Source organism: Dermochelys coriacea, chromosome 3 (genome assembly GCF_009764565.3).
Source record: "Dermochelys coriacea isolate rDerCor1 chromosome 3, rDerCor1.pri.v4, whole genome shotgun sequence".
Classification (NCBI taxonomy): domain Eukaryota; kingdom Metazoa; phylum Chordata; order Testudines; family Dermochelyidae; genus Dermochelys; species Dermochelys coriacea.
The window spans coordinates 135,431,916-135,576,094 of record NC_050070.1 but is presented as its reverse complement, the minus strand read 5'-3'; the positions used below and the strand labels follow the sequence as shown (position 1 = coordinate 135,576,094).

Here is a 144,179-nt window from a genome sequence, read left to right as displayed (position 1 = left end):
GCACATGATGGCATATATCACATTGGTAGATGCGCAGGTGAAGGAGCCTCTGATAGTGTGGCTGATGTGATTAGGCCCTATGATGGTATCCCCTGAATAGATATGTGGACAGAGTTGGCAACGGGCTTTGTTGCAAGGATAGGTTCCTGGGTTAGTGGTTCTGTTGTGTGGTGTGTGGTTGCTGGTGAGTATTTGCTTCAGACTGGGGGGCTGTCTGTAAGCAAGGACTGGTCTGTCTCCCAAGATCTGAGAGAGCGATGGCTCGTCCTTCAGGATAGGTTGTAGATCCTTGATGATGCGTTGGAGGGGTTTTAGTTGGGGGCTGAAGGTGATGGCTAGTGGCGTTCTGTTGTTTTCTTTGTTGGGCCTGTCCTGTAGTAGGTGACTTCTGGGTACTCTTCTGGCTCTGTCAATCTGTTTCTTCACTTCAGCAGGTGGGTACTGTAGTTGTAGGAATGCATGATAGAGATCTTGTAGGTGTTTGTCTCTGTCTGAGGGGTTGGAGCAAATGCGGTTATATCGTAGCGCTTGGCTGTAGACAATGGATCGAGTGGTATGATCTGGATGAAAGCTAGAGGCATGTAGGTAGGAATAGCGGTCAGTAGGTTTCCGATATAGGGTGGTGTTTATGTGACCATCGCTTATTAGCACCGTAGTGTCCAGGAAGTGGATCTCTTGTGTGGAATTCCACCATGATTTCAACAATTTCCATCCCACCATCAACCTCAGCCTGGACCAGTCCACACAAGAGATCCACTTCCTGGACACTACGGTGCTAATAAGCGATGGTCACATAAACACCACCCTATATCGGAAACCTACTGACCGCTATTCCTACCTACATGCCTCTAGCTTTCATCCAGATCATACCACTCGATCCATTGTCTACAGCCAAGCGCTACGATATAACCGCATTTGCTCCAACCCCTCAGACAGAGACAAACACCTACAAGATCTCTATCATGCATTCCTACAACTACAGTACCCACCTGCTGAAGTGAAGAAACAGATTGACAGAGCCAGAAGAGTACCCAGAAGTCACCTACTACAGGACAGGCCCAACAAAGAAAACAACAGAACGCCACTAGCCATCACCTTCAGCCCCCAACTAAAACCCCTCCAACGCATCATCAAGGATCTACAACCTATCCTGAAGGACGAGCCATCGCTCTCTCAGATCTTGGGAGACAGACCAGTCCTTGCTTACAGACAGCCCCCCAGTCTGAAGCAAATACTCACCAGCAACCACACACCACACAACAGAACCACTAACCCAGGAACCTATCCTTGCAACAAAGCCCGTTGCCAACTCTGTCCACATATCTATTCAGGGGATACCATCATAGGGCCTAATCACATCAGCCACACTATCAGAGGCTCCTTCACCTGCGCATCTACCAATGTGATATATGCCATCATGTGCCAGCAATGCCCCTCTGCCATGTACATTGGCCAAACTGGACAGTCTCTACGTAAAAGAATGAATGGACACAAATCAGACGTCAAGAATTATAACATTCAAAAACCAGTTGGAGAACACTTCAATCTCTCTGGTCACTCGATCACAGACCTAAGAGTGGCTATACTTCAACAAAAAAGCTTCAAAAACAGACTCCAACGAGAGACTGCTGAATTGGAATTAATTTGCAAACTGGATACAATTAACTTAGGCTTGAATAGAGACTGGTAATGGATGAGTCATTACACAAAGTAAAACTATTTCCCCATGGTATTTCTCCCTCCCACCCCACCCCCCACTGTTCCTCTGATATTCTTGTTAACTGCTGGAATTAGCCTACCTGCTTGTCACCATGAAAGGTTTTCCTCCTTCCCCCCCCTGCTGTTGGTGATGGCTTATCTTAAGTGATCACTCTCCTTACAGTGTGTATGATAAACCCATTGTTTCATGTTCTCTGTGTGTGTGTATATAAATCTCTACTCTGTTTTTTCCACCAAATGCATCCGATGAAGTGAGCTGTAGCTCACGAAAGCTTATGCTCTAATAAATTTGTTAGTCTCTAAGGTGCCACAAGTACTCCTTTTCTTTTTGAGAATACAGACTAACACGGCTGCTACTCTGAAAACTGTGTGCACTGTCATCTTAATATAGCTATAAACAATTAAAAAAGAGACAAAAAGGCTCTTCAGTGCAGGATAGACTGTAAATCAATCCACAGTTAAATGAGGATAAGGGACCTGGCAAATAAAACATATTTTGGATCCAGATTCCCTTAAGTGGGACAGCAATTAAAATGTACACATATTAGCCATCTTCCTCTTCCTTCTGAGACTTCAGAAGAGCTGGGCTGGTTGGCTTTAAAGATTTTTTTTCCAGCAAGGCATTAGCTAACTTGTGTCCCTGAAGATAAAGGTTTTTCTTGACAAATGCAGAATTTTGCTAAGAGTAATAGGTTTCCACTCCTGCCTTTTCATATGCCTGTTTAAGAGGTACAAACTCTTTCTGAAGCGTGTGTGGCGATATGATGTGGAATCCCTATGGTTTAGCTGCTTTTAAGATTTACTTTTATATAGGATTTGTTTGAGGAAAGACATGGACAAATTGGAGGGAGTCCAGACGAAAGCAACAAAAATGATAAGGTTTAGAAAACCTGACCTATGATGAAAGGTTACAAAAACTGGGCTTGTTACATCTTGAGAAAAGGAGATGAGGGAGGGCTTGATAAACCTTCAAATATATTAAGGGCTGTCATAAAGAGGAAAGAGTAATGGGCTTAATCTGTAGCAAGGGAGATTTAGATTAGATATTAGGAAAAGCTTTCTAACTGTAAGGGTAGTTAAGCTCTGAAATAAACTTCCAAGAGAGGTTGTGGCATTCCTGTCACTGGAGGTTTTTAAGAACAGGTTGGACAAACGCTTGTCAGGGATTGTCTAGGTTTACTTGGTCCTGCCTCAGCATAGGGGGCTGGACTTGATGACCTCTCCAGATCGGGAGGGGCGCTAGAGAGCTAGGGGTGCTGGGATGCGGCAGCATCCCCTGGTTTGAAGTGGTTTCCAGCATATACAGAGTTTTCAATTTTGTTCAATGGCTCTCAGCACCCCAGCTATAAAAATTGTTCTAAGGCCCCTGCGCAGGTCGCTCCCAGCCCTACATTTCTATGATTCAATATCCAGCATGGGAAGTGGGGAGTGTCTGATAGCAGGATTCGCATTGCCTCAATTGCCTGTCTTCGTGTTTTTTTGCATGTAGGGATCCTATAACCCATCTCCATATTCTATTTGTGGCTTCCCGGTGGAGGAGAAAATCAGTGGTGCTGAGTCGAGGTTTATTCTAATTGTAACTTGCTTTACTTGCACATCTGTACCAGTCCTGAAATGAGATGCTCAAACAATGTGCAGGGCAACCCCTTCTTCCAGGAGTTTCAGGACAATACCAATGTCCAACTTTCCCCAAGCTACTTTGGTATCCACATCTTGCATCGGCCAAAATGAATACGACCACAGCATGTCTTCCCAACAGTCACAATGTGCTTGCAGGTTTCAGAGTAGCAGCCGTGTTAGTCTGTATTCACAAAAAGAAAAGGAGTACTTGTGGCACCTTAGAGACTAACAAATTTATTAGAGCATAAGCTTTCGTGAGCTACAGCTCACTTCATCGGATGCATTTGGTGGAAAAAGCAGAGGAGAGATTTATATACACACACACACACACACACACACAGAGAACATGAAACAATGGGTTTATCATACACACTGTAAGGAGAGTGATCACTTAAGATAAGCCATCACCAGCAGCGGGGGGGGGAAAGGAGGAAAACCTTTCATGGTGACAAGCAAGGTAGGCTAATTCCAGCAGTTAACAAGAATATCAGAGGAACAGTGGGGGATGGGGTGGGAGGGAGAAATACCATGGGGAAATAGTTTTACTTTGTGTAATGACTCATCCATTCCCAGTCTCTATTCAAGCCTAAGTTAATTGTATCCAGTTTGCAAATTAATTCCAATTCAGCAGTCTCTCATTGGAGTCTGTTTTTGAAGCTTTTTTGTTGAAGGATAGCCACTCTTAGGTCTGTGATCGAGTGACCAGAGAGATTGAAGTGTTCTCCAACTGGTTTTTGAATGTTATAATTCTTGACGTCTGATTTGTGTCCATTCATTCTTTTACGTAGAGACTGTCCAGTTTGGCCAATGTACATGGCAGAGGGGCATTGCTGGCACATGATGGCATATATCACATTGGTAGATGCGCAGGTGAACGAGCCTCTGATAGTGTGGCTGATGTGATTAGGCCCTATGATGGTATTCCCTGAATAGATATGTGGACAGATTTGGCAACGGGCTTTGTTGCAAGGATAGGTTCCTGGGTTAGTGGTTCTCTTGTGTGGTGTGTGGTTGCAAGGATAGGTTCCTGGGTTAGTGGTTCTGTTGTGTGGTGTGTGGACTGGGAATGGATGAGTCATTACACAAAGTAAAACTATTTCCCCATGGTATTTCTCCCTCCCACCCCACCCCCCACTGTTCCTCTGATATTCTTGTTAACTGCTGGAATTAGCCTACCTTGCTTGTCACCATGAAAGGTTTTCCTCCTTTCCCCCCCCTGCTGCTGGTGATGGCTTATCTTAAGTGATCACTCTCCTTACAGTGGGTATGATAAACCCATTGTTTCATGTTCTCTGTGTGTGTGTGTGTGTGTGTGTATATAAATCTCTCCTCTGCTTTTTCCACCAAATGCATCCGATGAAGTGAGCTGTAGCTCACGAAAGCTTATGCTCTAATAAATTTGTTAGTCTCTAAGGTGCCACAAGTACTCCTTTTCAATGTGCTTGCACACAAAGAAAAAGAAGTGGAAGGCAGTGTAACGGCAATCCCTGGTGATATAGAATATGTGTATATTTCATATAATGTGGGTGGGTAGGGGTGTATAAAATGTCTGGTGAAATTTTGGCCCCACTGAAGTCAGTGAAAGTTTAACTTTTTATATCAATAGGGACAGGATTTTGCCCACAGTGTCCAATTTCAGGAGTTCAGGGTTGAGTTTTTCTCTTGCTTCAGAATCCGTATTACTGACATATTAAGGATAGGGATATTTTGAACCCTGTCTTTGTTCCCAAGTGCATCCAATTTCTTCTCCTGCTAAGAACTGCTTTCACTAAGTGAATATGTGAGTTTGGACATCATTTGTTCTTTTAAGCTCGGGTTCCATGTGTCCTATTCTTTGCTTATTCCTGGAAACTCTTGAATCTAAGGCTGGCCACTTCTCAAGAACTGCCTGCCTCTACTCTCTCCTCTGCAAAGGAGACAGATTTTTGAGGCTTGGACAGCAGAGCCAAAGTGAGCTCTTTTTGAAGAGGTTTCAGAATCCCCTTTCTCTTCAGCCACCGTTTCAAAGAGGTAAAATGCCACAAGCACATTCTCTCAATCCCTGATGTTCTAAGCAGCAGCGGAGTCTGAGACATCCGGCTTCCTCTTTCGTTTCTCCGCTGTCTGCTTATCTCTGTACAGTGGAGTGGACAAGGTTCTCTTTCTGTCCATTTGGGAGAGCAAAGTGTTTGCTTTGTGTTACCTGGTGAGCTTTCCAATTGCTGGAGCTCTTCTTCTCCGCTTTCTCTCCTGTTGGCACCAGGTTCTTCTCCATTTAGAAACCTTTGAAATTCATGAGTTATAGAAAAATAAATACATCAATCTAAAGATGTGTTAAAAGAACAGAGCTAGGTATTTTTTAATTTTAGAGAATAGTTGAGTTTTTTGAGGCTTTATGAATGCTATATCTTTTTTAGAAAAGATCTAGACCGTTTCAGTAAACATTTTGAAGTGGGAAAGGCTATGGGTTTTCTTTTTCAGTTACTTTAGTGCTTGTGACAGGCACCAGTTTCATAGCCCTGGAGACAGAAGTGCTCTGTCCATGGAAGTTTCAGTGAGCACTAAGGTAGTTGAAGCCTCACCATGCATCCAGGTAACTTGCTTCAACCCTATTCTCGAGAGACCAACTCTAAGTTGAGGGTAGTTCAGTTTCCCTCTTCCTTCAATCCTTAGCTACTCCTCTAAGGGCTAACAAGGGTGTCACCTGGTAGATATCATGGTGTGGACACTTGTCTGCTGGGTTTGTTTGTCTTCCTGTAAAATGGTACTCTTGGCGGGAGGAGGATTTGAATGCAAGCCATTGCTCAGTAAAGGCCTGGCGGCTATGGGGGAGTCCTTCTGCATCTGTGTGCCAAAATACAGGAAATCGATGCACAAGCACACTTTAATTGAAGGATCTGGCCATGCCCATTGGGGGCATGTATTCTTTCCTCCGTGTTTTGCAAGCCAGGATCCAAATGATAGTTTGAACAGGATTTATATAGATTCACTGTGTACACTGTATTATTGTTGCTATTATCATACATTCTCTTCCAGTGAATTTTTGGTTTCTCATTACATTTTTTGCTAGTAAATGGAGTGGATGGGTGGGAACCCAAGTACAGCACACGCACAAGTGTTTAATTTGGGATGGCTTTTGAAGAGTTTAGATCAGCTTCCAGTTATCATAGAATCATAGGACTGGAAGGGACCTCGAGAGGTCTTTAGTCCAGTCCCCTGCACTCAAGGCAGGACTAAGTATTAATAAATGCATTTAATTGGTCATAAAAAATACCCCCTTTTTGAACTGCAGAATTCATTCCCTTTAATCTTGTTGCTGCACCCTTTTAAATATTCAGCCTTGGGATACAATGGTCAGGCACCTTCCAAACTGGCATGCATGCATGTAGAAGCAAACTCCAGGTCTCCTCCCACTCCGTGGAAAGCAGTGAGAATTTTGGCACTACCTTCAGCTGGATCAGAATCCAGTTCTCTATTCCTGAAGTGTCTGTTTTTAACTGTGCTTTCACCTCCATTCTTGGTTCTAATTGGAAATTATTCCAGATATAGAGAGAAACAATTTACATGGTCTGGCTAGAATTTGGTACCATACATGGGTTAAATCCTAGCATTAAGGATTCCATCTGCCTAATCTATCCAGTCATTATTTCCAACATGCCATCATCATGGTATCTAGGTGCTAGTATTATGGTAAAGATGCAGTTCTGCAGGAATTAGTGAGCTGTAGCTCACGAAAGCTTATGCTCTAATAAATTTGTTAGTCTCTAAGGTGCCACAAGTACTCCTTTTCTTTTTGCGAATACAGACTAACACGGCTGCTACTCTGAAACCTGCAGGAATTCCGTAATTCTTTATACTATTAAATGCACAAAGTACATTGGAATGCATCCAGGCCATTTAAAATATAGCATATTAGTATAGAATGGGCATGATCATGCAGCTCTTCCTCAGGCAAAACTCTCCTTGATTGCAAGGGAAGTTTTTTGCCTGAGGAAATGTAGGAAGATTGGGCCCAAATGTGCAACTATATGAAAACAGGTTAATTGTAGACGAGACGCAGGATTGAAACACTTACTGTGGGTTCTGGTCCTTGCCATCAAACAGTCCCAAAAGGACTGGAGAGTAGGTGGCCCTCTGCAGGTGTGCAAGGTGGGAACACAAAAAGCCTTCCCACCCATTGGCCCCTGTGCCACAATCTCTAAAGCATTGTCCTCTCCAAGTTCAAGAACTGCATGTGTCTTACAGCACCTGGTTCCTTGGGCAAAGGCATAAGGTTGCCCATTCTGCATCTGGTGAGTTCAAGAGTGGCACAATCCTCGTTCTGACCTGTGTTTCCTCGGGGCCCACTAAGGTCTTCTGGCTGACTCTGCCAGAAGGGTTGGGAGGGCTTGACTCCCACTGCTGGGCAGCCTCTTTGCAAAAGCACTATGAGTCCCAGTTCAGGCAGAGCCTTAGGAACTATAATGTAGCCCAAATAATATAATAACCTAACTTGTAAAGTACCCACTAATGGAGCTGCTCTGGTACCTGAACTAATTATAAATCTCCCCAAAGTGCCTGCCTGGCCTTGGATCAAATATTAACTATAACTACCCAGCACCATTGCCAATACGAAACAGGGGTAATAAAACACAGAATCAGACAGAAGAGGGAGAGGGGAGAACAGTGAGAAGAAAAAAAATACATGTTGCTTAACTGTGATTTGTACTTTCCTCCCTAATAGATCCACAAACAATGGGCATATGAAATGCAATACAGAGGGCTTAACAGTCATGGAACAAAGGCGTTTGATTTCTTATTTGCCCGCAAGCTGGCAGCAGTCGGATTTTGTGCTTGTGTGCTTGGCAGCACTGGCTGTGCAGATAAGGACAGTAATTGCCTTATTTTACTTCCTTTTCTCCTTATTTCTGCCTCCTTCTCCACGGTGTAATTCAGGGGCAGGTGGACCAGTGTGAGCAAGGGGGTCTTCCAATATTCATGCTGAACAAATTGAGGAGCTCCAGACTATCTGCACTAAGCATGGCCTGTCTCACAACTCCCTGTCCTGGCCCTGAAGATGCTGTCAGAATACATGCTGGATCATGTGAATCTCAGATGGCTGTTGCAAGACCTGGCTGCAGCTGGCTTTCCTAACCAAATCTAGAATCTTCCCTGTGGAAGCATCCATCCACTGATGGACACACAGACTGAATTGCCTTAGGACTGCCATACTCTGGGCTGATGTAAAAACATCCAGGCTAATAAACTAAACGTTCTTAACCACATTCACAGGTAGGACTTAATCCATAGTCTACTGAAATCTATAGGCCTGTCTTGGACTTCAGTAGTCTTTGGATCAAGCCTATAGTGAGCCCATGCAATTTCTGCTTCCTTTATCATGAATGATAGCTTTGCTATTGACTTCGGTTTTAGCAGGATCAGGCCATGCTTTGCTGTTGAGGCTATTGTGTTATTGTGGCTGTTTCTGTTTCCTTAGCATCTTTATATGGCTGTTTGAGGGACACTCACACGTTTTGTTTCACTGTATTGACCTGACTTGGAGAGATGGCTGAAGCTATAGAATCAATAGCATCTTTTATGAAATATATACCAATGCGCTTTGATTAATCAATCAATCCCTTTTTTAAATGGCCCAGGAGAGTAAGGAAGAAAAGGAGAACAAGGAATATAGTTATTTTCCTATAAGAACATCCTTCCAGTGATCTCTCATTTTGTGGCCACTCTTTTTTAATGCACATGTGATATTGGCACTATTATCTGAAATAATGAGTGCAGAGAGGACTGTGCAATGTATATTAGCTTATAGACAAGTGGTCAGTAGGCAAGCTGATGGTTTGGCGTGATTCATAAAACATTCAAATGTTCAGAAAGTCACCAATTCTGTACCTGAAGCTCTTCTAGTAATTTCAACTTCTACTTCTGGCCAGACACAGGAAGTGTAGAGTCCAATGGAACACAAGTGTGAACAGCTGGTCAAACATTCTTGAATTTTAAAAGGAACTTGGTTTGGACTCTGTTAGTTCTTATTGTTCCTGAATCAGTTCATTCATCATTCATGTTGGCTAAAGATGGGCCCAAATCGAAATCCCAAGTCAGAAATCCCAGATTTTTGTGTGGGGGAGTTCAGATCTGGACCAAGATTTTGCAACCTGTTCCTGTTTCTCTTATAGGCTAAATCAAACCCCTAGATCCAAACATCCCTGAGCTTTGGGAAACATAGATCCAAAGTTTGCCACTCAGGCCCACATCTAATATTAGCCTTTGCTGCCAAAGGCCTGTTTTTATATCCAACTTAGACTGCAAGTGAAAATGAGCTTGATGGCCTCAGATTGTTCCTTAGCAGATATCTCTGCCCACTGCAAAAGCACGCAACAGTCTGACAGGAATCACCAGGACTGCAGTTCTCTGGGGGAGCTGGGGTGTTACAGGTCAGGAGTGAGATGCGTTGGCAACCATTGTGTGGGTAAAGACTGCACTGTGGCTGCTCATACTGTCTGACTCTAGCCATGGCTAAAGCCTTGTTTTCATTACCCCTATCAAATCACCAAATTCCATCCATCACTCCTTCTTCTTCCCTCTGCAATTAAAAAGACAATTCAGGGTTTGGGGACTTTGGGGAGGCTCTGAATTTGCCAGGCACCTTTTGAAATAGGTGAACTGCAGTTTGATCTTTTTAACTGAAATGAATAATGCACAGTGCCAAACATGAAGAATGCAGCATTACAAGCAATAGATCCTCATCTGCTCCTTGCAACCACCCCCAACATCAGAACAAAAATATCCCAACCCAACAGCCATATGCTCTTTCTTCTTGAGCAGAATTAATCATACTTATGTGCCATATTCCATTTTAATTTTTATTGCACAGTCCAAGATTAATGGTTAATATAGTACATCTTCTCATCTCCACTCCCATTACAATGGAGTGCTTTGAATAACTATTAACTTAGTGGTTAACTGAAAGAAAATTGTTAATCATCTACAAGCTTATGTTGCATAAAAACCATTCTCTGTAACCTTCTCCCGGCTGTGGAAGAGCCCTTTTTTTCTTAGTACTGACCTTCAATAACACCTGGTACCTGAAGCTTGCAAAACACAGGGCTCAAAAATCATATTACAGTGGCTTATCAGCTATCCAAGGTCATAAACTGTGTGAACCAGTGAAGTGTATCTTATGTTTCATAGTGTTGATGTTGTTCCAACATCCAGTTCCCGTTCCAACAAAGATATGGTTCTCTGGGTCCTCAGAAAACATAACTAATGAGCGTGATTTTTTTTTTTAAACTTTGCAAGTCAGGGCTAATCTACAGTGTGTTGCTGGGAAACATTCTGTGGCAGTACAGTCTGTTCTTCTTTCAGAACTACAGTTCAAATGTGCTCCAGAACAAAACATATATACGTTTGCAGTTCAGCTGCAAGGTTATATTTCCTTTGTGTAATGCTAGAACTCTAAACAAGGAGAAGTTCTTTTCGAGGCATCAAATGCAGTCAGTAACACAGTGATATATGTGGGGAAAACAGACTCTTATTAAATGCTCCCCTCCATTTACAAACAATCCTGAATCAAGTGTACCTGTTTGCAGCACACGTTCTCCTGCCGCATCTCAATGTAAGTCAAAGGTAGGGTGACCAGATAGCAAGTGTGAAAAATTGGTACATAGGGGTGAGGGGTAGTAGGCACCTATATAGACACAGCTCCCAATACCAGGATTGTCCCCATAAAATTGGGACATCTGGTCACCCTAGTTAAGGGGCACATTTACTTCCTACTACCCTAGTACAGCCTCCTGGTCTTCAGTGGTGTAACCCGGATGTAGCAAACTGCAGAATTTAGCGCTGGAGGTTCAGATTTCTTGTTAAGCAATTATATACAAAACATTTCTATCTAGCCAATCACTTATGATTTGTGACGTAGGAGGGAAAAGGACTTGCACAACAGATTAAAATAAAATCCTCACAACTCTTCTGGCACTACAATGGGCTGAGGACGTATGTTTTTCAGCTATAGAAATGATTGTTTATATGTCAGACTTATTAGGAAAGGTATTGTTGGGACCTTGGCAAAGACATAAATATTACGGCAGACTTGCAGTCATTCCACTCTGAATCTGGTCACTGTCAAGAAGTGAGCTAATAGCTCCAGGATTCTGTGCTACAATAAACAGCCGCCGCAGTTGTTAAAAGCTAAATGTAACTTCATATAGCTCCAAATGCAAACATTTCCACATTAGGCATTTCATGCCCTCCCATAGCACAGAGCTCCTGTCGCTGACCTCAGGAAGTCTCCACTGAATCTGCTCACTGAGTCCCTGTGAGGCTGCAACGCAGGGCTGGTTTCTCCCTCAGGAAGGAAATCTCTCATTCTTACCCTTCTGGCTCATGAAAGAGAGGGAGAAATAGCAAAAGTTCAGGTCAAGTTTACTGTGGGCAATCACCACACAAGTTGCTATGAGGCATCCCATTCCCTAACTTCAACCCCCGTGCTATTCCAGACACAAGCATCTCTTGAAAGGGACTTGCCAGAAGGGGCTAAATGTGTAGTGGTTTAGAACTGTGCACTAATGGGAGCATCAATGAGACGGTGCATTTACACCAGGATCTGAAGCCAAGTTTCCAGACGGGAACGGCTCATTAAACTGCCCATTGGGTGCCAGTCAGGGAGAGTTGGGCAGTATCTCTAGAGTACTAGCTATTTATCTGGGATATGCTTATTTTGGAGAAAAAGTAACGTCTAATATATAAATTATCTTCTTGGTGTAGCAAGCCCTGTGGCATATCTACTGACTAAGAGAAGCTGGAGGAGAATGAATTTAATCTCTGGGCTTTTAGTCCCTTCGTGCCATATGATGCCCTCATTCAGCCTGTGTAGTTCTTGTCCTCAATGGGAGCCGCATGCATGGATCAGGAGATGGCTTGGCTCTCTCACTAATTCAGTTAGTGAAAACTGACCCATGGGTTGGGACCCTACATGGATACCTCAAGCATGCTCACTTTGCTGTCAGGCTTAGTTGGCTGACTGTTGTACATCTCAAATGAGGCAAGGCAGAGATATTATTCTAGAGCTGAGGAGATATTCAGCTATGCCAGAATTTATTTGGACCCCTAATGGCGGTAGCAAGGTCTAGTGGGTAGATCACTGGACAGGGAGTTGATAGACTTGAGTTCTATTCTGGCCTCTGTCACTGACCTGCTATGTGCTCTTGGGCAAGTCACTTCATCTCTCTGTGCTTTTGTTTCCCCTTCTCCTTTTACTGTCATGTCTACTTAAACTGAAAGCTTTATGGGAGCAGGGACAGTCTCTTACAATGTGTACGTAAAGCATGTAGCATGATGGGGCCCCGGTATCAGTTGGACGCTTTAGGCACAAATAATAAATAAGTCAACCTCTGTCCATTGTTTGAAGAGGCAAGTATCTTAGAAATATGTATGCATATATAAGCAATGTGCGGGCAGGGCTGGATTATGGCCCCAAAGTGTGTGAAGGAAATTCAGATTTGGAAGGTCACCTTTGCAATGTTTTAGATTTTGGAATAGGTGTTTGCATGTTTTCCCCTTCGGCAGATGCATTGTGGCGATCATGCACCCCGCGTTGAAATTCAGTGCACAGCGCTGGATCTGTGACAATCAAATGAATTCTGATGATTTAAGTTTTAGCCTATTTGCATCAGCTCTGCTGCACACCAAACTGCCACTTGCTGCTGCAGAAAAGAAAACAAGGCCTTTGCAGGTTGGATCAGCTGGCCAGGTGCAGAGCCAATTTTCATGGCCGCTCTGAAGCTGAGAAGTATTTTGAAAATAACTGAGCCTTTAGCCCTGTAAGTAAAAGCCATTTATCTTAAGGATGAAAAGGTACTGGCAGTGGAAAAATTCCAGTGCTATGAAATTCTCTGTTCTTGAATGGCTTGGATAGCTGCTGCATTAGGTTCATTGCTAAGAATGTTCACAGTTGTGAATCTCTCCTTTACAAACATGGGCTGGGGGGGGGGGGGCGGGCAGGGCAAACAAACAAAAAACCAGCAAGAACCAGGGAGGTGTGTGCTAGTTAGTAGGGCCAAAGTGGGAATCATACTGGAATAGCCATATCCATGATATTGCTTTTAGAGGCACGGTCAATATCATTTCATTTCAATTAGTGAAGATATTAGTAAATATGCTGTCCTAACCATAGCCCCAGGATATAATATCAGCAGAATGCCCTCTATAAACAAAAGGGAGCATTATTGGCTGTGCTGGGCATAGCTTTTGTTATGCTCTCAACTAGAACTGTTAAATAATACTTTGCACTCTATACAGAGAATGTCAAAGTGCTTTACAAACACTAATGAAATTAGCTTGACAACACCCCTGTGAGGTAGGTAAGTATTATTATCCCGCTTTCTGGGACTGAATGGGTATGCAGTGCAGAGACTCCAGTTTGTGCACAAAACAGCTGCCTGCCTGCTCAACCGGCTGAAGTGCTGTGAGCCTGTTGCCCATATGCTTCAGCTAGCTGCCAGTCTTCCACCGCGTCCACTTCAAAGCCTTGCTCCCGTTTTCCAAAGTTGTGAATGGGTCTGGACTTGGCTATACTGATCCCCACATTACCAGGACTGATCTGATCTGGGGCAATGCATTTTACAAAGCCCAAAACAAGATGGGTCAAAAATCAAGAGCCAGGTACTCACCGGATATAAATCTGGCTATCTTTGGTGACTTTCCTGGAGCTACATTGGGGTGGGCAAACTTTTTGAGCCGAGGGCCACATCTGGGTATGGAAATTGTATAGCAGGCCATGAATGCTCACAAAATTGGGGATTGGTGTGTGGGAGGAGGTGAGGGCTCCGGCTGGGGGTGTGGGCTCTGGGGTGGGGCCAAAAATGAGGAGTTCAGGGTGTGGGAGGGGGCTCTGGGCTGGGACCAATGGTTTGGAGGGCGGGATGGGGATCAGGGCTGGGGCAGTGGGTTGGGCGCAGGAGAGGGTCAGGCATCCAGGCTCCGGGCAGTGCTTACCTCAAGCAGCTCCCGGAAGCAGTGGCATGTCCCCACTCCAGCTCCTACGTGGAGGCATGGCCAGGCTGCTCTGCGCACCACCCTGTCCGCAGGCGCTGCCTTTGCTGCTCCCATTGGCCACAGTGCCCGGCCAATGGGAGCTGCAGAGGCGGCGCTTGGGGTGGGGGCAGCATGCAGAGCCCCCTGGCTGTCCCTACATATAGGAGCCGGAGGGAGGACAAGCTGCTGCTTCCAGGAGCTGTGTAGAGTTATGGCACGTGCCGCGTGGGACAAGCCCCCAACGCTGCTCCCCGGCTGGAGCGCAGGAGCGGGGCAAGCCCCGGACCCCACATCCCGGCGGGAGCTCGAGGGCTGGATTAAAACATCTGAAGGGCTGGATGCGATCCCCGGGCCATAATTTGTTCACCCCTGAGCTACGTCAATTTACACTAGCTGAAAATCTAGCCCCAAATCTTTTCCTATCTGACCAGTAACCCCAAACATTGGTGTTTTGGATAAAATGGATGCTGAATCCAAATAATCTAGTTTTAGTTATGCAATACCAAAATCTGACCTCCTCACCCCATCTCTCCTGTTCACCATTTATGGTCTTTATTTCCCAGTGAGCTTCATTTAGCTAAGAAAGTAAAACTAGTCTGGGTCTCTGTTCATAAGTCAGTTTCACTTTTCATTGGTGGGCAGTGTTACTTTCTTGGCTCTCATGTGCTAGCACACTGCAGTGGCTCGGGGGTTTCCAACACTTCAGGGGAATGTTTAAAAAAAGTTGAGAGTGGAAGTTTGTCTAGTATTTTAATTCATTTATGCTGAGTTTTGCTAGTTTTTTACACAAAGCCTAAATTTTGGGCCTGATCCATTTGACGCTGTCCCTTTAAAGTTTTTAGTTTATGCCAAGATTTCTACCTTTATTTTAATTTGTGAGTGAAAATAGGAAATGTAAAAACTGAATTTACAAGGAACCACATTAGGCAAGATTTTCACTGTAATTCTGCAATGATGCTACCCCTTTTTATGCACAGTAGCCCCAGGCTTGTCACAAGTACAGATGCTGGCCCCTGGTTTGTTATTGGAGCTACCACTGATGGTTTGCTTTAAATAGGTCTTAAGCAAACTTTTCTGTTTGTTTTTCTTGACATGGTACTGCGTGGTGCTTTCCAAGAAACAAGGAAAAAACTGAAATCACAGTGGCGACTTTGAATCCATCTGGCAAAGCAAACTGATCTACTAAATGAGAAAGGAGCAACTGTAAAGAGAAAAAGTAAATAGGTCATTCAAAGAAGCTGCCTTTTCTTTATGTCCCAATGTCTGCAAATAATAAAACCTCTCACATATCTACTGAGGAAATCTCTCTGTTTTAGCATTTTCTATTGCAGCCATCACTGCCGTATTTAAGTGCTTCCCAGCTGAATGAAATCTACATGCTGAGGTTCCAACTCCTCAAGGAGTTTTCTGAAATGGATCAGATTCTGGATTAATTCAGTCTCCTCTGGAAGTTTGTTCTACAGTTGGGACCCTCATAACCGAGAATGTGGTGTTTCTGATCCTCACTTGTTTCATCTACCCAGAGAGAGCATTTGTCCTGATGGGACATGAATAGAGATGTGGCTGCTGAAGTAGTTGGGTTCCTGGCCCATATATGGCTATATAATTTGAGCCAAAAATTTGAATTGGCAATGGAAACAGCTTGGGGAGCCAGTGGAGGGATTCGAGTTCAGGGTTGATGAGTTCATAGAAGCCCCTCCTGAAGTGGAATCTCTGCGTTACATCCAAAGCCTGGCCAGTTATATAAATCCATTCTGGAGATCAGCGTTCACTGTGGCCAAATCCTCCTCCCGGAGGAAAGGGTAAAGTTTCCTGGAAAGCTGCAGGAGGACAGAGGCTTTTCTTGCCACAGATGCTGCCCGATTGCCTAGACTTTTAGAGACGAGCTGAACAAGACCCTGTGGCTTTTCACCACTTTGACAATACCCCAGCTAGGTCTTCAAAGCATTTTCCCTTCTGACCAGCATCATCTCTTTCTTGCCTGGGTTTAGTCTGACCCAGTTATTTTAATCTATGAGCTGATTTCTTTTAAGCTTTATGACATCCTTGTGATGAAGCTGGTTTCATCTGAGAGTTCAGAAATATTTAACTCCAGGGTCTTTTCTTGCTTTCATCCAGACCACACCACATGATCCATTGTCTACAGCCAAGCTCTACGATACAACCGCATTTGCTCCAGCCCCTCAGATGGGCAAACACCTACAAGATTTCTATCAAGCATTCTTACAACTACAATACCCACCTGCTAAAGTGAAGAAACAGATTGACAGAGCCAGAAGTCACCTACTACAGGACAGGCCCAACAAAGAAAATAACAGAACGCCACTAGCCATCACCTTCAGCCCCCAACTAAAACCTCTCCAACGCATCATCAAGGATCTACAACCTATCCTGAAGGACAGCCCTCACTCTCACAGATCTTGGGGGACAGGCCAGTCCTTGCTTACAGACAGCCTCCCAACCTGAAGCAAATACTCACCAGCAACCACACACCACACAACAGAACCACTAACCCAGGAACCTATCCTTGCATCAAAGCCCATTGCCAACTCTGTCCACATATCTATTCAGGGGACACCATCATAGAGCCTAATCACATCAGCCGCACCATCAGAGGCTCATTCACCTGCACATCTACCAATGTGATATATGCCATCATGTGCCAGCAATGCCCCTCTGCCATGTACATTGGTCAGACTGGACAGTCTCTACATAAAAGAATAAATGGATACAAATTAGACGTAAAGAATTAGAACATTCAAAAACCAGTTGGAGAACACTTCACTTCACTTCAATCTCTCTGGTCACTCGATTACAGACCTAAAAGTGGCAATACTTCAACAAAAAAACTTCAAAAACAGACTCCAATGAGAGACTGCTGAATTGGAATTAATTTGCAAACTGGATACAATTAACTTAGGTTTGAATAGAGACTGGGAGTGGATGGGTCATTACACAAAGTAAAATAATTTTCCCATGTTTATCCCCCCCTCCACTGTTCCTCAGACGTTCTTGTCAACTGCTGGAAATGGCCCACCTTGATTATCACTACAAAAAGTCCCCCCCCCACTTTCCTGCTGGTAATAGCTCACCTTAAGTGATCACTCTGGTTACAGTGTGTATGGTAACATCCATTGTTTCATGTTCTCTATGTATATAAATCTCCCCACTGTATTTTCCACTGAATGCATCCGATGAAGTGAGCTGTAGCTCATGAAAGCTTATGCTCAAATAAATTTGTTATTCTCTAAGGTGCCACAAGTCGTCCTTTTCTTTTTGCGAATACAGACTAACATGGCTGCTACTCTGAAACCAGACTTTTCAGGGACTCTGAATACTCTGTTTATGCCTCTGCCCTTATCACTGTGCTATCTGAGCACAGAGTAGCGTACATCTGGGTCAACTGGCTGGGTTGAATCACTATCATTATTTCTAGGTGTAGGGCAGCCTCTTGATATTTGCAGCGATGGCAGAGCCCCTGGAAAGAATGCATAGGGGGCTGTTTCAGCATTCAGCAAGCTGTCATTCTCCTTTACTACAGTTGCTATGTTGCTCCCATCCTGCCAGCCAGCAGAAGGTGAAACACTGCCCTGTCTTCCTGGATAGTAACACATGGGATATTGAAAATGGGCCCTGTGATTCAGAGCTGAGGAAAAATACCACAGTCAGATGTGAGCCTTTATAATAAACTAAAGGACCCAAACAGTGTTAAAGCTATTACCGCAGTTTTTACTCATTCTGTTTTCCTAAGCATTTGCTTGGAATCTGGGAATCCTGTTCCTAGATACAGTGAAGTCAATGGGAACAATAGGTGGGCACCCAAAGACAAAATTTTACTTTAAGGGTAAAGTTTCTAAAACCAGAAAGCTCAGAGGTTCAGTTCAGATGAGATTCCAAACATTGGGCTAAAGGTGGGCTCAAGTCATTAAATTTAGATCCATGTTTTTGAAACCTCCCTTCCAAAGATTGGGGGTATTTGGATCTGTACCTATCTCTGTTGAGGATGGTTATCGAAAAAGAACTTCTTCAGTTTAGAAACTGGAAAATTCACCAGACCAGGTTTTGTCCTAACATCTTTGGTACTTTCTGGTCCCAGCAAGGTTAGGAAAGCTCGGAGAGTCTGTTCTTACGGTATTTTAGGTACTTCAGGTCCCAGCCAAACCAGAAAGTGCAAAGACCTGAAAAAATGGGGTGGAGACTCGAAATAGCCTAGCTTTATAAAACCTCAACCAAGTCTTCGTTTGAGCTGAGTCCAAAGAGACTGAATTTTAATTGATCTAAACTAGCTTCCCTGTCCCTGAGTGAAACTATGATTTCCCACAACCATTGTGTAGTACTAAGGAAAATGCTTGCACTTCAATGCAAACTCCTGTACTTTGGGTAGGGTGACAGTGGCCAGTGCCAGATGTTTCAGAGGAAAGGGCAAGAAACCTGCAATAGGCTGGGATGATCTGCCCTCCTTCCCCCCCCTCGCGCTTTGTCTGATTGTGACCTCTAATCATAGGTGCAAACTCAGTGGGTACTCTGGGGCTGGAGCACTCAGGGAAAATAATAGTGGTGCTCAGCACGCACCAGCTGCAGCTGTTTGGTGGGGCTGCCAATCAGCTGTTTGGTAGCTGTCGGGGGAGGCTTGATGGAGGGCAGCGAGCAGCTGGCAGGCGGGGGCCTCGGGGAGGGGCGGGAAGAGGCAGAGCAAGGAGAGGGGAGGAGTGGGAGCAGGAAGAGGCGGAGCAAGGGCAGGGCCTCAGGGAAAGGGGCAGAGTGGGGGTGAGGCCGTGGGGTGGAGCAGGAATGGAGTACCCCCAGGGAAAAATAAATCAGCACCTATGCCTCCAGTAGTTAGAGATTGGCTTAAGCCCTGAAACATGAGGTTTAAAGTCCCTTCCTAAACCTCTTTGCTATCATGAATGATGATAACTCTGAATATTCTTGATATCCATATAACTGTCCAACCCCTTTTGAAATTCTAGAATCTGATCCTTAAAGGTTTTTGCTACACTGATTATAATTCAAGCTTTTCTCATACAAATAATGTCTCTAGTGCTTTTTGCTGTCTTTGTAGTCTGTGCAGTGCCCAGAATATAGTATGTTAACCTTTTATTGATGGAAAATGCTGATTAGGGGATTTGTCATGTAAGATTCGCCTGAATTTTAAAGCTGTCGTCATTCAAACAGATTTTTACCAGAGTGTGGCCTGGGGGGGAATTTTGTTAGAATGTAGCCCTTCTGTAGCTGTAAAAGGTTTGTTTTTGACACCACATAGACGTTTCAGTAGCACAGCACTGCATATATGGGAAGAGGAGCCCTTTGCTGGAAAAATGTCCATAGCTGATGAGCAAGAGCAAGTGACAAGCTGCTGAAAGAGAACTGATGTCCTGAAAATCATGCGCCAGGTTTAAGAAGTGGCTGCTTGTTAAAAATGTACCTGGAAAGTTAAAATTGACAGAAGAAAGCTTCATGCAAATCCAGCTGCTGTCATTTCCAAAGCCATCACAGCTGAATCAGCAAATCTCTGTCAGTACAAACCAGTGTACCATTATAATGCCCACAACAATACTTATGTTACTAAGCTGTTTAAACTAGTCATTTATTATAGTCAGACTCTATCATTGTAGTGTGTCTTCTTGGGCTCTTACTCTTCCCACATCTTCTGTGTTTATAAATCTATCTCCATCTACACCCTGAAAAAGGACCATTGCAGTCCCTACTGATCCTATGATTCTACACAACCAGTTCTGGGGATGCCACTGCTTTGTTTCCACTTATGCTAAAATCTTCATGCATCCCTCCATCCCTTTTAGCTTGGGCTTTTGCCTTTCTATTGTCTCTGCAAATTCCACTTCCCTAGTTCTCAGTATGTACAAAATGCTGCTGCTCGTTTCTCATATTTTCCAAGAAGTATGACCACATCATGCCCATCTTCAAACTGTAAGGAACTCCACTGGCTTTCCATTCATTTCAGGATTTTATTAAAATCATAGAATCATAGAACCATAGAATATCAGGGTTGGAAGGGACCCCAGAAGGTCATCTAGTCCAACCCCCTGCTCAAAGCAGGACCAAGTCCCAGTTAAATCATCCCAGCCAGGGCTTTGTCAAGCCTGACCTTAAAAACCTCTAAGGAAGGAGATTCTACCACCTCCCTAGGTAACGCATTCCAGTGTTTCACCACCCTCTTAGTGAAAAAGTTTTTCCTAATATCCAATCTAAACCTCCCCCATTGCAACTTGAGACCATTACTCCTCGTTCTGTCATCTGCTACCATTGAGAACAGTCTAGAGCCATCCTCTTTGAAACCCCCTTTCAGGTAGTTGAAAGCAGCTATCAAATCCCCCCTCATTCTTCTCTTCTGCAGACTGAACAATCCCAGCTCCCTCAGCCTCTCCTCATAAGTCATGTGCTCTAGACCCCTAATCATTTTTGTTGCCCTTCGTTGTACTCTTTCCAATTTATCCACATCCTTCCTGTAGTGTGGGGCCCAAAACTGGACACAGTACTCCAGATGAGGCCTTACCAGTGTCGAATAGAGGGGAACGATCACGTCCCTCGATCTGCTCGCTATGCCCCTACTTATACAACCCAAAATGCCATTGGCCTTCTTGGCAACAAGGGCACACTGCTGACTCATATCCAGCTTCTCGTCCACTGTCACCCCTAGGTCCTTTTCCGCAGAACTGCTGCCGAGCCATTCGGTCCCTAGTCTGTAGTGGTGCATTGGATTCTTCCATCCTAAGTGCAGGACCCTGCATTTATCCTTATTGAACCTCATTAGATTTCTTTTGGCCCAATCCTCCAATTTGTCTAGGTCCTTCTGTATCCTATCCCTCCCCTCCAGCGTATCTACCACTCCTCCCAGTTTAGTATCATCCGCAAATTTGCTGAGAGTGCAATCCACACCATCCTCCAGATCATTTATGAAGATATTGAACAAAACGGGCCCCAGGACCGACCCCTGGGGCACTCCACTTGACACCGGCTGCCAACTAGACATGGAGCCATTGATCACTACCCGTTGAGCCCGACAATCTAGCCAGCTTTCTACCCACCTTATAGTGCATTCATCCAGCCCATACTTCCTTAACTTGCTGACAAGAATGCTGTGGGAGACCGTGTCAAAAGCTTTGCTAAAGTCAAGAAACAATACATCCACTGCTTTCCCTTCATCCACAGAACCAGTAATCTCATCATAAAAGGCGATTAGATTAGTCAGGCATGACCTTCCCTTGGTGAATCCATGCTGACTGTTCCTGATCACTTTCCTCTCCTCTAAGTGCTTCAGGATTGATTCTTTGAGGACCTGCTCCATGATTTTTCCAGGGACTGAGGTGAGGCTGACCGGCCTGTAGTTCCCAGGATCCTCCTTCTTCCCTTTTTTAAAGATGGGCACTACATTAGCCTTTTTCCAGTCATCCGGGACTTCCCCCGTTCGCCACGAGTTTTCAAAGATAATGGCCAAGGGCTCTGCAATCACAGCCGCCAATTCCTTCAGCACTCTCGGATGCAATTCGTCCGGCCCCATGGACTTGTGCACGTCCAGCTTTTCTAAATAGTCCCTAACCACCTCTATCTCTACAGAGGGCTGGCCATCTCTTCCCCATTTTGTGTTGCCCAGCACAGCAGTCTGGGAGCTGACCTTGTTAGTGAAAACAGAGGCAAAAAAAATCTGACCCCTGGTCCTGATTCTCCACTCTGTTACAGCAGCATGTCACTATTGACTTTAGTGGTGTAATACTGGAGTACGACTGGTATAATGGAGTGGAGAACTGGGTCCATAATTTTGAAAACCCTACATGGACTTGTCTGCTTACCTCATGAGCCTGATTCTACTCTCACTTACACCAGTGTAAAAAGGGAGTAACTGCACTGAAATCAGTGGAGTTACACTGGTGTAAGTGAGACCAGAACCAGGATTCTCCTCTGCAGAGAGGACGTGTGCTTGCCTATGGGGGGAGGAAGAGTGAGGGCAGCTGGCTTCAGCAATGTTACGGAGCACACTCAGTCTGTGTGAGCATGTTCAGTACAAGCCATGCAGCAAATCTGGGGTGTTACATGACCCTCCCACACACACACACACTTTGCCTCTGCTCCTTTCCTTACTGCTTTTCTAGCTCCTCCAGCACTTGTCCTCACCCTTTTTTCCTGCAATCTCATCCCTGCTATTTAAAGCAATTTTCATGTATCTCCATCTTTTCTCAAAAATCATTGTAACATGTACCTCCTTTTCTCTGTGCCCCTCCTTTACTATTTCTCTCACTCTCAGTTATTGGTATTATGAATCCATGCCTTAGTTTGTTTCTGACACTTGGACTTTACACTCATGGAAGGGTAGTTTTTTCGATGTAATGAATGACCACAGAATCGGAGTAGCAGCCGTGTTAGTCTGTATCCGCAAAAAGAAAAGGAGTACTTGTGGCACCTTAGAGACTAACAAATTTATTTGAGCATAAGCTTTCGTGAGCTACAGCTCACTTCATCGGATGCATTCAGTGGAAAATACGGTGAGGAGATTTATATACACACACAGAGAACATGAAACAATGGGTTTTATCATAAAAACTGTAAGGAGAGTGATCACTTAAGATGAACTATTACTAGCAGGGAGGGAAGGAGGAGGAAAACCTTTTGTGGGGATAATCAAGGTGGGCCATTTCCAGCAGTTAACAAGAACATCTGAGGAACAGTGGGGGTGGGGTGGGGGTGGGGGAAATAACATGGGGAAATAGTTTTACTTTGTGTAATGACCCATCCACTCCCAGTCTCTATTCAAGCCTAAGTTAATTGTATCCAGTTTGCAAATTAATTCCAATTCAGCAGTCTCTCGTTGGAGTCTGTTTTTGAAGTTTTTTTGTTGAAGGATAGCCACTCTCAGGTCTGTAATCGAGTGACCAGAGAGATTGAAGTGTTCTCCGACTGGTTTTTGAATGTTATAATTCTTGACGTCTGATTTGTGTCCATTTATTCTTTTATGTAGAGACTGTCCAGTTTGACCAATGTACATGGCAGAGGGACATTGATGGCACATGATGGCATACATGACATTGGTAGATGCGCAGGTGAATGAGCCTCTGATAGTGTGGCTGATGTGATTAGGCCCTATGATGGTGTCTCCTGAATAGATATGGGGACACAGTTGGCAATGGGCTTTGATGCAAGGATAGGTTCCTGGGTTAGTGGTTCTGTTGTGTGGTGTGTGGTTGCTGGTGAGTATTTGCTTCAGATTGGGGGGCTGTCTGTAAGCAAGGACTGGCCTGTCTCCCAAGATCTGTGAGAGTGATGGGTCGTCCTTCAGGATAGGTTGTAGATCCTTGATGATGTGTTGGAGAGGTTTTAGTTGGGGGCTGAAGGTGATGGCTAGTGGTGTTCTGTTATTATCTTCGTTGGGCCTGTCCTGTAGTAGGTGACTTCTGGTTACTCTTCTGGCTCTTTTAATCTGTTTCTTCACTTCAACAGGTGGGTATTGTAGTTGTAAGAATGCATGATAGAGATCTTGTAAGTGTTTGTCTCTGTCTGAGGGGTTGGAGCAAATGCGGTTATATCATAGAGCTTGGCTATAGACAATGGATCATGTGGTGTGGTCTGGATGAAAGCTGGATGAAAGTAGGTAGGCATGGCAGTCAGCAGGTTTCCAGTATAGGGTGGTGTTTATGTGACCATCGCTTATTAGCACCGTAGTGTCCAGGAAGTGGATCTCTTGTGTGGACTGGTCCAGACTGAGGTTGATGGTGGGATGGAAATTGTTCTTGTCAACTGCTGGAAATGGCCCACCTTGATTATCACTACAAAAGGTTCCCCTCCTCCTCCTTCCCCCCCCCCCCCCCCCAGCTCTCCTGCTGGTAATAGCTCACCTTACCTGATCACTCTGGTTGCAGTGTGTATGGTAACACCCATTGTTTCATGTTCTCTGTGTATATAAATCTCCCCACTGTATTTTCCACTGCATGCATCCGATGAAGTGAGCTGTAGCTCACGAAAGCTTATGCTCAAATAAATTTGTTAGTCTCTAAGGTGCCACAAGTACTCCTTTTCTTTTCACCGAATCAGGCACAATCTCTTTACACCACTTATTTTCTGTAATTTATGCCATAGATGATCTACTGCCTTGTTTTTCAACTCTAAGTATTCTTAGATGCGGTTTGTATTAGAGGTGGGACTTTATGAAAAGCCCAGACCCAGACAACCCCAAAGTTTGATTTCAGATAATCAGTTTTATATAGAGATGGTTGGAAAATGAACATTTTTGGGGTCAAGTTTTCCTCTCGAAATGTACTCCTTTTCCCATTCATATACATTTTTGCAGAAATGTTTTTCAATTAAAAAACTTCATTATAGAAAATGTTATTTAAACTTTTTATTACCAAAACCATAATTATTTCAACAACGTTTTAAAAAGATGTAAAAAGGCCTGACATTTTTCATGGAAAAAGGAAAAAATGTGCTTGTCATCAACTTCGTGAAAAAAATTGTTTTCTAAAAAAGCCACTAACAGAACAATCAAACACTCTCCTCCCACACTCCCAATTTTGGTTGAAAAATGTTGACCAGCTCTGATTTCTTATGAAAGATGCTACACTTAACAAAACTGTGTCAGGCAGAGACAGTTTGCTTCTTCATGACGTCTACAAATATGTGCAGTTCAGGGTTCTCTTTTACCTCATGTGTGGTTCTTTAGGACTCTACAGTTACCGTCCTGCCAATGCATGAGTTGTATCCAATTATGTGAGAAGTTTTGTTGACTTCAGTTGGACTTCTTAGGTAAGGAGTAATATAATGTGTAATGATGGCAGTACAGTAGCCCACATCAGCTAATGGAGGCTTACATCTCATTGTGCTTTTGGATGAATTGGATCTGTGACACAAAACAGTGGAAACTCAGTTATGCCTACAGTAAATATGTTTGTACTGCTAATAACACACAGTAGAACAAGCAGCAGTGCTGACTAATCTATGCTTTCTTTAAAGCTCTGAAATATACTCCTCCTCCCCGCAACATACAGGACAACTAAAAGCCGGCTCTGTTGCATGTGAACTGCAACTGAATCCTCAGGAGGCTGGGGACAGAGAACTAAAGGCTTCTCTTTTACACAATCCCAACACAGTCCCATTTTAAAGAGACTACTTAAAGGCTGAACCAGAAGTTGGGAGGTGCAGCCTGCGATAACAATTTGAACAGTCTCAGATTCTATTTACTGCTCGCATCCTGTGGAGAACACCTTGCACATAATGTGATACTAGCAGGTTTTGGGGCAGACATTTGTGAGGACAGTGTCCCAAACAAATACCCTTCCTATTTGCTGTGCTATTTTGCAAGTTTTCATCAGATAAACAAAGGCCCAATCTTGGTCCCATTGAGGTTAGGGGCAAAATGTCTATTATATACATTTCTAAAGTAGCTAGGTAAGCTCTCACCTAGACTGTGGGTCAGGAGCTGTCTTCATTGTTACTTGTTAGTACTGTCTGGCACAATGGGGCCTTGATCCTTGACTGGGGTTCCTAGGTGCTACTATAATAGAAATAAATCATCATCATCATCACTGGAGTAGCTCATTTCTGTGGAAGCAGAAGCAGGCCTCTACTTTGCACTTAGCAAAAAATGAATGCGGATACATCATGGCAAGGAGGGGGAATGGGAGGTCAAAGGGTAAACTCCAGGGTGCTGCACTGGCATATTTTCATAACCTAGACTCCCTTGCCACCATATGACAGCAGTATGCAACTGTCTGAAGCCAAGAGAAGAGAATATTAAGAAGCATTTTTCAATATCAAGGGCGCATATTTAGTTGTATTATTAATTATGCGGGGGCCTGTAGGGCTTCTTGTAAGTGTTTTTTATTATTTAAATCTAAAATAAATTAAAAATGAGGCAACTTGGGGGGTGGGTGGAAGGGAGTGGGGGGGTTTATTGGTGGAGGGGGAGTTGGCCCATAATAGTTTTGCAGCAATAAATGCTGAAATTGGCTAAATGTCCTCCAGCTTTTCAGTTAGTTTGCAGTAGTCCCTGTTCTGTTTTAGAAAAAACACATTCTAAAAAGGCTTTTCTTGGTGGTGTAGAGGGAGAAGGGAAGTGCCTGGGGTAGATAAGAGAGAGAGAGCCATAATGAAGATGGTGGTGGTGGTTGTTGAGTAGTAGTCAAGAGATCTGAATTCTGCTTATGGTTCTTATGGCCTTGGGGCAAATCTCTTGTCCTCTCTGTGCTTTAGTTTCCCATTTATAAAACAGGGATAAGGTACCTAGCAAGCATTGGGGTTGTGTGGGTTGGTTATTGTGTGTAAAGCACTATGAAATCCTTGGATGGAAGATGCTATTCCTTTGCCATGATGCCTTCAAACTAATTAATAATGGCTGGGCCACTGGCGTGCTGAGACTACTGCCTACTATGCTGATCATTGTCTCATTGTTCCCTTGTACTCCACTGTCTGTCTGTCTATCCGTTTGTTGTCTCTTGTCTCATACGTGGAGTATAAGCTCCTTGGGCCAGGGACTATCTGTTTTGTGTTTGTACAGCACCTAGCACAATAGGGTCCTGGTCTAGGGCTCCTAAACACTATAGTAATACAAATAACAAGTAATAATAATTGTTAGAACTCAGTCCACACTGGGACTCCTTGGGGTGGAAGGGTCTACATGAGGTACTACAACACTGTACACTGTATAATACTTAATTAAAATAATTAAATAGGGGAAAATGTTATTTTAACAATTTTTCTTCCTCCCTCTCTCTCTCTTTACCTTAAAGTGAAAACCCCTTGCTAGGAAGCCTTTGAAATGACATCTAGGGGAGGGATTACAAAAGAGTATAAGGCAGTTAGGTGCCAACTCCTCCTGAAAGCCAGTGGGAACTGGGTACCTGTTGCTCTTAAGTACTGTTGAAAATCTCATCCTAAATGTCCGCGGGGAGGAGCAAAATGGGAGGCCATTTCATGTGGTAGTTCTCGCATTCCATTACAGATTGATTCTGTTTTTTTCTTAAGACAAAACAGGATAGACGTACACAAAGATGGAGAAAGAAAAGAATAGCAAAAGCTAGAAAAGTGCAACTTGATGTGGACGCAGCGGCAAATGACGACACACACATGCTTGGAAGTAAGCAGCAGGCTGCAACTTTTATTAAACTTCAATACAGGGGAGGGGCACTACCCATCCATTAGCCCCCCTCTCCTATACCAGACATTTAATTGGTTCCATTGTGGGGGTTACAGGGCATATAACTTGTAACTAACGCCAGAGTTGCAGGGCTCCCTACCGTATAACCCATAATACGGGGTGGCTCGCCTCAGCCTACCCTCCAGGACTCAGCTCTCTCTGTCTTAGCACGCTCCCTCTCAGGAGAGGGACAGTGATGCAGCAGGATGGTCCTCAGTCTGCAAAGACCACAGGGTCTCACGCTATCACATGAGCCCAAGGTCAATCATCAATCATAGATCTTTTACCTATCGGAACCATTCATTTTATTCTCTTAACTGCACTGGAAACTGGCTACAAGTTGCGACAAATAAACAACTACCCCAGTATCTCAGTTAGGTACTAAGCGTATTCCTACTTAACCCACTGTGGCTTGGAGGTGCTGCAAGGAAGGCAATAAACTCCTGGGCCTCCGGCAATTGCCTCATGGAGAAAAAATTCCTTCCTGACCCCCTGAATAGGTGATCAGCTAGAACTGCATCATCTGTCAGGCCAGGTTCCCATTCCTAATATGGGTGGATAGGGTGGGGTTGCTGGAACAGAGCCAAAAGAGACTCCACATGGCCCCCATGCTGGGTTAAATTTTGGAAGCTGGGGAATGTGGCCAATCAGCTCTCCACTCCCCAACTGGCCAATGGATGCTAGACACTCCCAGGGGAGGAGCTACCTGTTGGCCCTTGGTGACTATCTCCCTCCCTTGCTACTAGGACTGTTGCTGCTGGCCCCATCAAATTGCCCCATGATTGATGCAGGTGGGTGGCATTTCTGACTCTTATAGTTGCTGTTTAATTGCTGGAAGGCTTTAGGCAGGGCACATGACCCACTTATCCGCTCCCGGACCCAAGTTTTATACCTGTCTGTGGAAAATGTTTGGCTCAGTTGCTCAATTTTCCACTGGCCAGTCTACGGGAGACAATGTTTTTCAGCAAGATTAGGCTGTTGAGAGTGATTTCTAACTTGCTGTGCTCATAGGAAAATACTGCAGGTATAGATTTGTCCTGCCTGGTTAAATTGGACTCTACAGACAGGAGGATAAGGAGAAGGAAAAGAAGGCGGCGGCAAGAGAGAGAAGATGGGGGGGAGGAACTGATTTACTAGAAGTGTCTTAGGTTAACATCCCATGAGTTGACACAGCCATGACATGGTGATGTCATCTGGCTCCCTCTCTTCCTTGGGTCTAGTCAGAACATCTTTTAAGTTCAGGAAAAAGAAAACCCAATGATCTGACAGTAAATTGCTGGGTCCCAAAATGTGCAGGTAGCAATGATGGAGATGATGGCCAAATCTCCCTGTCAGATCAGAAAGTTGCCAAGTGCTTCTCTGATGAGAATTATCCAAAATGGGCAGCAACCTTGTCAGATCAAAAGCGTTCAATCAAAACAAGTTTCTGATGATCCAAATATCAACACTTTTGCTCTCATTTGAAATGATTCTGATCTGTCACTATATCAATAATATAACTTCACCAGAAATCTCAAATTTCCCTAATTAATGATTCCTTTAGTTAAAACAAAGACCTTGCTCTACTTCATTGGCTCCCATCTGATTTCTTCCAGCAACAATTTTATGTAAAATGGTTTATTGTTAAAAGGCATTTGTCCACCCTTCTCCTACTCTGGACAACTTTAACCCAGGGTGGAGATTAATGCAACACCACAGAATGGGGGGACAGCATGTCAAAAACATTCCACCAGTGCTAACACTGAGTCAGATTTGTTTCCTCCAACCCTGCTTGGAATAGTGCTCATCAATGTTTAAAACAATGGCTGAGGCCAGCAGCTCCTACTCAAGGCTCCCATGTTGTTGACATTAGTGTAGCTGAATCAATGTTAGGAATGATGGGAAACGTAAGCACAGCCAGTGAGATACAACAGTCAACAGCAGAGCCTGGAAAAAGCAACAGCTGGAGAAGCAGTGTTGCTAGTTATCTTGAAGACTGATCTTTGCTTTGGTGGAGCCCTGAAGTAAAGAAAAGTATACTTTGCTGCAGTTTTTGCTGTTAATCTATCTTTGTTCAAGGTAATAACAGGAACTGAACTTTCAATAAAAATAGACTAGGGAAGAATTTCCTGAATCTGTGTCCACTCATTTCTCTCCTGGTTTAGGAATACAAATCCTTCTTGTCTATTGCTTGGAAATTGGAGCAATGACACAAAAAGGGAATGAGGAGATTACAAAATTGTCACAGGTGGTAGCAACAGTGTATTGTGTACTGTGTGCTTTAAAATGTATCTTGTGACACTGGAGGAAAAGAGAATTGTCAGTACAATGTGATAACAGGCGAGTCAAATTCTGATGCTGTTAACCCCACTGCAGTTGCTGAAGTTGCACTGGGTGCAGCGAAAACAGGACTAAGGTCATGATCTCTTGTTTGTCTCTCCTGGGCTGTGCAGCTTTGCTATTTTGGTGGCTAGGTCAGAGCCCCTCCCCCTTCTGCTCCTCATGTAAACTTCAGATGCACTGAGTACAATAAAACATTCCTTCCTCTGCTTATAACCAAACAAGGTTAGGGGGGTTTATAAACCTCTTTCCTGACCACATCTGGCTTGTTTCACAAAATGGCTTTTGTCTTTTTGTTGCAAAGTCTGAATTCAATTTGTCTGTTTTTTAAATATCAACAAAAAAGCCAAGGATATCCACCCCTACATACTGAGCATACCTGTCAATTAATAACTCTCTAAAATCAAAAATCTGTAATAACTATGTTCTTCCCACAAAACCACAAGAGTCTGCTGAACACTAGATTAACTGACCCTATCATCTTTTTGGAGTCTGTATGTTCCCCCGACTGCTTTAAGTGTGTTCACTCTGTACTTTTTTAAAGTAGTGTTCTTAGTATTCAAGTTTCAGAGTAGCAGCCGTGTTAGTCTGTATTCGCAAAAAGAAAAGGAGTACTTGTGGCACCTTAGAGACTAACAAATTTATTAGAGCATAAGCTTTTGTGAGCATCCGATGAAGTGAGCTGTAGCTCACGAAAGCTTATGCTCTAATAAATTTGTTAGTCTCTAAGGTGCCACAAGTACTCCTTTTCTTTTTTAGTATTCAAGGAAATCCCAAGTAACTAGAAAAAACGGACACTTTTACTGCAGATTAATCAAATATTTTGTAGATGCATCACTCATCTTACAGATGTACTAATACCACAATTAGAATGGGATATGGTATGTTTAGGGGGAGTGCCATTTAAACTTATTTGAAAACTTCTAGTTGCCTGAGGGTTTTATATACAACACATGCCCACGCTTCCTGCTCTTGTGCGGGGGTATGCACAGAATGCTAGTGAGTCACCAAGGGTGTTATTTTAATAACGTTTGTCATACGGAGGTAGCATCAAGTGGTCAGTCTGTTTCAGATGTTATGTTTTCTGCTCTCAGCTGTGCACTGCGATAATACTGGATGCTTAAACCCACTATTTATTTTCAGCGCAGAGAGTGAAGGACAAATCAATTCTGCTTCTGCAAGTAAGAACAGAATGATTTTTTCTTCAAAGTGATTGAATTTCTTTTCCCTGCTTTTTGCGATGTTTAATTACACTTTAACTAAAACTAAACTGTCAAAACATGGGGGGGGGCGCAATACAGCTGCTTTGAAAATGCATTACCCATCTTATATAAAAGCCAGTATCTGATATCTGAGATGTAGCTATAGCTTTTGAAGAGGGGAAGGAGGCTAGCTTCTTATTGTGTTGTTTTTTTTAAAAAAAATCCCCCAAACAAACAACCCAGCCCCACCCTATATTCAAACTTCTGAACTAGATTTATGAAGTTGGTAACTGGAGCATTAAACAAAGAGAATAGATCTGATGTGCAATGTCAGTCTCGTGCATCCACTTAGTGTAATATTACACAGGATCAAGAAACTCAGGCAGTATAGTATTTGGAATTCTAAAATATTAAAAGACTTCATATACATAAACTTACCAAAAAGAAAAGGAATACTTGTGGCACCTTAGAGACTAACAAATTTATTAGAGCATAAGCTTTTGTGAGCTACAGCTCACTTCATCGGATGCATTTGGTGGAAAAACTTTTTCCACCAAATGCATCCGATGAAGTGAGCTGTAGTTCACGAAAGCTTATGCTCTAATTAATTTGTTAGTCTCTAAGGTGCCACAAGTACTCCTTTTCTTTTTGCGAATACAGACTAACACGGCTGCTACTATGAAACCCATAAACTTACCAGTAATTGGGAAACTGAGGCCCAGACCCTCAAGGGGATTTAGGTGCCTAACTACCATTGATTTCATTGATCTGGGCCTGGGTGTCTCCTCTAGATCACTGGTTCAAAGTTGACCTAGGTAAGTAATGGCTGAAAGGCCCAAACTCTGAACTGAGTAATACACACGGCTCCCATTCCCTTCAATGGGTCTTTGGAGGACATTGTGGTTTCATTCTAGTTCCTAGTGTTGCATTCTTCAGGGCTGACCCTCCAGGGCCTTCAACCAGCATTAAAGGCCTGCACATAAATATAAAGCTTATAAATAACTGACACAATAGTTTCTACTTCAGATACAATATTCAAAATTAATTTTTGAGAAGCACTACAAGACCAAAAAAAAAAAAAGGCTAAAACTAAACTCTCCCAGAGAAAAGTCAAGAAGTGGATGTGGATGGGAGCTAATATGGAGTTGTTGTTTTTTTAACTTGATGTGCATCATTTTCATGAAAACTTAATAAAGCTGATTGCCATGTTAGCTCCTCATCTCTCTGAGGTCCGGATCATGAAAGCCACTATTGTTACCAATACTCAAGTTAGGAACTTTACAAATGGGTCTTACATTTTGTTTGTCAAGCATTTTCCAAGAGAAACCTGTGAGAGGCCAGGCCATGGGTTTCATGATTAGAGCAGGAATCAGAAGCCAAGGGTCAAAGGTGAAGTCAGGATTGGGGAGTGAGGCAAGGCTGGGAGCAAGCAGGCACAGGGGCTAATGCAGCCATGGGAAAATGCTTTGAGCTGCCACTGAACTGCTGCCGGGAGCAAGGGCCAATTTGCTGATTCTTCCCACCACTCAGGTGGTGTAGCCAACCAGGCAGCTTAGTACAGGCCAGCTGCACTTGTTAGGTTGCTTTGCGGGCTTTGCTGCAGGCCTTGACTCCTGACAAAGCCATTTATGAAGTTTACGACTTCCAAATTGGTTAAATATTTCAGATACTCGGACTACTGCACAGATGTACCAGTATGTGCAAAGTGGCCCCCTTTCGGCAAAACACTTATATGTGCACTTAAGCTTAAGCATATGATTGAAGTCAACTTTAAGCACATGATTAAGTGCTTTGCTGAATAGGGATGGGCTTAAGCTAAGTGCATTGCTGAATTGGGGCCAATGTGACGACATGCTCAGGCAATTCTTGTATAAGGTGACCAGATGTCTAAAGTCCACAAGAGGAATGCCTGTTTTAGTGAGGTGGAATTGCACAATTGATATTAAATCAGTGAATGAATGAAGCCAAATAATATAGCAACAGTTAAAATAAAAAAGTTATTGTGCTGTGGGGTATTTCTATCACAAAGGGGGAAGTCGTCAGATGACAAATGGTATGAATTGTAAATTGGAAACACATTATCTACCTTTTATATGTTTCAGAGTAGCAGCCGTGTTAGTCTGTATTCGCAAAAAGAAAAGGAGTACTTGTGGCACCTTAGAGACTAACAAATTTATTAGAGCATAAGCTTTCGTGAGCTACAGCTCACTTATGCTCTAATAAATTTGTTAGTCTCTAAGGTGCCACAAGTACTCCTTTTCTTTTTACCTTTTATATGTATACTAGCCTTCTTTTGCCGTGTCACAATGAGGAGAGTTTCCTGCCTTTCTACTGTGGATAGCCACATACCTCTCTTTCCCACGGTAACACACATAGGACATAAAAATACAAAAAATAGGACATTTAGCCACTTTACCTTAGAAATGCACAAAGTAGATTGTCTTTCTGAAAACTAGGACAATGCTATTGAAAGTAGAACAGCTGGTCACCCCATTCTTGTATGTCTTGCATTACGAATATCTCCTTTAAAGCTAATGCTTTAAGAAATGTTTTTGGCCTAGTTAGTAAAGTGTGCACTCAGAAAGGACTCAACATGCATACAAACAGACCAAACCTTTTACTTTGTTTCTGGAGCTCAGCTATAAGCTAACAATGAGTAGGAATTGCACTGTTGGATTAGCTATGCAAATAAACACAGCAGCAAACAGTCCACCTTGCTTCCTGACTATCTAGTGATTCCTTTGTAACAAAGCTGCTCTCTTTAACTGATGCAACTGTATCATTAAATAGTCAGGTGTCAGAGTAGCAGCCGTGTTAGTCTGTATTTGCAAAAAGAAAAGGAGTATTTGTGGCATCTTTTAGACTAACAAATTTATTTGAGCATAAGCTTTTGTGAGCATCCAATGAAGTGAGCTATAGCTCACGAAAGCTTATGCTCTAATAAATTTGTTAGTCTCTAAGGTGCCACAAGTACTCCTTTTCTTTTTATTAAATAGTCAAACTTACACAGTGATCTGCTATGAGGAAGGGAAGCGAGAACAGTTAATGGTTAAATTAGAGTAGTGGACGGAGAGGACAATGGAAATTCTCTCTCTCTCTTCTCTTATAGGCAAGGCCCTGTGTAAAAAATACATTAGGTAACCAGTATATTTTCCTCACTGTGAAGTGGTTCTTGTCTGTGAAGAACTGTGTCTGAATCAAAGCCTTTTGTTAAGCTGATCTAAAACCATGTTGTTTGCTTCAGTTAAGTAAAATTCAAGAAAATAGATGGGACAGAACTTGCAACTCAGAGGTTTTCTTTCTCCATGCTCAGGTCCTCCTCTCAGCAGAATCAGGACTATGACTCCTACAATCATGTTAAGCACACGAACTGCTTGTAGGGTTGTAGCATGGTATTCTTGGTCAGTATAGTCTGTGTCTTGTGACTGTCTAGGAATCATGTTATAACAGTAGTATGGAACCATGCTATAGACTTCATGAGTGGAGGGGCATGGAGTTTATAGAATGGGTCAGTTAACATAGTTCATGCTACAGCCCTATGAGAAATATTTGTATTTCCACATGGTTGCAGCTAGTACTGATCACATGTAGATAGGGCAAAAGAGACTTCTCAACTGGATCAGGGACTTCCCAGACCAAGTGTGCTACTAAAGACTCAAGTTTCACTCTACTCAGGCTCATCATTAGCAGATCCAGCTGTATGGTCAGACCCCGAGAGTGACAAAGAAATGGGGGCTAGCGAAAGGGAAAACCTTCCACAATTTTAGCCACTACATACCTTGTGGAAAGGAAGTTGGGGCACAGTGACTCCAATGGGACTGGAGGGTGCTCTGCCAGTGGAACAAGTGTTTGGTGCACAATCATGGGCATTCTTGAAGCAACATGTGATGTCCTTTTTGGTATACTAATACCCAGAATGCTTATCCACAGCTATTTCATAATGATGCTAGTGTCTGAATTCTTGGGCCTGACTGAAAATAATAATAATATTATACCTAGCTCTTATATAGCAGTTTTCATTAGTAGACCCTTTGCAACCTTTAATGTATTTGTCCTCCCAACACCCCTGTGAGGTAAGGCAGTGCAGTTACCCTCATTTTTACAGCTGGGTAACTGAGGCACAGAAAGGTGATGTGACTTGTCCAAGGTCACACAGGAAGTCTGTGGCAGAACAGGCTTGTTCTTGGCCCATTCTTCAAAGACTGTACTCTTGTTTGTGGATTCTCCAAGTTCTTTTCTTTGTGTTTTGCAAGCCAGAGTTGTATCAGGCTGTCCCCCATTTTTAGTCCCATAATCTTGTTTAATCTTTGAAGTTTCCAGGCTATTTTATTTATATATAGATAGAATGAATATATATATAATATAGGTAAATAGCTTTATAAACAACAGTATATAAAGGAGAGACCATTTGATAGTGAGTTTGGCCTGCTTAGTCAAATGACCTCTTATTTATATACCGGTAGTTTATAAAGCCATTTAATTCTACATATAGAGCAGGGAGGTACAAGACTAAGTAATATTTTACCAAGAAGCAGTAAGGGTTTTTACTGATATTAATGCCTTTAAAGGACTTTAGCCCAAACCTTGAGAAATTATTTAGTCTGAATTAACCTGATGTATTCCAGTGTCTCCTACACAACTTGGACTTTCTTTTCTTTTCATTTTTAAAACAGGGATTTACTGGGCTGGGTTAGGGAAGTTGCAATGACAGAATCTCCCTATAGTCCCCAGTCCTACAAAAGACTGAGTGTCATCAGTCAGTACTGAGTGTACTTAGCACTTGGGAGCATCAGGCTTATGGTTAGCCTGTTATGGAGAACACACGACCAAAATAAGGAAAGTGCTTGCTGCGAGGGACTAGATGGTTGTTTTTTGATGCTTTTGGTGGTGATTTGGGACAGGTCTGGGCTACCAAAACTGGGCCTTAGTCACACTCCAGAGCAACCCAAACAAGCATGATACAAGTGTTGCCAATCACCTTGTGAGTGATCCCACCCACAAAAACAGACTACTCATAGTGGGGGCTGAGTGAATCATCTCTTCTGCATAGTTATTATTGCAACTGAATTGTTCTCCTCAAAGGTGGTAATGGATGGATTGTGTATCATGTTTTCCACTGGGGAATTACTATGTATACATACTCTCCCAATTAAAAGGTGTCATTATTATTTCTTAATTATGATTATACAGTGCTCCATCTTTTCTCTAAGGATCAGCGGGGGCACATTACATCCCTACAGTACATGAAACCTGCTCCAAAACAATGAACAGGCAAGAAAGACTTGTGTGTGTTTGTAGCTAGGGTAGCATGTTAGTCCTGTGTGCAGGACTCTAGTGTTTGCATTGTAAGTACCTGACTTTATTTGTATTTCTTTTCATTGCCTCAAGGGACCCATTTGTGGGGCAGAAGTACCATTGGTTCTGGGCTTCGCATGCTATTGAAATTCCTGAAGGATGGTAATACTATGAGAAGATTAGGTCTTCTGTGAATTTGTCCCCAAGGATGTCTCCATGAGGCAAAAAACAAAATATCTAGAAAAAGCATACATACAGTACACATTCCAGGGTATTTTTGTTTCTTTGGGTTTACACCAATATGATGATAGGGATGAACTGAACATTGACAACTACACACAAAGCATTTTTTTACTGTTTCTTTGTTCTTCCATTCTGCACCCCCCACCACAAATTTGTCTGGTCAGTCACTGGTCACATCTTGTCTTAAAACTACATTTGAGCCGCTTGGCATGTCTTTTTACTACCTATTGGTACAGGGCCTAGCCCTGTGAGGTCCTGATCCTTGACTGGGACCTCTAGAAACTAATGTAGTGCAAATTATTAATAGTAATAGGGATATTTGCATTGCAGCTGAGCCCAAATACATAGCTATAGTAAACCAGTATGGTTTATTCTTTGAACCAAATTTTCTCAGCTACAGCCTTGCAGCCTATGAAATGAACAAACCATCGGAGGAGTGAAGTTCTGGAACAGCCTTCCAAGGGAAGCAGTGGGGGCAAAAGACCTATCTGGCTTCAAGATTAAACTCTATAAGTTTATGGAGGAGAAGGTATGATGGGATAACATGATTTTGGCAATTAATTGATCTTTAACTATTCATGGTAAATAGCTGTAAATAACCCAATGGCCTGTGGTGGGATGTTAGATGGATGGGATCTGAGTTACTACAGAGAATTCTTTTCTGGGTATCTGGCTGGTGAATCTTGCCCACATGCTCAGGGTTCAGCTGATCGCCATATTTGGGGTCGGGAAGGAATTTTCCTCCAGGGCAGATTGGAAGAGGTCCTGGGGGTTTTTCGCTTTCCTCTGCAGCATGGGGCACGGGTCACTTGCTGGAGGATTCTCTGCACCTTGAAGTCTTTAAACCATGATTTGAGGACTTCAATAGCTCAGACACAGGTGAGAGGTTTATTGCAGGAATGGGTGGGTGAGATTCGGTGGCCTGCATTGTGCAGGAGGTCAGATTAGATGATCATAATGGTCCCTTCTGACCTTAATATCTATGAATCTATGAAACTGGTAGAGAATTTGTGCCCTTTGAGTGACTTTTCTGTATGACCATTAAGGGCTTAAATCTGGACACCCTTGCTCATGTGAGTAGCTCCACTGATGTCGGTAGGACTGCCTGGATAAATAAGGTTTGCAGAATCAGGTCCGATGTGAATGACCAAAGATGGTTTATTACTGCACCAGCACTAATGATCACATACTCCCTGCTTGAGTAAGATGAACAACGTAAACATGAGTTTTAAGCAAATAATTTCCAGGTGTTATTGGGTACATAATGTGATGGAAGTTGTGCTGTTTCACTTGTCTCCTAAACAAGATGCAGGTGTGATATGCCATAGCAGCTACAGAATGAACTGATGACTCAGAAAAAAAATAATGAAACCAACCGCCAAAAATATAATGTCCACTGATGATGTCATGTAGCAAACAACCCGGCTGAGTTTCAACAGTAGGTCAGGTTAACCACAGCTAACAGAGAAGTAAAACCAGTGGTCAATTTGCAAAAGGAAAAACTGAGTTTAAAACACATCTCAACAATACCCTTTATAAGAGGAATAGGGGTGGGAAAGTTTTACAACACACAATGCATAGTTAGCCTTTTGAAGACTATCTCACCATGGACTCATTCTGGATTTTTCTATGTATCTGTGGATATACAGGAGGGGTGCATTTATGTATGCATTTGTGTATGTCTATGTCCTCATTTGTCAAGTGTCTAGTGATTTACAGTGCCTCAATTTTAGGGTGCTCAGCTTAAGAACCATTACAAAGAGGCCTGACTTTCAGAAAGTGTTAAGCTCTCACCCTCTGCATATCCAGCTCTTTTAAGTTGTGGACACCCAAATTCCCTTTCCACTTTGTATAAAGTGTGTGTGTGTGCGTGTAGACGCTCTGAGTAACAGTCTGTGTGTGTGTGTGTGTGTGTGTGTGTGTATACACATATATGAATGGTTCTGGGCTTTTATGTTGAGGTAGGGGGAGGTGAAACACCTTCTCCAAGGAAGAAATAAAAAGGACCAGTGTCCTACAGGGTGATCAGATGTCCCATTTTTATAGGGACAGTCCCATTTTTGGGGACTTTTTCTTATATAGGCGCCTATTCCCCCCACTCCCTGTCCCATTTTTTCACAGTTTACTATCTGGTCACCCTAGTGTCCTAGCAAGTCCCAGATTCCTAAGGGTTAGATCCAGGATAGATTTTTGTAATTAAACTTTTACCAAAGGAAGTTTAAAATGACAAGAAATAGTCCTGATTTTTCAGAAGCTTGTTTCTGTAACTGATGAGTCAGAAGATATTCTGGCCTTTGGTGTGAAAGCCGAGTCCAGGAGGATTTTACTAACTTCGGCTCTCACTCTCTCTTTGCAGCAGGCAAAGAGGGCCTCGGGAGTATTCCTGCGCAACAGTGTCATTGTGCATGTGCAGTGTACTAGATGGCGGTAACCTTCTGCCTGCATCCACAGCAAGGCAGGAGGAATACGGCCTGTGTGCATCTCATTGACGCTTTAAACAAACAACTCTTTGGCTCTGAAGTGCTAGCATTCCAACCCCATGGCTCACCTAGTGATAGAGTTGCAAATAGGCTTCAGCAGAGTTTGAGACAAAGGTCACCTTTTTTAGTTACATGTAGGAGTTTTAATGATGATTATTTGAGCAAAGCTTTCGTGAGCTACAGCTCACTTCGTCAGATGCAAGCTTTGCTCAAATAAATTTGTTAGTCTCTAAGGTGCCACAAGTACTCCTTTTCTTTTTGCAAATACAGACTAACAGGGCTGCTACTCTGAAACCTGTCGATGATTATGCCACACTCTAACACCTGCACCTGTGATTACTGAGATCTGTTACCTCCTTATGTACTCTACTTCAAAACAATCTAGCCAGACAAAAGGGCAGCACTGCCTACAGCTAAAAAAGACTTCATAGAAGTACAGAGCCAAATTTGGCCCTCACCCTGCCCATTGCAAACATTATGGGCCAAATTTTGTTCTTACCTCAAAACAAATCACTGAATTCAATGGTGCTGCCAAAATGCAATTGACAGCAGACTTTATCCCATTGACTTCAATGGAGTTGTATGGCAGTAAGTGATGGAAAAGTTTGGGCCCATAAGCCTTTTCTACATGGGAAATTTTCACTGGTTTACCTTAAATTGTCTTTTAAATCCATTTTGGTAAACTGGTGTGAATGTCTGCATGGACACTCCTATTTTGGTTTAGCTTAAAATGATTCCTAATCGACTTAAGTTAAACAAAAAAAGGCTTGTTTTGAACTGAAATAACTCTCCACCCAGCCTTTTGCACTGATTTCACTGCTAAAAATCACACCTTTAGTTAAACTGGTTCTCAGGTTGATGAGCCTTTAGGTTTACAGATACAGTGTGAAATAAAGGGGTGGAGAGAGAAACATGCAGGCCTACGCAAGCAGGAGAAGCAATTTAGAGACAAATGCAGAATACCAGAAGTGTATTAGCCCTAGGGGCATGTGGAGATGCCCATCCTGCCAACTAGCAAATGGCTTCTTTACAAAACAAAATTACTAGAAAGTATCTTAGTAAAAACCTCTGGCTAAGCAGACAATTCCCCCCCCCAGACCTCTTTTCAGATTGCTGGCCAGCTGGAAGTGCATCCTGCATCTGCCACTTCTGGGCTAGAGCCTCTCTAAATATTGAATCTCCATTTTTATTTTTTTTTAAAAAGGCAAGATTTTTCCCTCGTGGTCTGAAGAGCATGAGCTGCTGCTGCTCAGTTTCTTTCTTGATGGCTTCTCCACTTGGTGATAGAGTCCTGTGGCACCTTATAGACTAACAGGTATCGGAGCATAAGCTTTCGTGGGTGAATACCCACTTCGTCAGATGCATGTAGTGGAAATATCCAGAGACAGATATAAATATGCAAGCAAGAATCAGGCTAGGGATAATGAGGTTAGTTCAATCAGGGAGGATGAGGCCCTCTTCTAGCAGTTGAGGTGTGACCACAAGGGAGGAGAAACTGCTTTTGTAGCTGGCTAGCCATTCACAGTCTTTGTTTAATCCTGAGCTGATGGTGTCAAATTTGCAAATGAACTGAAGATCAGCAGTTTCTCTTTGAAGTCTGGTCCTGAAGTTTTTTTACTGCAAGGTGGCAACCTTTAAATCTACTATTGTATGTCCAGAGAGATTGAAGTGTTCTCCTACAGGGTTTTTGTATATTGCCATTCCTAATATCTGATTTGTGTCCATTTATCCTTTTACGTGGGGACTGTCCAGTTTGGCCGATGTACATAGCAGAGAGGCATTGCTGGTACATGATGGCGTAGATTACATTGGTGGATGTGCAGGTGAATGAACCAGTGATGGTGTGGCTGATCTGGTTAGGTCCTGTGATGGTGTCACTGGTGTAGATATGTGAACAGAGTTGACATCGAAGTTTGTTGCATGGATTGGTTCCTGAGTTAGAGTTACTATGGTGAGGTGTGTCGTTGCCGGTGAGAATATGCTTCAGGTTCGCGGGTTGTCTGTGGGCAAGGACTGGCCTGCCTCCTAAGGCCTGTGAAAGTGAGGGATCATTGGAGAGGTTTTAGCTGAGGACTGTATGTGATGGCCAGTGGAGTTCTGTTGGTTTCTTTCTTGGGCTTGTCTTGCAGCAGGAGGCTTCTGGGTACCTGTCTGGCTCTGTTGATCTGTTTCCTTATTTCTTGGCGATAGGTACTCCTCATCCCCAGCACCCTTCCTTCCATTTGCCTCAACTTTGTTTCCCCAGCTTCTGAGCTCAGGAGCAGCAGAGCTCTAGAAAGAGAGAGGCTTTCACAGAAGGAGAGAGGGGAAATGGTGGGCAGAGAGAGTTGAAACACACTTGAGTGCATATGACGAGGCCAGTTTTTTAAAAGGGAAATTATGGCCTGTTAGGGATGGGAACCGCTGGAGACAAAATGGCTGCATTCCCTCCTCCTCCTCCTCGTCCTCACAAGCTACAAGCTTGAGAAAATAGCCTCCCTGAATGGAACAGTGTACTAGCTCTGCAGCTGCTGAGTGCATAAAATATCCCCTCTACCTGCGGGATAGTGGGTGCCTCTCATATTCTTTGTACTGTGACATGTGAAAGAGAGAATGAAAATCGGGGGTGGTGAGGTACGGGACTGTGGGGTGAACAGGGAGGTAGCAGCTTCATTACTCAGACTTCAGTAATAGGTATTTCCTCATCTTTCACAAACAGTGGATAGTGCCTGGGCCTGATTCTCCTCTCACTTTGGTGCTACTCCATTGACTTCAGTAGAGTTACTCCTGATGCTCACTGATGTAAATGAAATCAGAAATCCTCTTTCTTTTGACTAATGTCTAAAAAGGAACTATTTAAAAATGGAGCAGGGAAAAGCGGGCTTTTATGCACTATTAAGAAGGTGAACAAACATTATGATGGATAGTGGTAAAATCTGCCACAAAATGTGGAATTCCTGAACTACTTTGACTCAAATGCAGTGGTAAAATATTCACAGCTCTCAAGTGATACTCGGTTGTTCTCCTTTGCATCAGAAATACAAAATCTCATTTCTTGCTTTGTTGAGATGACACCTGTCCTCCTCTGCTTGTCTTTGGTGAAGCTGCAGCTATATGGTTGTACTCATTTCTGGACACTTCATTACCAGAGAAATATTGTCTAGATAGAGGTATTGTCTAATTAGAGGTTGTTCAGAGATGGGGGGGGTGGAATTAGGTGTGCAGGAGGGAAAAATCAAGGGTTGATTTAAAAAAAAAATGACTAAAGCTGTGGGAGTGTCTCTCCACAGGTAGGGGCGGAAACCCCATGCTTGGGAGACTTAACACTGTAGTGGGCAAAATTTAGAAAATAAGAAAAATTCCAGCACTGCCAGAGAGACAGACTCAATGATTTAATAGGTCTTCTCTGTCTTTTCTCTGGTAAGGAAGGGAGTATGTGTTTGTGTTACATATGATATATGGTTGGCAATGGAAACACTGAAATAACAAAGAAAAAACGGAGTGATCTTTACCTCTTGTCTTGGCATTTGTAAAGACTTTCATGGGACCACTGTAACACCCCCCTTCCCCCTCTGAATAAATGGCTGCTCTCATGCTGTTTCTGCCTTGAACCAAGAGGCGGAAATCTCAGGAGAAACAATGAACTTGTGGTAGACTGATTGGTTTTTCAACTTTGAAGTTGCATGAGCATGATTTCCATACGTAAAGCAGAGTTTTGGCACTCACCTTTGTGGTTCATTTCCCCATCCCCCTTATGTATAAAGAGTGAACAAATGTTTGGTAAACAGGAACCTAAGGTTTCAGTAATGAAAAGCTCAAACCCTTGCCCATATACACAGAGCTGCTGGAAATGTTTTCAGAAGATCATGATTTGTGTCAGTCTCACCTAGCTCACGCAATATCATGTGCTATTTAGCTACATCCATCACCAGCTCCATCAGTTATACAATTCACATCACAGAAACCATGACCACAATTGGCACCTTACCTGGCAGTCTCCACAGAGCTGCCAAGGATTTGAATGAATGGAGAACACCCTCCCAGGTGGCGCCTCCAGGTCAGGCTCAAAGCATGTTGGCGGGGTGATGCAGGGAAGCTTGCACAGCTGTTGCTGGGCTAGACTTGCTCTGTGAATAATTGGAGAACTTCTGCCTGCAGGTCCCTCAATCCAGCTATTCACAAACACTTAATTCACTCATTTCTTTTTAGTGGATCTCTTGGTCATTACAGTACAAGGTAAGGAGAGAACCTTTCATGCCTCAAAGCTCTAAGATAATCCAAACACATAGCATTTTATGCAACACAAAACATCTTAAGAAAAGAACAAACAATATCTTTATGGGGATTTGGTTATTCAAAACAAAGTGTGGGCTAGTAGACTGAGCATAGAACTGGGTGTCAGGAATGCTTGGATTCTAGTCCTGACTTTGCAACTGCTTTGCTGTGTTGTCTTTTGCAAATTACTTAAAGGCACATTGCCAGGGCAATCTGGACTTGAATTCAGGTTTTGTTAAAAGAAGGCTTTACAAATCCTAAGGTTAATACAAATTTTCCCATGGTTATTTTTAATTCCAGTAGGGAAAAAAGTTTGGATGTCAGTGTTTTCCCTCCTTCCAAGCCAAACATTGCAGCAGAGTGTCAGTGCATGAGAAGCAGAAAGTGAAATGAAACAGAAACAAAAGTCTGCATCTGATTTCACAGTAGAACCATGGTAGCAGCAGCCTCCATAGTATATGTCATCCCGGGGGTTTTTTTATGAGGACATTCAGACCTTCCTAAAACTGGGTTTGCATAAAACCAGTGTTAGGTTTCAACATACATTTCAGATTCATGATTGAAAACAAATCTGAGATAGTGTGGTTCTTCAGTATTCTGGGTTTGAAACATTGGGATTCAGCTGTATGCCCATGCATGCTACCTGAGCCACCTGTGAGAGCAGCCCAGCTTCTGCTAACCATCTGTTTGCAACACTACCCTCCTGATTGCACACATTAAAGAATCTCTCAGGAAAATGACATCCAACTGTCTTGAGCTGCCAAAGCAAGGGGAACACCTCCCCTTTCTAAATATTATATTAGTAATTCTAAAGCACCCTGCAGACGTTGTCTCTCAGTACACTGTACAACAAATTTAAAACAACTATCAGATTAAACAAACACCCTCTAAAAGTAATTTCTGCCACCTGCAGCCTGCCAGAGAAAATGTTAAATTAAATAATAAGGCTCAAGTAACCCAAGTGAGAAGTGAACTTGAAAGGTGCTGAAGCATCTGTAGCCCATGCACTGTCATCTGGTACCACAGCATTTGCCAGCAAGTGTTCCCTTCCACAGACTCTATATGTGCAGTAAGAAGCAGCAGTGAAAGAATAACTTGATTTTTAATCACTTTCACTCATTTATTTTCATTGACCAAGCTGATCATAGAATCGTAGGACTGGAAGGGACCTTGAGAGGTAATCTAATCCAGCCCCTGCACTCATGGCAGGACTAAGTATTATCTAGACCATGCGTGAAATGCAAGAGATGAACAATCACAGAAAGTAAATTAGACTTTGAATATTCTTTCCCTTTTAATGATCAAGAGTGTTACTAATCACAAAAGTGAGGAATTTTTGTTAGCTGCATGTGAACTTTAATTTGTGTGTCTCATGTTCCCCATTGATAGATCCAAGTATAATATTTACCTACATCCCAAGGGGTTGGGGAGGATTAGTTAGTTGATGACTGGGTCCAATCCTTAGTGCCCTTATCCCCCAGTGATTCCAGTGGGAGCTGGAGACGCTCTGCACATGGCAGGATTGGACACTATAAGTGCCCAGTAATATCACTGCTTTAAATCCTGTTTGTCAAAAAATATTTTACATTGTGTGCCACAAAAATAAACCTCAAGCTTGCAGCACTTTAGCTAGGCACCTCTGAGCTGATTTTCATTGTCCTGCCTTAGCCTTAAAAGTTAAAGTGGCAGGACAGCTCTTTCCCTTGGCTGGGTACTCATGCAGGTCTTTATTTCTTATCTTTGTTCTCCTGTTCTCTATCGCTCAGTTTCCAGGAAATCAACCAGGGCTTTCTCAGATTTCCAGGCTGCTTTTCTGTTTTAAGGCTCCACGGTCCCCTCTGCAGGAATAGCTCACAGAGTTTCCTATTCATTCTTCCATGGGGATGTGGTTCCTCCATAGGAAACACCACAGATTCCAACCCTGTAATCTGAAGATCCTGCTTTTAGGGAAAAGTCCTATTGATTTGTATCGGGAACAAGAACTAGAACTGATTGAAAATTTTCCCTCAGATGTTTTTTGGTGACGAATCGGTTCTCAACTATATGAAATTTTAAATTAAAAGTGTCTGCTTTCCATGGAGAATATCAAAATTTGTCAAACCCCAGAAGTATTGTGGCTTATGGCTGAAATATTTCAGTTTTTGGCTGACATATTTTTGCCAAAAAATCATTTTCCAAAGAGTGGGGAAACCTCTATTTTTCTAATTAAAAACCTTTCTATAGGCAGAATTTTCTATTAAATTCCATAGGGGAGCTCAAAAGCTAATGAAAGTGTCTTATAAAATTCCCTATAAAATTCTTTCCATGGGTTTTTGAACTAACCCATAGAAAGTAAGAGAAAATTCTGTCCCAGCTACCTATAAAAAAGTTATCATTATCTATACAATTCTAGGGGATTGTTATTACCATTACGGGACCTTCTTGGTTGTACGTCTAGTAAATTCTATAGAATGTGTCCGAAGGAGTAGGAGATCCTCCTCCAACTCCATGGAGCTGAAATGACACGCTCTTTGTCCCTCGCTACTAGAATTGTGTGTGCGTGTGTGTGTGTGCGCACGCGCAGTAGAGGTGGAACTTCCCTTTCCCATGGGTAAGGTTCCCCTTTGTGTACAGATGCATAGAGGAGCATGGGAGCCTAAGCTCTTTCTCTATCTCTGTGTTCCGAAGCACTCATCACTTCCATCTTTTTAAAAGCTTTTAGGCTGTTCTCTCCTTCTCTTTGCTCCTATTTTCTAATCTCCCACTTTCTCATTGCTGTCAGAGCTCGGGTATTCTTTGGTCTATTGGGCCATGCTGTCTCTTAGTTTTTGTTTTTGTTTTGTTTTGTAAATGTGTTTTTAGTTATTTTTTTTTTAGAAGCCAAGAGGCCTTTGGGCACAGGGCAACTCATTAATTAAAATATGTTGTTGATGATGATAATTAATATATAAATACCAACCAACACTTTCCATGAATATGCTGCCTCCTAACGGTGCTGGCACAGCGCAGTGCACTTCCTGACAGGTGGCGTTCTGACTCTGGCATTTCCATTGAGTGGTGATTGCATTCAAAGGTTACATGTGGATAAATGCCAGTCTAGAGCCCCCTCATAGATGGTACGTACAGAGAATTCATGCTTCTTTAAAGGTTCAGTTCTGAGCCAAAATTCAGAACCAACTCAAAAGGTGTAACCAAATGTGGTGTTCTCTCAACCTGAACCGAAACATGTCCAAATCATCTCACATGAAACTAGCAAGGGAAATATTGGACTAAGAATAATGTAGAAACGTTTGGAAGGGCAGAGACTGAATTATGTGCTAATATTTTATTTTCCAGCTTTTTCAAACGAGCTTTGTCCATTCAAAGAGACCCCGTATTTTTTGAAATGTATATTGTAGGTTCCAGTACTTATGGAATCTGTGAAAATTGTTTTCTTTTCCTGTTTACATAAAAACATTCTCAGAAGAGGGAGTTTGAAGATCGTTGTGTGGAAAAAGTGTGGAGAAGTATTCAATGTAGCTACTAAAATAGTCACCAAATTACAAGAGAAAACATAAACTCACTTCGTACAGAATTAATTTTTGCAAAACAGGTTTTGGGTACGTTTTTCAAAAGCTCCTACGTGACTTAAGAGCCTCTGGGTTTGTCTATACGGAGAGTTAATGTGCATCAAGCTGGGGTGTAAATCTACAGAGTGCCACACACTAAGTTGCCATGTAGATCCTGCTACCACACGCTAAAAGTTCCATAGTGCACTTTGACCTACTGCATTAAATCTCTGTACAGATATGACCTAAGCCCCATGTTTTTAAGTGACATGCACTTAGGAATCTAAGGCCATGTCTATATGTACAGCGCTGCTGCAGCACATTTGGTGAAGGCATTCCATTATGCCGTTGGGAGAGAGCTCTCCTGTAGGCATAAAACCCCCACCTCCACGAGTGGCATAAGCTATGTTGGTGGGAGAAGTATGTGTCAGTGTAACTTATGTCGCTCAGGGAATGGAATATTCATACTCCTGAGCGACATATGTTTTGCTGACATAAGGTATGTCTACACTATGCCTAAGTCTCATTGAAAGAGAGGTTCCTGATTCCCACTGAGTTTTAATGAGATTTAGGTTCCTGAGTACCTAAGTGTACATCTAAACTGCCCTTTAAACCCACAGCAGGGAGTCTACAGACTTGGGCTCATGCTACAGCACTAAAAACAGCTGTGCAGATGTTTTTGTGATGTGGATTCCTGTCTATTAGGACATAGATTGGGATCAGCAGCTTACTTTGTCATCAAACATAAGATGGTAAATTTTCAGTGTTGCTGAAGCCATGTTGATCCCACTTGTCTCTCTAAATAAGATGGTAAGAACTTTTGATCACTAGTGACCTTGTACAGAATCAAACCAACAGCAGAAAGACTTGTTAACGATCCCTAAGCCATTCAGTCACTCACTCATTTACCTAATCAGTAGTTTTCTGGTTCTAGGATATAGTAACGTGTATCTTTCAAAGTGATTTCAGGTGATGACATTTTGAAAGTAACACAGCAATTGTCTTCCACTCTGATTTTGTTAAAATATAATTACCATTTCCTCCTAGAAGTTGTTTGTGTCTCTTCAAAACATAGTACTTTTATATAATGACAGGTTTCAGAGTAGCAGCCGTGTTAGTCTGTATTCGCAAAAAGAAGAGGAGTACTTGTGGCACCTTAGAGACTAACAAATTTATTTGTGCATAAGCTTATGCATCACGAAAGCTTATGCTCAAATAAATTTGTTAGTCTCTAATGTGCCACAAGTACTCCTCTTCTTTTTACTTTTATATAGTTAACAATATGTATGGAAAGCCTGACAACAAATACCATATTTTGAATGCTTGTGCTGGATCTTGCATTTTCCATGTACGTGATCTGGAGAACAGAGCTACACAAGGAGAATCCTTTGAAATTCCCTTTTTGTTTAAGTTACAATAACAAATACAATGTAACATGTAGCAATTTATTAGCTGGTGGAATTCCTGTAAGAGAGCAAAATTGGCTATGAGGGTTAACATACAGTCAATATGTGTCCCAGAACACTGGAGATTGGAATGAACAAACTAAAATTCAATATTATAATCACAGACTATCAGTTTTGTGAAGCACATTCACGCTGTCTGGACAGTTATGCAGAACTAGCTAATGCTTCCAATGTCCTGTCCCAACATGCACCGGGCGCTTGGGTAAACCTTAGAAGTGATTGTTTGGGGGAAGTCTCCACTTGTTCCAAAGTCCTGGTCAGAAAAACAGAGGATCCTTCCACTAAATGTTTTTGACACATTTAATCTCTTGTGAATCAATGTCTTCAATGTTATCCTAAAACATATTTTCGTGGCGTGTAAACATGTTATCAGTCAGAGACAATACAAAGATTTCCAGACTCTAGGCATGGGGCCAAAACCTGTCCTTGGATGAATGTGTGCAGCTCTGCTTGAATCCTATGTATCTGAAGGCCAAGTCTGGCCCACAATCTTCTGCAAATCAAACTAGATTACAGCTCCTGAAAATTTTAGAACAGCAGAGGTCATTATCAGCAGTTGCGGTTGCTTTGATAGGGCAGTAAAAGTGCAGTGTAACAGGCACAAAAGAACATCATGAGCTAGTATAAAGTGACATGATCCATTGGGCTGTACTGCTATAAGCTTAAGGAACAGGTGACTTATTTTAGATTAAAGAAAACAACAAAGAAAACATAAATGAATAAAATATCTCTGAGAGAGAGAAAATGGAGGTCTCTCTCGTACCCCCAACCCCCACCTCTCTGGATATGAGTCTACATTCTGAATCTCCTCAGATTCCTACTTCCCAGCTAAGGATACAAGCCATCCATGTTGGGATCCCATTGAACCCTCTGCAAACCAAACCACCAAGAGTGGAATTTTCAGCTCTAAAACTGATACCTTTATTGTCTTTGTCCTGCACTTGTACATGCGGAAGCACTTTGCAGTCCTTTTGCTCAGTTCAGTGCAGATTGTTACACAGGAGACACACTGTGAGCTCTTGTGGGGAAATTATTTTCCTCATTATTTTGTTGTTCTCAGTCTAACAGGTTCCTTCTGTCTAGATGGTTGCTCTTTGTGTGTGAAAAAACAGAATACGAAGTGTCCCACAGCACTGCTCTGTTCCCACTCTCAAAACTGCCATGTGTCCATATCTGTCTGTGTTTTGGCCCTGCAGCCAGCCACTTTCATGTCTGAATGAGAGACACACAACATATAATCTGCAGCATTGAGTAGAAAAGCTCCAAAATAAACCCAATAAACACTAGCCTAACAAAAAAAGGCGGGGAGGGAAAGTTTGGTGACTTACAAAGAATTCCCTTTCTTGGTTTGAAACAACTCCTGTGGGAAAGTGTTCAGTATGCGTATGAGATCCTTCTCTTATGGACTCACAACCCTGCTCCTATAAAAGTGTCCTAGAGAATTTCATAAGAATGAAACCGATAGGGCGCTACAAAAATTACTGTAAAAGCCTACAGAATTTAATAGAAAATGAGATATTTTCAACAGGATTTCTAATTACCTTCAATAGAATGGTTAAAGAATCCTTGGAGGAAAGGTTATTGTGTTCTAATGAGCTCCATGGGTCTTTTCCATCATGTTGGAAGCTGAAGTCCTCTAGACCCAGAACAGGTACAGTACAGGCAGCAGCTGACATGCCTCAAATGGGTCAACTCTGACCTGGAGGAGCTACTGGAGAGGCAAATCAATCTCTGCCTCCAGATCCGCTCAAGCCTTGGAGCCTTCACTGAGCTGCCCATAGGAGTGCTAGCTGTGGTGGTGGGTTTTGTGGTGTAAATACCTTCCCACTAGGAACTGGACTGGGGCCACCAACTTATTTCACGCAGGCCACTAAATAGCTGTCAGGTAGTAATCACTTCTGTTACTTCTCTCTGACCTTTAAGTTAAATGGATTTGCTCATTTATTTGCAATCAGTCCTTTTCTTATGCCCCCCACTCAATAGTAACCTGGACTGAACTCAAACTGGCAATCTAGTGGAATAAGGCTTTGTATCAGCTACCCTTAGTATCCAGTCTCTGCCCTTTCTCTTTTTCTGGTTTTTTAAATTTTATTTTTTATTTTCTGCATATTTCTAACTTCCTCTGAACTAAACATATAATGCAAATAAATATGAGTACATGGAAGTATCTAAGCACATTTTGCATCCTCTGTATGCATTGGCTGGGGAAACAGTTTTTCACTTCATACATCATTTACCATGATAGTATGCACAAAATTCAGAAAGACAGGTAGGGAGTTTAAAAACACCCTTTGTTCCTGCTGCTAGTTCTGAGTTCATAGTCAAAGCTATTGCCAGACAAATTCTGGCCTGAAACTAATTTGGATTTGTTCAGATGGACCAAACCTCCTCAAACATGCATCCGTCACTTTGCAAAACTCTTCCCTCTACCTGTCTGAAGAAGCCCATTGTTTGTTCAGATATTACTCAACTCACTTGTGTATGTTTAATATAATTTTCCTCCTCAAATACTTCATTCTATGCCTTTCATTCTGTTTTCCAGTATAATTGATCTAGCATATAAAACACAACTCTGAGCCCTTCCCCTTCTCCAATAAGAGCTTGTACAATAGTGAAGTAATCTTCTCCACTTGGGCTCCTGCAGTTTCATATCACTTAATCCCCACGGGAGCTGAGAGAGGGTTTAAGGAAATATTCTGCTCTGTTTCTTTTTAGTTTTGTTCATAGTGCAATTCCTACTATTCTCAGTCTCATGTAAATAAGAAGAACCTGTTTGTGAGGGTCTTGTATTGTGGGGGAGGTAACCTATTCTACATGCTTGCTTCTGTTATTACACTGATGTAAATCAGGAGCCAACTCATTAAAGGCCATGGTGTCAATGAGAGCAGAATCAGGCTCAATAACTTCATCCTTCCTACCCAACTATTTTATTTGTCCTCACGTGTACTGATGATTTAATCCTTCCTGGCTCCTTCCATTTCATCGAGAGATTGAACACGGCAGAGTTCAACTGTGAAGATCCAACCTTTTCAGCAACCAGCAAGTTTACACTTTTATACACATGAATCGGCTCCATCATAGATGTCATTCTGTATAAATTTTGTGCAGAATTTTCCCTTCCTATGGATTGGTCAGCAGTAGGCTCAAGGGGTTACAACCCAGCTCTTGTTCCTCATTTCAAGTCTTCTGCTCATAAAGTCACTTTATGCAGAGCAGAGTCACTTTGCAACTGTTGGTCCTTAAATACTAAGAGTGTCCCCCAAAATACTCAGCCAGCAACCACTGATCCTCCTTAGATGAGCTGTGGGAACTAGCACCACCTCCTATGAAGCATTGCAGGAAATGCTGTAAAAGAGTGTACAGGCATATCTGAGAAGAAATTGTTATGAGAGTCTGAATGCGGGGGGGCAGCATCAGGGTGTCACTCTTCGAATGTCTGTCCTTAAACTACTGGCTTGGTGGCCTCCTGTAAGCCCAGTGAGCAGACTTCACACATCATTCTATTCCACTCCCTCAAGCACACTGCTCTGTTCTCTCAAGCAAATCAGAATTTCATTTTTTGTAACTCCCTAATATGTTTTTTCCTTTTTCTAAGCAACAGCTCCAGCACTGCCGCATTCAACAAAAGAACAAAGCCATATTGTTCGAAGCAAACATACTCTAACATCAGCTGGAACAAACACACAATCACACTCTCAGACCTCAATTGCCAAACCCAGCTGGACAAAGACTGAGTGAAAGGCTCGAAACCACAACTGAGGAAGAAAACACCTTTATCTCATCTCTAAAGGACTCAGTCAAGTACAGTTTTAGAGCTATTCTTTCTTTTTGTTAATAATACCCTTTTAAACACCTGAAAATGGCACTTCTTTTCCTACTGATTTGTGGTCTTCCATCTGACAAACATTGATTTCCTCTCCCTCTGTGTTTTGAATACAGCTAAAATGATATGGCTCATTTTGTTGGCTTGTTTAAATATCTGCAGCATTGATTAATGTCGGCACAATTCTGGAAACCAAGCTTGCTAGGTAACCGCTGCTGCAAAATCAGCAGGGGAAACTCAGGGACACACAGTATTGCTTTTTGGAGAGGACACACACAATTTGTCCAGTCTGTTTCTGAATTCTCTGCAACTGAGAGGTAGAAAATAGAATTTACTAGAACTCTCCATCATCAGATTGTAACCGTTTTAAGAAGCACTAGATTGTGACGGTAAACAAGTAACTAGTGCATTTATTCACTTATAGGCCAAGGACTTCAGCTAAATTTTAAGTCATTTGGGTGTGGGTAGAATGTTTTGTCTTATTGTGTGGGTCTGTTTAGTGTACCATAGACGTTAGAGATGGCAAAGGCCTACCAGGCCATCTTGATCCTTTCCCTGCATCAGTGTAGGATTGTTCTCTATGGTACACTTCCTAATGTTCTGTCTCTTCTAGTTTTAAATCTCCCAAACTCACTCTGAGACTTCTACTGCTTCCTTGGAGATTGTTCCATATTGTTCACTGTCAGGAAGTCTGTTCTGACATTATTAACCTACATTTTCCTGATTTCACCCTGTTATTCTTAATTATACCCCTGTTAGACTGTTACATTCCCATTTAGGCTTTCTGTCTGCACTTAAAAGTTGGGTCGCTTGAACTATGCCAGCATAATTAAGATGGCAACCCTCTCCTAGGGTTGCCAACCCTCCAGGATTGTCCGAGAGTCTCCAGGAATTAAAGATTAATCTTTAATTAAAGATTATGTCATTTGATGAAACCTCCAGAAATATGTCCAACTAAAATTGGCAACCCTACCCTCTCCCCTTGTACAGACACAGCTACAGCTGTATAAAAGGGCTTATTCTTGTATAGCTTACTCTAGTTTGGTGAAGGGAAAAAAGCTATAGTGGTATAAAGCCCCTTAACTGCATCTATGCTAAGCCTTTTTCCAGCATAACTATGTCCGTTAAAAAAAGGCGCACCCCTTACTGACATAATTATACAATTAAAACTTTTTAGGTATATACCAAGCCTTACTCATCTCTTAGAAAAAATCTGTACATACTCAGCTCCTTTTTTCTTTCCTTGTAAGTCAATATTTCCAGCCTGCAATCATTCTCTGAACTCCCTCCAGTTTGTCAGTCATTCTGATAATGAGGGGTTCAGAACTGAATACAATATTCCAGGTCTAATCACCCATGATCCATAGAGAACATTTCTTATCTCCCTGCTTTGGGGTATGATGCACAGCCCAAAATTGTGGCCCTTTTGCTGTGACAAATTGCAAACTCATATCTAATTTCCTATATGCTCAGCACAGCTGCGTTCCTGGTTTCATCCTGCCATTGAATATCTTTATCTGGGATTATTTCCCCTCAGGCATATTAGTCTGCATTTTTCAAGTTGTCTCATTTTTGTCATTTTTCTCTCCAAGTTTCTGTCCTTGCTGGTTTTTGTATCTCCTCCCTATATAGTATAATTTGAGAATTTAATAATCATGTTGCCTGTTTCCTTTTCTAGATCATTAATGAATGTGGGAAATAAAGCATGAGCTAGCACCAATTCTTGGGCTACCTCCCTGCAATTTGACACTTGGCTGTTTACCACTGTTTACCGTTCAACTCATATGATGATGTCTCTACATAAATTCATTTGGATTAATGTATGCATCTAGTGCTTTACTACTATCCGAGTACATTCAGCTACCACTTCCTGTTCTTCCTAATTATTGATAATTCTAGGAATATATAATCAAATTTGTCTGGCAAAATCATATTTTGTTTATAAGCCCCTTCTATTTATTGCTCATCATGGCACCTTTTAGATACTTAATTGTTTTCTTCATTTAGTATGTGTCCCATTATGTTTGACTTGCAAGGCAAAAATTGCCAGGATTGCTGCTCCTCCCCTTTTTGAAGTTTAATATTGCACTAGCTGTTCTCCAGTCTTCTGGTGCCTGCCCAGTTTTTGATGTCGTGCTAAAACTAATTTGACTTAGTGAACAGGAGCAGCAAATGGGAGATTGGTGCAGGAGTTCTCCAGGGGAAGGAGGAGGGACTACATGATCCTTGGGGTGAAGGTGGTCTTGTTTGTTTCCTTGCCTACTTGAAGATTATAGCGTGGTCTGTTTTGGAGCTATCTGCTGAGCCAAGTGGCCTGCTGGGCTAAACTGAGAGGCTCTGGTCTGCTATCCTTTGATCCCTAATTCCTTTAGGATTCTTTGATAAGGGGGCAGGGCTAACTCAGGGAAAACAGAGGTTTAAATAACCAGCTCCTAAGCAACCAGAGGAGCTAGCGAACAGGAGCAGCAGACTGGAGTTTTGTGAGGGAGTCTGAGAGGCAGACACACTTAACGAACATACTCTAAAATTTACTTAGGCCAATGACCGCCCCACTTCCCCCCAAAGAAACCAAACAAAAAACTCTGCAAAAGTCAAAATAATGCAGGCAGAAGTCCAGCAGCAGAGCGGGGACTATCCAGTTTCTTGCACTGAATACAGGATGTATAATTACCAGCATTGTGTCCACATGGCAGATGTGTGCATATGGTGCAAGCACCTCATGGCCCTCAGAAACACAGTACGGGCTCTTGAGGCCAGAGTGGCTGAATTGGAGGGGCTAAGGGAGACAGAGATGTACATAGAAGCGTCTTTCAGGGACACAGTAGAGGGTCCCACACCCAGTCTGACAGTCTCTTTGCTGCTAAGGAGGATTAAAGTCTTGGGGCAGGAGAACTTGAAGCTGGAGCAGAGGGAAACAATCCCATTGTTGGGGCCCTCCTTCCAGATGATGTCATGATATTCTCTCACATTGAGGATACCCCTCCTTGGGAGAGAACCTAGTGTCTAGGGAGAGCCAGGTAATAATAATGGGGAATTCAATTATTAGAAATATAGATAGTTGGCTTTGTGATGACCAGGAGAACCACATGGTGAATTGCTTGCTGAGAGTGAAGGTTGTGGATCTCACAAGCATCGAGACAGGCTTATGTGCAAGGCTGGGGAGAAGTTGGTGGTCATGGTACATGTAGGTCCCAGTGACATAGGGATGTGCCCTCAGACAAACATGGGTGAAAGCAGAAAAAACAGACAGCAGAAAGAACACAATAAATCTGGTAGGGCTTCGCAGTGGGGAGACACACACCTGGGCTAGGCTAACTTGGGAGCTCAGATCTAGATGCCCATCACCCCGGCTAACTCTGTAGTGTAGACAGACCTAAAGACTATAGACTTAATGCCTCATCCTTCAAAGGCTTACACATGCACTTAACATTCCATATTGTGAACGATCCCATTGACTTAAATGGGACCGTTCACAGTGCATGAAGTTAAGCAAGCAAACAGGCTTTGCAGGACTGGTGTTTAAGATATATAAACGTTGGGAAGGGTAGAATGGGTGGGGGGCGAGGGCAGTGTTGGGCCAACTCCTGCAGTCCCACCTTAGTACTTACTCAGGCAAACATCTCACTGAACAGTAAGGACTGAGTGAGGCCTTCCGAATGTGACCCAACATTATGATACATGGGATTTGGGAAAGTTCTTTTAATGAATAAATGCAAAAACTAAAACTTTTATTGAGACTTCAGCCTGGATCCATTTTCTGTCAGACGTTTCCAACCTTCGTAGATTTCTTGTTCTCAATCATCTCTTCATTTCCTAGCAAAATCAACCACACTGAACTAGATTCCCATCTCTGTTATGTCAGTGTAAATCTGGATCGACTCCCTGGAAACCACAGGAGTTGTTCCAGATTTACACTCATGACCATGAGAGCTCTATCTGGCCCTGTAAATCCCCTACCCACAAAAACCCAATGATTCCAAGAGGAAATCTCTCCAGAGAAGGGAGTCCTGGAAAGAATTAAAGAGACTGACTAACCTTACTGAGATTAAGGACAAATGCTTTAGTGCATCCAAATCAGTCCTGTCCTCAACAAACTGCAGGAGCCAAAATAAATGTCAACACTGTTCTAGGAAGAAAAAAGTTAACCAGCTCTGAAGAAAAAAAAAAAACACACTTAAGGAGAGATTCTGATTATGTCTCCTAGCAGAATGAGCATAATAAAGAGGAAGGGTGATGCAGCCATATTTCACCTAGTGCTTTATGATGTTTATCTATGGGAGTTCGCGTATGGAATCCAAGGCTGTGCTTTCAGGTTCTGACAAAGAGAAAGGGTGCATGACTGTCTGTGGAGAACAACATGCATAAAAAGTAGCGATGGGCGAACAGGTCTGGAAAATGTCAGACTTTCCCCAAACTTCCACCCATCTCTGGATCCAAACCAGAACTGAACCTTGATAGCCATTCTGAAATGTGTGGTTCAACTTACCTTTTATTTCCCTCCTTATTTACCCTTTTTGCAGACCTCTCCCCCCTCCAGCCTGTGGGTAAGGCAGGAATTGGACCTGCAGAGAAAATGCAAAAGTATCCATTCCTGTGGCTTTGCCTGCCTGGTAGGAAGTACTGGGAATTGCATCAGACTGTCTGCTCTTGGGCAGACTATCGATGGTAGCTGGAAGTGGGAAATGATTTGAGGAACTGGTGAGAATCAGTATCTTGCTGTCCATCAAATGTACCTGCCCTCTGGTAGTGAAGGTAGTGGGGTAGCTTGGGGGTCATACTGGACTCATTACTAATATTTGACAATCAGGCAGGAGCTATCACCAAAAACACCTTTTTCCAGCTCTGGCCAGCAAGAAGACTGTCTCCATTCCTCTCAGACAGTCCTCTGGCCACAATATACGTTCATTCATCATTCCCAGACTGAACAGTTTAGGCAAAGTATGATGATGATGGTTGTGTTGGCACATAGCATCAACACTGCTTTTGTGTTTAAATAAATAAAAACTAAGAGTAAAATATAATTATTATTATTATTAGGCCCATGCCATGTAAAGTAAATTCTTTCTTTGATGCCTTGGTGGGCTTTGAGGAAGAACTATTTCTTAAGCGAGGCTCCATGCACATTCTGGCAGGCTTTACCTAAATGCAAAAGGTTCAGAAGAGAGCTACAAGAATAGTTTGAGGTCTGGAAAACATGTATTATAGTGAAAGGCTAAAAAAGTTCAATCTATGTAATTTATCCAAGAGAAAGTTAAGAGGTGACTTGGATATGGTCTACAAGTACCTGCATGGGGAAGAGATTTCCGATAGAAGATGGCTCTTTAATCTAAGACCTTGTCTAGACTACAAAGTTTTGTCAACGCAAGTTAAGTCAACAATCAAAAACTGGTATAATTACATTGCTTGTGCATGTTCACACTATGCTCCTTCTGTCAGCAGAGCATGTCCACACTTGGTGCTCTAGCACTGACAGTGAGAGCAAAGCACAGTGGATAGCTATCCCACTGTGCTACTTGCTACTTTCTGCAGCTAGGAGTTGTGGGAAGGTGGAGTGGATCGCAGTGCATCAGGGGTGCAGGCTCAATGTCCTATGATGCAGTTCTTTCCATCCCAGCATTCCACTGGCTTCTGACTGCATTTTGTGGCATTTTTCAAAGGCCCCTGTTTACTGTGCGCCTGCCATCTCTGTCTGAAAGGATGGATCCTGCACAACTCTGTTGTTGTCACTGTTATGAAAACATGGCAGCTGGTCATGCAGTATATCATGAGCATCCAAGCTGAACAGGAATCAGAGTTGCCTGACCTGCTGTGTGCCATGGAAAGAAAGAACACCAGATTACTTTTGGCATTCATGGAGCAGCTACACAGGTGGACCTTGCTTTTGGGCTTGGGAAACAAGCAGTGAGTGGTGGGATTGTATTGTTATGCAGGTCTGGGATGACAAGCAGTGGCTGCAGAGCTTTCGGATGCAGAAAGCCATCTTCCTGGAACTCTGTGCGGAGCTCGCTTCAGCCCTACGGTGCAAGGACACCAAAATGAAAGCTGCCCTCTCAGTGAGAAGTGCATGGCGATCACTGTGTGGAAGTTGGCAACACCAGACTGCTGCCAGTTGGTTGTGAATAAGTTTAGACTCAGGAAGTCCACCGTTGGGGCTGTGTCAATGCAAGCATGCAGTGCCATTAATTGCATCCCGTTATGAAGGTCTCTGACTCTTGGCAGTGTGCATGAAACAGTGGATGGCTTTGCAGCAATGGGATTCCCTAACAGTGGAGGGGCGATAGATGGCATGCATATTCCAATTTTGGCCCCAGACCATCTGTGATGGAGTACATCACTAGAAAGGGGTACTTTTCCATGCTCTTGCAGGTGCTTGTGGATACCATGGGCATTTCACTGACACATCAATACAGGATGGTCAGGGAAGATGCATGACGCATGCATCTTCAGGAACACTGGCCTGTACAGAAAGTTCCAAGCAGGGACTTTCTTTCCAAACCAGAAGATTCCAGTGGAGGATGTTGAAATGCCCACAGTGATCCTAGGAGACCTAGCATACCCTTATTCCCATGGCTCATGAAGTCTTACACAGGAAACCTGGACAGCAGCAAGGAATGCTCCAACAATAGGCTGAGCAGGTGCAGAATGACTGTAGAATGTGCCTTGGGCAGATTAAAAGCATGCTGGTGAGTTCAGGCCGGGGTGGGGGTTGGGCATTCAAGATGGGGCAAAGGGTCTAGGTGGGTTTTTTTAAAGGGATCAGTGCAGGCAAGTAGGGATAATATTGTAAATTCTGCTGCCATTTTCCACAGGTGGGGGTCATTGAAGCCAATATCTTTCTTTTGAGGGTAAGCAAGGATGCAAGTTTGTATCTCCGGCATGCGTGCAGCTTCAAACCCAGTCCCTATGTTTGCTCGCCTGTGTGCTGCTTTGGTTCCTGCACAAGTGATTGCTGATTGGTGCAGGAAAGTTTCCTACAACAGGGGAAGGAACATAGCAGCTCTGCCAAGGAACCTTCGGCACAGGATTGGAGAGTACCTCCAGGAAAGTTTCCTAGAAATCTCTCTGGAGAATTCCCGTGAAATCTCAGTGTGCATCAACACACTGTTCCACTGCACTGCTTAGCTGCTTAGGGGAACATGAAGCACATACAAACACAACTGATCGTGTACATTTCTATCCCTTCACCCACCTCTAGAATATATAAAGCAGAGGACAGCTCTACCTCATATAACAGAGCAGCATCAACTCCAAAAGATCACCAGGGCTCTCCTTTCCTGCATCATGCATGCTGGAGATGGACGGCTGGGACTGGCTAGACCCCTCTGGAATGGAAAAGAGATCCTGACTTGCTGCGCCATGTGCTCAACATTGTCCTCCAACTTGACCTCCTCATTCTTGACTTCCTCCTCAGGGTTAGGTCTGCTGCCTCCAGCCCCTCCGAAGTATTCACTTCGCTGCCAATGATGGCATCCAGCTCCTTACAGAAGTGGCTGGTCTTCAGTACCGCACCAGAGTGAGGGTTTGCCTCCCTTGCCTTTTGGTACACCAGCCTCAGCTCCTTTGTCTTCACTCGGCACTGCTGCATGTCTCATTCATAGCCCTTATCCAACAAGCCTTGGGAAATCTGCCTGCAGGTACTGAAGTTGCTAAGGCTGGAGCAGAGCTGGGACTGCACAGTCTCCTCTCCCTATGGTGCCAGCAGATTCAACAACTCGAATGTGCTCCAAGCAGGAGAGTGTTTGCTGCGTGGAGCCACCATAGTCAGCTAGGAAGATGCCATGTAGGCTCTCCACGCCAAGCAAATAGGAAGTGGAATTTCAAAAATTCCCAGTACTTTAAAGGGGGACGGGTGGATGCCTGTGTACCTATGTCCAGGGCAGCAGAGTTCGAACTGCTGACCAGAGCAGTCAGGATGGGCGTTGTGGGACATCTGCGGGAGGCCATTTACAGCAACATAACCAAACGCAGTGTCTACACTTTGTTGATATAACTTTGCCGCAAAAACCTCTACACCTCTCTTTGTCAGTAAAGCAGGAGAGTTCTGTCAGTAAAAGGAACATTGTAGTGTGTCCACCTCCACTGTTTTGTCAATGAAACCTGACTCAAAGACTGTTTCGCCTGTGAGCGACTGGGACACTTCAAGAGGGAGTGCCCATATTGGGATGGAGGAAGGAGGCCCCACCCAGAAAAGGCCCCCCTTGTGAGGTCAACAAGGGTCCACGGGCTTGTTGGGCCTGCAGGGAGCTGGGGTACATGAAGAGGGAGTGCCCTCGGGGGACTCGCAGGGCCCAGGCTAGCCCTGAGGTGGTCAGGGGTGGGCACTGGTTGTGCATCCTCTGCCACAAGGGGAGACAGGGAAAGCAGCCTAGCCCCGAGAGAAGGAGGGGGAGACCGGAGGAATGGGCTGGGTCTGAAACTGCCCCGAAGGAGGGGGTGGTGATGACCAGGGCCCAAAAGAGGGGATTGTCAGGGGCAGAGAGGCCCCAGACAAATGTGGGATCCCATAGGGGAGCTGGAAGGGCTACCATGGGAACCCAAACTATGGAGGAAGGGAGCGCGCTGCTCCTTGCACTGGAGAGCATGCAAAAGGAGAGAGATTCCCTGTGGGCCCAGCTGAGAGAAATACTGAACTCCCAGTGTGTGGTCTGAAGGGGGAGGGTGTGTAGCAGGGTGGCTACCCTGCTCCAAAATAGAAGGGGTTAAAAGCAGCCCTGGAGAGGGCTGTGGCTGGGGATGGCTGATTGGGGAAACAGCTGCAGCTTTGCCATGCCCCAATCCGGCCCCCACCTGGCCTGTATGAAAAGGCTGTGAGCCAGAGGCCCAAGGAGTCTCTCTCCAGGCTGGGAGATAGCAGGGCCTAGCTGCCTGCCTGACAGGGTACTGAGGGTGGTGCAGTGCTGGGGAAGGAGCAGGCTGAGTGGGAGTGCTCCAGGCTGGTAACTCCCCAGGCTGTAGGGCCTGGTTCAAGGCCCATAGAGTTACTGGGAGGCAGAGGAAGGCAGCAGGTCTGAACCCCCTTGCCTATGATGAGTGGCCTTTACATTGCAGTGTGCCCCAGGGAGTAGGAGCTTGGTGATGACTGGCAGTAGCTCAGACTAAGGCAAGGTGGGGATAGTGGGTTGGGGGTTCCCCAGAAAGGGGAGATCCAGAGGCAGAGTGTGGGGGTACTGCCAGGGGGCAGAATCCCAGAGAAAGGGGCACTGGGGTCTGTGAGGGACATGGGGGCCAGAGCTGTATGGATCACCGGCCTGCAGAGGGTGCTCCAGACTGGAAAAGAGCTAATTCCTGGAGGACTAGGAGGAGGCGACGCAGGGGTGAGTCTGCTCCTTTACAACTACGTTATTACCTGTTGGGATGACGGTTTACCCTTGTGACCAATCATGCACCCCTCCAGTGGATGCAGCGAAATAAAGAGAAGAACGCAAGGGTGACCAGATGGTTTCTGCAAAGAGAAAAGGAGTACCTGTGGCACCTTAGAGACTAACAAATTTATTTGAGCATAAGCTTTCGTGAGCTACAGCTCACTTCATTGGATGCATGCAGTGGAAAATACAGTGAGGAGATTTATATATACACACACACACACACACACAGAGAACATGAAACAATGGGTTTTATCATAAACACTGTAAGGAGAGTGATCACTTAAGATGAACTATTACCAGCAGGAGAGCTCGGAGGAAAAAACCCTTTGTAGTGATAATCAAGGTGGGCCATTTCCAGCAGTTGACAAGAACATGTGAGGAACAGTGGGTGGGGGAGGAGGGGAATAAACATGGGGAAATAGTTTTACTTTGTGTTATGACACATCCACTACCAGTCTTTATTCAACCCTAAGTTAATTGTATCCAGTTTGCAAATTTATTCCAATTCAGCAGTCTCTCGTTGGAGTCTGTTTCTGAAGTTTTTTTTGTTGAAGAATTGCCACTTTTAGGTCTGTAATCGAATGACCAAAGAGATTGAAGTGTTCTCCAACTGGTTTTTGAATGTTATAATTCTTGACGTCTGATTTGTGTCCATTCATTCTTTTACGTAGAGACTGTCCAGTTTGACCAATGTACATGGCAGAGGGGCATTGCTGGCACATGATGGCATATATCACATTGGTAGATGTGCAGGTGAACGAGCCTCTGATAGTGTGGCTGATGTGATTAGGCCCTATGATGGTGTCCCCTGAATAGATATGTGGACACAGTTGGCAACGGGTTTTGTTGCAAGGATAGGTTCCTGAGTTATGTTTTTGTTGTGTGATGTGTGGTTGCTGGTGAGTATTTGCTTCAGGTTGGGGGGCTGTCTGTAGGCAAGGACTGGCCTGTCTCCCAAGATCTGTGAAAGTGATGTGTCATCCTTCAGGATAAGTTGTAGATCCTTGATGATGTGTTGGAGAGGTTTTAGTTGGGGGCTGAAGGTGATGGCTAGTGGCGTTCTGTTATTTTCTTTGTTGGGCCTGTCCTGTAGTAGGTAACTTCTGGGTACTCTTCTGGCTCTGTCAATCTGTTTCTTCACTTCAGCAGGTGGGTATTGTAGTTGTAGGAATGCATGATAGAGATCTTGCAGGTGTTTGTCTCTGTCTGAGGTGTTGGAGCAAATGCAGTTGTATCGTAAAGCTTGGCTGTAGACAATGGATCTTGTGGTGTGGTCTGGATGAAAGTAGGTAGGCATGGCGGTCAGCAGGTTTCCAGTATAGGGTGATGGTTATGTGACCATTGCTTATTAGCACTGTAGTGTCCAGGAAGTGGATCTCTTGTGTGGACTGGTCCAGGCTGAGGTTGATAGTGGGATGGAAATTGTTGAAATCATGGTGGAATTCCTCAAGGGCTTCTTTTCCATGGGTCCAGATGATGAAGATGTCATCAATGTAGTGCAAGTAGAGTCGGAGCATTCGGGGATGAGAGTTGAGGAAGCATTGTTGTAAGTCAGCCATTAAAATTTTGGCATACTGTGGGGCCATGTGTATACCCATAGCAGTGCCACTGATTTGAAGGTATATCTTGTTACAGTGTGTATGGTAACACCCATTGTTTCATGTGTTCTGTGTATATAAATCTCCTCACTGTATTTTCCACTGCATGCATCCAATGAAGTGAGCTATAGCTCACTAAAGCTTATGCTCAAATACATTTGTTAGTCTCTAAGGTGCCACAAGTACTCCTTTTCTTTTTGCGGATACAGACTAACACAGCTGCTACAGATAGATTCTGTCCCTACTACCTTTCCAATTCACCTTACAACACTGGGCTGGAAGCCACCATGGCAATGCAGATTTGTTACGGGTACACTGCCTGACGTCCCAAGTTGCCCAACTCCGTGGTGTTGAACAGAGTGGGGGGATATGTGACAGGGTCGGGCCAGGTGAGTGATAGAAGGCAGATATATTAGCCCCAGGTTAAGTAGGTCCCTTTTCCCTGGGTAAGGTAACAGGGAAGGTTTCAGAACAAACAGGAACTTTCTGGAAACAATTAAGGCAGACAGGCTGCAGGTGTTCTAATCAGCCGATCAAGAAGCTGCTAGAATCAAGACAGGCAGGCTAATCAGGGCACCTGGGTTTAAAAAGGAGCTCACTTCAGTTTGTGGTGTGCATGCGAGGTGCTGGGAGCAAGAGGCGCAAGAAGCTGAGAGTGAGAAGGCGTACTACTGGAGGACTGAGAAGTACAAGCATTATCAGACATTGGGAGGAAGCTCCTGTGATGAGAACAAAGAAGGTGTTGGGAAGAGTCCATAGGGAAATAGCCCAGGGAGTTGTATCTGTTGCGCAGCTGTTACAGGAGCCACTGTAGACAGCTGAAATCGACAGGGCCCTGGGCTGGAACCCGGAGTAGAGGGTGGGCCCAGGTTCCCCCCAACTCCCTACTTGATAACAGAGGAGTTGACCTGGACTGTGGATTCCACCAGAGGGCAAGGTCTCTGGCCTGTTCCCCGATCCACTAGGTGGATCAACAGAGACTGCAAGGATTGTTCTTCTTCCTTTTCCCTATGCTGGCCAGTGATGAGGCTAACTGAGTGAATGGCAGATTTCAGCCAAGAAAGTGACCAAACTGAGGGCTGCCGTGAACCTCTGAGGCGAGCAAATCAGCCAATAAGCACAGGACCCACCAAGGCAGAGGAAGGAACTTTGTCACACTAGATAAAGTCATATTAAAACTAAGGTGCAGCATTTTAAGAGAGGGTAATTAATTAGAAGAATAATTTACCTTGGGATGTGGTCAAGACTAAATGTCTGTCTAAAAGATGTCCTAGCTCACAAAGAATCATAGAAGATTAGGGTTGGGAGAGACCTCAGGAGGTAGTCTAGTCCAACCTTCTGCTCAAAGCAACTCCAACTAAATCACCCCAATCAGGGCTTTTGTCAAGATGGGCCTTAAAAACCTCTAAGGATGGAGATTCCACCACCTCCCTAGGTAACCCATTCCAGTGCTTCACCACCCTCCTAGTAAAATAGTTTTTTCCTAATATCCAACCTAGACCTCCCTCATTGCAACTTGAGACCATTGCTCCTTGTTCTGTCACCTGCCACCACTGAGAACAGCTTAGATCCATCCTCTTTGGAACCCCCCTTCAGATAGTTGAAGGCTGCTATCAAATTCCCCCCTCACTCTTCTCTTCTGCAGACTAAATAAGCCCAGTTCCCTTAGCCTCTCCTCGTAAGTCATGTGTCCCAGCCCCTTTATAATTTTCGTTGCCCTCCGCTGAACTCTCTCCAATTTGTCCACATCCTTTCTGTCGGGGAGGGGGGCCCAAAATTGGACACAATACTTCAGATGTGGCCTCACCAGTGCCGAATAGAGGGGAATAATCACTTCCCTCGATCTGCTGGCAATGCTCCTACTTATGCAGCCCAATATGCCGTTAGCCTTCTTGGCAACAAGGGCACACTGTTGACTCATATCCAGCTTTTCATCCACTGTATTCCCCAGGTTCTTTTCTGAAGAACTGCCACTTAGCCAGTCGGTCCCAGTCTGTAGCAGTGCATGGATTCTTCTGTACTAAGTGCAGGACTCTGCATTTGTCCTTGTTTAACCTCATCAGATTTCTTTTGGCCCAATCCTCAAATTTGTCTAGGTCACTCTGGATGCTATCCCTACCCTCCAGCGTATCTATCTCTCCCCCACAGTTTAGTGTCATCTGCAAACTTGCTGAGGGTTCAATCTATCCCATTATCCAGATTATTGAAGATGTTGAACAAAACCAGCCCCAGGACCGATCCTGCAGCACTCCACTTGATATCAGCTGCCAACTAGACAGCGAGCTGTTGATCACTACCCATTGAGCCTGATGATCTAGCCAGTTTTCTATCCACCTTATAGTCCATTCTTCTAATCCATACTACTTTAACTTCCTGGCAAGAATACTGTGGGAGACCGTATCAAAAACTTTGCTAAAGTCAAGATATATCATGTCCACCTCTTTCCCCATATCCACAGAGCCAGAAGTTTTGGGCTTGATGCTGGAATTATTGGCTGAGATTCTATGGCCTGTCTTATACAGAAGATCAGACTAGATGATCACAGTGGTCCTTTCTGACCTTAAAATGTATGAATTGATGAAATTCTGCTGTGCTTCAGAGTGGCACTTCATTGCACAGCAGCTTCAGATTAAAGGATACCTGCCTTCATTGAATTAAATCGGAAAAGGAGTGATGCACTCACTGCAGTACCCCCTTTGCTATTAATTTTATTTTTAATTTGTTAATGTTTAGTGCATTGTAGAATTTTGAACTGAAAACGCATGAGCACATCATAGGTATGATTAGGAGGCAGCTGGAGGTTTTTGGCAGTTGGGAAGGATATTGTGAAAGCTTTTAGCCCCTCAGAAGGTGTGGGAAGCACTTTGGGTTTGTTTGTGGGATAAAACACATTAACTGGATGCTAAAGTCATCAGTGGGGAAATAGTCAAGGATGTTGTAAATGAAATGTGCATCATTTCAAAGTTAAGACCCCATTGAGATGAATGGGGCGGGTCATACCACCCACCGAGTGACTGCTTCAGATTGTTTGCAGAATGGGGCTTTGTTGACATTGGGGGTTTGCCCTGATGTCAGCTGTCAATGAAGCTTTTCTAGGGCAAATCCCTGGTGCAGACAAGGCAAAGCCATTATTTCCACCAATGGAGCGTACAAACGCCTGAAACTTCAGTAAACTCCATTGGGGCAAATCCTGGCTTTAGTGGTTTGCTCCTAATCCATATTATGGGTTTTCACTGTTTCAGGATATTGGAGCAGATCTTCAGTGCAGAATAAGGCCTTAGGCAGGCATCACTGCATGACGTTACACTTGGATGATTTTTTTTATAGCCACAAGTGTTAGAAACTTAATTCCATCTCCCCACTACATGAAAGCCTGGGAGAACCTAATTCCATTAGAACAACTCCCTCTGGGCACTGACATCGAAATAAAACACAGGTATACTCTAAATCAAGTGAGAGCTGGGGTGACAAAGACAGTTGACAATATAACCAAGTGGAAGCTAAAGAACGACCCCCAAATATGAATGTGGAGAGCCTTAGGAGACACTTGAATGCTGGTGCAGTGCCCCCAGCAACATCCTCTGCTCTCTAGGAACTATTTGAGGTAAGTGATATCACCAGGTCCTGGCTGTGGTTTGGCCCTGGCTATGATGATGATGATGAAAGCTTAGATTCTGGAGTAGAAGTCTGAGGCAAGGGGTGGCTTTCGCAGCAAATTCTACAGTCGGAGAATGGTGGAGTACACAGGGCCGTGTTTTAAAGGAGGGATGGTGTCAAGGTTCCTTCCCTGCTCTGAACTCTAGGGTACAGATGTGGGGACCTGCATGAAAACCCCCTAAGCTTATTTTTACCAGCTTAGGCTAAAACTTCCCCAAGGTACAAATTATTTTACCTTTTGCCCTTGGACTTTATTGCTGCCACCACCGAGCATCTAACAGATATATAACAGGGAAAGAGCCCGCTTGGAAACATCTTGCCCTCCAAAATCCTCCCCAAACCCTACACCCCCTTTCCTGGGGAAGGCTTGATAAAAATCCTTACCAATTTGCATAGGTGAACACAGACCCAAACCCTTGGATCTTAAGAACAATGAAAATCAAGTTCTTAAAAGAATTTTAATTGAAGAAAAAGTAAAAGTATCACCTCTGTAAAATCAGGATGGTAAATACCTTGCAGGGTAATCAGATTCAAAACATAGAGAGTCCCTCTAGGCAAAACCTTAAGTTACAAAAAGACACAAATAGAAATATACATTCCATTCAGCACAGCTATTTTATCAGCCATTTAAACAAAACAGAATCTAACACATATCTAGCTAGATTACTTACTAAGTTATAAGACTCCATTCCTGTTCTGTTCCTGGAAAAAGCATCACACAGACAGAGAGAGCCTTTGTTTCTCCCCCCATCCAGCTTTGAAAATATCTTGTCTCCTCATTGGTCACTTTGGTCAGGTGCCAGCGAGGTTATCCTAGCTTCTTAACCCTTTACAGGTGAAAGAGTTTTTCCTCTGGCCAGGAGGGATTTTAAAGGTGTTTACCCTTCCCTTTATATTTATGACAGATGGGAATAAAGAGAGGGTGGTTGGCTGGCATGCAAGATTAGGGAAGGAGGCTCAAAGAGTTCTTTGTGACTATCTCACTTTCAAAACATTTTAACACTGGTAATTTCCCAGGATCAGAACTGATTAAGCTAATTTGCAGTTTAGAAAGACCTATCATAGGATCAGTAGGGTTATGATATGATTATCTGGGAGGCAAGAGTCTTTAGGCTATACCTTGTGACTTACTGAAAATGTAAGGCTGGTTTTCTGATGAGAACCAACTGAAACCCACTCCCTCAAGTTTTCTCATTTAATTTCCTTCCCTGAATCCTGCCTGTCCTAATTTGTCAGTTATGGCTGAGGATTAATTTGGGGGAAATGTAGAGTAAATTTTATGCAGCAAGGTTAAATGAAAATTCTGGACTTAGTTGTTAAAAGTAATATTCACTGTAATCCCACCCCCCACTTAGTCACATTTCCATATCCACAGAATCCAGTGTTAACCATAAATAAGTTCTATAATATCAATAATAAGAACTGAAAATCTGTTTAGTTTATCAACTTAGTTGTTGATCTCCTGGTTACCGTGTTAGAGGGTCCTGCAAGATTCCTTTCGTCTAGGTTCGGCAGAATTCGATTTTTTTTCATAGTTTTGACCTATAATATCAATGTTTATTTGTAAGCATTTTTTCTGTTTTATCAATTTAAATGTTCACAGTTGTGCGAAATGACAGGGAGTCAGACAATGGGAGTCTCAAACAATAATAATCTACTGACAGACACTGAGATTCAAAAAGTTAAAGCTTTCTCACTCTTAAACCACAAATTGTCAACATCACAAGTCAAAATATACAACACAAATGTCCTTAAATCAAACTCTAAGTTCTCAAGCAGCATTTTTCTTTCTTTGGCGATTAGTAAATTTTTATTATTATCAATGGAAATATTTCCCCCCCCCCCATTTCAGTGTTCAGTGACATCAACGTTTACTGACATTTACTGATAAAAATCTAATCCTTTGAAGCTCACTTACATCTCACTTTACTTGCTTCTTCCTTGCTAACTTTATTTAGAATGTCACTTCCATCTTCCCTGCATTTTGTTTTCATTTCACATACAGAGGAGGCAGACAGGACTTCCTTAATCAATAATCACATCTGCTATCTTAATGACACAATCCTGGCCTTCCATGCCTATGCTTCAATAATTAGGGTTGCCAGGTGTCTGGTTTTTGACTGGAACGCCCGGTAAAAAGGGAACCTGACAACTCTGGTCAGCACCGCTGAGTGGGACGTTAAAAGGCTGTTTGGCACGGAGCTGGCAGGCTCCCTACCTGGCCGCTCACGGAAGCAGCAATATGTCCCTCAGATGGATTGGCTCCTAGGCAAAGGGACAGCCAGGGAGCCTCCATGTGCTGTCACTGCCCTGCCCTGAGCGCTGGCTCTGCAGCTCCCACTGGCTGGGAACCATGGCCAATGGGAGCTGCGGGGGTGGTGCCTGCAGGTGGAGGCAGTGCACAAAGCTGACTGGCTGCACTTCTACCTAGGAGCTGAGGGACATGTCGCTGCTTGTTGGACCTGCCTGAGGTGAGCTCCGCCAGGAGCCTGCACCCTGCGCCCCTACCTCCCTGCCCCAGTCCTGAGCTCCCTCCTGGAGCCCACACCCCAACCCCCTGCCATAGCTCAGAACCCCTCAGCCCCAGCCCAGAGCCCCCCCTGCACCCTAAACCCCTTATCCCCGGCCCCACCCTGGAGCCCGCACCCCCAGCTGGAGCCCTCCTCCTTCTCCCCACACCCTAATCCCCTGCCCCAGCCTGGGGAAAATGAGTGAGGGTGGGAGAGAGCAAGCGACAGAGAGAGGGGGGGATGGAGTGAGAAGGGGGAGGGTCCTCAGGGAAGGGGCGGGGCCTCAGGGGCAAAGATCTTCAGTTTTGTGCGATTGGAAAGTTGGCAACCTTATCAGAAATAGAACGGTGCCATAAACTATATAGACTATAAAATGGGGATAGTGATTCAGAATGTAGCACTCTTCCCTCTGACCCACTACTCTACCTGTCAGAGGTAGATTAAGGTTTCCTGGGGCCCTGGGCTGGAGCAAATGGGGGGGCCCCAGTGCCAGAACCGCCCCACCCCTTCTGCCTGCAGTCCTGCCCCTGTTCTGCCCTTCCCACCTATGGCCCTGCCCATGGCCCCACCCCATTCTGTCTCTTCCCTCATGCCCCCCACTCCTTTCTGCCCCTCCCCCACACTGCACCCCAGAGACAGGATAATCTCTGTGCCCCTGCCACAGGAGCTCCTCCAGGACCACAGCAGGGGGAGATTTTTCTGGGGGCCCCAAAGTGGCAGGGGCCCTTAGACCTGGGCCCCGTGGGCCTTTGTGGTAATCTGCCACTGGTACCAATCCTCAGACAGGTAGCGGAGAACTGTGTTGCTGGAGGCACTGGCTTTCCAATGAGACTAAAAACAAAACCCCTAACCATCTGTGGTAATTAAAGACTTTGTGGCATTTTTCACAGTTAGGAGGACGGTTAGCTCCAGTATTCGGTTCTGGCCAGGTTCCCCTTAAAATGATTATACATTCTACCTACTTGAAATCTCCATGTTGTTTTATGTGGGTAAGGTAATCTAAACTGTTGTGTAGAGCTGCTGAGCACATTAAAGGGCTGGCACTTTCCAGCCCACTCCAGTGATCGGTAAATTGAATATTATATTGCACATAATTTCTGAATCTGTGTGTAAAGTACTTTAGCAATCTTGGATCAAAGGCACTATAATAATAATAAATAATGACTTATATTTATTGTAATAAACTGAGCTCTTGAGAGAATCACAGCTGTTTGTCCTTGTAGGAGGGAGGGCTCTAATACAGGGCCTTTGAGATGTAATGATTTGGCACCATGTATTGTTAGGTTTGTTTCTATAGGTATAACCTGTAGGCAGAAACCACATTGAAGAAGTAAATTATTATTATTATTATTTCTTTGCATTATCATAGCACCTAGGACCCCTAGTCATGGACCTAATCCTACTGTGTTAGGTGCTGTGTTAGGGACAGTACCTGTCCCAAATTAAACCAATTCAGGCAGAAAAAACAGATTTTTACTTCTGACAATATGTATTTCTCCAACATGTTCTCCTGTGCATTTAGATAGTCTTGCTTGTTCTGTTTATCTGCAAGAGCATCAACTCATGACTTCCGATAAGTTTTAGAACCTTCCAGGAAGGTTTGAGACAAAATAGTCTGTAGTCCCAATTCACCATGCGTTATAGCCCTTTTTTGCCAGTGGATCTGGCTCTGGAGGTTGTTGTTGTTGTTTAATATTTTCATTCTAGTAGCTCCTAGAGGTTCCAGCTGAGATTAGGGCCCCATTGTGCTAGGAGCTGTGTGTGTGTGTGTGTGTGTGTGTATATATATATATATATATATGTGTGTGTGTGTGTGTGTGTGTGTGTGTGTGTAGAAGGAAACAGTCCCTACACAAAAGAGCTCACAGTCTTAATAGATAAGAAAGACAAAGGAGGGAGAACATAAGTGTTATCCCCATTTTACAGATGGGAAATTGATGCATCCAGCTATTAACCGCCTTGCCCAAGATCACATCAGAGGTTTGTGGCAGAGTTAGGAATTGAGCCTTGATCTCCATTCTTCCCCTCACTGGTGTATTGGCTCCATGTCACTCCTAACAGGAGCCCTGGTACAGGCAGAGAATCTGGGGGCATTTCTGGTGGCATGGAGACATAGCCAAAGTGCTGCTGTGCTCTAGCTGTTCCCAGCCACCGCAATGGCCTTATGGGACTGTGGGTAATTGAGTGTAAGGTGAGGCAGATGTCTGGCTGCTTTAACTGCATTAGGTGCTGAAGCAGCCCTTAATCAGCCCAGAAGAAGAGAGCTGTAAGGTGACACAAAGCCAGTTTTCCTCCACCTCCTTATTGAGGTCAGGCTCAGCTCTGCTGCAGGGATGAATGTGACTCATTGGTTTTAGAACAAAGCCATCAGAGTCAAGCTTCCTAGGTTCTTTTTGGTCACAGCTGACTATGTGGCTTTGGCCAAGCCAATTAACTTTTGTCTCTGTACCTCCATCTACCCAACTCTAAAATAGGTATGTGAATAGTGTCACTAGCTGCCTAGTGTCTATGCAGGACCGTCCCTACCCATATGCAAAGAGCGCAGCTGCGTGCTGCTCCAGCCCCTGCTCCGCCTCTTCCCCATGGCCCCTGCAGCTGCTCCGCCCCAGCCCTGCCTTTTTACCACCCGTGCTCTGCCCCAGCCCCTCCCCCACTCCACCCCTTCTCCGAAGCCCCTGCCCTTGCTCCACCCCAGCCCTGCCCTCACTCCCCTGAGGACTGCAGCAAGGGTCGGGCCTACACTCCCCACCGGTGGTAGGTGCAGTGACCCAGCCCCAGCCTGCTCCACTCCTCCGTGCCGCTAGCAAGTGCTTGGGGGCGGTTCTCCCCTGCCCCCCAAGGCTGGGAGTCAGGAGAGCAGAGCGAAGCAGGCTGGGGCCAGGTCACTCCACTTCCCACCGCCCCATGAGTGCGAGGTTGGGCCTGGATGCCCTGTACTCACCAGGTGGCAAGAAGTGGAGCAACCTGGCCCCAGCCCACTCCACTGGATCCTGCTGGGGAGTGATTCCCTCCTGCCCCCCACAGAGGCCTCGGGCCCCCCGCAGCTCCCCCATGGGGGGGCTGCATAGGGCACCAAAATGGCTAGAGTGGCCCTGTGTCTGTGTATCTTACTGGCCAGAATCAGAACTGCTCAAATGTGTGTCACAAGCCCTATACTGCTCACAGCTAATCGTGATTCTTCTTTCCCTCAAGCAGGAAGTTCTGAATAGCTATGGAGTACAGGATAGTGACAGTGGAGGTGGTGCTAGATGACTGCTGGGTTTTTTTAATTTACCTTCTACATGGATATTTGTACATTGCAGAGAAATCCTCTGATATCTGGATCTGCCCAAAGTATTTTTGAGCTGTATAAGTGCAAAGTGTTTGTAGAAGTCAAGATAGGGGGAAAAAAGAGGCTCTGTGGGTTCCACAAAGGGGTTGGGAAGCTTTACAAGGGCAAAGGGTGGCAGCATGATAAGAGATACAGGTCTGCTTAAAATAAAGCTAACTCTTTTAATTAATCTTTCACCGTAGGGGAAATTGTAAACTTCAGAAAGGTTATTGCGAAGGTTTTGCAAATATACTGCAATTTCCTTAACTCATTTTTAAAGTCCCCTGACAGAAAACCTGCCCTCTGTAGCAGTGTATTAGCCACTGAATGTGGCCATGGGGATGTTGTGTCAGATGCAACAGTGGGGGACTAGAAAACACTGGTCCCAGAAACCTGGAGCGAGAACCATCACGATAAATCACATCTCTCCCCTTTCATTTGCAAAGCTGCCTTGTTTGTGACTGGAGCTGCAGCAATGCATCCCATCACAGCATTGTCTATATTGTTTTCCTGAACCTCTGGTTCCCCCAAACTCCTCTGTAAGCAATGAATATTCCCATGGCAACTGAATCACAAAACCTCAGTAGGGTTCCTCTTCTGAAAATACCCAGCATATCTGTCTGTGCCTGAGCATCTCATTGCACTGAAACAGGTAGCAGCTTGTGAGCAATACTGTACTGGGGCTCTTCATTCTAGCAGGAAGCAGATTGCACAATCCTAGCGATGTGCTCTCATTAAGATTCCAAATTGCTAAGGCTTCTTGCTCTAAAATGAGTTGGTTTGCTTTTTTTTAATGGTTACTGTAATGAGGTGGTAAAATCCCACACAGCACCAGTGAGGGAATTAATGCTCAGCCCTGAATCCAGGGACTGAAGCCAGCCTCGCCCCACAACACCTGTCAGCAATGTCAAGACTCCAGCTGGAGGGAGTAAAAAATAGGAGGAACCCAGCATCAGCTTGGGGCTGCTTAGAGATAAGAGAGACTGAATTACCTGACTAGAGTGCTGAGCAGTTAAGCCTACGGATATAGCTTGGGCTGGATTTTATGCTGTTTTACTGTTCATTTGTTTGTTCATTAAGTCAAACTCCAGAAAGCTGGTGACTTTTGACCCTCCATGGGCAATGCTGACTGGGTCATATAGCAACTGAGACAGTCACCTGCTCAGTTACCTAAAGATACCATTCTTTCCCCATGAAAGGTGCAATCCCTCCACCTTAGATGAGGATTGGAATCTTTTGAGGTATCTAATAGAGGTTCTTTCTGAAGTAAAAGCCCAGTGGCAGCGCTGCGCTGGGGAGACAGCTCCCTTTGTGTTGATGTTGAAACATGGATGTTTTTCTGTAGCTTTAGAGAGCTAGGTCACAATGAGGGGTGGATGAAATTTGTGGCAGTGGGGTGGGGGAGGAAGGAAATATCCTGGAACTTCTGAGGCTGCTAGTTTAATAACTTCATTATAAACATTTTGAATTGACTAATTTGGGGTGCTGTGTACTAGCTCTTGACTAGATGAGTCCAGTAAAATATTTTAATCTTGTCCTGTCTGTCTTTCCGGCTACAAAGTGGCAAAATAAAATAAAATAAAGTGTGACTTGGGTTTTGTTGAACAAAGCTATTTTTAGGATTTCATCCTATCCAATTTACTTCAAAGCTGACCAAAAACTCTACCTTTGGAACAGACCTCCTTTATTCATTTTGAGGCTGTCATTCCGTTTTTTGTATGGATTTTTCCAAGGAGGAAAGGCACAAATGGGGCAGCTAACAGCTGCTGAGTCACCACCTTAACTGAAATAGTAGAATCTGGAAACACAACCTTTGCGCCCAGGAATAATCACTGCATGCAACTGCCTTCTTGAGATAAATCCAACAGCCACCTCCTTTCCTTTTTATAAATGTTTGTTAAATGACAGAAGTGGGCCTTGCCCAAAATGCCCAATTCCAAACACCACTGGGGTTTTCTGGCTGTCCCTCCCTCTCTCTCTCTCTCTGTCCCAAAACTGGGATTCAAAGTCCCATAAACTGGAAGAGTTTTGAATCTTGACCTGAATTGTGTAGCTCATGCCCCACTCTCTGAAGAGGATAGCTAGAGACATCAAGTTTCAGTGTTCTGTTTATGAGCTGATTGCTACCTGTGTGTCTTGCTTTAAATCCATTCAGTAGAAGCAATTTTAGACAGGTTTCAGAGTAGCAGCCGTGTTAGTCTGTATTCACAAAAAGAAAAGTAGTACTTGTGGCACCTTAGAGACTAACACATGTATTTGAGCATAAGCTTTCATGAGCTACAGCTCACTTCAGTGGATGCATTTGGTGGAAAATACAGTGGGGAGATTTATATACACACACAGAGAACATGGAACAATGGGTTTTATCATACACACTGTAAGGAGAGTGATCACTTAAGATGAGCCATCACCAGCAGCGGGGGGTGGGGGGGTGGGGAGGATGAAAACCTTTCATGGTGTCAAGCAAGGTAGGCTATTTCCAGCAGTTAACAAGAACATCTGAGGAACAGTGGGGGGTGGGGTGGGGTGGATTTTGAGACAGGGTGTCAAAATTAATGACCCTGGCAGCTGAAGTACTACATCAGAAAATTTCTAAAGAACTGGGGTTGGCAGCATCCAAACTTTTTCCCTTTGCCCTGCAAATATGTATTTAACCAGGAACTCCATCTGATAACATTCTGATAATTCACATGGTAGTTGGTTCGGGTGTGTGTGCATGCATGTGTGTGTTTGTACACACCGGCTTTGAAGCTTAACAGATATATACCAACTGCAGTATTCTATTAATGACCAGGATTTCAGTACTTGTAAAGGATTTACAATCCGGTACTAGTTCACTATACGACTGAATGAAAGAGGGGAAAAAAAACTGGGTATGATCCTCTTCCCTTAGACCCTGCAGTCTTTCATGGGCATGCTCTCACTTCCTACTCCACCTCCCCCAGACTTTCATCCTGCCTGCTCTCACCAGTCTGCTAATCTTTCACTTCTCCTGCCAGCCTCCCAGAACATAAGGTCAACAATGGCTATATAAGCTAAAGTGGTTCTCTCTTGGGATGGGATGGCTGAAGGCAGAGGCTTATACCTGTGACAGCCTATTTAGCAGAGTTATTTATCAAGTGCTGTGCTCCATTTCACTACTTCCTTTCTATGGAAGAGGTGAAAGGATGGGTTCGTGCTTGGTTTAGATTTTGCAAGAGCACTGCCTCACACACACAGAGAGAGAGAGAGCAGTGACTGAGGGAAGTGGCTCAAGCTTTGTGACTCATTTTTATTTTTTTACCTGCTTGTTAATTGGGGTCTATATGTTAAACATCAGCAGATTTATAATCTGTCTGCCAAGAGGAGCTGGATACATTTGAAAGCTGTGAAGCATGGTCCTGGCAGCTTTCTCGGTTCAATGCTAAATCTGGGTATTTCACAGTTTGTACAATCTTAATTTACTTAAGCATTTCACTAGGGGGGTACAATGCCAAAGGCTGAACTGTAGGAGTTTTATTTATTTTCTGGATGCTGCCTGCAGTTTTTTATGTTATCTCACACTGTTATGAAACACTGCAGGTAATAGGAACTTTTAGTTTTCATTGATTAGTCATGGCAACGTTTGTTTTGCTAGACACCCTCAAAGGATACACAGAGGTAACCTCCCAGAACATTTAAAGGGCCATGTGTCTTCATAAGAAAAAGTATGTTTAGAATTTCCTGCTGTGTTCCTATTACATGACTCTGTAGATAATGAACAATGACATGACTTTAAATTATATTCACTTTTCACCATTTATACTGCTTGCTTGCTATTTGCCATTTACTCAGTTTGGCCTCTGAAATGAGACTGGTTTGTTGTTAGTTCCTTTCTGACACTCTTGCACTAGCCCGGTGCTATAGTTTGGCATGCAAATATCAGAGCTGACACAGTTTCAGAAAATGCCTTCACTGGTTATTATTGAGCATGCTCAAACAGTAGGGCGGCCAGTTCTGACAGAAGGCATATTCCTACACTCCACCTGCCCTAGATATGCATAAGCCATTGCAGAGGGCCCCATGTGACTCTTTGGGGAATCAGTCTATGTACAACTTATGAATCCTGGTTGATCTTATGAAGCTGGTATTATGAAATTGCTGTATCATGGAATGACTCTACGTAGGTGTGGAATAGCCAATCTCTCCCAGAAAAGCTACCAGGATAGGCCATTAGATTCTTAATGGTTGCCTACTCAGATGGAAACACCTTGGGACAATGGGTTGACTGAAGATGAGAAAATAATCCCTCCAACTTCTCTGCAGGGAGGGTGAGCAGAAAATCACCAGCAACAGAACAAAGAAACCTGGTGATGATAGGGGTACATATAAACTCATGAGTCTCTGGCTATGTACACACAACAGCTTATGTTGGCATAACTTATGTTGCTCGGGGTGTGAATAAACCACTCCCCCCTAAGCAACATAAATGCCAGTGTGGACAGCTACCGCTGCTCACGGAGTTGGTTTTATTATGCCAATGGGAGCGCTGTCTCCCGTTGGCCTAGAGCATCATCAACAGATGTGCTGCATCAGTGCAGCTGTGCTGCTGCAGTGCTGTATGTGTAGACAAGCCCTCTGAGACAGGATGGGGGAAGCTTCAGGCAGGAGACAAGACAGAAATGGGCATGGTTTCAGAGTGTGTGGATGGGTGGAGGGAAGGAAAGGTCTGGTTTAAAGGCAGGACCAGACAAGGTCAGAGAAAGCTAGCTGCAGGAGGAAAGAAACCATGATCTGCAGGAGAAAGATCCTGGACACCCCAGAGGATTTTGTCCAAGCCCAAAGAACTCTCCAGTGTGGTGAGAAATCTGGGTCAGGGAAGTGCATATAGGGGTGTTTGTTGCTGTGTATAGAGCTGTGTAATAAGTGAAGAGTGATGGTGTTTTAGAATCCTGTGCCAAGCCTGTCTGTTCATTTGTTGGCTTTCACTAGCGCATGCCTCCAAAGAGGTAAACTGTAAACCAGAAGGGTCACCCCTTTGGTGGGATTCTTGGGAACATGCAAGAGATGCTCCTGAGGTTTGGATGAGACAACACTCGTTTCAGAACCTAGACATTTGGGCTGTGAGGGCCCCACTGCCAAGAGGTGTGTCAGACATAAGGTTTGACCTGGGGTGCATGTGTATAGGCTCAAAGCCAGGCAGAGTGCCTGCACTCTGCACGGCCCCAGCAAGCTAAGGGCACGTAGGATTCAGCATTTGGATTCCCTAACAACACCCTGCCACGCATCCAGCAGTGGGGGGCCTCAGCGAGATCTGTGACACCCTGGCCCACAGCAACCCCTCCCCAAAATGTGGGGAGGAGGAGGAGGTTGACTATTTTGTTAGGCAGCCATCCCAGACTATCCTCAGCCCCTAAACCCAGCTGTCAAACCATCTCTGCCAGCTCCCAAGGTTTTGTGCTTAGGGCAATTTGACTGGGCCCCCACAAAACCTAGGATGGGTAGGGTGACCAGACAGCAAATGTGAAAAATCGGGACAGGGGATTGGGGGGGGGGAAATAGGAGCCTATATAAGAAAAAGACCCAAAAATTGGGATTGTCCCTATAAAATTGGGACATCTGGCCACCCTCAGGACGGGGCCTAGCAAACACTGCACGGAAATGCTGAAATTCAAACAAACCTGTTTCATTTAAATTTGGAAAAAATAATGAAAATATGTTATCAAGATTAGGTTTCACAATACTCCCCTCCCCCCCTTTTAAAAAAATAAAATAAAATAAAACAACCCTAATTATTGACCTGAATTACTGAAGTGTTTCTTTAGGGATGTACAAGTTTCATGACATAATTTTTTTTTTGCTTAGCCAGATATCATAATTAATTGAATCTGAAGCAAACTCCTAGATCCAAACACTACACCTGAATTTTGGAACTCTCATTATGCTTTGCATTGTTACAACACCTTCCACTGGATTAGCTCAAATTGCTTGACAAACATTTGCACATTAAGCCCTACTCTGGTCCTATGAGGAAGTATTATTCCCATTTTTAGGTGTGAAAACTGAGGCACAGAGCGATTAAGAATTTGTCCAATGTTACATAGCCAGGTCCTGATTCCAACTGTAATTACGCTAGTGTAAATCTGGAATAACTCTACCAATGTTAATTGAATGGTTTGTTACCAGAGTTAATGTCAAAACAGAATCAGGCCCCAAAGCTGTGTCAGAAGCAGGAACAGAACCCAGAACTCATAACTCCCGTTATCTACTGTACATCCCCCCCGTACAACTCTTCTGGGATCCAGTCCAGCTCTGACTGAGGTCAATAGAAAGATCCATGTTGATTTCAACAAGAGTTACATCAGGTTCATAATGTCTAATACTATGAGTCAAATTACTCCCTGGCATGACTGGGGTAGCCCTGGGATAATCAACAGAAACCGGATCTTGATTTCAGTGGAATTGCATCTGGGATGAATTTGACTCTCATTTCATTGTAGGATAAGTGGGAGGGGCAGATGGAAAGTGAGAGAGGAAATCTATGTTTAACAAGAAAAAGGGTTGCGAAGTGATGGGGGAAAAAACAGGTGAAGACATATGAGTTTGATTAGTAACGAATGCTTAGTGTTTGTACTATGAAAGTTCCTCTCAAAGAGCCACATCTTCCCCTTCTGCTGACAAGCCCACAAGGGAGGACAAACCCTGCAGGGCAGGTGGGGTACCTCTCAGTCCTTCCTGGGAGGGGGTCTCAGGGTTTCTCCACCTCAGCTTTGGAGCAGGCCGGCTGTTTGGCCTTCTAAACTTGTGAGTATCCTGACAGTCACAGTATTAGACTCTGGCAAAGCGCTACATATACAGAAGCCCAGTGCATTGGCACAGTTCTGCAGGCAGCCCCTTCTCTCAGGGCAGTGCTGCCACCTCAGGATCTGTGTCACATGAGGTCCTGGCAGATGGCTACCCACAAACCTCCAAGCAGGGGGTGCCACTGGGCAGAGATATCAACACATAAGATAATGCTGATGGTATCTGACAAGGAGGATCACTGCTGATGTGTATGGAGCGGGGAACACCACCACTCTGGAAACCTGCTATCCTCCCAGCCCCACCTGAGGGCACCAAACACTGTGTACCCATGAAAAGACTTTAGTAGGATTGGGGTGGGGGGCAGTCCTTCTCCTCAACCCCAAAGACTCCTGACTTGTCTCCCTTCTGGCCCAGTCTACATTATGAAATTAGGTCAGTTTAACTACATCAGTCAGGGCCGTGAAAAATCCGCTGCTGACCTAAGTCCTCATGTAGACAGCACTTACGTTGATGGAAGAATTCTGTTGACCTAGCTACCACCTCTCAGGGAGGTGGATTACCTACGCTCATGGAAGAGTCCCTCCTGTTGACCTAGCTAGCGTCTATACTGAAGTTTAGTGTTTTACATGTAGACAGGCCCTCAGACCATGTATATTTGCTTAAGAGGCTGTTCAAATCCTCTCCTCAAGTATCAGTAGAACAGCAAATCCTGGCTGAAATTGCATGTTCCAAATGACCGATTTTGGAAAGGATGGTGAGATAGTTCACTCTCCCCTGTTTTTACACTCTCTCTCCTGTCACACACATGGAGGGCAGGCTGTTTTAAACCACCCATGCTAATTTCCCTTGTTATAACTGCCCTGCATAACACATAAAATGCTTGGCTTTGGAAGATGATATTATAAAGAAGGACACTGTAATTTAGTGGCTCATTTAATGTGAACCAAGAGAAATATGAGCCATGCCAGTGCCACACTGGGGATCTATTTATATCCATTTTGTTGTATGGTATGATTTTTAATGAGGAATAATTTTTATATAGTATTAGAGTAGTAATAGGGCTTCTTAGGTTATCATGTCTGAAGTTAAGAAACATTATACTACAGTAGGCTCTGTTAACATAATGTAAGAATAACCCTTCAGTATTAAATCCTGTATCTAAGCTTCTTACAGTAAATATTACTGTACTATATTTACCGAGGAGTCTGAGCTTTTAGTAGCACAGTACAGGGAACTACATTTCTTAGTTCAAAAAATTTGTACTGAATACTATGAAATTCAAAGATACAAAATTAAATTTAATGACAATAATGTGCCGCACTTATTTCACACTTTGCATGTTCAACTTGCTGTTCAAACATTAATCCTCACAGCACCCCCATGAGGCAGGGAGGGGAGTATTGTCATTCCCCATTGCACAGACAGATGACTGAGGAAGGAACTGGGTTTGTCCCTAAGATTTTCTTTTTTTTTTCTGAAGGCACCAGTGAGTGAGTGGTGGAGCTAGGATTAGAGCTGAGCAGCTCTTAGCACCCAGTTCTGTGCACGATTCAAAGCTCTTTTCTAAATCTGGAGGACTGGGGAAAGTTTCACTTGTCTATCCAGAAAGCAGAGGGTTCTGGTTCACATTTAAAGCTCTGGAGGCTCATGATGACTAAAAGTGCAAACAGGAATCTGCCTGTACATTGATTTTTAGTGCCAGCATAATGCCTGCAAGTAATTAGTTCTGCCGTGCAGGTGGGTAAAGGAATTAAATTGGGCTTGGTAATGAGGGGGAAAATAATCAGCTCCGGGATCTTAGGGACAACAGGAAAGCTTGTACAGGCAAGGCAACTCATTTGCAAATGTCACTTTCACTTCAGTTAAGTGAGATTCTGAAATGCATGTGTCTTTTTAAAGCAGCTGTCTATATAGTGCAAAGTAAGGTCACTTCAGGTACCAGCAGTTTCTCATCTCTGGGAATGAAGATCACCTTAATCTCATACTTTTGATAGATAAACATTTAAAACAATCCTTGGATCCAATTCTCTCAGTGCTAACTAGGAACTGGAAGGAGGAATATGATCTCTCGTTTTGATGATTTATCTTGGATGAGAGGAAGGATGACATATGCAGACTTCCCCTGCATGGGTTTGGTTTTAGGGCATCTGCCATAGAGGGTGTATATTGGCTCTATTTTCAGTGAGAATCAACATGATCATCATAGAATATCAGAGTTGGAAGGGACCTCAAGAGATCATCTAGTCCAACCACCTGCTCAAAGCAGGCTCAATCCCCATTTTTGCCCCAGATTCCCTAAATGGCTCCCTCAAGGATTGAACTCACAACACTGGGTTTAGCAGGCCAATGCTCAAACCACTGAGCTATCCCTCCCCACCTGTTCCCAATGAAGTCAAGGCAGGATGGGACTGAGAGTCAGGCCCTGGGTTCTGTTCCCTTGGGCAAGTTGTTTAACCCCTCTGTCTTTGTTTCCCTCTCTGTGTAATATATAATCAATGATTTCTGTTCTCTTACACTGAGCTGCGTGGCTGAGAAGCACCATAGAAGAGGTATTATTATATTGTTCTTTTGCCCTTCAGCAGATTGACTCATAGTCACAACAGTTGTGAGGAAACCACCCTTGATGATGGTCATAATGTTTATCCCTGGCAAATATGCCAAACCAATACAGTAATTTACTAAGATTACCTGGGGGGGAAGAAAAAAAAAACAAAAAAAACCCTGGCTCCTTAAACTAAAACAAAGCTGTTTGTCTGCTATAATTTATAGAAACACATCAGGTTTTTTTAGATTATCATCTGTTTGTTATCCACAGACAGCTATCATTGGTCTATGTTCTGCTTGTGAATTCAAGCAAGTAAATTCCATGGAATTCAATGGGGGTGTAGCAGTTAGAGCACAGGCCTGAGGACATGTCTACACTGCAGTCAGAGGTGGGACTGCAGCACATTTAGACATACCTGAACTAGCTTTGAGCTAGCTAGCTTGAATAAAAATAGCAATGAAGCTGCAGCAACACAGGTTGTATAAACCCACTTGAGACCCTGGGTGTGAGCAGCTAAGGAAACTGAAGCACCAAGAGGTTAAATGACTTACGGACACATATGAAATCTGCAGCATAGCCAGGGATAGAATTTAGAGCTCCTGATTCTTAGCCTGGTGCCTTAAAGCTTTCCTCTCTTCACTTGTTTTCCAGGTAATTCATTTTCTGTCATCTATTTAGAACCAGCTCTGATCTGATTGTGTTATGGATGAGGCCTCCACAGGTTGAAAAATTATTTATCTAATTTGTTCACTTCACTGTTCTGGGTGTTTTGCACCTTCCTTGGCATCATCTGGTACTGGCTCTTGGACAGGATACTGGACTAGCTGGATCCACTGGTTTGATTTGCTATGGTAATTCCTTTGTTCCTGAGGGGCCTTTGCCTGTTACAGACTCAGTAGTGAGTTGCTTACACTTATGGTATTGTAAATAATTCTAATTCTCAGGGCAGGCAGGACAGTGAGTTTCAGGGGAGGATGCTCTGAGGATATCATTGAGCTCCTGGGAGAGATGAGGCGTCAGATGAAGGGAGAGAGGGGACAGGAGCTGGAAATCTTATCCCTGCTTCTCTCCATCCTTGACTTCAGAAACATGCCAGCTATATCTGCTGCTGGCTTTGATAGCTGCTTACTTGCCACCTCCCAATAGATATTCCGTTTTCTAACAGGGTGAAAAATGAAGCTGATTAAAAATAGTAGAGTGAAATCTAAATCACCAGGCAGTGAACTTTTTATATATAGCCTCTTTGTAAACTGAAACTACTGTACGCCTTTCTGGGTGGAAAAAGAAAGCAAGCTTGGACCACACCTCTTCTATTGTGTGCAGAAATCTGTCCATCAGACAATGCTTGCCTATTTAAATAAAACCCTTGTTATAAACACAAGAATCTTGGATGATTGTTTGTTAATTGTATAGAGCAAAATTTGAAATATTATAGTTTGGCCTGCACCTTTGCTGACACAGAGCCCTTCCTCCTAGCAAGCCGACTGAATTTCAGTTGTTTAGTTTTCTGTCCCTGAGAAGAGTTTATAAATAAACCTCTTTCACATCTTAAAGCCTTTTCAAAAACAGTGACGATCCCAGGATTTTCTATTTTGAAATTGGTGTCCTATGACTTCAGATAGACGTAGAGGAGGAAAACATCCTATAGACTCATCAGCCAGGCCATTTTGTGTGTGTGCTTATTGTTTTATCCTCATGTCACCTTTCTGCTTTCATCGCTATCACTCTGTCTTGGTGAAAAACCCTTGATTAATAGGTTAGCTTGCTTTTTATATCTGCACATGTGGCACAGCTGGATAAAGGCGTGCTTCTGCTTTGTTGTTGTTTTTTATATTTCATATATATATATATATATATATATAAACTTTACTTTCCACTGCCATGGCAACTGCTGCATGTTTGGCAAAAAGCTTCAAGAGAAGAAAAGGAGCTCAGAGCTCAGCTGGCAGATGTCCAGTGTAATCATGCCGCAGAGCTGAAATGAGGCCTTTGGCAGCCTTCCAAGTTACAAAGAACAAAGATGTCAGTTCCTAATGTTGGCGGCAGAGCTTGTTTGGCACCCTTATATGGTTTCCCAGAACTCCTTGTCTTGGCTGCCTTCCATTCCCTTTAGGGCAGCAAACAGGATTAGCACACACAGACTTGTTTTTCTCTTTTCTCCTCCAACTGTTCCAATGACATCATCCCTGCTGCATTCATTTGCCAGCAGGGTGACTTTGGCTTTTTCTTCTTCTTCTTCTTCTTCTTCTTCTCTCCTTTACAAAAAACACAATGTTTTAAATAATTTTTGCACCATTTTTTGTTAAATTAAAAACCCCGTGGTGCAGTGAGTTTAGCCAAATAAAGGCAGACAGGCTGTATTTTATTTTTTTGATAATTGAATTCCTGCAAGATAAAAATCTCATTTTCCTCAGTCGGCTGTAATCAGCACTCACAGAGATGTGGTTTCCAACTGCTCTCATCATGTGCTTCCTTATGAAACTCCACAGAGAAAGAGACTTGGCTCCAGTACAGATTTAAAGGGCCCATAACCGGTTAAACTATTCTTGTCACATACAAGTACACATATGAGTGCTAGGTAATGTGGTGCTGATTCTTGTCTGTCTTTCTATATACACACATTACCCAGCGTGGCTCTCCACCTTGTCACAAGCACACACACACTCAGAGAATTCCTACATAACGTAGCTCTGATTTCTGACACATCCAGGAGTGCTATCTACTGCAGCACTGATTCTTGTCTGTCTCTCTCTATACACACACACACACACACAAAGTGTAGCTAAGATGTGTGTCACATGCACATACACTCAAATAGTTGCTATATAACATGGCTCTGATTTTTGCCGTGTGTGTGTGTGTATGTGCAAAAGAACGTGGCTCTACCCAGTTCTTGGAGGGGGAGTGGGGGGAATTGAATAAGTAAAAGTTTTAAACGGCAACCTAAATACTGGTTTCAACTAGCAGGCAGCAGAATATTATGTAACTAATCCCTGGATTCATGAAACAGAGTCAAGGTTTGCTGACTGCAGATATTCCACCTCCTACTCTCCCCCTTCCTCTCAGATTCATGAACTAGTTTTCAGATTCATGAATCACTTAGGAGCCAGTGAGGGGAAGGGAAAAAAATAGTATTGATCTAATTTCAATAGAAATTGGCTCATGATGATCATGCTGGCTGCTGAGAGTTTACACGTCTGGAGGCTAGTTCCATTATCTGCCTGGAGCAAGAAAAAAACCAATCTTAAAAATGTTGCTCTAGCTTCATTTTAAACTACGGTACTATGTCCATTGCTGCAATTTATTCTATCTTGGTTACCATGCATAGGGGGCCTGGTTCAAAGCCCACTGCAATCATTGCACATTGACTTCAGTGGGCTGTGAATCAGGCCCACACTTCTATGTACTATATAGCCTCACCGCTTACTCAATCTTCTTTTGATTTTATATGCAGCTTGATTACACCGCAAATATATAGGAAAACCAAAACAATTTGGTGCAAGCATTTTCCCAGATTTTCCTGTCCCTTACAATACCCTGCAGCAGAACATGTGGCTGGCTCCTGAATGCAGAAAAGTCAGACAGGACTTAATTGTTTTATATGTAAATAAGATAGGGGTTTTTTTCTTTGAATCACTTCTGTAATAATAAAAACTCAAACCTAAAATGCAGATTAGAAGGTGATCAATCTGAATCACTGAAAGCCTGTACCTTCCCCCACTTTAAAAAGGGATCACTGTCAAATTATGAGTTGTCTGACAGTTTAAACAATCCTGCCTGGCTGATTCCCTTTCTTGTATTATGGTATTTAGGAGTCAATGCCATATTTCAGAATCCAAAGATGGATCTGAACTGGAACAGCAGATCTGAATATCTCAACCGAGGTTTGGATCCAGAACTTGGAGTGCATCTTTACTCTAGTCCTACAGTAGTCTGTTAATAGAGTCGTTTTATTTAGGAGGTTTTTATACTCTGCAGGGCATGGGAAATCAGTGCAGAGGAAACCAGGGGATTCTCCACCTTCCCCCACAAACTCCAAACATCTTTCTGTGCTGGACTTAAATATTCAGTCTTTTCTAGGTGAATTCATTTCCCTCCTCTTCCATGGATTCTTCTGTGGTTTGCATTATTGTTTAACTATATTACATGATGCTGCTTCACTCCTCAGTATTGAGATCACTTTATGGCTCCTTCACCTTCAAGGAATTATACCAATAAACCACTGGAGTTCTGCATCTCCTCCCACAGCAAAACAACTGGATAATGACCTATATATGTTTGGATCCAATATCTTGAATATAAGGTTTGTATCCCTCTTCTTCAAATATGCTGTTTTGCCATCCCATGTTTGTTTCACTTGGCACATATCTGACGATGTGATGTTTACATCCTTTTTATCACTGCAGCACAAGAGACAGTGTGAGAGGCCCAAAGGGGATTTCTGTGCTTTAAATGAAAGCTTAGTCAGTGGCAATAAATAAATTAAATAAAATCTATCCATCTCTAAATACATAGCTTTCTGCAGCTATGTATATCTCCCCTATATACAGTACTTATACAACTTAGCATATTTGATTTTTCCTTTGTTTTCCTTCTCTTTCTGAGTTGACAAAAAATCACTGAATATTTGTCAGCACTGGACAAACAGGAAGAGCTGAATGATCCATTTGAAATTGTTTTTATTATTTTGCATTTAGTGATTCGATTTTTCCACTGTCTATCTGTCTCACACACACACACACACACACACAAATGTATGTGATGATAAACTTGAGTTGGTAGGAAAGCTTTATTTAACAGCCACTCAGTCTAAGACTCACAGTGCAGGAAGTGTTCTGTTTCCAAAGTTCCACATAAAAATTGGCAGCACATCAAACCCTCTGTTTCATAACAGACTAGAAATAGGATTTTCTAATACCATTCAGAGAATGCTGCTTATTGTGCAGGGAGCTGGAATTTTATGAATTGTTAATGGTTAACTAAACAATGGCTTGAAAATTCAGTGGCTTTTTTCAGAATGACTGATGTGTATACTGTACCAGTGAGGCTGTCTGGAGGCGGTCATTCCAGCCAGAGCCTGCCCATTAATAATTGAAGGCACCTTTTCAAAGAATTAAGATTCTTAAATAATTAATAACAACGACATAATTATGTAATTAGCTGGCAGGGGAGATACCATGATCATGAAGGTGGCTTTTCTAGGATGAGGCACATCCATTGCAATCCAGATATGCTGACTCCTGCAATTTCCTTAAATGCAGGGACCTTCAATGCATAGTTTGTGGAGGTCGGTGAAGCAGTGTGTGTGTTGGAGGAGGTGCATTCATGTGTCCCCTGGAATATAACTGTAGAGAGGCAATGTAATCTAGTGGTCAGAACACAGCATTAGGAACAAGGTCGTTGGATCAGGGTGTGACCTTAACCTATCTGTCTCTATTTCCCTCTCTAAAATCAGAACACATCCACCTTGGTAATGTACCTGGTGATCCATATGTGAAAAGTGCTACCTGAGAGCTAAATCATAATAATAAATGGATTAGTGATCTCATTGATAGAAAGATGCCTTCCCCCCCATACTGCTCATATCAATTAAGTTTACCTTGTTGTTTCCTTAGTTTCACTGATTTCCATGTAATCCCCAGTTTTTCTCCTTCAGTAAATTGTGTATTTTCCAAGATTTGGGGCTATATTGTGCCTAGCCCTGCACAGGTGCCCAAGGGGAAAAGAGGCAAGTAATATGAATAATACCTTGCTCTTAATTCATAAATCTCAAAGTGCTTTACAAAGGAGGTCTGTATCCCTATCTTACAGATGGGGAAAGTGAGACTCATAGGGGAAAAGTAACTTGCCTCAGGTTTCTTGCCAGATCAGTGGCACAGCAGGGACCAGGGCTCCCGAGTCTCAGCTAAGTGCTCAAGCCACTAGCCCATAGTGCCTCTCTTTTCATGCATTTGCAGGAGCTGACCACAAATACACTGAGTACAGAGCGTATAGCGATTAGCACAGAGATAGGTGCTAGCTTCAAAATGGTTGAAGAGGGGAACAATAGCCCTGCTCAGGGGAAATGCATGCCACACTCCATAGAGAGAAGGTACAATGCCTGCTCTCTTCTTCTGCTTCTGGGAATCTCAAGGGAACTCTGCCAGATGAGGCCCCAGAGCTTTCACATCACCATAATCAGCCCCTTTTTGATTAAAATGTGTCTATTTTCAAGCACAGAGAAAAGTGAGTGCATTAAATAGATTCACGGAGATGGGAAGGACCTATGAATTCATCTTGTTCATTCCCCTATCCTTGTTGATGAAGAGTTATTCCCTCTAGGATATCATCCAGTACTTTGTTCAGTCTAGTTTCCAATCACTCATGTGATGGGGCTTCCCTTAAAAGACTGTGGCATTCTCTAATCTACCCCCCGTTGGGAAACAAATATTTCCAGATACTTACTCAGCTTCAGCAATTCCTCTTTCTGCTTGCCCTTTACACACATCCGTTGCTTGTAGACTTATATCTCCTTTGGCCATCATCCTTTAGCTAAACTACACAGATTTAACTCTTGTAACCTTTCTTCATAGGTTAATCTTCATCTTCTGGTCCTTTCATCATTTTTGTTGCTATTCTCTCAATCTATCTTTTATAGAAGGCAGAATTCCAGATGTGGGCTAACCAGTGCTATGCTGAGACACTATCAGTTCCTTGATGTATATGTGTGAGTGTGTGAGAGAGAGAGAGAGAGAGAATAGGATGTGTTTAGTCCCACAGCCCCAAAATACATTAGCCTCAATTTTCTGGGCTGGCTGAGCTGTGCTTAGTGCAGGCCTGGAGAGATGTAAAGATGGCTTTATGTCAACTCTGCAGTTCCCTGACCCTGTGGCCAGTGGGTGCTAGCTCAGTGCCTGGCACAAGATAAAGGGGCCTGAAGGTTGTTCTATCTTCTCCTGACTAAGAATAGTAGTCAAGGACTGGTAAGATGGAACAATGCCTTGGCCTTCTCTCCTTTTCCCTGGCCATGCCCCCTTCATAGGGGGCTATGGCAGGGTTTTGTCATAGGAACTGCTATACTGTACTTGCAGGACTGAGATTCTATACGGGAAAATAATTCTAAGCCCATTTAAAACAGGACTATGTCTGCTTTGCACCACCAGAGTGCCATCCATTGCTAATGTGGCTGGAGAATGCTGGAGAATCAAGCATGTCAGGTTGTTTTGCCAATATACTGCGTTAAAAGCCCATATCCAATTTGCTGTCTACTCATCCTCATGTCTTTCTCAGCATTGCTGCTTTACAAGTTGCTCTATCCTCCATCCCACTCCCTCCCAAAGCTTGCATTTTCCTGGATGGGTATAATTTTGTAGCCATATTTTGACTTCCTCCTAGTCCCTTTACACTATTTGTATCCTCTCCTCTCTGATGCTTGCAGATACTCCTAGTTTAGTATTATCTGCAAGTTTAGGGCCTTGTGCTGCTGCTGTTATGCACATGGATCTCCTATTGAAGTCAGTGGGAAATCTGCTCCCAGAGCAGTGGCAGCAGGACTGGGCCTCTAGTGTGCTGCTTACCCTCTTCCTCTAGATGTTAATAAAAATGTGAAATAAAACTTGGCCTAGCACCGATCCTTTGCTTGCTCCACTGGCCAGCCCCTCACAGTGTGATACGTTGCTGTTTCTCATTTTGTTTTGCTTTGTTTACAGTACTCAGTCCAGCTTTCAGTCCATGCGCAAATACTCAAATCCAAGCCAAGTTGAACTAATTTCAAGAAAGGTTTCACAAGACTCTGTCAACTGCTTTACTGAAAACCAGACATACCGGACCTGCTCTTTTTCTCTCTTTCCCCCTCAGACACCAATCCTACATCAAGATCTGCTCACACAGCCCTCTGTGACCGTGTGGACTCCGACTGTTGTCAATGGGACCCCATATGGGCACAGGGGTTCATACTAGCAGATGCCATTGCACTATCGAGGGCACATTTTGGTTTAAAAAAATATTTCTCTGGAATGATTTGTTCTTTATTAAATTCATGCTGTTGATCATTCACACTGCTGTTACCCCTCTTAACAGGAACATTCCCTGTTACCTCTCACATTTGTTTCATTCTTTTACCAGCCATAGAAAGTAATGGCCAGGATTGCTTTTCCATTCCTCCCAAGCTTTGAATGGCCCGGGAGGGACTCAGATGGTGTAAATTGCCATAGCTCCACTGAAGTCACGAGAGATGTCAAAAAATTCATGACAACTTCCATGAGCTGAGATCTGCCCAGAAGACTGCACTTTCCACTCACGCTGAGAGGCATAAGGCACATGGTGTGATAGCTCATATTGCTACTGTTCATGCTCTGCCTGTTCTCTGCATAAAGAAGATACTTCAGTCTCTAGGTTTCACGAGCACCACACTTAGTTACAGTCACAAGGAAAGCCTGACTTCCCCCATAAGTTTAAAATGCAGCTGGCATTCCAAACCAAATTTTTTTGAAGGATCTTTACTTTTTCAGATGGGTCTTCTGATCAAACTTGTCAGCATAGGTATTGACAAAAAGCCAGTAAGGTAAAACCTGGAAGCAGTAAATATATATAAATCAGTATGTTGTAATGATACAGATTCCAAGGAAATTAGTAAACTTTCTGAGATGCTGTCACTTATTTTTGAAAAAACTATGAAGAACACGAAGTTTCAGAATACAGATGATTCCTTAATGCATTGTCATGTGCCATAGAAATCATCTCTAGCTCATTTATCAGAGTGTGGTGTGATATGCTGTTTCAATCCTAACTAGGCAATTTTATTTACCTCTTGGCTCAGAATCATCTCAAATTTGTAACATTTTACATAAAACTCCATTATGCAGTGATTTAAAATCCCTCATTAAAGCACTGTCTGCTTTAGAAAACTGACACATTGTTGACACTGGTGATCAGCACCATAAGGTGCCCCTGAACTAGTGCTGAATAGAGAATGAAGGGGAGGAGTCTGTTGACAGGGAGCCCTAAATTTTGGCTCCAATTACCCACTCCTCCCCTTCACTCTATATTCAAATTCTCCCTTATCAACCATGGAGCAGAACTTGTTACAAGCAAGGTTCCTTTCAGAGAGGGATCTGAATGACAACATTTGGATCCCATGTTACATCAGAATCAGAACGTTCCAAAGCTAAGGTTGTTTGGATTTGTTGCTCTGACTCTGCTTGTTTTAGGGCTTGTCTTTACCGCAGTGTTAGCGTGTGTCATGGACACTCGAGTTAACAGCAACCATGCTGCAAATCAACAGGCTGCATGGAGCATTTTTATTAGTAGTAGAGACAGGCCGAGTGTCCCAGGCTACATTTTTAGCTCGAGCATCAGCAGCACCCTAGCGCCAACCCGCTGATGGGCCATTGAGACTGAGTTTTAAGCACCACTTAACCTGAGTCAGAGACTTTTGTAAAAAGAAAAGGAGTATTTGTGGCACCTTAGAGACTAACAAATTTATTAGAGCATAAGCTTTCGTGAGCTACAGCTCACTTCATCGGATGCATTTGGTGGAAACTTGGAAGACTTTTGTGTGTTCTTGACAGTTGGGTGGAGGGGCAGCACTTGAGTTTACCTCACAAACTTACAGTACAGGGAAGACAAGCCCATAGACAACAGCATCTCAGAGTTTAAGGCCAGAAGGGATCATTAGATCATCTTGTCAGACCTGCATATCGCAGGCTATTAAATTTCACTCTGTTACCCATGTACTGAGCCCACAAAGTCTGTGCACCGAATATTACAAATAACTTTTTTTATTTAGTCCATAGCTAATTCTTCACTGTCAGCGCTTCCATTATAAATCCCCATTAGCGATGTTGCTGAGGTATAAATGAGAGTAGGATTTGGCCCATTGAGTTTAGTCTTCTTTCATCACATTTGCACAGAGTTTTTCAACCGAATGCAGTGTTTTCTTTCCATACCTTTCAGTTTAACATAATGGTGATAAATGAAGTGACACTGATAAATTTTTAGTTTATTTAAAGCTGTTTATCATCCATATCTATTACGGAAAGTCATCAACTATGCAAAATGTGGGGATGTTTAGAGAGTTTCTAATATGTATCTATTTATGGTTCTGATGCCTCCTCCTTTGTGCTTTGCTCAGGTGCAAGTGGCCCAGAGACATTCCATTAAGTAACTCTCTTGTGTCGCTTACATGAAAAGGGAACTTGCCAGCTATGGTTTGGTGGGAAACCTGGTGAATCTGGCCTGATTTGGGGTGGGTGACAAAACATGTTTTCGTTTAGTTATAAGGTGTTTCACGAGATGGGACAAATTCCCCCCTGCTGCTGGTGCCGGAGTAAGGAATTCTGGGAGCCTGTGCACGATGGAAACTGGAATGGGGGGGGAGGGGACACCTGACTGGCATTTCAACCTAGTGTGCAGGGTTTCAGCATCACTCAGGTTTGAGCCTGCCCCACCCTCCATCATGATGGAGGATAGGCTGGGATAGAAGCATTTCTCCCAGGCTGCGTGGTGCTCTCTGTGGCTATTTCTGCAGCCCATCACCCCCGTGGCCATTCCCCCAGTGTAGGGGGTTTGGCTGGTGGATCTATGTTCTGGTGGATCCACTCACTGGCCATGCCACAGACTCCTCCCCACACCTTCCTTGGAACTACAGAGGGAGCACAACACAGCAGCAGCAACCAGGAGGTGTTCGAGTCTCTCAGAGTGAGCTCCTGCAACCTGGCCCCACTCAGCAGATCCACACTAGTGCCATTGCTTGGGAAGCTCTAGATACCCAAGGGGGATGGCAGGCAGAATTTCAGACTGTCTACTAATAATATGGACTCAAACATGTGCTTTGCTTTGAAACTTGGCAGAGGAAACCTCAGCCTAGGAGTAATTGTTTGTCTGTGAACAACAGCAGCTGTTTGCACACCTGTAACACAAAGACAGCCAAAAAGAAATGAAGTTTGTTCAACTCAAAAGCTTTTTTGCATTCCTGTACTTGGAAAATAGGTTTGTTTAAAAAACAATAACAGCAGGTTGCTGTGCTTTCTGGTAAATCTGGGATGCTGTCAAGGCCAAGTTGTGCCCAATGGAGGACCACACTGGCAACTAGCCAGCGAGCCCGAAGGCTGCTTAGGCTGTGTCTATAGTACAAACCTGTGGGTGTGATTCCCCTGCTCGGGGACACATACTTGTAGCTCCATGAAAGCCAGAGTGTGTATAAATAGCAGCCTAGCTGCGATAGCACAGAGACCCCTGGGGGCTGGATCATGGGCTAGCGTACATCTGTGCAGCCACTGACGTTAATGGTGCTCTGCTGAATTACACCAGCCAAGGACCTAGGAGCCTCGTCTTCACAGAGGGCATCTGTTTTGGAAGATGAGGCTAGGTGCAGGCTCCGTTGCAGAAATCCCTGAATTGCGTTAAGCTGGACTTTCATCACCCCTGCCCTAGTATTTACAAGACAAATCACTTTAAATGGCCAAGATGGTATAGATTTTCAGGCTGGTTTTTGTCTCCTAGCCCTGCTCTACACTACAAACTTAATCCACAGCCCTGAGCAACACAGTTATACCAACCAAACTCCTGGTGTAGACAGCACTGTGTCCACAGAAGAGCTTCTCCCACTGACATAGCTACCACCTCTCCGGGAGGTGGATTAATCACGCAGATGGGAGCATCTTCACTTAAGTGCGAAAGCTGTACTGTAAGCGTAGACAAGCCCTTAGCTTGCACAGTAACCACTTTGTAAAAAGGTGTTTACAATGGGCTGTATCCTGGTATCAGTTTACACCGGGTAAATCCAGAGAAACTCCACTGGAATCAGAGAGTTACCTTGCATTAACCCCAGTGAAACCGGCAACAGGATTTGGCCTGATGTATTCAATAATAGATATTACAGTAAAGAATTCAAATTAGGGAGTACACAAAACCCAGATTCCCTAAAGGAGTCTCAAATGTCAGCATCATAAATTGGACCAACTCCTGTTGGTGAGAGAGAAACTTTCAAGCTGAAACAGTGCTCCCCTGGGAAACTAACTCAACCAGCGCGGAGCAGAACAGCAACAACAGTGCATACAGCATCATATTTTTGCTTTGTTTAAAGTAGCAAGAAAAAACAAAGGAAACTAAACAACAAAAAGCAAATAAATTAAAACAAAAGCCCCTGGATGTCAGTCTGATCTTACATACACACAGTGTTCCAGTTAATCCAGTTACTCCACTTGTATCTGTATTTACACCAATATAATGGTGAGAGCAGAATCTGGCCCCAGCTTGTGTCTGAGGGGGACTGCAGCTGCAGATGGCACTCTTATCACTATGCAACAGGAAGGGAGAGTTTTCTCACACATCCCACACAAGAAATTAATTGTCAGTATTGTTGGCTAATCACATTTTCTGTGCTGTCCTTATGTCTGGCTCCTGGAAGACTAATCACTGTCTTGATAACCAGGTTTGCTAGATAGAGAGCTATCCACACAACAACTTGCTTTCCTCACAGAACCCATCCTCAGAACCATCTTGGTAGCCAGACCTAAAACTCATGTCACACCACTACTTTTATCCCTTGCACGTCTCTTACTTCCTTTCTATTTCTCTGAAGTTTCCATAACAAACTGTGTCCAGCCAATCTGATATATTCTCAGCTATTCAAATATTGAGAATAATAATAATTGGTATATCTTAAAGATCTATGTCTGTATCTTCAGCTAGAATGCTGTGTAAAAGACCCCAATTTCCTTTGTAAGGAAGTATTAATAATGGGGTTGTTTGGCCTTCTCTGCAAGATTTAAAGAGCACAACAGCAATACTGCTTTGAGGAGAAATCTGTGTCTGAAAAGGTCCTTTGGAAATTAAACATGTCAATTTTCACCAGATAGAAAACAATCAAGGAGCTGGCATAAATGGGAGGAAATGGATAATTCCAGAGAATGTGACTGGATGTCCATGTGTTTGACCAGTAGCAAGAAACACTGTTTAGCAGAAAGCAATATCCAAAACTGAATGTTTTGGTCTTATTGTTAGTGAATTAAGAATCATGTCAAGAAAATGACTAGAGCTGGGTGGAAACAGTTTTCCCATCCTGTGCAAATTTTTGGAAATTTCTCCTTTCCTGAATCAGAACAAAAAGTCAAAATCTTGAAAATTTCTGCAAATAAACACAAAATTTGGGTCAATTCAAATGTATCATTTTGATTTCGACAATTTTTTTAAACATTCTAATATAAATAGCTTAAATTTCAAAACAAAGTCTTTTCAAATTGGAGATCTTAATTTTTTTGTGTGTTTTTAAAATGTGGATAATAGGACCTTTTGACAATTTTTAAAACTTTTTTCCTGAAAATTTTCAAGTAGAGAAATTTGAGAAACTGACCCTTTCCCATGAAAAGTTTTGATTTCAACCAATTGGCATTTTTCAACAACAACAAAAAAAGGTGGTCAAAAAATTCCTGACCAGCTCTTGCAACTTATTGGCTCAGGGCTTGTCTACACTTACAGTGGGGCAGCGGGGCAGCTGGGCCACTGTAGCACTTAGTGAAGATGCTACCTATGCCAACAGGAGAGCTTCTCTCGTCGGTGTAGGTACTCCACCTCCCCATGAGGCGGTAGCTATGTAAACGGGAGAAGCTTGTCTGTCGACATAGCGCTGCCTACACAAAGGGGTTAGATTGGTATAATTACGTCGCTCAGGGAGGTATGGATTTTTCATGCCGCTGGAGTGATGTAGTTATACTGATATAGGCCTGGAGTGTAGACCAAGCCTCAGACAGACATCTCCACATGGAAGGGAAAGGCCCTATAATTGAAGGGCCGTCTGCTCAGTGTAGATGGACACTGCTTGGCTCCAGATTGCAAGCACAGGGCTATAGTCTCCCAAGGCTGCACCTCCAGATTAAAGATGAGGGTAGTCACAGGCTACATTTTAGAATTCAGGTACCCTGCATTTGTTCCCTTGGCCGCACTTTGGCCTCCTGGATCTAAAACCAACCTTGCAATCAATTAGTTTTTCAGTCACTTATCTTCTTGAGAACATCAATCTGCTCTCTAATTCTGTAACACAGCTCACAATTTTCACAACCGTGAGGAGAGACAATCAATGAATATTGTACATGTGTCACAGTGTGCTGTCCTCTATCACATCCACAGCTTCTTAGGAATAAGTGACTCATTTCAGTCCTTTTCCCCTGAGGAAGGGTGGCAAAATATTTTTAGTTTCACTCCCCTGCAAAGCCCTTTGGGTAACCAAATACTCATTTGGGCTGACTGGCTTCCTCTTCCACACAGGGATTTTCTCTGTTCCCTTCTGTAAAAGCCCGTGGGCTGCCAAAATGCTAAGGGATAAACCGTGCAGGGAATGATATGTTTATTTAGACCGGGGTGGCCAAGCTGTGGCTCCAGAGCTGCCTGTGGCTCTTCAGAGGTTAATATGCGGCTCCTTGCATAGACACTGACTCCGGGGCTGGAGCTAAAGGTGCCAACTTCCCAATGCTCACTGTTCAACCCCTGCCTCTGCCACAGGCCCTGCCCCCACTTCTCCCATTCCCTCAAGGCCCTGTCCCTTTCCGCCCCTTTCCCCGAACCTGCCGTGCCCTCGCTCTTCTCCTCATTCCCCAGAGCTTCCTGCATACTGCATGAGGCACAGGGCGGGAGGGGAGGCATTGATTGACGGGGCAGCTGGAAGCTGGGATGTGGGAGCTGATGGAGGGCTGCTGACATAATACTGTGGCTCTTTGGCAATGTACATTGGCAAATTCTGGCTCCTTCTCAGGCACAGGTTGGCCACCCCTGATTTAGACTGTATGCTTCTTGAGGCAGGGACTGTCTCTTTGTTCGTATTTGTACAGCGCCTAGCACAATGAAGACCTGGGCCATGACTGGGGCTCCTAGACACTACCACAATAGAAATAAATAATAATTAATAATCGTGGCCAACTCTGCCCACATATCTACACCAGCAACACCATCACAGGACCTAACCTGATCAGCCACACCATCACTGGTTCATTCACCTGCACATCCACCAATGTAATATACGCCATCATATGCCAGCAATGCCCCTCTGCTATGTACATCGGCCAAACTGGACAGTCCCTACATAAAAGGATAAATGGACACAAATCAGATATTAGGAATGGCAATATACAAAAACCTGTAGGAGAACACTTCAACCTCCCTGGACACACAATAGCAGATTTAAAGGTAGTCATCCTACAGCAAAAAAACTTCAGGACCAGACTTCAAAGAGAAACTGCTTAATGGCATGCTTAAAGGGCATGCCTTAAAGGGCCATTCAGCCTGTGACATAATGATACTCTATTCTTTTTTTAAACTGACTATTTGAGGTCACCTTTAAGTTCTGGTCGTACCCAGAAGCATCAATGCCTAATGTCTTTCTGCCCTTCACTGCATTGGGTCATCATTGTCATGAAATGGTTCATTGTTTTTTGTTTTCCCTTGTACCCATCGTGAAATAGCCTTGGCAACACCATTTGCCTTGAAGCCAAATAAGCAATAATGCAAGACAGGATTTGCAACTATGGTGTCATCTATCAAGTGCATTAGGAAGTCTGAGGTCAAACTACTGCTGACTACGTCTAGTACTTGAAAAGTTCCAATGTGCATTTTTATACACAGGTTAAAATGGCTACTGAAACATTTCCAATCAGTTTCTCTATTCTTCATGGGGTTCTCTCACATAATTTTAAACAAAAATAGCTTTACTTCACAACCAGTCTGGGTTAGATTCAAACCAGTCACCTAGATGTTAAAGGTGCTGTCTCCTGTTACCAGGTTTCTGTGCAGTTCTGTCCACCAAACTGTTACGTTTAGCCCTACACAAAGAGCAACCATACACAGTTTTTTGGGAGCACAACTTACCCTTGTGCAAAGTGGCTATACAAAGCATATGCACCACAGACAGCCCACTCAAATGGTGAATATGCCTTGGGTGGGCCCTCTACACTGGAGTGGACTTTCCCCCTCTCCTAACAACCTGCGTTGTCTGTGTAGAGAAGACTCAAACAAGGATGAACCAAAATAAGGTCTCCATTAGCGCAGCACATGCATGCCTCCTCAGCAGCAAGCTGTAGCTGAAGACAAAATGGCAGCTAGCTCTGCAGCAAGGTGGGGGAGAGGAAACCAGTCTCGATTTAAAGGTGCAATGCACAAAGTAATTCAAAGCAAAAGCAAGCTCCCAACAATTAACATTGGATCAGATATATTGAATATATATACACATAATAATTGGGGGGAAACTGATAAAATATAAAAAGTTGCTCTTTGTGCTAAGACTTTGCACCCCATGGGTATTGTGTGTGTGTGGTTTTTTTAAGAAGACGGAACAATAAATATGGAAGGTAGTGTTCTATCCAGTGAAACAGCACTGGGTAAAATGCATGTTTTCTCATATTAGGCAGCTGGGATCCCTTGAAACGCCACCTGTAACTCGGCTGAAAGTTCACTTATCCACACATCTGCTTTTACTATTCTCAGTGTTTAAAAATGAGGAAATGCCGGAAACTTTGCTCTGGCAGCAAGCAGTCTGAAACCAACCCCCCAAATCCAATGAATTCTTTGATGCAACGACAAGAGCACGACAATCGGAGAAATGCCTGGGGAAGTGAATCAATAGCTAGGAGGCAAACCAGCTGCAGCGTAAGGATAGTGTAAGTAGCTGGAAGAAACTTTCCCAGCCACCAGGCAAGTTAGCAGAACAATACACAGAACAGGATATGAGGCCCTTCCTGCCAATATCTAGTTCTATGCCAAGGAGCATTTGGGCCTCCAGTTCTGTCTTTCTATCCGCATAATGCAAAGCCATGTTTGTCATTTTCTACCCATTTGCATATTAATAAAATGATGGTCTCATGTACCTTTTATCCTGAGCTCTAATATTTGTCTTAAAAGATCTGTATGTCTTAATCCTTCTAACCTATATCCACCCCAATTGCACTGGTAGTAAACCCGCCTGGTGAGGCTGAAATATTTTTGTTTCCTTTGCAGGTTCTAATTGTTAAAAGGATACTGCTGTTTCTTTTCTTTTCTGGAGGTGGATTTTTGTGCCAGTGATTCCCCTTCCCAAACATCAGAGTGACGGTAATGGATTTCCATTCGGTCTGTTTTCCTGTCTCTCTCTAGTACCAATTGGATCTATCTCACTGTCTAGGCTCTGATACTGGCATCCATCACTGTAATATTTGAGTGCCTTCCCAGAATAAAACAATGACAGGAATGTTTTTTTCTCTCTCTCCCTTCCCTAATATTAGGAGATAGGTTTGGTTTTCTAATGAATACAAAAGAGTGCAGATACTGAGGAGGAAAAGCTTGGGCAATGAGGTGGGCTTTGCATTTGTTTTGACTTGTATCCATTTACCTTTTAAGTGGGGCCAGGTTTTTACTCATGGTGCCTGTCTAGTTTAGAAGCAAGCGGTCTACTTCTGTGCTGATCTTTTCAGACCTGTTAGTCTGCCTTTAGTCTGTTAGGCTGCCTTTAATGTTATTGACACAGGATAGTATGGGCTGGTGGGCAGGACCAACAGCTGGGGAAGAAGAATAACGCTCTCCCTAGCGGCACTGTGGCAGAGTTTCAGTCTCTTGCCTCAGGGCTTTATTATATAGTGACATAAACAAAGGATTCCAAACAAAAACAAGTCACACAGAACACTGGGGCCCAACTCGCAGACACCCTTCCAGCTTCTGAGCTAGATGAAAGGATGGCAGGGGGGCAGGAAACATACCCTTAACCCTCAGTAGCCACCACCATAGCCCCTTCTCTTGTGTCTTGAAACACCCCACCAAACCCAGATCATCCACACAAGAGGCAGAGGTCTGTGATAACCCACTATGCAGTGGGACTTGTGCAGTGCTGTCCTACCTTGTCACAGGCAGTCACTCTTAAGTAGCTCTCCTGCTTTCTTTCTCAGAGATCCAGAGAGTGCCCTTTTCCCCTCCCGACTTTACAGGATATAATAGAATCACATATAATAGTCTATGTGCTGACACAACTTCTCCCCTCCTCAAATTTTTCTGAAATGACTCCCCTGCTGGCAGGTATTGTACCTGCCCCGCATAGTTCACAGATGTGTAATAAGGAAAATAAAAGAACACTGGTGGATAGGGAAGACACAGAGAGAAAGAGAGAGAGAGACAGACAGACAGACAGACAGACAGAAGTTATAGACACCTGTAAACTATGGGCAAGGCATACTTCTGAGGTAACATACATGTTCCTCCCAGAGATCAAATTATACATGTTGTGTTGTTTGACCGGTCCTCGTTGATCTTAGAAAATATATTTCTGTGAATGGTTAGTTGCCAGAGTGGGAGTAGAGAGTGCTGGGGTGGAAGTTAATGGTGGAAAGTTAACCAAGAGAAGTGAGACTGCTTGGTGCACAAGAAGAGGAAGGCACAGGGGACAGTGTAAGGAAAGGAGTAGGGCTGTGAATCTTATGTCTACACTGCAACGTTTTGCCAAAGTGAGTTACATCAGCATAGAGCTACCATGGTTAGTATATTGTTTGTTGGCATGCATACTTGGCTCCTTGTGCCAGCAATGCGCGTACTCACCAGGAGTTCTTGTATCACTGCACAGTGCAGTGCACCATGGCTAGGTATCCCACTGTGTAACTCATCACCATCCAACACACTGTCTTTTGGGAAATTTTGGCCATGCATGGTGGGACAGAAACAATTCATATAGGGGTGACTCCGTGCAAGGGTCAAGTTCCCAATGAGTAACTATCTCCATCCCATGAGGTCATCTATATCCCATAATTATTGTGCCTTTTTTCAAAAGCCCTCAGACCCGTGGGGCCTTCCTCACTGCCCATCTCTGACAGAAGCATGGATCCTGCACAGCTCTGTACTATTGTCATGAGGGATGCAAGCACAGGGTTCATGATCCTCCAATATTTGCAGCGCCACAAGAAGAACCAAAAGAGAGGGGAGTGAGGGTTTTATGTTTCTAAAGAGAGAAAATGCAGATAAGGCCGCCTTCATATCCATCAAAAAGAAGCAGTTAAGGGCACAAACTCTTGTTTTCTTTGCAGATCACTATAACTTTCTAGGATTTTATTTTGCATAGACACCGGCCATTTAACTTTGCTTTTATTGTTATTTATATTACAGTAGCTCCTCAAGGCTTCAGCTGAGATTGGGGCCCCACTGTGCTAGTTTTTGTACTGGCTTATGGTAAAACAGAGCCCTGCCCTGAAGAGTTTACAGTCAAGGCAGACAATGGATGGGAGGGGAAACCAATGCATGGAGAGGAAAAGTGACTCGCCCAAGGTTATAAAGCAGTGTGCTAATCATAGCCATGTGAGCGTTGTGGCATGGATGGTGGCTTGGGTTGCCCAAGTCCAAGCCCACCTGAAGCCCTGGGTCTGAGGTTAGATGGCTAGCCTCAGCCACTGTTTGTGCACCAATGTACATGCTGCTATTTTCAGTGCCCTAGCTTGAGCAGAGCTAGCTTGAGTCTGGCTACTGGGAGGCTCACTCCCAGCTGCAGCACCCTACTCACTAGACCAGTGGTCTCCAACCTTTTTACGCCCAATATCACTTTTTTAATCTAAGGGCAACCCAGGATCTACCCCACCCCTTCCCCGAGGCCCTTCCTCAGAGCCCCGCCCTGCTCACTCCACCCCACCCTCTCCATTGCTTGCTCTTCCCCGACCCTCACTCACTTTCACTGGGCAGGGGGTTGGGGTTCAGGAGGGGATGCAGTCTCTGGGTTGGGGCTGAGGGGTTCGCAATGTGGGAGGGGGCTCTGGGCTGAGCCTGGGGCAAAGAGTTGGGTTGCAGGAGGGGGTACAGGGTGCTGGCTCTCGGAGGGGGGTCAGGGTTGGGGGTTGGGGTGCAGGAGGAGGTTCAGGGTGCAGAAGGGGGTATGGGGTGCTGGCTCTGGGAGGGAGCTCAGGGATGGGGGTTGGGGTGTAGCCTCCCACTGGGCAGCACTTATCTCCGGTAGCTCCTGGTCGGCAGCGGGCACAGCAAGGCTAGGGCAGGCTCCCTGCCTACCCTGGCCCCACATCACTCCTGGAAGGGGCCAAAGTGCCCCTGCAGCCACTGGGGGGAAAGGTGGGGAGCAAGTGGCTCCACATGCTGCCCCTCTGTGAAAGCACCACCCCCGCAGCTCTCCTGGCCAATGGGAGCTGTAGGGGCGGTGCTTGCAGGCAGGAGCAATGTGTGGAGGGAGATCCCTGCCCCCCGGCCCTCCGGGGCCACAGGGCTGTGCTGTTTGCTTCTGGGAGCAGAATGGGGCTGGGATAGGCAGGGAGTCTGCCTTAGTGGCAGCTACTCTGCGCCACCAGAGATCGCGATCAACTGGGAGAACCTGTAGGATTGACCAGTTGATCGCGATAGACCAGTTGGTGACCACTGCACTTGACCATGTTGCCCCTCTGCTTTTATTAATATTCCATCTACTAGTTCTACTTTCTCTAGGAATGGAAAACATGTCTCGACTGAGCTATGTGGCTACTCCATGCCATGTATTTGCGATTTCTTTCAAACGATGGGTCTCTAGTTCTCTCTATCGTAGTTCTCTCCCAGCTGTCTTACAAATTCAGGCAGTGTTCCAAACCCTTGGAAAATACTTTAAAGGGTATTTTTTCTAGCTGTAGTGATGCAAATAGTGTATTCCCTGACACACTTTGTGTCTTTGATATATTATGCTCCTTAAACTAGCCCAAGAGTTTCACATGCTCGGTTACCTAAGAGAACCTCTTCCGTCTGGTGTTACAATGAACAGCAAACAATGCTTTTTACCTTCTTTGGTCATGTTCAAACACCCTCTCTGCCACTTCAGTTGCTGGGTCATAATGGGTCTAAGTGCGATTTTCTTGTTTGTATAATTTGGCCTATACTTCAGGCTTCATTGTTATCAAAATTGTTTTTATGCCACTGCTTAATTTCAAGATGGCCTGTTACTGCAACACACATCTGGGCCCAGCTGCAGAAATAGCTACTGAGTGGCCTCACTAAGCATGCAGTGGGGGACATTTTAGAACAAAAATAAGGATAAGCTAGAGATGTTGCCAAGCTAGTACTGAATCTAAATCCTTCCTGCACCATCACACATCACTTAAGGTCTGAATGAGGCTCTGCCATCCCTGGCTGTCATGCTGCTTGCCAGAATGGCTCCCTTCTTGTGGTTCTAGAACTTGACTTTTTTTTACTAGTATAGGTTGCTGGCCTATTGCTGAACCCCCAACCCAAAGGGCCAGTGGGCTGCTATTCATCTGCTCCCTTTGACTTATCTGACTTGAGTAGTCCTGCCAGCAGAGCTCTCAGGGTCATATGAACACATAAATCACCATGTCAAGGTGCAGTCCCTAGAGAAGGAATATTAAATAAATAACCTCTATAAATGTATAGGTCCCAGTGTGTCTTCTGGCTGGCTCCAGATTCATTGTTAAACTTATTCCTGCGCTGAATGCCTCCCCCACTCTGACTGGTTAACTGGAGCACTCAGCACTGTTTTTTGTGGTTGGCTCACTTTCTGTTTCCTTTATACGTCATCTTTAAAGGATATGATTGATCTGTTAATTAACCTCTGGTGGGGCTACCCAGTGGTCAGTGATTGCCGTGCAAATACCATCACAGGAATGGCTCTGTGCAGTTTCAAGTGCTTCTTCAAAAAGAACAGTTTCAGTATAAGTTGCCTCACAGATGTCTATCCTAGTTACAGTGTGGAAATGTCTATGCCTTTTAGCAGAGGTGGATTAAAACCAACTGAGGCTCATTTCCACATACACTTCCTCCTCAATAACAGACTCTCCTTCTCTTCCTCCCCCCACCTCCCAGGGCTGGTCAGGCAAGCAGATGAAGCCTAGCCAACATTTTTTATGTCCCACAAAAATCCACAATAACTCCCCTCAGTTTACCATACTACAAGGTGCATGTGCATAATATACCTCTCTCTCTCTGTATACAGATATATATAAACACAGTTTTTGAGGGCCACTCAAATACAATATTTTCAAAATAAAAAAATTGGGACAAAATAAATAGTTTTGCGACAACTTTTTTTTTAGAGAAATGAAATACTCATACAAAACCTTTAATTTTTTTTCTCAGTGTGTGCTAGTATCACTACTGTCAGCTAGCCCACCCAAGCTAGCTTGAATCCAGCTAGCATGGGTAATAATAGCACTCAAGACAGTGCAGGCTTCAGAGTGGGCTCATGAGTTAAGTACGTACAAAGGGTCTGTGCTGGACTTGTATTGCTCCTGCTGAAACCTGTGTTGCATTGTCTGCATGGCTATTGTTATCAGCACGAGCTGGATTCAAGCTAGCTCTGTTAGGCTATGCATAGCTTTTGTTGTATAGACATACACTGAGTCAAAAGCAACGACAACATATTTCTTGAAGAGGAGGATTTCTCCAGTAATTTAGCATCCTGAATAAGTTTATCATGAAACACTGAACAAGTATCATTAACATTTAGTTTGAGCACAAGAAGAGCTTTGATATTATCTTTGCTCGTCTGGCTTTTCTCTTCACTCCAAACACTGTTCACGACATGGAACACTCCTTCCACTGGGCTGTTTGCTGCGGGTAAACAAAGAGAAATTGTTCTCAGTGCACCAATGTATCTTCAACAAACATTTTGTGGTTATTAAAAAATAGTTTTGATTGGTGCAATGAAACACCACCGGGACATTTCAGGTGTCCTGAAAGACGTTCTTGGGACACCACATGAAAAACTGGGACTGTCGTGGTAAAGCCAGAGAGATAAGATGGATGAAGTAATATCTTTTATTTGACTAACTTCTGTTGGTGAGAGAGACAAACTTTCAAGCCACACAGAGCTCTTTCTCTCTCACCAACAGAAGGTGGTCCAATAAAAGACATTACCTCATTTACCTTGTCGTCCTGGGACCAACATGGCTAAACTACACTGCCTACAACACTGGTAAAGCCAGGTCACTTAATGCTCCAGTGATATTGTGTGATATTTCTCTGTGTGTGTCCCAGAATGTACAAACTCTTCAGATACTCTCACATAGTTTATAGTTTATGCAAGACTTTGCACAGAATCAAACATTTGTGTCTTTTTATTTTTGGTATTTGTAGCATTAAACTTTTTTAAATGTTAAAAAGACAATTAAATAAACTGGCTGTAATATGTCCCCTCCTGCAGCTTGTGTTCTCTTTATCACTTCCCTCCAATTTTTCTTCATTCTGTATATTGTATATTTTTATCCATACTCATCTTCGCTATTGTTTAATTATATTGCAGTTGTACCTAGACACTTTAATAAAAGACCAAAAGGGCCCCATTATGCTACGCACTGTATGCACACATAAAATAAAGCTGGTCCCTACCCGACAGAGCTTACAATCTAAGGAATGCTTTTTCAGTTTCTCTTTTCCCTTCCTCCCTTTTCCTGTGTAATCATCTTTCTCCATCCCTTAGGTCCTCTTATTCTCCTATTTCCTCTTCCACACACATCTTCCCAAGCCCTTCAATATTTTGCTCCTTCATTTCATCTCCAACTCCTCAGTCTTCCCTTTTTGCCTCCATTTCCTTCTTTCCACTTTCTGTCTCCCTTCTGGCCCTTAAATCCATCACTCACCCCTTGGCTTCTGCCTCTATCATCAACATTCACACTCCATTCACTGTCTGCCACTGTTGTTCCTTCTCCACACTGAAGCATGGTTGGGGGAGAAGGATTGAGTAGTTATTTCATCTCCCTCATTCCCATTGAAGAGAGAGGATGCATTTTCCCTTCTGCTTCCAAATCAAGGGAAGCACTTGTAGGGTTTCCTGTTTCCACTTGCCTGAAGAAGGAGGCAATGGGAATTCTTCTCTCTTCTTCCCATAGGACTGCTGGGGTTTCTTCTCTCTTTGACAGAGGTGAGAATGAGGAACTCAGGGGGCAGAGTTATTTAAGGTAGCTCTTTCTTCACTATTTTCCCATCACTTGAGGGCATAGAGAGTCATGAGAGTCAGCCCTGGAAGCGTTTCAACCTAGCAACAAGTAATCCGAATGGCCGACTGAGCTGATCTGGGCCTTGGCTCAGTTGCTGTCAGGTGTTAGATTCCAGACCAGTTGGATAAGAAGAGCGAGGTGAGCCCTGATTAATTCACTCAGTTGCTCTCTGCCCTCTCCCAGCAGCAACCACCACCAGCAAATCTGAATGGTTTCTTCCCCTGACTATGGGTGGATGGGGACCCAACACAGCGTGAAAGGGGACCTCAGTGGGAGTTCTCAAGGCCTAAGGCTTCCTATAAGCTGCTCCTTCCCCCAGTGCGACTGAGCTGTCCCCTGCCAGATCAGCTGTAAGGGCAGATGCACAAACAGCTATATTGTGATTCTCTGCCCTGTTTTGCCCCTGAGTGCTAGCCACCTCCTATGCCAAGTCCGTGGGCAAAGATCCAACATTTGTCCTTAGGAGCCTTTCCAGCCCAGGGCCTGGATTCATGGATTCTGCCTTAATCCATGCCTTCTTTTAGTTTTGCCCTTGGTAAAGCATACTTTAGCAAAATGATTATTTTCATTGCAGCTGGCATGCAGTTTTCCAAACACTGGGTACTGTTTGGGTTTATGCTCCAGACCACACTACTTACAGTCAACTGTCATGCTGCTTTGTGTAATTGTCTTTTGTTATGGTTTTATTTCCTTGGGCTGATACTCCTTTGTCATTATTTCCACTGCAGCACTTCCACCAACTGTTGCTGCAATGCCTGTCCTGGCACTGAAGGCTTTCATATATAGGCTGTTCCATTTTGCTGGCGGTAATTAGGATCTGACACACAGGAGAGCTGGCAAGGAACAGAACCATTATTTCTTGGCCCCAGTCACATGACATAGGTCAGATTCCAAAGGTTGCTTCTCCTACTGTTATTTATTGTCAGGGCAGGGTGGTGCTTGTTACTTCTGTCTGCACTGGAGAGCAATCTTCAAGAAAGAGAGCCAGGGTTATGCATAGATATCTTCAGTTTCTCCTGCAGGACTAGTCCTTTAGTGATTCTAACATACAACCTTGGGGCAGATAGTATAGCTATTGTTTGGCAGGTTGCCAGCCACTTTTTTTTTTTAAATGTAACTTTCTGTCGCCCTTGCAATGGGGAGAACTGTTTGGCACTTTGTCCTAGCATTTCTTGTGTTCTAGTTTCCTGACGTCTGAATTGCAGGCATTAGCTATTATTAGCTCATCTAGGATTCTGAAAGCAATTGTGTGTGTGAAGCCTTTATGGGATCCAATCCTGAAGATATACATTAAAAACAACAACATTTAATTGGCATCACTGTAGTCAAAATCTCTTGCAATTACATTCCATGCATGGTTTTAGATGCCGAATTAAAGATGAACAATAAATACAGGTACAAATACATATCCCAGTCATGCTCCCCTTGAAGTCCATGGAAGTTTTGTCATTGCCTTCAATGAGTGCAAAGTTGGTTACAACTGGTGGGAAATGTGCCTCTTTCTGGTATAGTGCCCAAGTCTCCCAGAAGGAAACACTGGGCGGGCTTTCTGATTTTATGGAGCTTTTCAGAGTACTGGAAAAAGCTGTTTGAACATCCACCTCATAGAGTCTCATAGACTTTAAGGTCAGAAGGGACCATTATGATCATCTAGTCTGCCCTCCTACACATTGCAGCACAGAATTTCACCCACCCACTCCTATACCTGTAGTGTTCTTCAGCTAATTAGTGTAATCTTTAATTAGCTGTCATTTATGCTGGCTGCTCAGCCATTTCCCCACTTTGTCATTTACATCATAATATTTAGAGAATTAGGCGTTGTGTATTTTACTTGCACGGTCATAAAGGGCAGTTCTGGTCTGAAGTATTTATATTAAATTCAATTATTTTTCTGTAACTTTCCCCAAACATTTTATGGTTTTTATCAGATCCTCTTTTTGTTTTATATGTCTGGGGGAGCTGGAAGGGAAGGTGAAAGGTCAGATGGTTTCTAAGTGTCTGTCCCAAGTCATATGTGGATGGGAAGATTTTCTACTTTCTTTTCTGAAAAGGATTCATATGCTACTGAGGTGCAACGAGGTGGGGGGTGTCAAAGGGGCATAGGTATGGGGCCAGAGAGACACCCCTCCTGCAGCAATAGGCCCCTTTCTGGAGACCCTGGTGCCAGTAGCCTATGAGGGTAGCTGGTCCTGGGCCAAGTGGCCCCTTTTCCTCCCTGGCTGCAGAGCATCCTCCAAGCTGGCACGTGCCAGTGTCAGGCCTGGACAGGGGATGCTTGGCAGGGGGTCAGTGTGGCAGGAGCAGGGGATGCTGCAGCCAGAATCAGGCAGCGGAGTGAGGGAGCTGGAGCCACTAGGAGAGTGAGCCAAAGCTAGATAAATATTTCTCTCGCACGTGTGCACGTGCGCACACACACACACACATACACACACACACACAGCTGTAACTAGATCCCTCATCTTTATCTCCAAAAACACAAGCTTCTTTCAGTTGAGCACAAAGAGAATTCTTGTAGCTGCCCGTAGTGGTGAACTTTTTATCCCCTCTGTGGAGCAGCCAGTGTTTCTCGAACTTGGGACACTGCTTGTTCAGGGAAAGCCCCTGGCAGGCTGGGCCGGTTGTTTACCTGCCACGTCCGCAGGTTTGGCCGATCGCGGCTCCCAGTGGCCTCAGTTCGCTGCTGCAGGCCAATGGGGGCTGCGGAAAGCAGTGCAGGCTGAGGGACATACTGGCCGCTGTTTCCTGCAGCCCCCATTGGCCAGGCACAGTGAACTGTGGCCAGTGGGAGTCGCAATCGGCCGAACCTGTGGATGCGGCAGGTAAACAAACCGGCCCAGCCCGCCAGGGTCTTTTCCTGCACAAGCAGCATCCCAAGTTTGGAAAACACTGTTCTAGGCCATGACACTGGTTCCATGCACTGTTCACAAACAGATCAAATTTACCAGTGACATAAGCAAGCACAGCTCCACTAAGTCAGTGAAATACCTGCTTGTGCTAGCAACGAATATGTTCCTAAATCTCCATCATTCCCTTTACACTCATCCTGAACTACCGTAGCTCCCAGGAAATTTGGATAGGAAGGAAATATTGTGAATCCTTATAACAACGACGTGACTAAATAGTGGTCTAAATATCCAACTTATATAAATACATAAAATAGCTATAAGTAATCTAGTGACACAACAGTACACACATCAAACAAAAAACAGACAAACGTAAAGCAAACCATATAAAAGCATTGAAGCCTATACTTCTCATACAGTATGTAATCAACAGTTACATCAAGTATGTGAGTATCGGGAGATGAACACTGTAGCACTTGGTTAAGAATACAATTTATTTTATTTCTGAAAGCACCTTTTATACCTGTTGCAAACCTAAATGCTTTCTTGGTCTTAGACAATTTTTAGATTTTTAAGGCCAGAAGGGACTATTCTGATGATTTAGTCTGACCTATAAGTACAGAGCTAAATCATTCAAAAAAATATCAGGAGAGAGAAAGTAAGTAGTAAAGGCAAGGGAGAAAATATATGTCTCCAGAGCATAGCCAGAGTCAGTCTCTGTCCCAAAGAGATTATAATCTAAATCAGAGAGTCCATGAGGTGAGCTACAGGAAGGTTCTAGAATCGATATCTCCTGTGAAGGGACAGGGAGGAAACCAATGCTAGATAAGAAAGGGGAGCAAGGAGGGGATTAGCAAAAGAAAAGAGCCCTGAGCCTGGGTAAATCAAGTGCATGGAGGCTTTTAAAAACGAAGACCATTTTGAACTGGATCTTTATCTGAGAGAAAAGCCAGTGGAGTTTGGGGAGAATAGGGCCTAGGGGTGATTTAGTTGTAGTTCTTTGTACCTGTGAAAAGGCAGGACATGGGGCATATTCAGGAGTCTGGATATCTAGGATTTGTGAGGGGAGTTTGGGGCACCAATGAGGATTTCCCCAAAGGGCAGTTGATGCAGCAATGAACACAAGCAGCATTTCATAAAAGAAGTAAAGCAGATTTGCAGAGACACTCCAAGAGATGTGGGAGAAAGTGAGCAGGTCTGGGTCAAGGTAGGAGATAAAGACGGCAGAGTTGAGTTTGAGGACACTTCTTGTGGTGTAGGGAGCTTTAAGAACCATGGTGACACTCTGTACAATCTGGAACAAAAAGTCCTATCACTTAGAAATTAGTTGGTTGGAGACTGACTATGTGAATGGAGCAAACTGGACGCAAATGATAAAAAACACCCCTCATACCGTGCTGACTCAATTCAGATTGTTTTTATTTCTTGTTGTTGTTTTGTTAAATAAAAGTTCTTTAGTTAACTGAAGACATGATTAGTCTACTATGTGGTCAGGAGACTTAACACTCGTCTTCTCTGAGAGAAGCTCTTCAGTCTTTGAGACATTTAACGGTAGGCAGTTGAGAAAAATCCTTTATTTGGTAGGAACAGGTACGTCAGAGAGGAGTTTGATAATGATTGTGTTATTCAAATCAATGAGAAATGTAACTGCACAAAAAAGTAACAAAATGCAGCTAAACAGATAACCCTCTGTCTAGTTAGTATTTCACTCATGTCTGGAAAATTAGTACCATGTTTCATGCTTATCTGCACCTATCTGTGAACATGTCATGAAACTGAACTTAGCACAGAGCACCATTACTCTTCTGCACTTTATTTAAAGAACATTATTGGTTTCATTACTTTATCACTTTTTCTGCAGTATATTAAATCTTTGTATTAAGGTGAAGAACTAGCAACTTTATTTATTTAGTGTTGTTTGATAGGCTAGAACCAATTAAAACTCCCAAAATGTCCCCTGATTCTTGTCCAAAACTAGGGATGGATTCTGTGGGTGTTGTGAACTTTGCTCCGTCTCAGTCAGGCACCCAGGAGGACTTATTCTGAGCACATTACAGCCACATGTGCAATTTAAACATGCCCATATATTTGTAAACATACAATTGCTACAGTAGCACAAAAGGAAAGCACGCCCCAAACTTCCCCAGAACAGAAATGCTATTATGGAAGATTCCCAATTAGCTTCAGATGCCGGAGCAAATCTGACTACTTCTTCATTTTATCTAGCAACTGTTGGGTCTACCACATCCTCTGCTGCTCTCTCTGCCTTGGAATCCTGGGAAGCTCCAGGAAAAGTGCAGCGGTTACTGAACCTCAAGAGGAGGAAACTACATAGAAACAGAAAATTGGGTAAGCAAAACCACCAAATACAGCATATGTTAACAAACTGGGTCTCTGAAGCGTGGTTCCTCACAAAAACAAATATGTGAGGAGAACAGGTTCCTATTTCGCCCATATTCTCTTTGGGTTTGATCCAAAGCCCATTGAAGTCCATTGAAAAGCCCCCCTCCGCCCTCCCAATGACTTCAGAGGGCTTTGTATAAGACCCTTACAATACCGTGAGAGATGTGAAATGCTATATTTTACTAGTTGAGGGCTTGTCTACACAGGATGTTACTGGGCAGCAAGCCAGGGTATGACTCTACAACGCACTAGCTTGCCACACAGTAAGGTCCCATGTGGACACTGCTCCAGTGTACTAAAAGTTCTGTAGTGCACTTTGATGTACTCCCATTACAAACATACTAGCAACAGTTGGCAATAAGAAAAACACTCCCTAAAATTACAGCTGCCTCCTCCTATAATATAACATAGACATGCATGGGTAAAATCGCCAATGCACCACTTGGGCATTACTAAAACCAAAATACCCATTAGATAAACCCATCTAAGGTAAAAGCATGAGGGAATGGATTGACTTTGCACTGCGCCCTGGAGGTTAACAAGCTCAGATCTGTTGGACCAAAGGGGGAAGCAATTTCCAGAGATGAGGACCCTCCTCCACTGGGAACACTTGGCTCCCAAAGCCTTCATCCAGCACATACTAAAGTCAATAGTAAAGTTTGCATTGATTTTCAGTGAGTAGAATCAGGCATCAAATCCCAGCCTCTGAAGGTTCAAAACATATTAACATTTGCACAGAGCCAGCTGGAAAGGCTGTTTACCCCTTAATTTTTAACAAGTAGCTCAGCAAAGTGAAGCTGGAATGTACATTTGCAAGGAAAGCCACAGATGAGATGAGAATGCTAACATGCTTCACTTGAACACAGCTGGTGTTCTTAGACTTCACTGAATCCATAGTAATCTTATCCTCATGAATGGAGGTGATGCTTATCCAAAGAAATTCCTCTTTGTCACTGCCTACAAACCCTTCTTCCTCATCTTGTTTACTTTTCTGTATATGTAGTTAAGTTTTGATTTACTTGTTTATGGCTATATTATTAAAGGTGGTCAACTTTTTGTTTTTAACGAAAAATGGCTTATTGACCAAACAAAAATTTGTGTTTCTGTTTTTTGGAAGAAAACCTAATATTTTTCAGTAAAAATTTTGTTTTCTTTATCAAAAAAATGAAAAATTTTCACAGGATACTCCCCTTTCCCCAAAAAATCTTTAAAGAAAAGAAGAGAGATTTCTTAATCTGTCCTCTATTTTATATAGTTGTCTCAATACATGCTTTGCCCACTCTATCACAATGCAAGCAATGTCAATTTAAAAATACAAAACTGAGATCTTTAGAAAATAAATAAGAGATGCACAGGACAAGTAAGATGGGAGAGACATGCAAAGGCAAATCAAGAAAATTACGGAGAAACTACCATGTGGTAAGACAATTTCAGGTAGGCCATCATATACACTTGACTTTATTCCACTTAACAAATGGAGCGAGGACAATTTTACTTTAGCTGAGGATCTGCCCCCAATTCCTCCTCTACCCCCTTTTGGTTCAAATTGCTTCTTTAGTCAGAAATGGATTTTTTTTTAAAGACAAGGTCTTGTCTACCCTGGAAGACTTTTTAGCAACTGGAACTAGAACAAATAGAACTAGCGAAGTTATAATATTGTAAGAGATTGAAAGGTGAGTAAACGAGAAAGGTGAGTAAGTGAGTAACTAACTGTGAGAGCTATTTTTGTCAGTTTATTTAACTCCAATGCACAAGAAATACATGGGGAAAAGGATGTCCTTGTTAAAAAAAGTGGACACTACCATCTCTTCAATTAAGAGCGAGACTTCATGATACACATCTGAGACCTACCTGTCCTCCAGCAAAGCTAAAAAGGATAGATTTGACATTCCTGACTTTTCTTAAGATATTAAATAAGCAGGGGAAAACAAACTAAATATCCACCATAAGCCTTCTTCATACATCAAAAAATGCAAAAGGGGGTACAATTCAACTTTTTAACAATCCTTTGCAGGTCACCTTTAATATGGAAGATGCAGGGTGCATGCTGGGATCTGTAGCCTCCGTGGACTGTTATAATTAATTATATTGTCTACTTAGTCCCCAGAACAATCTTCAGCACTACAGTATTTTTTTTATTAATGATATGTCCTGCAGAAGTAGGAGTTGAAGCTATGGGAGGTGATGGCTCTAAGTAATGGTAGCAACCCCTTAAAGTTAAGGAAACTGCTTATGTTACTTTGAAATGTACAGATGTGTTAGTGTGAATTAACAAACACTCGAATGTTTTCCCTGCATAATTTTAATCACACAATGAAATTGGTCATTGATATTCTTGTCAAACACTTGTTTTATTGGAAACTGTAATCTATTAGTTGCAGCTCAAAAGCCAACTGTTCACTCAGTTCCACAGACAGAGTCAGAACTCAACAGAATTCTATTATTGCCTTAAAGGTACAGTTACCCAATATGTGTCCCTTATCTAAACAGCGGTTAGGATCTAAAACAAGAAGCTGTTGCCTATGTGTGTGTCCGAGTCTCATCCTGAGGCTGACTGACCACAACAGAAAGAATTTTAAAAGTTTTCCATCGCTATGAAGGAAGGTTTCTTAGCCCTCGTCTACAATACAAAGTTTTGTCGGTATAACTACATTGCTGAGGGGTGTGGAAAATCCATGCAAAAACTTAGTTCTATACCGACTTAACTCCCAGTCTAGACAGCACCATGTCAATAGAAGGGCTTCTCCCATAGACATAGCTACTGCCTCTCAGGAAGGTGGAGTACCTTAACTGTTGTAGCTTAACTGTTCTGGGTGGTGAACAACCTGGTTGATCTCTTTTTGTTTGCACTCAATGGATGAGCTGAGTATTTCTCACTGTGAGGCATTTTAGACTGTGCTGCAGATAAGCTTACTCACAGATAAAGATAGAGCTGTCTGCCTCCAGCATAGTGGAGCTGTGTCTGGAGGGCATAAATGCAAAGTTTGCTGTGCTTGAGTTTCAGCTGATGTCACCAGGGCTGGCCCACAACATTTTGGCACCTGAGGCGGGGAGCTCAAATGATGCCCCCATATCTCCTCGCTTGGGCCAAAACTTTGAAAGGTCTCAATTCTGCCTTCTTCCTGTTCTACTCCTCTCATGGTACTGCTCTGCTACCTACCCCAATAAAGGAGAACTAACAACTTAAATTGCCTTGTTCAAAAATGTTAAGTAACAATTAACTTTCAAACGCCTGAACCGCAAATGTATCTTTTCTTGTCTGCATAGTAAACACTGGCATTTTTATCAGTTTGAATAATCAAAGTGGTCCTTTCCGTGCCTTCTTGGTTGCAAAGATTTGAACTGCTTCCTGAAGGTCCACAGTCTGGCCAGCTCATGCTCTATTGAGATGGTTGACCAGCCTCTCCTGTGTCATTGTGGAGCGTAGATGTGCTTTTATTAACTTCAGCTTGGAGAAGCTGCGTTCACCACTGGCAATTGTTACAGGAAGTGTTGAAGTATGTGCAGAGCAACAAAAGCATTTGGAAAGAGGGTGGTCATCTTATTTGTGCACATATATTCCAGAACAGCCTTTGGAGTTGATCTTGCTGAAATGTATCTTGAAAGGGCTTTCAGTTCATCACCTAAATCACTTGCATCAATATCACGCATGTCATCATGTGTCAACCCTGTCTCTAGTGCCCTGCATTGCTGGTGTAGGTCTTCTTCAGGTATAGTGAGGAGTTTTGGAATATCATACAACATCCCAAATATACTGCTGTGTTCCTTGAGCGGCATGAAATGTTCTTCCACTGACTGTATTGAACAATCTAGCACCTGGTTAAAGAATTTAACTTTGAATTGTTGTTTGGGGTTTCTTATGGGATTATCCCGTGCCTCGTAATCAAAATGTCTTCTTCTTCTTCAGTGACTCTTGTACTCTTGAATGGGTGGGAAAATAGTTTCAGTGTGAAGTTCCTCTGCCAACTTCTGTGCACTCTTCAGAACGTTTTGAAATCCCTCATCTGACCGGTAAGACTGTAGGTATGACTTTGCGTTGTCCAGTTGTTCCATTGCTCCAGATATATCAAGGTCATAACCTTGGATTCTCTTGCTTACAACATTTATTTCAAACAGTATGTCATGCCACAACACTAAGCCACACAGAAATTTGAAGTTATGTATGTTTCTGGTGATTCCATTTCCCTCTGCCACTGTTCTCCCACAAACAATTCTTGTCATAGGATTATCCTCCATAATGGCAACTATGGCATCATCTATCTTCCCAATTTGGTGTTTGATAGGCTTTATCGCCTCCACTCGACTTTCCCATTGTGCGGCACTCAGTGGTTTTAGTGTCAGAGAGGATGTTCCCAGATGTTGCTTCAAAATTTGCCATCGATGAGTTGATGCAGAGAAAAATACATAGATGCTTTGAATTCCATTAAAAAATTCAGCAGCCTCACTAGAAGCTGATGCTGCCTCACTGACCACCAAGTTCAATGAATGAGAACTGCCTGGGACAAAAAAAGCTTGAGGGTTTAACTTTCGGATCCGTGTCTGCACTCCTCTGTTCTTTCCTCTCATGCTGGCATAATTATCATAGCTCTGACCTCTCATGTCAGCTATTGCAATTCCCATATCTTCCAGCTTTTTAAGAAGCACATTTGTCATACCAGCTCCTGTAGTATCATCAATGTCAATAAATTCTAGAAAATGCTCTCTGACAGTCACCATTGCAGGGACATTTTCCCTAGGTTCTGTTGTTGTTACAAAATGTACCATTAAAGTCATTTGTTCCATATGGATGATGTCTGGGTGCAGTCAAGAATAACAGAGTAATACCTGCTTGACTTCAGATCTGCCACAATCTTCTGTTTGACTGTTGTTGCCAGTAACTGTATGATCTCATTTTGAATTGTTTTTCCAAGGTAGTGGTGTGGGTACATTTCTTGGGTGGTGACTCTGCTTAGATGCTCCTGGAGTACAGCATCAAACTCAGCCATCAGCTCCACAATTTTAAGGAAGTTTCCACTGGTGGCACATACAGCTTATCTGAATTGCCACGCAGTGCTATGTTTTGGGTAGCAAGCATTCTCACAATGGCAACGAGCCTTTTCAGAACATTTTGCCAGTAAAGAGACTCTGATGTAATCTTCTCTTGATGCTGATCATCTATGGTGGCCTTTAACCTTAGTCTCATCTCAAGCCTTTTCTACCTATGGAATGCTCTCTGGTGAGTTACTGCCTTCTCATGGCATGCCAGATTTTTCCAGTCCTTCGTTCCTGTAGAACCCAATGTGGCTGAAACATTAGACTGGAAGAGTTTGCAACAAAAACTGTATGCAGCATTCTGGGTTTCTGAGTACATAAGCCATGGCCTCTCCACTTTGTCACCATTGGGGATTTCACGCCAGTAATGTGTTGGATGGAAACTTCTATTTACATTGTCTTTGAGGAACATGAAGTTTTTCACTTGCTGTGGCCCAGCAGTACAAGGAAGTCCCTCAGGCTACTGCTCAAGTGGGTCCACAGTCCTGGATCATCTAGACCTAAGGAACTAAACTCAGCAGCAGCTGTTTCTTTGCCTCCACCTCACTCTTCTCTGATCTACACTTTTCTTCAGGAATGTGCATGTTTACATCCATTTGAGATGGAGATATGGATGCTGCAGTAGCTGCCAGGTCACCTGCACTCTGACTAACAGGAAGATTAGGCATCTCCTCACCACTCACATCCTCACTGGGACCGGAAGGTTCATTGTGAACATTTGTGTCTATGTATCTCAGGAGAGCTCCTTCCTGCTTAGATAGAAAAGCTTCCTTTGCTTTCTTTCTTTTTCTGAATGCTGTCCCAGAGAGGCGTTTTCTTCTTTCACTCATGACTGCTGTTCTGTGCCAGCTATAGTGGCTCTCAACACTCAGTTGAAGGGGACAAATAACCAGGCTGGTAGCAGGGCCTGAGTAAGGGAAGATATTGGCATCTTAAGGGCCTAACTGGCTCCTACTACTTCAGTTGACTGCCTGTTCTCCTCAAGTGGGTTCAGGGAGGCAGCAGGAAACAGGCAGCTCCCTGAGAAGCTGGTGTTAATCAGTCCAGGCTCCTGGGGGTGCTAGAGAGGTACCTAAGAGGCTCCTCCTCCTCTCTCTCCCTGCGGCTCCTGCTGCTTTCTGTTATTCCCTCTCACCTTTTCTCCTGCCTGCCTGTTATGTCTCTTGTGCCCTCCTTCCTCCAGCACAGCACTCCACCATCTCTGTGCATCTAGAGCAGAGAGAATACATATGTACCAGCAGCAGACACAATTTTCTACACTCTGGATCCTCGTGGCGCCCCCACCCCCCCCCCAGTCTGGCACCTGAGGCAACCGCCTCAGTTCGCCTCATCGTAAGGCCAGCCCTGGATGTCACCCACTGATGTTCTGAGGTATGTGTGGACCACAGATCCATCTTACTCCTGGCTGCTAAAGGCCAGTGAGAAAGTGGCAGGGCCATTATTGGGTTTGATTTTCAAGGCCTCCTTAAGAGAAAAGATGCCAGCTTTTCTTTAAAAAACAACTGTTAGCTACTTGTTCAAGAAACCATCTCCTAATGCTCACATTCTATCCACTTCTTTCTTTACAGAAAACTATCAGGAAGGTTGTGGCAAGGCAATTCCAGCAGCTTCTGCAGTGCTAGGGGTGTTTTATCCCAATCAGTTTGGTTTTAGTCCTGGATACAGACTGGAGACTGTGCAGGCTGATGATCTTCTCCAGGTGTCTGTGTTGATTCTTTCAGATTTGTCAGTTGCTTTTGGAAACTCTTGGCCAGAAGGTAGCACTAACACTCCTTCAGGCCAAGAATGGATGGATGGAGTCCACTCTTTTCTTTCTGAGAGATCCCAGGGGATAGTATTGGGCAACAGGTTTCTTGCTTCGACGTTGCTCTTGTGTGGGGTTTGGCAGAGTTCCTTTTTGTTCCACCTTCCTGTTCAATATGTATAAGGGGCCATTGGGAGAGTTAATGAGGAGGTATCTGGATTATTGTACTGTCATTGTGCATGACACTAATCTGTATCTCATCCAACCAGTCCAGTACAGTGGAGTGACTTACTTGGTGTCTAGTAGAGATCGAGGCATATATACAAATTATTTGTCTGAGATAAAGAGGAAGGTAACCTTTATCAGGGTAAGTGAAATAGTTGGACAAATAGCAGAGATTATAACAGTGCTCCTTTTTGAGGCCCGTGATTACTATTTTAAATTCAGATTCATAGCCTGAGAGGTTTTATTGTCTCCCCAGCAGCTCTTGGATGTCTAGTTGATAGTGGTTGCTTCTTACAATTCTACAGGTCAAAAAGCTGTGACTTTTTTTCTTTTGGAGGTGGCTTTCCCATGGCTAACTATACCTTAGTCAGCTCCACATTGGAATGCTGCAGTGTGCTTTACTTGGGATTACATCGATCCCATCTGGAAATAGCAGTTAGTGCAGAATGCCGCAGCCCTCTTGTTAAGTGATACTTCTCCTACATGACTGTCTCCACACAACTTGACTTCAGGAGACTGCCAGCAGGTTTTAACCATGATTTCTGAAACAGTGTTGGGCACAGTTTGTCCTGGTGTGCATTGATCATTCAACTGTGTTGAGTGCCGATTCATTTGTACCCACTGCTGACACACTTTGTAGATGAGGTTGTTGAGACACCATGGTGGTATGGTTGCCATAAGATTTTATCATCATGTGTTTGGGAAGCCCTATGTAAGAAGGACATTGCCAGATATTTGAAAATTGCCATTAGCTGTAACTTACTTTTATCAGTTGGCAAATCACGTCTTCTTCCATACTGATTTTTTCCATTTGTCAACCATTGATTTATTTTCCCATGTGTTTTGAGGAGAACTGAAATTAGCATTGCCCTTCTTGTCTAAGAATAACTTCAATTTACTGTACATGGTGCCTTTTTATGCCAAAACACCTTTGGGCATTAGTAACATCAATCGATGTCAACACAACTCTTGAATAATTAAGCAGTGCAGTCAAATCTCGTTTATCAAATAGCACAGTGGACTTAAAAGTAATGTGGATAAACAGGGTTTTGGATAATCAGGAGACATTTCAATGTACTTAATGTATCTATGTCTTTGATACCTGTTAGGGGATACAACTCATTTCCGATTAGCAACTGTTGAAATAAACAAGGTTTGGCTAAAATGACCTTGTGCACAGCATTTCCCTAGTCTAGGAAGCTTTTCGGGACAGGGACTGTCATTTTCTCGCTATTCGTGCAATGCCTAGTGCAATGGGGCCCTGAGCTGGTTGGCCTATAGGCACTACCACAATACAAATGTTAAATTGTAATGATGATAAATGACAAGACTGGGTTTGAAGGTTGATGCTGTGTAAAAGTGAGGAGGAAATTATAGAGGTATAGGGCTAAATTTTGCCCACTGCTCTATTTGTGCAACCTCACTGAAGCCAGCAGGCAAGTCTGAGTGAACATTTGCCCCCAAGAGTCTTTAAATTTTGTTTTTAATGGATGATGCTTGGTATAGAGAGAGAACTTCTAGAAAATAAGGATCTGATCCTATGCCACTGAAATTACGGGGAGTTTTGCCATTGACTTTAATGGGACTAGGATCAGGCACTTAATGCTCTTTACATGAGCCAGTCAGATTACTTGAATCACTTCTCAGCATTTAATTTGATTTATACTATTGTTTTAGAGTCACTGCACAACCAGCAAAGCAAGCATAAAAACACTGCATCTGATTCTCAGGTCTGTTAGGGCAGCTTTGCGCCTGTTTCCTGGTGCAAGACTGCTCTAGAGTTGGCAGCTACAGTGACTGGAAGATTCCCTTATGTAGGGGAATCCTCTTCCCTGGAGTAGACCTCCCAAAGTGGCTCATACATACTTCTCCCGATAAGTCTCCGGCATAGGGGGCGTGGCTAGGGAAAAATGGGTGTGGCTGGGCTATTCTTATGCCCCACAGATCCCCATCTCCCAGATACCCCTCATTGACAGTTGGTGTAGTTTAGTATAGCCCTGAGGCTGTTCTAGACTATACTGAGAGCCAAACTGACACAGAATGGTCCCCACAGTCAGGAGGCATAAACAGCTACTTTGCAATCCTCTCCCCTGCTGCAAAATAGTGGCTGCTATTTTTTTTAATTTTAGCAATATAGTTGGAGAATTAAAACATAATAGACATTTAGAAACTTTCTCACTTTCCCCAACTATCTGCATCAGTTTCAAGATAAGTAATTCTTTTTAAAATCACTTTGAACAGAAGACTACTTTTAAAAGACTTGTGCTTGTATCATAGCACAGATACTCTCTATATATCTACTTTGTATCGTTAGTTATGCAAAGGCAAAGAAACTACACTTACATGGTAATTTTGCTTGGCAAGGTAAACCACAAAAGATATGCTGTGTTATGAGTACGCAAGAATTGCCAAAGAAGTCTAAATGAGATGATCGTTGTTAGGAAAAGAGGAAATAGCCCTGGTCAGTTATACAACACTGAGGCTTGTAACCACTTGTGGTGGATAGTTTCAGGACCGGTTTAAATCTAATTTAAAATTATTTTCCTAGTAGCTGACAGCAGCTTCCAAAGTGCTCTTTATGTTACTCCGTCACCACCTAATTTTTGTTGATTTGCTTTACATTCCCCACTAAACTGTGGCCTGTTAGTTACAGTAGTTGCTACATGAACAGGAATTGTTTGATTCTCTTGACCTATACTGTAAGGCAGTTGTGAATTTAGGGAGGTGACAAGGGGAAAGACACTTCTAGCAGAAAAAAATGATCCTTGAAATTTATTGTGGACACACTTGCTATAGTGACAGCTATTTTCAACTAAATGTACAGCAGCCATTTGTCCATATACAAAGAACAAAACCCACATTTCTCAGTCAAGATGACTTTGTTTCAGATTATGGAATAACAGCCCAAAAAAGAAAAATAATGGGTGAAACCTGGGTCCCCAAAAGTCAATGGCAAAACTCCCGTTGACTTCAGTGGGGTCAGGATTACAGCCATTGTCTCCAAAGGGGAAGCCCTTGAGGAATTCCACTATGATTTCAACAATTTTCATCCCACTATCAACCTCAGCCTGGACCAGTCCACACCAGAGATCCACTTCCTGGACACTACAGTTCTAATAAGTGATGGCCACATGAACAGCACCCTATACCGGAAACCTACTGCGACTATACTTACCTACATGCCTCCAGCTTTTATCCAGACCACACCACACGATCCATTGTCTACAGCCACGCTCGAAGATACAACTGCATTTGCTCCAACCCCTCAGACAGAGACAAACACCTACAAGATCTCTATCAAGTGTGCTTACAACTACAATACCCACCTGCTGAAGTGAAGAAACAGATTGACAGAGCCAGAAGAGTACCCAGAAGTTACCTACTACAGGACAGGTCTAACAAAGAAAATAACAGAATACCACTAGCCACCACTTTCAGCTCCCAACGAAAACTTCTCCAACGCATCATCAAGGATCTACAACCAATCCTGAAGGACGACCTATCACTCTCACAGATCTTGGGAGACAGGCCAGTCCTTGCTTACAGACAGCACCCCAACCTGAAGCAAATATTCACCGGCAACCACACATCACACAACCAAAACACTAACCCAGGAACCTATCCTTGCAACAAAGCCCATTGCCAACTGTGTCCACATATCTATTCAGGGGACACCATCATAGGACCTAATCACATCAGCCACACTATCAGCGGCTTGTTCACCTGCACATCCACCAATGTGATATATGCCATCATGTGCCAGCAATGCCCCTCTGCCATGTACATTGGCCAAACCAGACAGTCTCTACATAAAAGAATAAATGAACACAAATCAGACGTCAAGAATTATAACATTCAAAAACCAGTCGGAGAACACTTCAGTCTCCCTGGTCACTTGATTACAGACCTAAAAGTCGCAATATTACAACAAAAAAACTTCAAACAGACTCCAAGGAGAAACTGCTGAACTGGAATTAATTTGCAAACTGGACACCATTAAATTAGGCTTGAATAAAGACTGGGAGTGGATGGGTCATTACACAAAGTAAAACTATTTCCCCATGCTTATTCCGCCCCCCCAGCACTGTTACACTCATCTTCTTGTCAACTGTTGGAAATGGACCATCCTGATTATCACTACAAAAGGTTTTTTTTCTCCTGCTGGTAATAACTCACCTTAATTGATCATTCTCATTATAGTGTGTATGGCAACACCCATTTTTTCATGTTCTCTGTGTATATACACCTCTACCCAGATATAACGCAACCCAATATAACGCGGGTTCGCACACAATGCAGTAAAGCTCTGGCATGCTGCTTTGAGCAGCGTGTTAAGGGTGCCATGCCATGCTGGGCTGCGTGTTGCTCGTGGGAGGGGGCTTGAGAGAAGGGAAAGGTCCCACACTCACCTGCAGCGGAAGTGAAGCAGCCCGGCCCCAGCCTGCTCCACTCCTCCAGCTCCCAGCCGTGGTGCTCCGCTTCCCACCGCAGGTGAGTGTGGGACCTTTCCCCAACCCCCCCTACGCCTCCCTCCAGCGACATGGCTGGGGCCGGGGCAAAGAAAGCAGAGCGGGCTGGGGCCTCATCGCTCCACTTCCCGCCACAGGTGAGTGTGGGGGCGTCCTTTCCCCAACCTCCCCGCACTCACATGTGGCAGGAAGTGGAGCACTGTGGCTGGGAGGTGGCGGAGTGGAATGGGCTGGGGCCACGTTGCTCTGCTTTCCACCGCTGCCAGTGAGTGCCTGTCAGGGGGCAAAGGGTGTGGATGGAGTCGGAGCAGTCGGGACAGGGAGCGGGGGGTTGGGTAGGGGGTGGGGTCCTGGGGGTGATTAGGGATGGGGGGACTCTGGAGGGGGCGGTCAGGGAACAAGGAATAGGGGGGGGCCAAAACAAGTTTAATATAATGCAGTCTCACCTATAACATGGTGAGATTTTTTGTCTCCCGAGAACCGCGTTATATTGGGGTAGAGATGTATATATCTTCCTACTGTGTTTTCCACTGCATGCATCCGATGAAGTGGGTTTTAGCCCACGAAAGCTTATGCTCAAATAAATTTGTTAGTCTCTAAGGTGCCACAGGTACTCCTCATTCTCAACATTGTGTGTTCCTCAGTCAGTAACATTCTGCATTTGACCTGAAAGACCGCAAGTGGCAGCTACCTCAAAGCTGCTCCTGCAACTGGCTGCTACAGACGCCTCTATATTTAAAGGTTCAGCACACAGGAAAAAGAATGACACCATTTCCTTTCAGTTACATAGCTCCACATACCACCCCATGCACTCCACTCTGACCACAAGCCAGTGGCAAACCTCAGAGGATAGAATTCTATAAATATACCTTGGGCCAACTTCTTCTCTACTGATTGATTTCCATGGGATGACACAAGGAATGATTTTGGTTCCTCGAGAAGTTGGAGATGTGGACATGAAAATTGTTATTCAGTTTATAAAAGTGCAACTCATTACAAAATCCTTTGGTTGTTTGTGCAACTTCTTAAAACCAACACACTCCACATCCCAATTTTAACAGAAAAAAAAATAGACTCCATCCCCAAATAAAAAACCTGGTAGAACCTGTGCCCCTTGTTCTCACTGTTCAGAAATACACTTGAGAAAACACGCCATTCACTGTTCCCTGAAGGTCTGCCTTTTCAAGGGGAAGCTAATACCAGACTCAAGGGCTTTCAACTGATAAGTGTTTCCATTCTCCCACCAGCTTCTGAACGTTAATAGCTGGGGACTGTAGGTCAAATGTACTGGCTGATCTCAATTGTCATGGCAGAACATAGGAAGATAGATGGCCCTCCATGTAGCTCTGCCTCAAGCTATATAGGACATTAGGCCCTGATCCAGCAAAGCACAAAGTGTGTGCTTAAAATCCTACTGACTTCAGTGGGACATAAGCATATATTTAAGTATCTTGCTGAATGAGGTCCTTAAAGAGGTAAGACTTGATCTACAGCAAACACCTTGAACTGAACCCAGAAATGAGCCGGAAGTGAGTATAGTCTTTGAAGCATTGGTGTAATGTGCTTTCTGTGGCCAGCAATGGTGGCAGGTGAACTACCACATTCTGGGCAGCGTATATTCGGTGGGGGTGATAGTGAATGAGGAAGGGTTACATGGCAGTGGGAACTATCTGGATCCCTTTATTATTCAATTCCACATTTGCTAACTTTTTTGAGGGATTCTTTTAATGGTGCAAAATATATGTAAAGAAAGTTGTGTTTTGGGGTGTTAAGGCTGAAACTGTGTTTCATTGGCTTTCAGCTACCTCTTGTTTAACAAAGTTTTCTGTATGGAAATAGAAAGGACCTGCTCCTGTTCCCATTAACAGATCAATGGCAAAACTGCCACTGGCTTCAATGGAAACAAGATGAACCCTAAATAAGGCCTAAGATAAAGGGTCATCAATTGGAAGATGGTAACAGTGATACATTTCTAAGGGTTATTATTCATCTATGATCAAATGTTATCTTAGACACAAAGAGGGAATTTTTATGAGCTGGGAAAACACTGAAAAGGAACTTGAAATACTTTTCTCTCATGTCAATTCAATCCACAGGACAATTAACATTTTCATACCTTGCTGTTCTAAGGGAATGCACTTCCTGGGTGTAAGAATTCAAAGAATTGATAACCAGCTTCATACAAATGCTGATGGAAAGGAGACCAGACAAGAAGACCTTTAAAAAACACAATATCAGGTTTCATCACATACCCCGAAGGATAGCCTCCCATGTAGACACATTCTGAGGAGTCAAAGTCTTGTTGAAGATAATGATATTTGTAAAAGTAGAAATGCAGAAAGTGATGGAGTGGTTTATAAGCAGGGGCTGTGACAGCGAGAGCATTACAGCATCAGTACGTTAGGAATAAAAGAGAGGTTTTTTTCAAAGACACAAGTGAAACCTCTGTCCCATTTAGCACTGCTTTCAACCCAGCTCATAGACAGCTATCTAAAGTGATGCAGTGATACTACCCATGTCCTTTCAAGTGATGAAATATGGAAAGAGACTTTTTAACTATCTCCTCTGATAACTCGGAAGAGGTAAATATCTACGCTAAGTGGGCCTTCTCACCCATTCTCATTTGCCTGAAGAGAGAAAAGCACACTTGCTATTACTAGTTCCAAAGGGTAACTTTGTGGGAACTGTATCATTGTATTAAATATACAACAAAAAAGGGGATGGTTTCCATCAGCCACATTCTGGCAAAAAAAGAGACAAGAAAAATAAATTGGAGACTTTGTGTTCTGTAGAATCAAATGCCCTTGTGGTTTATTGTATATTAGAGAAAGAACCTGAACTATAAAAACCCATTTCCAGTTTGAAATTCTTCTGCACTGAAAAGGTACAAGGACCAAAATGAGAAAGAGACAGACACACAACTTTCAAAACAAAGAACTGCTTTGTAGATTTTTAGACTACAGCTGCTTCCAGAGGCAGGAGCAGGTAAAGTTCATCAGCACATTCACCACCCCTGAATAAAGGTTTGCCCTAAGAGCCAGGGTTTACTTGTCTGACCCAGATTCCCTAGCAGAATCCCCAAGGAGCTGGTTGTTTGCTTCTTCCACTATAGCACACAACCAGTTCACTGAAGGTGAATTAACTTGCATGTTTTTCAGATAAAAGTTTCTCTTGCTTCAGTACCGATCAATGATGTTATGTAAGGGAAGCCATATCGCTCCCTTCCCCTCGCTCCCCCTTACTGCCCTACACCATTCTAAGCAGCATGGGTCTATGGGGAGGAAAGAAATCCTCTGTGGAATGACAGAAGCATTACTCTACAGCTTCTAGGAGCACCTGCTGCTGTATCCTCTCCATGGCAAGCAATGGCTGCTGGAACTCCTCAGTGACTGGTCATCTAGTTCTGCCTGTTCTTTTCCAGACTGCCCCCCAGGGGTGCTGGAACAATTTGTACAGTGGGGATGCTGAGAGCCATTGAACCAAACTGTAAACCCTGGATATGATGGAAACCACGTCAAGCCAGGGGGTGGTGCAGCACCTCCAGCACCCTTAGTTCCAGCATCTATGCTGCCTCCTGCACCACCCAAATACCGGCTGTGCAGGAATCCTGTCTCCCTCAGCAGTGGAGCCATACTAGTTCTGCTCTGACGGGCACCCTACGGGGCATGTAGGAGCAGACAAAATTTTCCTCCAATCTGTCGTTCTCCTCACACCCAAGCAACATGCCCCCAGCACCGACGTGCCATTAAACAGAATGGGCCAGACTTCCCTGCTGCTGTACAAAAGTGCAAGGAGGGCAGAGTGCATGAAGCCTCTTTCCCCGCTCGTCTCTGAGCACAACGACTGCCTCTGACTCTGATGGTATTGCCCACCTCAAAAGTGGGCAGGGAGGAAGCAGGGGCCCCCCTTTTATGGCTGTAGCAGCAGGCCCATTCCCCCTGAATGCTGATTTGCTCCAGGAGGCGTTGTTGGTACTGTTGGTACATATAGAACAAGAACCAGTGTACACCTTGACGCTGTCCTGTTAGCTGGGCTCTACCCTCTTTAGATACTTACTGGCAAGGTCTTTGGTAACAGCAGCCACTGCACTAGAGCAGTATAGTCCTATCTAGCCACAGGCTTAGATTTTATCCCCTGGCACATATGAGGATTCAGTCCTTTGGGGAATCTCAGCTCTTCTTGTCGAAAATAAACCAATAATGTGGAAACATTAAGTGGGGCGGCTCTATCCCAGTTGAGCCAAGCAGGCCCATCTAAATGATCTGAGGCCCTGGAAGGTACGTGTTAGCTCCAGAAATCATGTTTGTGGCAGTATCTGTAGTTAAAATGTTACTGGAACACCAGTTCAGTCCCAGTGCTATGATTGCTCCAGAATCACTATACGTATTAAAACTCTTGGAAAATATTGGTAACTATGACATGTCTGCTATTATATTATACTCTTACCTTTATGAAGGCAACAGCAGTAAGCCCAGATAAACTGAATTCTTCCTGGGAAACTGAGTTGGAAAGCACTTTAATTGTATCTCAGTCAGTGACAGATTTAAGTAAGCAAAGGCTGACCGGGCCTTGCCTGGTCCATGCCCCCCTCTTTCCATTTCCCATCTGCCAGGGGCAGAGGGACAAAAAGATGGTCCCAGGTGCAGGTTTTTATTGTGGGGTCCCCACATGCCATCACATGTCCCACATTCAAATAAACTCTCACTTCCCCTACAGCCCCAGTAACCCCACTCTGCCTTCCCCTCTACCTCCCTTCCCACCTGCCCAGCTCCATGCCGTGCCGTCTGCTCCCGCTGCCCAGGCCCAGCACCAGTGTTGCTGGCATTAGAGCTGGCACCAATGCTCCTGCCAGAGCTACTGCTGCAGGAGTTGGAGCATATCACTGCTTTGCCACCAGAGCTGGAGTCAGAGCCGCTAGGAAGAGCAGTGCCCCAGGTCCTGCTGCCCGCATTTGAATTTGCCCAGGCAATGGGTGGGGAGGAGGGGCCTCCGACCAACATGGAGCCTCAGCCACTGGTGGCCCCACTAACCGGAATTCATGGCTGAGTCCCCGTTTTGGAGGCCCTGGGGAAATTCCAACATGGGCTGTGGGGAGCAGCACTTTGCTCTTCCTAGACATTCCAGCAGGCTGCAGACAACGACAGCAGCCTGCGCCAGAGATGTGTTGTGTGGCCGAGCAGCCCTGAGCCGGGGCCCTCCAAGTGATTGGGCCCCTCAACAACTGCATCAGCTACTCCTCTGCCACTGCCACCTGCCCTCCTCATGCGATTCTGGGACCTCACCCTCACAAGTAGCTGGGTAAGTTACCATGGCCAGGGGCCCCTCCACTGCCTCAGGGCTGATGCAGTTGCATGGGTTGCACGTATCTAACCCAGCTCCTGGCCATCACCCCCCATTTTTATAGGGGTGTCACTGCCAGGGAACCCACCCCTACCTGTCCTGCAGTGTTATGCCTTTGCAAAATGCTACAGCACTGAGCATGCCCAGCAGTGTGGTAGTAATAGATGCTGCCTACCCACCATGCAGGGGTCACAGCCACTGGACATGCTCCTGGGCTGAAGGGGCTGCTGTTGGGAAATGTAGTTTGCTCCCGTAGGCTCCATATCTCCTCTTCCTGTGGCACACTGAGTGGTATGTTTCTGCCAGGTTCCAGACTCTCCCCAGCTCCACATCACTCTGCCCAGCCAGCCCCACTCTAGTTCTACCTCTCTCTGCTGGTTTCTGCACAGAAAATCAACTTTCTTTCTTTTCTTTTCTTTTTTAGGATTACCCCTATAACTGAAGGAAAAATGAAACAGCACAAAAATACACTTTATTTAGGCCTATATACTTCCAATTTAGTTATTCTCATGTGGGAAGATGTTTGAAAATGAAATCCTAAGTACAAATACAAGTCTGATTTTACAAAAGAAAAAGGAGATTTTGTCATTACAAACTGCCTCCAAAGATCCTAAGGAGCAGAAATTATCATTTTGTAAACTTCCTGATCAACTCCTGCAGTCTGAAGTAGAAAGTCAAGAACTGCCTCTCAATTCATCAAGCATGAATCTAGGGTGACCAGACAGCAAATGTGAAAAATCGGGATGGGGGTGGCGGGTAATAGGAGCCTATATAAGAAAAACACCCAAAAATCGGGACTGTCCCTATAAAATCGGGACATCTGGTCACCGTACATGAATATGTCATTGTGTCAAGGTTTAAATCAGGAAAACAATTTGTGCAGTACCACTTAAGTTGCACCTGTAATCATGATTGATGATATTTCCAGAGAAAGTTTGCTTGAAACCAGCACAAATGAAGACCATGTAGATGAACTACAAACCAACCATAGGTGATCTTAAAACCAAAAAACCCACCCCAATTTGAAAGGAGCAAAACAAAAAGCTCTGTAGATAAGCAGGTCCACAATGAAATGGATAGCTCAGTGGTTGAGCACTGGCCTGCTAAACCTGGGGTTGTGAGTCCAATCCTTGAGGGGGCCAAGTAGAGATTTGAGGCAAAAAAAAAATGGGAATTGGCCCTACTTTGAGCAGGGGGTTGGACTAGATGATCTCGTGAGGTCCCTTCCAACTCTGATATTCTATGAGTGTTCCGTGTGAAGTGCCCATCTAATAAAAGTTGCTTTCAAGATTCCATTTTATCAGCTGAGCAATTAAGTATGCTTGTATAGATTGGTCCTTTCCAGCCCACTGAAAGTGATATGCCAAAATGATAGTTTTCTTTTTTACCTACAAGCCACCATTTTTCATCTTCATTTTACAGAATGACAATAGCACTGCATGAAGATTTGCATGTCAAGTGGCTAGCAAACTCATATCTCTTAAATTTCACATATGGTCACATTTGTTGGTTGTTTGGAAATAAAGAAACTTGAAAACCAACATGGTTAACTGGGATTAGAAGAATATGTTAAAGTCAATGTCTGTTCATGGGAGGAGCAAACAACATGTAGTCATGAGGCAATTCTACCGTTTGAAGAATCATAGTATCAATGCTTGTTGTAATAAAGAAGCATCTGAAAATATTAAAAAATGGTAAGTACTAAAAATATTGCTTGACACAGTGAAAACTTTAGCTAGTTTAGATCTCCCCTTCCATGGCCAGTGTGAAGTGCTGGAGAGCAACAATTGTGGTATTTACTTGAGCATCATTAAGCTACTTGCCAGACATAATATAACTTTTTCCCATCATATTAGTGACACCAAGATAATCAAATACTTGAGCAAGACAATTACCGATGAACTTATAAACCTTTTAGCATCAGAAACCAAGAGGCACATACCTAATAGCTGCAAAGGAGCTACGGTTTTATTGTCATTGCAGATGCAACCACAGATATTAGCCATACTGATCAAATAGTCATTTTGCTTCTCTTTATTAATATTGATCGTATCAAAGGACAAGTAGATATAAGAGAGAATTTTGTAAGTTTTGTGGCAGTATGAGGTAGATGCTTTTGTAAGTTTTGTGGCAGTATGAGGCAGGGCTGGAGCACCCACGGGAAAAAAATGGTGGGTGCTTTGCACCCACTGGCAGCCCCCCTACAGAGCTTCCCTCTCTCCGCAGTGCCTCCTGCCCACCAATGGGCCCTGCTGATGAGCGCCTCCCTCTCCCTCCCAGCACCTACCACCTGCCATGGATCAGCTGTTTCGTGGCATCAGTAGCCACTGGGGGACGGGAGAGAGGAGCGAGGCGCAGTGCACTTGGGGGGGGTGTAACTGGGTGGGGAAGGGGTGGGGTGGGAAGAGGCGGGGGCAGGAAGAGGTGGGGAAGAGGCAGGGCTGGGTGGGGCCCTGGGTGGAGTGGGGGCAGGGCCTCGGCAGAGCCAGGGGGAGCACCCCCTGGCAGATTAGACACTCAGCGCCTACGCTTCTGTGGCCAGTAAACTGATGTTTCATTCTGCAAGTATAGACTAGACCCCAAATATATGTCTGGACAGGTATATGAACGGGGCCAGTGTTATGGCTGCAATTTGTGGAGGATTGCAAGCAAAAAATGACCGAATATCTTTCAGGCAAAGGAGGCAAAATGTATGCACATTACATCTATTGCACAACTCATCAAATTAACCTAGTTCTGTTCCATGCTGCTAAAGATAAGACCAGTCCAGAACTGAAAGTTTTCTTCTCAATTTTGTAGGAAATATATAGATATTTCACAGACTAACCATAGATGAAAAAAACTAATTATTTACTATAAAAATAATCTTCAAACTTTGGCTCAAAAGAATACAGTTTTGCAAATGGGAGAGGAATTTGAGATGCACTTCAGGCCCCTGAAGACGTTGACAGGATTGAGGCTGCAGATGAAATTAAACATGTTTCTGAAGAACGAAGGAGACCTTTACATGTAAAGGCATTCTGCAAGGCTAGATAGGAAGCTCAAATGAAAGCCACTGAGGCAATGATAGTAAATTTTCAGCATATAACTGAATGCCTAGAAGATGAAAGTGTCACTGAACACAGGAGTAGTGAGGACATACGACAAGCAAAAAGCAACCTGTCTCTGAGGGATTGGATGTTCTACCTAAATCTGTTATGGAGACATAGGATCTTAGTTATCATGGCTGCAGCCTCTGGAATACTTCCATCAAATAATATTGACCTGTTCCAAGTCCTCCAAACATTTGACAGCAAAGTGAACAAGATCAGCAAGCTCAGATCTGAAGAAAAGTATGAGGAAATTGTAAAAGAATTTCAGAACAGGTGGGAAACAATGGGGTTTGAAAATGCAAACTATCCAAGCCACAGGAAGAGACGTGTATGCCACATGGATGATGAATTTGTACACGATTCTGTGTTAGATGCAAAGGATAACCATCAAAGGAAATATTTTGAGGTCTTAGGCAATATGGGAGGGGAACTAAAATCTTGGTATGAGGGATTTCAAAATGTAGCTACTCTATTTGGTTTCCTCCATCCCAGCAGACTTCAAAATATAATGCTAGAAGAGTCAAAGGAGGAGGTTCTCAAACTCATGGAAAATACTCATATTTTTCTTTGGACTTGGTTCATGAGATCATGTCTTTCAAGATGTGTTATTTTACCAAAGACACAGAGATGTTCATTTTGTCAAGTGGAGTCCAGAGGTACCTGAATTTCGTAATGTCAAGTTCTCTTGATGATGTTTTACCAGAAATGGAAATGTTGTGTCGACTCTCTCTCACCATACCAATTGGAGTGGCTAGTGCTGAATGTGCAATGAGCACATTAACACACGGCAAAAAACTACATGCATTCAACACTAGCTCAGACATGGCTGGGTGACCTTACTTTCCGTGCAATTGAGAAAGATCAGATAGCAAGGTTGGAGCTCAACGGCGTCACAGAACAAATTGCCAAGGACAAATGTTGCTGTGGTGCAAGGGTCCAATTATTGGAATTCACAAACCAACATGATTTGGGTGAGATTCCACTTCTGTTGAGGCCTGTACTTTTAATTTTTTTAAAAAGCTGTTTATGTTTTAAAAAGCCTAAGGTGATAGAGAGACAAGGAAGGTGAGGTGATATCTTTTATTGGACCAACTTCTGTTGGTGAGAGAGACAAGCTTTCGAGCTCACACACAGATCTTCTACAGGTCTAAGGTGACGTGACCATTAGGCCCTACGCTGCGTGTTTGCTGACCATGCTCTCATGACCCTTAAATCTCCCCCTGATCCTAACGGAATATCTTCAGCCATAATATTTAAAAAATCCCTACCTAATCTACAGTTACAGTTCACTCAACATAAGATTCTCCTAAAGATACACTGGCATAAAAGAGGAATATTAAATACTGGTGGCATAGGATAGCTCCTGGGTTCATTGATGTTCATGCTCGGGACTGTGCTAAGGTGAAGGGTGTTTGGAGAGATGTGTGGGACAGAATACATTTTAATTGTGGATATTCCTTTAACACTTGGAACTTTCAAACTAACACGGATGCAGGTGGAATTAGGCTGTACAAATTCTCAGGGACTCTGTTTCCTTTCGAGCTGCCCTTGTAACCAAAGAGCTTATCTTGCACAGATGGAAATCTTGTTATTCTCCCAAGATCAGAGACTGGTCAAATACATTATCAAAAATGACAGCTCTTGAATATTCTGTTCTTACACAGAACTCTTCTTCAGGTCTGCTTCTTCAGACCCGAAGAAGAACTGTGTGTGAGCTTGAAAGCTTGTCTTTCTCACCGACAGAAGTTGGTCCAATAAAAGATATTACCTTCCCCACCTCGTCACTCTTATTTTGATTTAAATCAGACTTATTTGAATCAAAATAAATAAGCTAAAGTAACACTGGTTTAAACCAACATAAGAGTGTCCACTGGTTTAACTAAATCTGTTTAAAACCACACACAAGTTAAATCAGTGCAACTTTTTCATGTGGATATGCTGTCTGTTACAGACTAATCATTACCTTTCTTGGTTTAACACTGTACAATTGTGCTTTACATATAAGCAAAGCTGCTGAATGATATTCCTAATGGGTCAGATTTTTCTAACATCTATCTCTTTGTTCTTTTTGTCTTTCATCTTTTTACTTCTGTGCTGAATTCTTTACAGAGGACTCTTCTCTCTTCTCCCTAACCTTTTATTTTTCTCTTCTAGCTCTTACTCATTCTATCCATCTTTCTTCCTACAGTAGAGGCACATCAATGACTATTTGTTAATAATGACATTTTAATGATTGGCTTGTTTGCATTTACTTCCTATCTATGTTTATTTGTGGAAAAAATATTTAAAATGAATCAAGATTTAATTAAAAGAAGAATAGGAAAAAAGAACACCCCTCCACCCCACCTACACATACTCTGCAGACATGCTTGTTTAAGCCATCACTGTCTTACTCTCACCCCATCTTGAAACTCCAGTATTCAATGTAAGGGTCATGCTGAGTCACTGACAAAGGTTAATAAGCACAATGTTGCAACAGCAAACACCCATTAGAGGAACAAAAGAGCTGTTGACAGTTAACAGTGCATAGCTAATTCTGATTAAAGGCTCGAATGTGTCTTTAAGGAACCACATGTAGTGTTGGGGGGTTCAGAAAGGGTTGTGTAACAAGGAGAATTCTGCGGTTCTGGGGAAATATATGCTGCAGCAGAAACTCTCTCACCCTTTTGCAGGATGCAGAATGTGATCCTCTCCACATAGCGATATGGACCACCCCTCTTTTGCATTTACATTAGCTCCACATTGGCTACCACTCTGAAACTTGTCAATTAGCTTCTCCAACCTTCAGCAGATCCACGGGACTCAGACATGGAGTTACTGATGATCTGCTCTATGTCGGTTTTTGGGTTGGCCTATCTGTCCACAAGATCAGTGAGGCTGGTGGAGAGTTCTTTGTAGTGTACCTTTCAGAACGGTGTACTTAACAGCTATAAAACACTTACACTTTAATAACAATGTACTAATACTTTCAAGAGAAATGCAATAAGCATGACTATTTACATTTCTTTCCAAGGAACATGATTCCAGATTCCCTGACCCTTGATTCTGGGATGACTCGGGGTTGTCAGACACCGTGTTTTGGAGAAAGAAAATTTAGAAGCAAGGCCAACATTTATTTTCTTCCTCAGTAGTGCAACATTACTAGCAATTAGTTCAGAAAAAGGGAGGGAAGGCATTACGGTCCCTCAGGCTAACATTTTTTCAAACCACTGCTTGGAAAACTCGCCTATCAAAGCCTGTGTCCCCTGAGGGTGACAAGTCTAGTGTTTGGTGAATATACGCCCATGTGGCTGCTTTATAAATCTCCTTATTTGGGGAATGTGCACAATATAGCACAATGCTGTTGACCCGGTCCTGTGGGCTCTAACCAGGCAGGGGTCATATCTGAGAAGAAAGAGGCAGTAACCCTTTCAAGCTCTACTCACAAATACATTCCACCCACGTTGAGGCATGGCTCACAGTCCATTGCGCAGATATTCAAAACAGATTTGTACGTGCTCTTTGTGCTCCTTGGGCTTGTGTCTCTCTCAGTGGAGTCCAAATACCTTCCACTCTGCTGGATTTCTTGTGCTTTTCTTCCCCTCATTGAAGCTCATGGACCCCCACTGAGCTTCTTGGCTGTCCCTCAAGGAACCTCAGATGCCCCATTGGGCTCGTAGGCTTCTTGGGTTTGCCCTCTCCTTTTCCCCAACTCCCGGTAGATTGTGCAGGCCTTCACAGTGTAATCCTGAGGCAAGTGCTTTGAGCAGTGAAATAGTTAATAGTTTAAATGTCAACCTTATTATCTGACTTGGCATCTGTGGAAATGAATGGGACAATTCACACCTCTCAGAGCTATTGTTTCAGGTTCAGCAAATGCAGGCATCTGTTACACTTGGTTCACCTTTTTTGAGGCTGTTTCCTCAACCATAATAACTAGAAACTTGCTTTAAAAAAGGTTTCAGAGTAGCAGCCCTGTTAGTCTGTATTCGCAAAAAGAAAAGGAGTACTTGTGGCACCTTAGAGACTAACAAATTTATTTGAGCATAAGCTTTCGTGAGCTACAGCATCCGATGAAGTGAGCTGTAGCTCACAAAAGCTTATGCTCAAATAAATGTGTTAGTCTCTAAGGTGCCACAAGTACTCCTTTTCTTTTTGCTTTAAAAAAGGGCATGGCTTTAGGAGAATAAGGCAGCATGAAAGAGGTTCTGGTACACTGTTCTGCCACATACCAGCTTATTCTGAGTCCTGGGTTTAATTCATGTTGGTGTGTCCATGTCCCGCTGCTTGTAATAAAATATGTTCTTAATCATTCTCTTCTCTGGATTAGGCTACCTAATGAACAAGAGGGAGCCTACTGACAAACTGGGAAACTGAGGCACAAAGAAGGGAAACTGAGGGCAGCACTGGAGAAGTCATCATTCTATGGTTCCTCCTAACATGCACACTTCTATAGAAAAGTAATCAGTTACATTTAGGATTTATCCCAAAGAATCATTGGATTAATCCTCACCAGAAGTGTCAGGCTCGTCTTGTACAGCAGTGTGATCATGAAAGAGAGGACTGGGTCATATTTGGGTGGAGGCAGTGAAAAGCTGTTTTGTAGGCCCACCAAAAATGCTAATACCGATTTTCCAAAACCGAACCAAATGGCAGTAAATTAAACATCTTGCATTGAGATGGTTTGGAGTGAAGGAGTGTTTCAGCATTGTGGATTGCTCTTTAGCTGTCTTGAATTTTATTAGGTTCTTTTGAGTTTCTCTGGGATTTAAGGAAGAAAAGGCACAGAAAGGGCGTTGAACAAACTTTGTGTCCATTTTTGTGCTATGGATGCTCCCATATACTGATTATTTTTACAGATAGATTAAATGGCAATTGCAATTACCTGCACATTTCATTTTCTATTAAGATAAACAAACAAAATGATACAGTACAATCTATTATTGTTATAATGCCATTATATCACACCATTTGATCTGAAGAAGGCCTGGGGCGGGGGGGGCACACAAAACAACACTTTGCATAAATTATAAGAATTTCAGCATAGCTTTCCGCTGTCCAAACAAGAACAATAGCATTCTCTACTGATGGGAAAGAATGGGAAAAACATCTGTAAGAGCTATGAGTTTGTTTCTTTTCGGCAGGAGGGCCTTGGCCATTTTCAATCTATGGATGCTCTGAAAGTCATGAGTAAATTTCATGGCTCTAAAGAGAAGATGGGATTCTTTATGCAGATGGAGTTAACATTAATTTAGGCCTTGTCTACATGGCAGGCATGTCTGCAGCAAGGAAGATTTAGGTTGAATAATAGGAAAAACCTTTCTAACAATAAGGATAATTAAGTACTAGAATAGGCATCCATGGAAGGTTGTAGAAACCCCATCACTGGAGGTTTTTAAGAACTGATTAGACAAACACCTGTCAGAGATGGTCTAGGTCGGGGTTCCCAAACTTGATTCGCGGCTTGTTCAGGGTAAGCCCTGTGCCACTTCCCACAGCTCCCATTGGCTGGGAATGGCGAACCGTGGCCACTGGGAGCTGCAAGTGGCCGTACCTGCGGACGCTCAGGTAAACAAAGTGTTTCGTGGCCCCCCAGAGGCTTACCCTGAACAAGCCAGTAACCAGGTTTGGGAACCCCTAGGTATACTTGATCCTGCCTCAGCATAGGGGGCTGGACTAGATGACCTCTTGAGGTCTTTTCCAACCCTACATTTCTGTGATTCTACAATTCTATTGGAAAGCTTTTTCAGTATGTTTTTCTGCTATACCTAGACCAAAATAACATGTCGGCTTAAACTATTCCCATGTGAATCATTGAGCCCCACACAAGTCTATGGGGTTATGTTTGGTTGGTTGGTTGGTTATTTTTTTTCTAAATAACTGCACAGCATTTTGCGCAGATATCCCATGGTGCAATGTATTGCTGCTAAACTCTATGCATTCTGAGATTTTTCTTGCAGAGCATTGTGGGATACCTACTGGAGCCTGCTGCAATTCTGGGAGTTGGGGTCAAATTAACAAACTCCCATGATTGCTTTCCCAGTATCCCATAATTCTTCTGTTTTTATTGATCCACAGCCATTTTCAAACTGCTGTCAGGGACCATGAAGGAAACACTGTTGAGCCTTAAGATCTTGGCAGTCATTAGTAGGAACAGAGTGCTCCAGATGTATTAGCAGTCACAGAGCTGGATGGCTTTGGATGAGTTGGGATGCAGCCACCAAGATGCCATGCAGATACTGCTAGAGGAAGAAGAGAACGATAAAACTGAGCAGTTACTTCTGCATCATATTTTCATGGAGTGGATTCATTTGGTGGAGTGCCACTTCTGTGCTAAGCCCACCAGCATGACAGGTGGGCTAGGACTGTGATGCAGAACTGTGATGACCAGCTGTGGCAGCAGAACTTCAGGAAGCAGAAGTATTCCTGGAGATCTTTGCAAAGCTCACGCCGGACTGCAGCAGTAGAACACCAACATAAGAGTTCCATTCAGTGTGGAGAAGCATGTGACCACGGCCATCTGGAAGCTCTCCATCCTTGCTTGCAAATTCTCCACAGCTTTGAGAGGGTGAGTACAGCAGAACTAAGCCATGCTCCAGTCCCATCCCAGACCTACTGACTTCTACTCCATGGAATTCCTACCTTGTGTTGTATCCCAAAGGGGCTTCCATAAACTCAAGGAAAAAGAGAGTGGGGCATACCACAAAGCTCTGCCTTTGATTCCATTTGAACATACTGTAAGGTCCCTATGATAGCATGAGTGGAGAAAATGATCAGGCCCCAAGTGATCTATTTACTCTAAGGCCTACCTCTGATTTGGGCAAAGGTGTCAATATTATGGAACTGCCTGGCAACAATGTCAGTAAACTCTTCCTTTCTTGATTTTTCTCCCAATGTTTTTAGTTAAATGCCAATCTGATAATCTCTCAGAAGTCAACAGCTGACCAAGATGAAAACAATAAGAAAAATTAGCACTGAAGGACAGGCCCAATGGTTTGGAAATCAGTTACATAATGTTTTCTAGTATTCACTCACACAAGAAAGTGTCACAATTCAATACAGCTGATGTAACTAGCAGTAAGAAAAAGTCTATCTAAGCCAAGTCGGAGTGATGCTGAGGGTCTGCCCAGAAATATTCTTCAGTGTTGAAATCCTCACTCCAAGATGACCACATGTGAAAGCAGCAACAGTGAAATCAGGCCTTTGTCTTGAGAAGCGTCATTACCAATAAAGAAATATGGCTTGCATAATAAGGATCCAGTCCCACAATCCTTGTTTGTGTGAGTAGTCCTGTCTCACCCAAGAAGTCCCATTGAAATCAATGGGACTACTTGGGTGAGTAAGACTACTCTGATAAGAGCAGCTGGATTAGACCCTAAGGTGCTCAATTTCCATAATTCATTGGCAGCTGAGGATATTCCACACCTTGCAGCCAACAATCCTGACTGGGAAAAAATACAACCGAGAACTAGAAGAATGGAACTACTCTCTGACTTACTAAAAAAAACAAGAAGGCCTCCTGATTTTCTAGTGTTTCTCCACCAGATATTACCTGATTTGATCTTATCCAAAAGACAGAAGAGTACAGTTAGACTCTCTCTTTATATTAAATTATTCTGATCGGAATAATAACTAGACACAAAATATCCCAGTGAATGTATGTATTGTTATAAGATACTCTTCCTCACAGATTTTGGTTCTGCTTACTTAATCATTCATGCTTTGCCCATGAATATGAAAATACCTTGATCACTATGCAGTAGGAGTCATCTTGGCACCATCTGTTTATATTTGAGATCTGAACCTTGTAAATAATAAAATGTACTTTGCTCACAAATTCATAGTTCCTAGCAAGAGAGTAGCTATAATTGATTAAAAGTACAGTATTGAAGGTATTACTGGCAGCAAAATTTTGGTCTCTGACCACTGAAAGGATTGCTTCCTTCCCATTGTCTACCTTGTAGGAGACTAATATATAAAATCACAGGGTCATTATCTGTATCTTACTCTATTTGTACTGATAAGATAATGTGCTTGGCACTGTACAATAATCAAAATAAAGATAGGCCCTATCCTGAAGAGCAGTTCACAGCCCACTTTTAAGCCTCTTCACCTTCCCTGAAGACCCCAGAACGAATGAGTGGGCTTGTTTACAGGCCTATATCTCTAAAAGTAATACAGCTGGCTTTCCTTATATCTCTAAAATAGGCATCATAGCTCTAAAAGAAGGCAAGGAGCATCTAAGGGCATCCATCTTTCATAACCATAGAGCACACAAACTGGAAAGAGTTAGGTCTCCTATATCAGGCTCCCTGGGTACACACAATTGGATGAAAATATAGCCGTGGTATAGCGGTTAAAAAAAAGAAGTGAGTAAACTAACCTAAACTAAACTCCATGTTACCCAAATGAGAAGTGAGTAAGCTCACTTTACTCTTGACTACACTACTAGGGACAGTTGTGGATGTTTTAATAGAATGATTCTGTTTGGTGGATCAGGATTATGTGATCTGACCCAGGCTAAACAGGCCTCAAGAGGGGATGGGAGACAAGACACTTTGCAGGGTTGGGGTGGGATTTTTATGGGAGTCACTGCTTTTAAGCAACAACAGGATCTACCAAGAAGGAAGAGTCTTCCTCATCAAGGGGTCCTGAACATAGGAGTTAATACCCCACCCTCCTAAATGGGACTGGCCCAAAGGGGAAAGCACACTCTTATGAGCTGGGTGAAACATTATGGATTGAGTTTGAACCAATTGTGTGACTGAGTCCCCCATTTAAGACAGTTGTAAGAGATAGTTAAGGAGCCACACCTAAAACAAAACCTAATAGAATCTGCCCAGAAACTAGCACCAGGTGCGTGGAGGGTTCGCCTGAGTCTTGTGACAAACTTGGGGAAATGTTTGGATGGAGAGGAACACACAGAAAACTGAAATGTTGGTTTGGAAGAAACCTAGAGAGAGATTTTTGGGATCAGAGTGCATGCTGAAAAGAGCACTCTTGGTGCTCTGAGCAAAAAAAACCTATTTCCTGCTACTTGATTCCTTCTGTGTTTAGAGATACAGGACTTTTCACATTCTTCGTAAATAAACAAAACTTAATCAAAGAAATATCTGACTATCACCAACTACAACTCCCAGCTGGACACCCACAGGACCCGAAACTTTGACTAGCCAAGTAGATTGGGAAAGGGTCAACAATAGATTGATCATTTTAAGTGCTTTAATTCTCATAGCCAATTTTAAAATGAGGAATTAGTTGCCAAAGGAGGGAAATTTTACAGGAGGCAAAGCTGAATACGATTATTCATATCAGTGGAGTTTAGACAAGTGTATTACAAAATATCTATACAACGGAGGGGTCGAATGGAGATCTGACAACATGCTATTGGTCACCCTACACCGCATTACAAATACCTTACATCTCTTATGTTACCCATTAAATAACAGATAGTGTGTCCTGTTAATTGTTAGTGTGTTCTGACCTTAGACTTTGACCAGGTATTTAATAACACCATCTGCTGTCTGCGTCTGCAGTACTATTATTTTTACATATGGATTACTCTTCTTTCTTCAAAAACAAGGCTGTAATAACAGTGCTAAATGGTAGCAGAACCAAATGAGATTTAAATCAAACCGTTCAAGTAAAACATGAAGGGAGAACAGAACACCAAAAATATGTCAAACTTATTTTACTGTCTTAAATCTAAAAATCCTAACTTGCTAGAAGGTTGATTAGCTGTAGCTCAAGTCTTGCTGCCCTTACTTGGGGAAAAGTCCTATTGTTTTGCCTGAGAGAGGTCTGTGGGTGAAATTTATCCCTGTGCAGGCTGCCTGCACACACCCTGCATTACTTGAGTCCTCAAAATAGGCTGACCCTTTGGACAGAGGTAAAGTTCACCCTGGAGGATGAGCTCTTCATTTGCAAAAAGAAAAGGAGTACTTCTGGCACCTTAGAGAGTAACAAATTTATTTGAGCATAAGCTTTTGTGAGCTCACTTCATCGGATGCATTCAGTGGAAAATACAGTGGGGAGATTTATATACACACACAGAGAACAGGAAACAATGGGTTTTATCATACACACTGTAAGGAGAGTGATCACTTAACATGAGCTATTACCAGCAGGAAGGTGGGGGGAGAGGAAAGGAGGAAAACCTTTTGTGGTGATAATCAAGGTGGGCCATTTCCAGCAGTTAACAAGAATGTCTGAGGAACAGTGGGGGGTGGGGTGGGGGGGAGAAATAACATGAGGAAATAGTTTTACTTTGTGTAATAACCCATCCACTCCCAGTCTCTATTCAAGCCTAAGTTAATTGTATCCAGTTTGCAAATTAATTCCAATTCAGCAGTCTCTCGTTGGAGTCTGTTTTTGAAGTTTTTTTGTTGAAGGATAGTCACTCTCAGGTCTGTAATCGAGTGACCAGAGAGATTGAAGTGTTCTCCGACTGGTTTTTGAATGTTATAATTCTTGACGTCTGATTTGTGTCCATTTATTCTTTTACGTAGAGACTGTCCAGTTTCACCAATGTACATGGCAGAGGGGCATTGCTGGCACATGATGGCATATATCACATTGGTAGATGCGCAGGTGAACGAGCCTCTGATAGTGTGCCTGATGTGATTAGGCCCTATGATGGTGTCCCCTGAATAAATATGTGGACAGAGTTGGCAACGGGCTTTGTTGCAAGGATAGGTTCCTGGGTTAGTGGTTCTGCTGTATGGTGTGTGGTTGCTGGTGAGTATTTGTTTCAGGTTTGGAGGCTGTCTGTAAGCAAGGACTGGCCTGTGTCCCAAGATCTGTGAGAGTGATGGGTCGTCCTTCAGGATAGATTGTAGATCCTTGATGATGTGTTGGAGAGGTTTTAGTTGGGGGCTGAAGGTGATGGCTAGTGGCGTTCTGTTATTTTCTTTGTTGGGCCTGTCCTGTAGTAGGTGACTTCTGGGTACTCTTCTGGCTCTGTCAATCTGTTTCTTCACTTCAACAGGTGGGTACTGTAGTTGTAAGAATGCATGATAGAGATCTTGTAGGTTTTTGTCTCTGTCTGAGGGGTTGGAGCAAATGCGGTTATATTGTAGAGCTTGGCTGCAGACAATGAATACTGTGGTGTGATCTGGATGAAAGCTAGAGGCATGTAGGTAGGAATAGCGGTCAGTAGGTTTCTGGTATAGGGTGCTGTTTATGTAACCATCACTTATTAGCACCGTAGTGTCCAGGTAGTGGATCTCTTGTGTGGACTGGTCCAGGCTCCTGGACACTACGGTGCTAATAAGCGATGGTCACCACCCTAGCCATCACCTTCAGCCCCCAACTAAAACCTTTCCAATGCATCATCAAGGATTTACTACCTATCCTGAAGAACGACCCATCACTCTCACAGATCTTGGGAGACAGGCCAGTCCTTGCTTACAGAAGGCAAATTAAAAAAAAATCCCAAGGTGATTTATTTTTTAAAGCCAATTTCATGATATTTAGGGAACTTGAATGTTTTGTTATTGGCAATACTGCTATTGCTGCACATCACTGTAGTATCTCAGTGTGTATGCACTGTAATAATGAATCATGCATCCTCTCTAGCTTTATTTGTGTGTGAGACCTACCAAAAGTGCTTTGCCTTTTTTCCTACTGAAATGGAGAGGTTAACTTTTAAAACCAAATATATGAATGTAATCCGGAGGGTATGTAAAATATGGGGCTGAACTATTCGACAGCATTTGAAAGATGCATGTCTTGACATGTTTTCTATTAGCAAGGATTTTAAGCATTACAATCTGTCAAATGAGGTATCTGGTTACATCTGAAAAGGGGTTCTTACCTTTTCCTCCCACTATATTCAGGAGGAAGGCATCTAGAAGTCTGATTCTGAAGCCCTAATGAACAGACACACTGACTTATTTTATAAATATGTGAAATGATGTATATCTGTCTTTTTTCCCCTGTAGTTGCTAATTTTGGAAGAAAAGTTGAAAAAAACCTAAGCAGATTCTTTACATATTTACTCTGCATCAAATTCTGAATCATAGAAATGTGTAAGTATATTGATGTATGTTATCTAACCTCAATTCAAATACATTAATGGAGCATTTTATGTTGGGTTTGGCATTTATAAACATAGTACCTATAATTTCCATAACTGTTGTAAAATAAAATTTGTATAAATTCCAAGCAATATATAAAATATAGGCAGAATTTATTTCTAAAAATATCTGTCACTTTGTGTACCCTGCATACAATTTACCTCTTGTACGTGTTCTTTTAAACCTGTTCATGGGGAGTATTACACTACCTCTGAGTAACTAGGAACTTGTACAAAGATGCAAAAAGTCTTGGACCAAGTTTCCAAACCCTGCTGACCTATTCAGCAAAAAGTCTGCCAATGCATGGAACTCTTTTAGTTCTTGTAAGCAAGCTCTCTCATCAACATGCTTCTTTCCAACTTGTGTTGGCCTTTCCAGTATGGTCCGTTCCAAAGGAAGAGGGGCTTGAGCACATTATATGATTCACTATAATGTATATGATATATTTTTCAAAGTTACTTAACAAAAGGTTGGACACCTGGTGACGTAGTTCTCCTTAAGCATGTACACGCACTACAGACAGCAGTTTAGACATGCTGGACTGGGATTCCAGCTCTAGCCAAGCAGACATGATGTTCTCAAATGCTGTGATGATCTGTTAGCTACGTAACCTTTTGACCTCGTGTTGAATCGCATGGTTTCTGATCTCACTGGGCCAATTTCACCCCTGGTGTAAGTCCAATAGTTTCAGTAGAGTAACACTATGGAGGAATGTTGACCAATGTGTTTCAGGGTTGGAGCGCCCATGGGAAAAAAATTGGTGAGTATTGAGCCCCACCAGCCAGCCTCCCTATCAGCGCCTCCCCCACCCCCCAGTGCCTCCCGCCCACTGTGGCTCTGTTGTTCTGTGGCATGCAGGAAGCGCTGGGTGGGAAGGGGAAGAGCAAAGGTGGGACATGCTTAGGGGAGGAGGCGGAACTGGGTGGGAAGTTCTGGGGGAGGGGGTGGAACTGGGTGGGAAGAGGCGGGGCAGAGTGAGGTGAGGTGGGAAGAGGTGGGGTGGGGCCTTGGGGGAAGAGGTGAAGTGGAGGCAGGGCCTGGGGCACAGCTGGGGGGAGCATCCCCTGGCACATTAGAAAGTCAGTGTCTATGCCAGCACACTAAAATGGTGAGGACCCTCGCCACTGGGATATTCTGATATGGATCTCTTTGTCTCTCCTGTTGAACCTGTTCCACTTTGGATAAACATTGAGCGTTGCAACACCTAAGTTCCTTTGTGGATCCGGGTCAGGGTGTATC

At 43.5% G+C, this 144,179-nt stretch overlaps 2 long non-coding RNA genes and 1 pseudogene across 3 annotated transcripts; 2 read left to right on the top strand and 1 right to left on the bottom strand.

Annotated features, from left to right (window-relative positions):
• Window positions 1–84,091: 84,091 nt before the first annotated feature.
• LOC122459413 lies at window positions 84,092–88,530 on the bottom strand. Of its 2 annotated transcripts, none has more exons than XR_006280109.1 (2): window positions 88,288–88,530; window positions 84,092–86,243 (listed from the first exon to the last, which is right to left on the bottom strand). It is a non-coding gene; the product is annotated as an uncharacterized LOC122459413 (long non-coding RNA). The 2 variants fall into 2 exon arrangements; XR_006280110.1 differs by lacking the exon at window positions 88,288–88,530 and adding an exon at window positions 87,020–88,252.
• LOC119854135 lies at window positions 86,996–87,181 on the top strand (annotated as a pseudogene).
• A 12,422-nt stretch (window positions 88,531–100,952) lies between the features above and the next one.
• LOC119853827 lies at window positions 100,953–143,828 on the top strand. The gene is made up of 3 exons (XR_006280111.1): window positions 100,953–101,088; window positions 110,807–110,929; window positions 142,806–143,828. It is a non-coding gene; the product is annotated as an uncharacterized LOC119853827 (long non-coding RNA).
• Window positions 143,829–144,179: the final 351 nt, after the last annotated feature.